This window comes from Brienomyrus brachyistius, chromosome 2 (assembly GCF_023856365.1).
Source record: "Brienomyrus brachyistius isolate T26 chromosome 2, BBRACH_0.4, whole genome shotgun sequence".
NCBI lineage: Eukaryota > Metazoa > Chordata > Actinopteri > Osteoglossiformes > Mormyridae > Brienomyrus > Brienomyrus brachyistius.
The window spans coordinates 32,108,045-32,229,940 of record NC_064534.1 but is presented as its reverse complement, the minus strand read 5'-3'; the positions used below and the strand labels follow the sequence as shown (position 1 = coordinate 32,229,940).

Here is a 121,896-nt window from a genome sequence, read left to right as displayed (position 1 = left end):
GCTGTCTGTTTTTTGCCCCCTTCTTCGGAGATGCAGACAGTAGACGGATGATGTACCACTGGCACCATCACCCCCCAGTTCGTCTAACACCTGCTGGACATCTATGGCTAATCATTACATTTCCTGAAACTTGCATTTCCATTTTCATTGAGAGTGTTTTCTGACAAACAGTCATAGTTCTCATGGCAAAGAAACCTATCAACTCTGCATCCAGCGGTCAGAATGTTTATGTCTGGTGTTTGGCTCACAAAAGACGCTGATAATTTGGATGGAAATACCAATGCTCCTTATTAAAAGGAAAAAGTGTATACATTTTCACATGTACCAGTTTAATAATAAGAAGTTTATTAACAGTTCAGGTGAGATTTTGGTCAGGTAATTATCTCCTAACCCCTTAACCACGTGATGTCACCATTGGGCCCTTGAGCAAGGCCCTTAACCCCAGCCGCTCCAGGGATGCTGGTTGGCCATGACCTCCGACCCCAAAGCTCGCTCTCACCTGTATATAGGATGAATGACGTATTGCTGTTACTTTTTTCACTTAAGAGCTGGGTTTGAGCCAAACACATTTTTCTGTTATGGGGAATCTGAAATAGAATAGGACGTTTTTACATTCAGTTTGCAGTGATAGAATTTCTCCTGTTAGAATTCCCTCCTGGGATACAGATTTTTTACCTGGGATCAATAAAGTCCATCTTAAAAATGCACTTTTAAGAGCACTGAACGCACTACCTTGAATGTGACTGGGCTGCTTTAAGTGATCCGAGCTCCTCGCTCACAAAGTCCTCTGCCTGCCCCAGGCAAGATCAGTCATACTGGTGATCTCAGGCCGAAAAATGAAAGGAGTGGAATGTCCAGCAGGTCATATGGGTCACCCTTATTAAACATGGCTTTCAGCCACTCCGGTTTAAGCAGATCTTTGTCTAAGATTAACTTACATAATTCACCTTTCAACAGAGATCTGAAAGGTCAAAGACGATAAAATATGCAAAAAACAACATTTTCACACATGCTCAGCACGTGATTAATTAACAGAATAATCAGAGTTTTGCTTAACTACTTATATTTAGAATTGTATTCGGTTAAAATACTTTGAAGAGAATATGGGACGATTGTTCCAGAGAAAAATTGAAACTGCCGTGAAGATGCTCGCTGTCCAGCTGTCAGACAGTCACATCTCATTCCAGTTAAAACAGCTGGTGGAAAGGGTTTGGTTTATGTTAGATTAAAGCTGTCCTGAGTTTGCAGGCAATGCACACTAGGGCTTATATTTCAGCAGCATTTATAGATAATTTTCAGCTGCCTTTTGCCTCGTTGGCAAGCATGTTGGCTAATGAAACGATTCCAGTCGTCATGTGTGCCTTAAATCTGAACATATACATATCCACTGTGTGCCTTATTTAGATAATCATTTTGTATTCAGCTAATTATTACACATGTATAAATGCAGCACCTTCCAAAGTGCCTCAATTTTTAGTGGTACATGAAGTTCATGACAAGGGCCTTAACTGGTTTTCTTATAACCTTGAAAGGTAGGGAAAATGGTCAGGTTAACTTTTGGACTCACAGACTAACAAGCCAGTTGATCATCATTTTGGTCCTCAAGCAGAACCTCCTGTGAAACATTTGCTGAATGAGAATATTTACTATAATTCCCCTCTGGTGAACTTTTATCGGGAGTAATGGAGCATGAGGTCACTGGTGACCATCAACATCGACAGAACCTCTCGCAGTAGCCATGGTGTGTGTTATTTCACTGGTTTTCAGAGTGCTTTTTGAATTCTTTCACCCCAGACATCGCATTTGTTCTCCTCAGCTTGACTTGCTCAGGTTTCTCCCGCTGGAGGCTTCTTGTGCTTGCAGTCGTCCTGGATGCCCCCCACTCCCCTCCCCTTCCCCTCAACCTGCTGGACATATCTGATTTCATCTCAGACAGCGCTCATTGTTCCGAAGACGGCATTTATTGGTGTGACGAAACAGTGGCGCTGTTGTAGTGTGTGGGGCCCTCGAATCGGTGGCGGTGTTTATAAGGGGGCCCGCGGAGGAGTCGGGAGACGTCCTTCTAACGACTGATCCTCATTTTTCTTTCGTGCGAAGGAAGGAGGGAGCGAAACGGAGAGAGAGAGGAGAGGGATGGTGCTGTTGACCCGTAAGCTAGTGCAGAGGCTGGCCCTCTTAGTGACTTTTGGTGGCTTGGTCACCACCTTCGTCACCACGTTCCTGCCCTTGTGGAAGACCCTGAATACGGACCTGAACGAGATGGAGAACTGGTACGAGGGCTTGTGGCACAGCTGCATCTTCACGGAGGAGGTGGGGCTGCAATGCAAGGCCTTCGATTCGCTGCTGGCCCTTCCCGCAGATGTACTGGCGTCTCGGGTGCTCATGCTAGCATCCATAGTGACGGGTGCGCTGGCGGTCGCCGTGGCCTTCTTCGGGCTGGACGGCGTCGAGCTGGGACCCGGGCACCGGCGCCTCAAGCGGGGGCTCCTGGTCCTGGGTGGCGTGCTGTCCTGGGTGTCGGGCATCACCACCCTGCTGCCCATCTCCCTGGTGGCTTATGTGACGGTGGTTGAGTTCTGGGATGAGAGCCTGCCTGACGTCGTGCCCCGCTGGGAGTTCGGCGAGGCGCTGTTCTCCGGCTGGTTTTCTGGATTGTTCCTCATCATAGGAGGCTCCTTTTTCTTCGTTTCTTTATGCATGGACGACTGCTCTGAGCCCCTGAGCCCCCCCAGCACCCAGGAAATGCCGAGGATTCAGCACTACCGAAAGACAGAAATCCTATAGCTTTCTTTCATAGCTGGAAATACTTTAAATTCAAAATTTCAAATGGCCAAACATCATAGTACTTCATTTAAAGTCAGAAGGTCTAGAGTGGTGTTAATGTTTGAGATATTTCCAGTGATTTAAAGCCAAAGACCAAAGTATTTCTGTTTAGTGAAATGGGGGGGGGGGAGACCCTGTAATCCCGGAGACCATGTTCTTTGTGTGTCATTTCATGTTCGAGTTCTTTGCATCTTTTACCCCCCAGTTCCATTCTGCATGCAAATCTATCAACTGAACTGAGCAAACAGCTCACTTTATGGTCTAGGTTTTTATTTCAAAAATAAAAGAATAAGCATTTGAGAATGCAGATGAGGCTTCTGTTATACCAATGTGATATCTATTTCATTTGCACTTCTCGGTTTCCATGTATCACATAAAATGGAATAATCCTGCAGGCAGCAAGGATTCGTATGGAGATCTATTAACAATGAGCTGATTCTCTGTCTGGCTGGTTAATCTGATGCTTACTGGATGGTCTTTTTGGGCGCTGACTGCATTCACGGTGAGACCCAAAATTGTTCCTGTCTGCATGCCATCATCTTCTTTGTTCATGACTTAAAGCAGCAGAAATTATTCACCTGTTATCTACTTCCATGACTCATGTAATTTAATATCTGTCATATCAACTTTCAAAGAAAGAATATTATTATTATTATGAATAATTTTTTTAAATTCCTCTTTTGGACTGACATGTTTGCTGATCTGGGGAACCTGAAGATTTAGGTAAAAACGTACATTTAAATGGACAAGGGACTGCATTATATTACCACAGGTCATCAATTGAACAACAAAAGATCTAAACAAAACTTCTAGAAAATGGTGGTTAATAGTATCAATTTAATTAGATTTTAATGTTGAATTCCTGCTTGATAGTTAATGCCAAGAGAATGAAATTGCAAAAAAATATTGCGTTGCATGCAGTTCCATTATGTTATTCGGCCCCATGATTTTGTTTTGACATGATCTGAGTCCTGTGGTCCAGCATATTTAAATGAAGAAAGCAAGTTACACTGATTATAACCCTATAGTTGAGCAGCTAACGTAGACACACTATGAGGTTTGATTTTATCAGGAACAGAGAATTTAGTCAGGGTGGTGCTGGCCAGTTGTGTGTGTGTGTGTGTGTGTGTGTATGTGTATGTGTGTGTGTGTGTGTGTGTGGATCGCTGGAGAACTTACCTGGTTCAGAAATCCTAGGTCCCTAATGTGCTTTTTGGCACACCAATACTAAGTCTAATGAGAGGCAGAAAAGAGAAAAGAGGCAAATAGCAAGTAAAGACCAGGACCCGAAGGGAGGACTCCATGGCTGGACTTCAAGATGATGTGATAGTCCTGTCCTGTCCTCCTTCCATCTGCTGGAATTCATTTCCTGGCAACTGAAAGGCCTCTATTTTGACTCTTAAGGTTTTGATTTTCCTAGAACACCTCACCACAAATCAGAATAAAGGACAAATGTCACCCTATTAATCTGGTCAATGTCTTGCTAAATATGAACATTAATGTCTGTGGCTTTCATGTCTAAACTTACAGTTTAGAATTTTTAATTGAGTGCATCTTAATTGTAGGTGACAACAGTGATTTAACAAAGGCCTACTACACTCTGGTTTTGGATTTCCAAGCAATACTTGCATTTATCCATTATTTAAACTAAAGTTGTGACTTCTTATGTAATGTTTTATGTCCTTTGAGATCTTTTCCCCTCTCTTTTTCCGTGTACAGTGGGACTCCCGAATGCGCGGTTTCAATAACAAAAATCGCGGTTTCAGTTGTGTTGCTTTTTTTTACACTACAATAATGGTTTATATTTCAAATCGCGGAATAAACGAGGTCAGGCTGTACCGGTACATGATACAATATTTTTATTTGTAAAATGTGTAACCGTAGCCTTTGTTTTTCATTGTTCTTTTATCCTTTGAGGGTTATAAAAAAACCATGGTTTTCATCTCTCTGTTATTCCGTGATACATGATATTTACTCATTGTTACATGTGTCTTGAGAATTAGGCTAAAATATCAGAATACCTTTCATTCGAGAGAGAGAGAGAGAGAGAGAGAGAGAGAGAGAGAGAGTATACGGTACTGTATAACAATACACAATTAACTTTATTATTACTGTATTTAATGTAGGTAATGTTTTACTGTGCGTAATTTATCGATTGAACTTCCATATGTGTGTACACGAAAATCACATTTTATTTGAGGTCCGCAAATGGCACGCAATTATCCGCGGCTTGGACCATCTGCAGTACGTCTTGGATCTATCACCCGCCGATGCAGGGGGCTACTGCTGGCTTAACCCGCCACCCTGCAGCCGGGTATGTCAGTGGATCTGCTACCAGACACAATCGTGCACTTTCACCCGAAACCTTGCTGAAGAAGACCAGTAGAGGGAGCTATTACAAGGGATTTTTTTGGTAACTGCCGAGAAAACGACTTGAAATCACTAAATATTATATATATATATATATATATATATATATATATATATATATATATATATATATATATATATATATATATATATATATATATATATATTGCTAATCTTAGACCTTTAAATAAAAAATATTGCTTGCAGGAGATATGTAATACGTTTAACAAATATTGGCAAAGGCATTTTGCTTCAAATTACAGCTCTTGACTGCATACCAAAACAGTGAATTTCTTAAAGCATGTGAAATTATATTAATGTATCTATGTTGGTTCCCACCTGCGCCAATAGTTCCCGGGATAGGTTCCGTTCCCCCCCGCGACCCCAGTTGCGATTAAGCGGCTTCAGAAAATGGACGGATGGATATTATTTCCTTATCTCAAATGAGATAAAAGTTAAAAAAACTTTAACTTTCTTTCTTTTTTACCTAACTTAGTCTAACTTATTTCATGTGTCAGTACATTATTTTTCCTTAAGGGTTTAAATTATATTTGTTGCACTAAATGCACGTTTATTGTATATTGTGCGTTGCAAAAGTTATTGTTCATGGAAGAGGGCCAACGGTGATTTCCGTTTACTTTGCTCTTTGATCCGCTTTACCTGATAGTTTATGCACATGGTCGCTTGTCAGATTTATTTAAACATTGACACGGATATATTTAACAACTTGTTAGTGACAACTTGTAATTTATGCGCGGTCTAGTTAATTTTATAAAAACTGGGTTTAATATACTGTGGTTTGAGTCACTGATAATCAGAACTAAAGCTCAAGCCATAGTGTGTTCTTGTGTTTTCAGTGTGATCATGTGGTTCACCTCACAGTAAAATGTGCTGGCATTCCTCCTAAGGACAATAAAAGTATTAAACTCCTCGATTAGGCAACTTCTGTGTAGTTTGACCCAGAATGTCTCTGGAATGAAAGGGCTGTTTGATACACTTTAAGCCATATGGCTTTGGTTATTTACCATATAAATACATACGGGATCTTACAGGGAAAGTGTATACAAACGTTTCTCACCTTAATGATGGTTCAACTATTTCGACGTTAGGATGCACAGCGATGCACATTAAGTAATATTAACTTTGAATTTTGATCTGTTCGCGGGTTGGCGACAAGCCGTACTACAATTTCTACTGACGCCGGGGCACGGCAGCACGTTTAACCAAATAAACTTGTATTCATACTTTTACTTTTCAATTACTGGCATTTAATTAGTTATGAGAATTATTTATTTACCTTTTCAGTAACAGTACTTATGAATGTATGCATATGTATGTGTATATATATTTATTTGTAAATTTTATCACATTATATTCGTATGAGTCTTGGGATATTTCCCAGTTACGTTCATCACAACGAAACTCCATCGTATCGTAAGTCAAAGAGCACGGATATTACTGTTTGAACTAAATAATCACTCAATTGTTTTGCAGTGTGAAATTTGCAGCCCTGTTTGCACATCATACTATTCATCGTGTTTGTGTTTGATGGCTGCTTGGAGGAAATACACCTAAATGATTGCAAATATCAATGCAACTGTTAACTTTGTCAAACCTGACCCATCTCTCTTATAGTTGTGTGTGACTTGGCTCCTCCATATTGGTAATGTGGGATGCTGAACTTACTTACAAAATGCCATTATTAACCCAAAAAATTAGCCCGAAACTGTAAATCACGTTCCTGCTGTACTCGAGCCTTGGGTTCATTTCTTATAGTTCCGGTAGGTGGACCTCTGGGCATAATCTACAGTTCCAAGTGTTCTGACACAAAGAAATAGGTCCAAACACAACCCTTTCATGCCTGTATTGCTACTGTTATATCAGCGAAATTGAACTCTACTTAACTTTCCGACTTGCCCTTAAAATATCTTTCACGAGCATAAAATGACAATTACCTCAATGAACTCCTCAATTAACTACTACTTTCGAATCTTCCCGACAGATCACATTTCAGCCTTAGCTTGTGAGCAGTCACCTACATCATGCATACATTCTGTTTGTGTCTTCGTTAATTTTTCTTGTGGAATGTGAATTTGTTTTTCCTGCGTGTTAAGGGGTTTCCACAGCGTTTGCTGTGGGTAGCAGCAGAAACTGCAGCTTATTTAATGTATGCTTTCATAGCGTTAAGTACGAGAATGCTGACATAGTCCCAAGCAGAGCATGTGAGCGGAGCGGAGCCAGAACGAAGAGCGGAGCGGGCGGAATTCAGTCAAAGCTCGGAGCGGTTTTTAAATTAAGGCTGGAGCGGTCGCTCTGTCTCGCTCCAATTTCGCTCCGATTCCGCTCCGATTCCGCTCACACTTCGACCATGAGGCGTGTCCAAATCTACCCAGAATTCATCTGTACAATTATCAAGACTGTTACACAAATTGGCCTTAAGGAAACTGATACAAGTGTACTATTCTTATGAAACGTATAGATGACAATAATGTAGAGCAAGAACAACAATGTGGTGAAACTGTTTCAGTGAGTAAAGATTCACTTTGCAATCTAAAAAGACACCTTTCTCGGAAACATGAGTGTGCTACGCGAACTCGCATAGGCCAGAGCAAAACGTGAGCAAGTTTTATATGGTTGTAGCGTATAAAGTTTATAAAGTAAATAAAAGTATAAAAGCATATAAAGTAAATCTTTTTTTAGTTTTAGTTTTGTCATTCAAAGTAGGTCTAATAGGATTTTTTATATTCACGTAACGCTGTCAGTGAAATTTAATTTTATAAAGAGAGAGACGCAGCAGCAGCATCAACAGAAAAAAATGAGGAATTTTAAACCTGGATGCTTAGCCTCTATATTCTTTATTTTTAAGATTTTTGTGTGTGGAATGCCATTGCCAACATGTCCGTTGTTGCCTATATGTTGTATAAAAATAAATATTTTCTGTTCTGAGTGACAATGTTGCCGTTGCTCATATTTATTTATGAAATAAGGCTTCAGATTAAGGTGACAGTTGTTAGGCATGCAGATTATTTGTCCCTCTTTTAAATTGGAGCGAGCGAGGAGTGATTTGACGGGAGCGGAAGGTAATTTTAGTGGAGCGAGGAGTGGTGTTGAGCGGAGCGCCTTAGTGCGAATTAGAGCGGAGGAGCGGGCGGAGCCAACAGCCTCGTGAGCAAGGAGCGGAAATTCTCACCACTCCACTCCGCTCATATGTTCTGGTCCCAAGCCATCAAAAGCGGGGCGAGGTGGCATTATTGTGTTCTTTATTGTTAACTAAAAATACTCTTATGTGGGCAGCATGTCCAGAAGCAGGTGGGGAGAAGTGCAGTAGAGAGATTGGCCGGGCTCCTGACATTGGGTTTGCCCTTCTGCTTTGACTTATTTCTTGCATTTGTTGTCTGTTTCCTTATTCCCCCTTTTCAGCAGAGGTTTACTTAGAAGACTTAACATATTCAATGTCAAAAAAGTATCTAGCACTTTCCATCCTTACATCCCTAGTAATCCTCTGCCCAAAGTTGACGAATTGTACACTGAACTAACTCTAGTTTTGTTGCTATGGCATCTATAACTAAAGAATTAAACCCTGTTTATGTATTGTGTAACAGCTCTGGAGAGTAATGACCCTTTTTCAGTAACAGGATGCTTGTATGAATTAGTGTTGGAGGGGTGGGGTGGGGTGGGGGGGGCTTATACCTTATTTGGCTGTCTGCTTTATTCTACTGAGCAGCATCACAGGAAGCCAAAAAGTACCCCCATTTAATCGTGTCCCCTAAGGAGACTCTTTGCTGTGATTGACTGCAGTGTTTCCTTACCTTGCGCCCTGTGCTTAACATAGAACTTACGAGCGACGTAAAAAAATCGTACTTCTATATGCAGAAGCTGTCATTTCCATTTCATTATCATTTTCCATTATTTGGAAAAGTTCACATTTGTTTAATTTCTACACCTCCTGTCTTTAATTAAAATAGGTAATCAAATTAAGAAGGGTTACCATTTATTTTACTTTAAGGATGTTCTTTTACAGGTCTGGCCCAGCCAGGGATCAAATCTACATTGTGACATGTTCCCTGTGTTCCTGGAAAGACGATCTGTTTGTTCAGGCTGTCATCAGAGCAGATCAGCTGATCACTGGACTGAGGTGAAGTCTGTTGACCCAGGCAACTATATAAATAGGCTAAAAAATTATGTATCTATGAAGTTTTGTAGTCTTGATTAATTAATTACTCAATCAATCAATGAATGGATTGACTGATTAATAGATACATACATTTGTTATATGGAATTATCCACCTGTTTCTACTTTTTACCAGATGCTTGCTATGAAATGTTATTCCCAACTCGAGGGAACACAACTATTCAATAATACTCTTAGTTAACCATGATGTAACTCTTAATTAATGTATTAACCACAAACTATATTTGTTCATGTTTTGTACTTGAGCAGTAACTGAGGAGCTATGTTTAAAGTGTTACCCAGCCTGTGTTTCTCTCAAGGTAAACTGTCTCTTAAAGTTTAGCTTCTGACATTCTGCATCCCAATGGGAAGCCCAGGACTGCATGCTAGGAGACAACATTGACAACGGCAACTTAATAGTATCTGAGTAGTAACTTCATGATTGATTAAAAGTATAATAGTATATTATTTCTGCCCCCTCAAGTAAAGTGTTACTAACTTATTTTGGTTGCACTTCTTTACTGTGGGGAAACTGTGGTTTCCCATGTCTAGTCAGCGACTATTTCTAATGACCCAGGGGAAAATTGCCGCTGTTTTGCCTGTCATGAGCTGCTTGTCTGGGGAGGTGGGCTGGTGACCTTTTTGGGGACAGGGTAGGCCTAAATAATGGCTATGCTGATAATCTAAGGCTGAGTCAAAGGTCAAAAGATATAGTGATAAGTAATTGAAGAATGAGGGTGCCCAAGCCTGATGTGCAGGAGCTGTTGGGTGTACTAGGGTTCAATCAATCTTAACGGCTCTGTCAAGTGTTAGTCCGCTGAGTCACCACCTGATGTTTTGTGTGTTTATGGATTCTCTGAAACCTCCAGGTCTTCGGTCCTCAGTGACCAGCATAGGGCACCACCTTTTCTATAAGAGTAACTTAAGCATTATGATTCTAGAGTCAACCTTAGCAGATGTTCAGGAATATTGCAGCGTGGATCAATGCACTTTTGCTTTAGATATGAGGAAGGGGCGATAAAAGTTCATATGATGGCCTTAAGAAAACCTTAGTGTCAACATTGCCAATAATGGGAAACCCTAGAAGCAGTATAGACACTGAAGGACAGAGGTGAAGAGAGAGCAAAAGCATCACTGACATTTCATTTTCCTTCCTTTTCTTATGTCTCTGAGACAAAGAAAGTCTGAATTTGAAGGTTGAAGTTTGCCGGTGGACTGCAGATCTTCTCATCATGACCTAGGATAGCTGCTTGAAATCAGGGGATTTCATGAATAGGTTTTATGAAGAAGATGTCACTAGATGTTGATGTCTTTACCCGCAAAAATTAGACCTGTCTGTCTCATTATTTCTGAGGGTGTACAGTTGACACGAGGTCCACCTTTGTGGATATGGATCCAAGGATCCTGCTGGCCCTCCCGTAGAAAATAATTTGGGAAAAACATATAATAAAAATGGGTATTATTTGATAACCAATAGAGATAAATAATGTTTTATTTCATGCAGTGATTTGTGATTTGACTTCTTGAAGTCTTGTTCTTAGTTTTAGCTTAGTTTTAGAGTACAAGGCTATATAACTACTATACATCATAATACAAAAAGGACAGGAATGACTGATTAAAAATTACTAACCACCATTTGTTTGTATAAATTATCTTTTGGACACAAAATGTAAATTCTAGAAGTGGGCTTTGTTCAGATGGTGAGAAATGATTTAAGAAAAGGAGGTCAAGCTTAAATTAAAATCGGTCTACTTTTATATTTGTTTTTTTTCTTCCTCAAGAATAAAACTATTCATGATCATAGTTTGAAAGTAGTCTGTCAAAGGGGAAGTTTTTCCACTCATTCATTGCTCGTAATGTCATTTAATGCTATCGTCATGGGAAATGACTTCTATTCTATTAAATGAATCTAGCCTGATAAAGAGTAATAGTTAATCATTCTTAAGTGGTCATTTAATTTAAAACGCAATTACAAGTAAAACATAGCACCATACAAAAGACTGAATTAGACGAGTCAACTTTCTGGGATACAAAGGTGGGCTTTTAAGATCAGCCAAACTGTAATCTTTGAAGATTCCGTCAGAAATGACAGGCTGAGGCTTTGTACAAACCAACACAATCCCACCTGGCCTTTGGCTCTTCACTGTGTGGTGCTGTTGCAGTTTTGTATCAAGAAGGCTTGATTAATAATCAGAGTTACGAGGCAGCATTTATTCATAAACATACCCATGTGGCTGTCTCAAATTGCATGCTCTTCAAGTGTCAGAGAGAAATCTAGTAATTTTAGTCAACACTGTAATATTAGACAGATGTAATGAAGATGTATGTAATACCCATATTTAATATTTAGTAGCAAATTTTTCAAACCATATTTAAGTAATAATTACTGACCACTTTGGTATTCATAAGTGCCAAAATACTGGTAATTATTTGAAAAATTAAGACTTAAAGGCCATTAATGAAATGTCAGCTGGATTTATCCAATTTTAATTTTCCCCTTTAATGGCCTCCTGCTGTTTGATGATGTATCTCAAGTGCTTGGAGATGCCGATAAAAAAATAATTACATGCAGCATGGACCTCATATGCCCTGCACACACATGCACACATGCAGCACATGCGGGCTGTAATTCCCTGCATTGCTCACATGCATGAAGGAGATGGGTCCTGTTCTTGCTGACCTTTTGAACTACAGATCTAACCTGAATTCTCATGCTGTCCAGTTCCCTTTCTCCCCCTAAGACCCCCTCCAACCCCATCTGCACCCCCTCTCTCTGCAGCAGAGCTCTGCTGCACTCTGTCCCAGCAACGAAGCTTAGGACTGGTACAGTCAGTGCACGCTGGAGTGGGCAGGCGAGGGAGGGGGGGGATTTCTGCGAGGCAAGCAGGCTGTATGCTCCCCGCATCTGCGGCGCAGTGCGGTTGTGAACACTAGACCGCGGGGACAGTGGGGCGGGCCCGTAATGATGTCACTGTGTGTGAGTGTGTGTGGGGGGGTTACCCCCTCCTTTGAGGCGGAGGAAGGGTTTAAGTGGAAACTCAGCAGCACTGTGGCGCTTGGAGGCAAGGCTGAGAGGAGTGGAGCTAGAGTGAGTAAGTGAGTGAGAGAGAGAGAGAGAGAGAGAGAGAGAGAGAGTCCGATTGAGGAGGGGAGGGGAGTGGGGGGGGGGGGTACTGTGTGAATTCTTGCTGTGTTAGCATCCCCCAGCAACTCCATCAATACTGCATACAGCTGGAAGCCTGGCGAGGATCCCCATTGCAACCGTGGGATCTGGTCATCGTAAGCAGCCTGCTGCATCAGCCCTGAACGCTGTGATCGCGCTGCTGGATGTTTCTGTCTTTTTTATGTGATTTTTTCCTCCCTTTTCCTGGGAGCTTATGACTTTGAGAGCTATGCCGTGGCATTAACGGGCAGAAGGGAGGAGGACGGAGTACCCAGGGCTGATTGTAACGAGGGGACAAAAGCTTGGGATCTCTCTCCAATAGCATGCCATCGCTCTCAGCAGGATACCGGAAAGGATCTCATTGCACCTGCTCTTAACAGACTTGGGTAGGCTGTTGTTTAACCCTTTGGGGCTATTTTTTTTTGGGGGGGGGGGGGGGGCTTATTCCTACACTAAATGTGACGCCTCGGACTGAGACGGGACTTGTGGAGAGTATGCAGAGCTGTGAGTCCCGTTCAGGGCAGGAGGCATCACGCTAGCCGCTCCTGCACCTCTCCATGCCTCCAGGCCCAGCACACCAGCCACTGCAAGGTGCAGCACTTGTCAGGACACAGTTTATTCTGCATCTCCGCCCACAGAGCGGAGAATCTGCGCTGTATGCTATACGCACATGCACTCAGTCTCACTCTTAAATGCTGCATATTAATAAGTAATCTTGGCACTGATGTGCACATTTTGATTTAGAAAAATATTCTTCTGGGTAACTACACTTAGTGGTCATTTTATTAAGTACACTTAGCAAGTACTAAGCAGGATCTACTTTAGCTTTAACTTTAAGGTTGATGATTTGTATGTTCAGAGTTGCCATTCTGCTCACCACTGCTGGACAGGCTGTTATTTTTGCACTTTCTGATAGCTTTAAGAAGTCTGGCCGTTCTCCTCTGACCGTCTTCATTAACCAGCAAGAGAAGTGCCACTAGTGCAGATGTACTGGCTTATTTTTATTTAGTGCACCATTCTGTGCAAACTCTACAAACTGCAGAAAATCCCAGGGGGGGTGTGGTTGTTTCTGCAATGCTGGAACCACCACACCTGGCACTAACACTCGCACCGTTTAATAGTGCTTATATAGTGTGTTCCAATATTTATTCAAACAGGACCCCTTAACCCTGTTTGCGTAATGCATATACATTTAGTGACAGCCACTCGATTGGCTGTTGGAGAAGACTATTTGCACTAATGAGCAGGTGTACCTAATAAACTGGCCAGTAAAGTAATAACCAGAAATACAGATTACTACCACCTTACGGTTCATTGAACTCAATGTTAGGTAACAGTAACATTTTTGCACAAGCAGAGATATTTCCAGAGAGAAGAGCACGTTGGACATCTTGAGATGATTACAGAGATGAAGACAGGCAACAAATTATTGTAGGGTTATGCTAACCGTACAGTGATAGACAGTTACCCACAATGCCGCATTTCTTCAGAAATAATCATGTTGTATCCATCCTAAATGTACTGGCAATTATGCCGTAACTGTCCAATAAAATATGCACCATTAAAATACATAGGTTTACTGAAATTTTGACAGTAATGTACAATAAGGATGAAAGATGTGCCATTTTGTTCAAAATTTACTTAGCTCTGAATTTTATTTTTCATTTATGCAGTTTGTTAAGATATATATAATTTAACTGATATAATATTATTCTAAGGCATGTTTAGTTTTCCACATGCCTTTATAAATAATAAAATCAACTTTTATAATATAAATTAGCATTCTATTCAGTTTTATAACTATTGTTAACTTAGCTAAGTTGCTAACAAGCAAAACATGTTGTAGATTATATCCATCATAACATCAGTTTTCTGTGTAACTTAGCTAGGTGATTTGTGCATAGAATGGAATGAACAGTCAAATCTGAGAAGGAAGTGGGAAGTGTGACTTTCATGTACCTTAGATGGCAGGATATCATTCGCAGTTGGGCCAAATGTAGACGATTTTGCAACACCTTCAGTGGGCAGTTTCTATGACCTCATTATGCAAGTTACGATATAATGCAGTCGCAGGTGATTCCATCAAGGTTCCTTTTACTCGGCGAACTTGCATGTAATGGATGTAAATGAACAGGGCGGTCAAACATTAAGTTGTGTCGGTTACTTTGGCATGAGAATTCTCAGCTTATCAGCTGTAAAAACTAAGCAGGATGGCTTTAGGGTTAACCAAAGGTTAACTTACCTGAAGCACAGGTGCAGGTGGAATGTGATGAATACATTGCTATCTATAGTCCTATGATAAAGATCATTCTGATACCCTCAGCAACTCTTGGGCAAGTGACCCTTTAAACGCCGACCAGAAAAACCACTTTCTTGTGGAGCTTTGACTCTTTCCTCTCAGCCTTGCTCTCCAACCTCTCTGTATTATTTAGTCTTGGGAAATACTGCCGTTTAATCCAGAGTATGTGTAGTCAATTCAACACAGTGCCCAGATTATATGTTCCTCATTGTGTGGGTAATTGTGACTGAAACAGGCGCTTGATCCAACTCAAGGATTACCAGAGGTTAGATATTGGTTATGGTGAGAGTTGAAGGGCTGGCCAACCTCCAGGAAGAGCCAGTACCCTATGGTTTTGGCCAGGCTACTTGGATATTCATGGATGGATTCTCCTTTCTTGGTCTTCAAGGCTATTTGATTTTTCATTGATACTCCAACTAATGGTGAATGTTGCCAGCAGGTTCCCACTACGTGGTTGTTGGGTCGTTTTGGGATTTATAACTGTATGAAGAACATATTTCTGGAATCACTAAAGCTAGTGGGATACCAGATTGTTGGCCCAGTGGGTTGTATCATTACCATGAGCTTCCTGGGTACCAGATTTCACTGTAACACTGCTTCTGTGCTTTTTGAGTTCAGATATTGTACCGATACTGTGTTTTTCCAAAGTCAGCTATTTAGATGAACTTGTAACTGCTGAGAGCCCAGTGCCCTGTTTTAACCTGCATTAACCTGAATTAAATGTGTCATGGACATGAAGAAAGCTGGTTAAATTTAGAAAACTGTTCATATGAACGTTTTATTGATGTTCTGAGAAGCTGTCAGCTTGGAGATGCTCTTTGCTCTCGGAGCATACTGCGTGTGCAAATGATTTTTAAAAGTTGAAATGAAAAAACAAAAACCTCTTTCTTCTGGTCTACAGTGAGGTTAGATATTTTTAGGAGAAATGTGTGTCATTGTTTTGGTGTTGTTTTCTGTTTCTACCTGTCAGGAGCTGGCTGGGAGGGCAGAGAACGTTTGCACAATTGGACTAAAGAGGCTGCTAATTGGTAATTCCACCAAAACACATTGTAGAGAAGAAAACCGATGAAATTAACTATTTATTTGGTCGAAAGACTGCCTTGGGTCATACCTACCAGCAAACGTCACATGCTACTGCAGATCAAATCTGCTTAACCTACTTTGGAGGTACAAAATATCTCGGCTTTCTGGAAGTCGGCAGAGGTTCATGAAAATATATATATGCATGTCAATTTTTTGTTTTATTATTATTTTTTTGCATCAACCATAGCAAAACAATATTTTAAAATATGACGGTGGAAGGAATCACAGATGCTATGGAGATTTCATAGTTTGCACACACAGAAGCATCAGTGCTCATTTTATGCCTTTATTATAGCTCTAGATTTTGCGAACCACCTCTCCTTCGTCATTTATTAATTTCTGTTTATCTTGTTTTTCAAAGGCAAAGACAGAAGTTTGAATTGTTTGTCAATGTTTTAAAAGATCCACTTTTTCAGGATCATCCTTGAAGCTCAGTGAGTCCCTTTATAGCGTTTTTTTCCCTTTTTTTTTCAAAGTTCATGGCAAAATGTCGTCCGTCAGAACTGCACGTGCCATTTCCTCTAAATCTGTTTAAATGCCATGTGAGGGCATCGCATCCTGTGATGGGATTCATTCTGTCCTTTACATGTTCATTAAGACTGCCGAGTGGCTTTTCAGTAAACAACAGAAATACCTCATTTCAAGGGTGTTTGACTGTGTTCAGAATAACAAGTATCCCTGTTTTTATGTTTCCCTTCAAAGAGGGTGACTGGCGAGTGACTTGCATGTTTTTTGAGGTCTGCATTTTCAGTGCTGGCCTCCGTGTTGAGATTCTGTACAGTCTCTCTTTTTATCCCCTGCTCAGAATCCTCCAGGTCGAGGGAAGGAATTTTTGCACCAGAGTGCGTGGGTGAGCAGGCGTGGGACCCATTAGCAGACTCGAAAGAGCGACCATACAACGGCGCCGTTGTAAGAGCTGTGAGCCCTGAGGCCCATTGAACATGGTGGCAAGGAAGTTAATCTGAGTTCTGATGATGTTAATGTTTAACTACTTGCATGGGACCTGCGAGATGCGTCGAAACGGTAACTGCTTAGCTGGAAAACTTAATTTGCTTGTTCTTACAGTTAAAATCAAGTGGTCTTAGAAAGGAGAGAGAGTGTCATTTTTTTTGTTCATTTGCTGAATGGAACTTCAATTCTATGGAGTTCAGGTCTTATGGCTGACACACACAAACACACACACAGGTTTTTAATTATATCATTGTGGGGACTCTCCATTCATTTCTATGGGGAAATCTCTAATCCCATCATGATGACCTTAACCCCTACCCAGCCCTAACCTTAACCATAAGTAACCAAACAAAATATGAGACTTTTGGCATTTTTACTTTTTAATTGCATTCACAGATTGTTGTGGGGACCTGAAAAATTGAGACATTTGGTTCCCTCAATGTAATATACACCTAATGCCCCCCCACACACACATGTTTGTATTCATATCTTTGTGGGTACTGTACAATCATTAATATGGCAAAATTCTATTCTCAACTATGACAGCCCCTATCCAGCCATAAGTAACCACACAAAAAAGTTTTTTGATTGCAGTCACAGATTTTTAGAATATTGAGTTCCCCCTTGTAGAGACCGAAAAATATGGTTCTCACAATGTCAAAATAACAGGATTTTATCACTTTTTGGGGACATTTGGTCCCCACACTGTAATATATACATAACCCACACAGACACACACACACACACAAATAGCTTTTGTAGTCAAAAAACGGCACAGCATAGCCCCTGAGACTTTCCCATCTCCCTCTAAATACATACATCATGGGCCTTTTTAACTGGATGAGAGACAAAATATTCCTGACCAGCTTCAGCAAATTCTTTGAGTGCACCAAAGCTTTGCCTAGACACCTCACTTGCTTGGCCAGACAGGGCAGAGTAATTAACATAAGGCTTTGTGCTTTAAGTCTTTGGGTTGAAGACAAATGTTGCAAAAAAAAAGAATGTATTGGCAAATCTAGAAATCAGGGGCTTCACATACCACCAATGCTAGTTGGAAGCCATCCTGATAAATAGAAGTGTCTCTTTTTTGCATTGCTGGGTTCATATTATGTACCTACGAAGTCAGTCACAGATACTCTATTCTAACAGACAAGCCCACATGTCTGTTTAGAGCTAAATGTCTAAATGAATGTGTTCAGTGATATTGCTTTGGTTGTTTGGAGAGAATTCCAAGCCATTGGCATTCTTAGACGCACATTCTTCTATTGATTCCTTTCAAGTCTCCTTGCTATCAGGCTTGCAGAAGATAAAATAATTCTTCAGTTGAGAAACATGTGGGTATGTTGAAATACAATTCAGAGTCTTTTGTTAAATGCATTCATATGCCAGAAGAGCACTGATGCACACATAGGATTCATCTGCAGTTTAGATGGCATTTAATTTTGTGTTTTGTTTGTGTTTGTTTGGCTTAAGATGGCACCATATGAAACCTGACCTGATTAAGGATTCTGTTTAGAGTGGCAGAATTGCTGCCATCCATGCTCAGTGGGATTTGGGTATAAAATATAAATGTTTGCCATCAGTAAGCACTTTGTTTTAAAATGGAGGACTGTCAAATAAAACATCAGAGGGCTGCCATCCAGGCTTAACCTAATTTAGCCAAAAAGTAATGCATACTAGGATAGAGTGAGTTAGGGACAGCCATGGACAAGCATTTTCATAGGAATATGTCTTGCCATTAGCGGTGTAGAACAGTGGTAGTGTCAGGTCCAAGCTAAAGAGGCTTAAGGCCTGAGTGTTTTTAACAAAGCCTTGAATCTTTTTTAATCATGTATTTTTTGTTATATGTATAATGTGGTTTTGTTGTCATGAAACATCAAATTCAGAACCGCAATTGACACAGGGCTAATGTATTTTGAACAGAACAGATGGATAGAATTTTATACTTCTAAATCATGAACTCCAAATTATCGACAGGGCTTTGGGCTATGCCCTGCATCTCCCATTACCCTAGAATTGCTCCTGATGTAGAATTATGTCTGTTCACAGGGGATATAAAATAACATGAAACAGACACAAACTGCACTTAATGATAAAAACAATTTGGTTTAGGTGTGTTGTAGCGGGATCTGTAAGGGTTACTCTAAAGTTGAGTAATTAGGATGAATTGCCATAAGGTAGCAGAAAGTTTCCATTTTTAAATATCCAGCTGCATGTTGGAATTGACTTACGTAACCAGACAAGAGGGTCGCAGGATCAACTTTCATGCTTTGCAAATGAGGCTTTCTGGGGCACTGTGAATGTCACTGGTTTTATTTGAGCTCCATTGGCTGGGGCACTGTGTGAGTGTTGCAGATTTGAACTTGAACTCTGCTGGGTGTTAGCTCTTTGTGTCGCCAATTTTGCTTGAGCTCTGTTGGGCATTAGGGGCTTTCTGTGAGTGTTACCGTTTTTGCTTAAGCTCTGTTTGATGTTAAGGGCTCTCTGTGAGTGTCGCCCATTTTGCTTGAGCTCTGTTAGGTGTTGAGGGCTCTCCATGAGTGTTGCTGATTTTGCTTAAGCTCTGTTTGGTGTTAAAAGCTCTCTGTGAGTGTTGCTGGTTTTGCTTGAGCTCTGCTAGCCATTTAGAGTGAGTGTTGCTGGTTTTATTTGAGCTCTGTTGGGCGTTATGGGCTCTCTGTGAGTGTCACCCATTTTACTTGAGCTCTGTTGGGTATTAAGGGATCTCTCTGTGAGTGTTGCTGTTTTTGCTTGAGCTTTGCTGGGTATTAAGAGTTCTCTGTGAGTGTTGCTGATTTTGCTTAAGCTCTGTTGGGTGTTAAAAGCTCTCTGTGAGTGTTGCTGGTTTTGCTTGAGCTCTGCTAGCCATTAAGAGTGAGTGTTGCTGATTTTATTTGAGCTCTGTTGGGCGTTATGGGCTCTCTGTGAGTGTCACCCATTTTACTTGAACTCTGTTGGGTGTTAAGGGATCTCTCTGTGAGTGTTGCTGTTTTTGCTTAAGCTCTGCTGGGTAGTAAGAGCTCTTTGTGAGTGTTGTCAATTTTATTTGAGCTCTGCTAAGTATTAAGAGCTTACTGTGAGTGTTGCATGTTTTGCTTCAACTCAGTTGAGTGTTAAGGGCTCTCTGTGAGTATCGCTCATTTTACTTGAGCTCTGTTGGGTGGTAAGGGCTCTTTGTGAATGTTGCTGATTTTGCTTGAGCTCTGCTAGCCATTAAGAGCTCTCTGTGAGTGTCACTGGTTTTGCTTGAGCTCTGCTGGGCGTTGATTGAAGTCCATGTTTCTGCTTCCAGGCTATGAGAGGGAGCTGATGTCTGCAATGGCTATACTGGACTTGCAGACCTTCACACCACAACATCAACGCTTCTGCTGCCCCACCACTCGGCCTCCTCCCAGGAGAGTGTGACCTCCACCCCCACATCTCCAGGGCTTCCTTCAGCTGCCTCTTAGTGTGACTCTGGACCCATCATGGGAGGATGTCTTTCCAAACCCAAACCAGGTGACCAATGCTCTTTGATTCCAGTAATGAATGGCACTTGTTCATTCTCTCTCCTTTCCCAACCATATATAGGTCACACATTGCTTCTCAGCAGCCTTTCTAATATGGGGGTTTCAAGGGAGGAATTTTAATGCTCTCACTTGTAGCTGTGTCAAAGGGATTAGGAAGTAAACTATGACTTTGGTTTTGACTGTTGCCCAGTGTATAAACGGCGTGTTCTTGACCTGTTGCTTGAATAGTTGAATTGGTCCAGTTACTTGCATGTCCTGTGCTGTGTGATTATGTTTGGAGTCTGTTCCTGTGGTCCTGGAAGGTTGTTGGTTCAAGTCCTGTGGCTGGCAGAATAATCATATTCCTCTTGAGCAAGGTCTCAATACGTGCTGGTGTGCTGGAAAAAATGGCTGTCAAAGGAGAGCATGATGGCATAAGAAGATATTGATTTTCATTGTACTTGTTATCTGTATTATAACATTAAAAGGCATTCTACACTATACAAACCATGTATTTTCCAAGAAGAGTCCTATGAACCCTTAACCACAAGATCAGAGATTCCAGAAAGGGTAATTGATGTAATTAAATCTCAACAACACACCAATCTATGTAAATACTGCCTAAGTCACTCTTGATAAGAATATTTTATAAGACACACCATGTCTCAGGCAGTGGCCCTGCTGACCCGTCAGGGAGAGGGCCCACGGGGAGTGATCCCATATTGGATGAGCCCCAGATGGATGCAAACCAGCAAGCTGTTTAGACATGAACATAAATATTAAGTCAGAGATTATACTGTGTGCAATGAATGCTGCAGTGATGATAAATTTGGGTAAAGATGGTCCCATTGTATAAATCAGTTAAATGGTAAAATTGTTATTCATGTATTACTATAAAATCATGGGATAACAATGACAACAGCAACAAAAATAATAATAGTTGGGGGGGGATTAAATCATGGCTCTGCACTGTGATTGCATGCTATATATGTATGTATGTATGTGTGTGTGTGTGTGTGTGTGTGTGTGTACATATGTATGAGGACATACAGAACAATGTAATTTATGTTTAATTCTCTTTTTTGAAGAAAATTACAACAGCTGATTTCTTCAGATGCTTTTTCTGTTCGCCTCAAATAAACGTAGTAGGCTTACATGACGAGAATTTAGAACCTTTATCACTTTAGTGTCAGTCAGATTGTTGCATTATTTTATTATCTAAAGTATGGCAACCATAATATGATGAACATCGCTGTACTTTAGGACACATCACCGAGATTTCTTTGTCCCAAGGTCCAATAGGTTGAGGTGGTGGGAAATTGAAAGGTTCAACAAGTGCGGCCAAAGTCGAGGAAGAGAGGAAAAAGGAGCGAAACACGATCACACGTCGCCTTGGACATGGGGTCGGAGGTCAGCGCTGCAGTTGTAAGCGACTCACCGCTGGGTTTTTCAGACAGCTGCCAGGAGGAAGCATGCTGTGAATGTAACAAGATGACAGACAGAACTTGGAGTAACAACAACAACAGTTTCTTTCAGAGGAATAAAAGCTGCACTCTTTGTTTCAACACTGACAGGCAACACCGAGATTAAAATGTAAAACTGGAGCTTTAATTATAGCAGCATGTAAAGTATAGCTTTAAAATCTTTAAAATGACTGCAGTGACCTCTTCATGAAAAACCCCAGCTGGACATGTGGGACCACAGAAGATAATCCTGTTGCATAATCTCTCTATTGAGCCAGCGCGAGGCAGATGTCTTCATGTATAATTTAGATAATATTTCACAAACATCTTCTTGCCCCCTGCAGTCAGACAGTAGGAAGACAGATTCAGGCCAATGGGGTTATGAAACAGCGTCATGATAAAAGCAGCATGTCTTTCTGCTATATTCAGATAAGTGGTATGTAAGAGCAGAATATTTTGTAGGCAGAATTTTAAATCCCGGGTTTCCTTCACTGTTTTCTTGAAGTATTTCTGACGAAATAACAGAGAACAAACCGGATACTAATTCAAAAATCATAGTTATCATTACATTCTAATGCCATTCAAATAACAGAGTGTTACAAATTACACATTGTTACAAATTACACAGTGTTAATTTCTGTGAATTTTACTTCGTGAGGTGATGGATTACAGGGTTTGGAGACCCTTTCAAGATGTTTTCAATTGTATTTTGTACCAAAATTTAAATGAGGTGTTTGTTTCTTCTAATTATGAAAACTGTAGTTGAAGAGTAGGATATTCTGGTCCCCTCTGAGCACTTGTGGGGACTTGCCAGATTTCATCTCTGGTCAAAAGAATCCTTTCTTATGTTCCAGCTGTTAAAAATAGGAATGCTAAAAATATGACAGACACTGACAAACATCTAGACCCCATTTTATTGTCTTCAGATACCAACTAAGATCATAAGAGAATTTAGGCATCGGAAGGATGCCAAGTGTCACACGGTCATTCGGATGGAACTGCGATCAGGAAAATTTGACATTGCCATAATTCGCGACAAGGCTCTTCATGAGAATAACACTCCACTGCAATGCTGCAGGAAAATCCTAGCCATCCAGAGCTCCTTTCATTTTACTTGCAGTTGTAGCTGCTCTTATGATTTTCCATTGACTTTAATTAAGACCTGCACAGCAGGTGAAAATTCCGGACAGATTAAAGTTTAAAGCACCGGAGGGTCAGCACATTCTTCTAGCTGAAGAGATAAAGCTGGCTCTCTGTCGGCCCCTGTAAAAGGAGTTACACAACCACATTTTCACGGGAAGAAACACCAGCAGGGACAGGGGTGGCGGGGTGGAATAGATCAAAAGAAATCAAGAGATCTTCCATTGAGTAGCTGTGATGAATCAATACATGAAAACCTGGGGATTTCGGGTAACTAAACCATTGGCAAAGGAGAAAACTAAAAAGCGAAGACATAAAGACAGATTGAAAAGTTTTCAAATAGCTAGTAATAATACTGTGCACATTCCTGTTTCATTCACTCCGGTTTCCCCTGCACTCCATGATGTCTTTTGACAATCTGGAAACAGGCAGCTCAGCCTAATTGCTTACTCTTGATGTAGGAATGTGTCTGTAAACAGGTGTCCGACCCAACATGAACACGGCGCTTCTCCTGCATGGAAAGGTTCTGGAAAGCTGCTAATCATAATGGATGAATTGCTGGAATCATATGGATAAATTGCTATTCATAAACATGCCGTTTAATTAATGTGTCTAATTCCATAAATTGGTCAAACGGAAGTAAGACTAGATGAATCATTGATGCCTGAAGGATGGTAAGGATTCGTTCCGTGACAGTTCCTGTTGCCTTGATCCAGGTGGTAGATTGACATTGTGCGGTAATCCCACACAGGCCCACATTACCGCCGATCATGTCTGAGCCTATTTCCATCCCTTGGTATTTCTCTCACAGTTGAGGTTAAAGTTGAACTGACCCTGCTTGAGAAAGAGAAGGAAACAGACGTGATGTCCCCCAATGGCAAGGCCAGCCCGTTCTCGGACGGCAGACCCAACGGGGCCCCGGGACACTGCTCTGATGAGGACTCCGCCCCAGCGCTGAGGTCCCACCACAAGCCCCATGACTATGTGGAGGCCTCCGTGTGCCACGTTAAAGACCTGGAGAATGGACAGTAAGAGCTGAACAAGTCCTATCTACAGATGCTCCATCAGCTTCTCAGTGGAAGCTCAGAATCCAAACTGACACAACTTATTCAGCAATGTTTAATTCAAAGTTTCAAGAGAAGTTCCTCAATCTTTATACCATCAGAAATGTGACTTCCAGTGGAAGCCAATGAGAGGAACTCTGAAGTAATTTATCAACCTGATTTGGTGGGAGGGGGTGACATGACGGTCAAGTTATGGGAAGGGAGGTATCGGTTTTCTTCTTTTGTGTTGATGGCCATGACTTGAGTTTTGAGTGAACCTTCAAACATGGCAGGTTTTGCATTCTTTATGGGAGTCCATGAGTTGGAGGAACTCTAGTCCTAATGCTGTTTGTTTTCGTAGGTGTCGTGTTTCCTATACAGTGATGAGAGAGAACTAGCTTTTGGGTGGGAGCGTCTTCAATATTTACTGTTGGTTTACACTAGTGATTGACAGAGGATAATCCCACCCACTATTAGACACAAGCAGGAACACAGACAGGGGAAATTATACTGGGGGACGATGTCACCCTATTCCCTATGCTGTAAAAAAATGTGTAAGAAGCCTTATGTCTGCTTAATGTTGTGCGTGTTGTGGCTCCAGATTGTGTTATGAATTTATGGCCGACTGTGGCTCTAAATGTTCCATTTCTGATGCTGGCTCCTACAGAATGAGAGAAGTAGATCTGGGGAGTGGCAGAGCCCTACTGATCAAGGAACACGGCGAGTTCTCTGCCATAGGACACAAGTGTCCCCACTATGGGGCACCGTTAGTCAAAGGTGAGTTGGGTTCCCTCTACTAATCTTCTGTCACCTTTCCTCTGCACCTAGGAGGGGAATACCCACTCATCACCTTCAGTCAACCCCTGACTTAACTGGAGTTTCTCACCTCTGTTGCAGGGGTCTTATCTAAGGGACATGTGCGTTGTCCCTGGCATGGGGCCTGCTTTAATATCTCCACTGGTGACATTGAGGACTTTCCTGGATTAGACAGCCTGCCCACCTTCCAGGTCACCATCCTCACCTATGGCCACTCTACGAATGCAGTTATCTGCTGTGATCATCAGTAGGGAGATCTGTGATACAGGGAGATCTATGAAAGGGTCAACTCACTGCCTCAGAAGCGAAAAATATTCATAGTAGGGGAAGAATAACAAAGCACACGAAGCATGAAAAATATAAAAAATCTTTGTAAAAACACGGGCAGTGTGCAAGGTACACTGCTGAGGAGAGTGTAGTTGCTTGCTGATTACGTAACAAATTTGTTCATTTACTCACCTGTTGAATATTTCTGTACTGATATAAAATATTGATAAAATTTGCTGAATTAGTTACTCTTGTCATAGGTTAGAGTGGAAAAGGACAAGGTGATAATTCGGGCTAACAAGCAGGTGAGCAGAATTTGTTCAGAGCCTGGGAGTTTCAGTTCGCAGTGTTTTCAGTGCACTGATTCCCTCTAACCTTTACACCCGCAAGGCTCTTCAGTCACAGAAAAGGACCAGGGCCATGACAAAATGCTCTGCGGTTGTTAACGCCAACACTGGCTTCAGCCATGTGTTCATCATCGGAGCAGGTGAGGCACCGTGGTTTGGATTAATCACCAGATCTCTTCATTTACTGGTGATGGGAAAGGGAATCTACCAGCATTGGCAGGAGATCAGCTTGGGGCAGTGGGCGACTCATGATGTTCAGTACCATGGTGTTTCTCTTGGTTAGGTCCAGCTGGGCTGGTTTGTGCAGAAACGTTGAGACAGGAAGGCTTCACAGATCGCATTGTCATGTGCACCATGGACAAGCACCAGCCCTATGACAGACCTAAACTGAGTAAGGTTTGTACAGAAATCCAGAGAAGGACAGCAATCATACGTAGCACGTGTCCATTCCACTTTGAAACCTGATCTCATGACAATGTTTTCCATCCATTCATTTTCTAATCCCTTTTCCAGGTCAGGGTCACCTGGAACCTGTCCCAGGCAGCACAGGGCACAAGGATATCAGTACAACTATTTACATCATATAAATTTAATTGCTCAGACAGAGATAGTGGAGATCCTCTGCAGACATTCTCATGGATTTAAGAGACCAATTGTTGTCACATAATTCGGCTTTATAAATCTGTCTTCACTGCAGATTTACGTAAAACGTGAACTTAGGTAAATGATGTTCAAAATATAATTGACAAATAATTCATATCAGGGGATGGAGTGGTGCAGTGGTTAGCACTGTTGCCTCACACCTCTGGGACCCGGGTTCGAGTCATGGCTCCCATGGCTCCGTGTGTGTGCAGTTTGCATGTTCTCCCTGTGGGGTTTCCTCTGGGCACTCCAGTCCCCCCCCCCACAGTCCCAGAACATGCTGAGGCTAATTGCACTTAGCAAATTACCTGTGAGTGTGCCTGGTGATGAGTAGGAGCCTCATCTTGGGTTGTTCTCTGCCTTGTGCCCATAGAACCCAGACCTCCTGTGAATCTGAATAGGACAAGTAGCTAGGGAAAATGCATGAATGAAATAATTCATACCTTGCCCTAGGGCAGGGGTATAATATGAATCTGTCTAGGTGCAGTATCCTACCATGAAAGGCTAGTGTCACTGTGGGAATCTCAGCACTAAAATTATTATCATTAAAAACAATTTACAAAACCCTGGTTAAAGTGCTCTGTAACCTTTTGTACTAGGTGGTACAGTGGTTAGCACCGTTGCCTCACACCTCCAGGCCCAGGGTTTGAATCTGTGCTGTGGCTCTGTGTGTGAGCTTTACATGTTGTCATCATCGGCTTTCCTTCCTCACAATTCATTCATATGCAGTATATCTTATCATCCTAATGTACCTTAACAGATTTAATATACATTAATACACATTTTACATGATACTAAGAAGCATTATAATCATATAACCTTTATTTATATATATTTAAGCTGTTAAGGTATGTTAGGATGTTAATATATGCTTACATACTGCTTATGAATATTCTGTTCATGCATTATGAAGGTTCACTGAACGTTTAATGAATGCATTATCAAGGCTTTACGAAAGAACAGTTAACGTAAAGTGTTACCAACTACTGTATTCATTTTATTGTTTACCACAGGGTTCCCCAATTCCGGTCCTGGAGGGCCAGGATCCATCACAGTTTGCAGATTTTCCTACTTAGACACCCCTACTAAACCTAAATTAGCTGATTAATATTTGTGTGAGCAGAGAAATCTGCAAATTGTTGGATTCTGGCCCTCCAAGATCAGAATTGGGGAAACCTGGTCTACCATATGGAATTCTATGTTGTACCTCCTTCATGTTCTGCTAAATGTTCTAATGAAATTTGACATTGTTTTCACACAGTCTCTGGAAAGCACAGCTGAACATCTTAGACTGCGATCAATGGAGTTCTTCCAGAATCATGACATAGAGTTACTAACAGAAAAGGAGGTAAGTACATCACTGGGTGCCTGGTTTTGTTTGGACCACACGAGGCGTTTCCAACACGCTTTCCTGCCTTCCAGGTAGCCTCGGTGGATGTAAGGTCCAAGACGGTTACATTTCGGGATGGCTTGAAAATGGAATATAGAAAACTCTTTATTGCCACTGGAAGCAAGTAAGGATATAACTTAATGTTTCATGCACTGAGATTTTCTCATTTATATTCTAAATATGATGAAACCTGGCTGCTCAGCTCACAGTGCTGAGACTGCATTAAGAAAGAAGAGTTTTTAAATAAATGCTGGAACACAATCCATAGGCTGTTCTTTTATTATTTGAATGTCTTTTTTTTGAAGACCCAAGCCATTGAACTACAAAGGCAAAGACGTGGAAAATGTCTTTTACCTCAGAACACCAGAAGATGCCAACAATATAGCCAGGCTCGTGAACAACAAGAACGCTGTCATTGTGGGGACGTCATTTATCGGTGAGTGTCTGGGATGTGGGCTGTTTACTGGTTCCAGCTGAGGGCTATATAATAAAATGAAAATGAGAGGAAAATTACTGAGCAGGCTTCATTTGATTTGATTTTGGCCGTTTTGTTTCTTATTGGCTGCAATTTTTTTATCTTTTACACACAGGCATGGAAGTAGCTGCAGCTCTAACTGACAAGGCTCACTCTGTCTCCGTCATTGGCATCGAGTCTGTCCCTTTCCGGAAAGTTCTGGGAGAAAAAGTTGGAAAGGCAATAATGAAGGTACAAAAAATCCTCATCAAATCTACCACCCCCTCCCAGTACTCGGTTCAGGCTGCCAGAAAAGAGTTGATTGAGCCATGCTGACTAGAGTTCCCACTATTATATGTAGACATGGCTGAGAGGAAATAAGACCGGGACAGAACTGAACCAGCCCCTTATTAAGTGACACAATGCTGAGTCTCGTGCTGCCAGGAAGAGTTTCATTCTTTCCAGTCCGTGGCTGTGTCACCTATGCCCCCCTGCTGAGACTGGAGCCTCACAATGCACAGTGGAGTGTGGGGACTAGCTTCTGTCCACTCCAGAAGCTTTATGTATATACTTCGTTCCTATTTAAAGCCACTTTATTAGGTACACCAAGCTATTATTGGGTAAGACCCACTTTTGCCTCCAGAACTGCTTCAGGATTAATGAGTTGTGTTTAGAGAAGCCTCCCTGTTGTTTGGAGCTGTTGTGTTTGCACTTGTGGTTTTCCTGTTAGCTTTAACAAGTCTGGTCATTCTCCTATGATGGTTCTCAGTAAGCAGGGGCTTTGCCACAGAAATACCACTAATTTCTGTTTCCTGTGGACCAAGAGGTATCACTAATGTTACTAGGTTGCTAGGGAGTAGATGCACGGTTAGGCTTTACCGTAGTGCACCTGTTCCCACATCACACCATAATGGTAATATACTGTATAAATCTGCATAAGCAGGTTTCAGCGGAACTGTGTGTTGTCACCCCCCTCCCCCCACCTAACTAAATGCCTGCTCTGTTTACCAACCTCATCTGTTTTTCTTTTCCATGGAAAACACCTAATTAAGCTAATTTTATTAGAGCTTTTTAAGAGTGTCGGCTAAATAACAGCAGAATATAGCCTATTAGTGTCATTAACCAACTGAATTCTGTAATGCACGCAGGCTGGGTTGGGGCAGAAATGGGGGCTTCCCAAGTGAGGCACCCAGGTGTCAGCTTAGATGATTGATTGGTTGGCTAGATGTATTTTTTTTGCCATGGCAGCAAAGATTTTAACGTGGTGGGCCTTCACAGAGAAATGGCACGAGCAGAAACAGCTTTTGTTCATGACTCCATTCTCTGTGAACTCTGTGAAAATCCCGGCCGTTCCTGAGCTGCAGGATACACCACCTCTCACACCAAATCACCAAAATCACTTAAATCACTTATCTTAGCCATTCTAATGCTTAAGGGTGATATATACGTCTATGCCAAATCGACTCCGTAAATGCGGTGTAGCTGTGGGCCCAACAGCATATCCTGACGTGCACCTCCTCAGAAATGGAACTATATGTCGCAGCAACACAAGCCACAAGGACTGTGGTTCGTTCGCTTGATAGTGTTCGGTGTTCTTCTTTTTTTTATAGGAGCAAAGAAAGCATGCATCCCAGATGTACTCATGTGGCGTATTGAAAATGGAGCGCTGTTTATATCTAACATTAAGTATCCCATCCTAGGCATCGTAGCAACAGGTCTACAAAACACTCAAGCCAAATTCACTTACCTTCATTAAGTTAACTCATAGCCTACAATACAAAAAAAATAAAAGTAGTATTGACAACTTCAGAAGGGAAAATGTATAAAAAATGGGCAGCTTGTCATTTTTTCAAATTTATCTACTGTATGGGAAATTTGGAGCAGCACAGATAGGTATATATATATATAAACATACACACACACACCCCACACTGTGACAAAATAAGTAAAATACCCAGAAATAATGGTCGGATATGGATGTAATTTGGTACATATACAGACCAGAGATGGGAATGTAAGTGATTCGATTTGCAAGGAGCTGGCATGTCTAGTCACCAGACACAGAGGACGCCTTGTAGATGCATTAGACAGCATTACCAGCACTTGACAGACTTTGATAGGGGTCACATTGTGGGTTTGCATGAGGCTGGATTGTCATATTCTGCAATTGCCCGGCATGTGGGACATATAGATGTCACAGTCGCCCAGTGCTGGAACCAGTGGGCACATGAGGGCACCCACACGTCGTGAAGGTTCCAGTCACCCAAGACAGACCACACCAAGTTAGGATTGTTGTATTGTATGCCTAGCATTACAGAACCCCATGACATCAGTGCCTGCCATCTGGACCTCTGAACAACACTCCGGTCATTCCACACCGCACCGTTTACACCAGCGCAGAGACATCTGCATTTGGTGTGGTGTTGTAGGACACATGGACTGATGACAAGTGGCATCGTACCATATTCAGTGATGAGTTTTGGTTCTGCATTAGCATGGGTGATGATCATGTGTGCGTATGGCAGTGCCGAGGGGAGAGGACCAATGCTGCCAATGTTGTGGAGAGACACATCTGAGTTACTCCTGGCATCATGGTGTGGGGAGCCATAGGGTATGACATCATGGTGTGGGGAGCCATAGGGTATGACATCATGGTGTGGGGAGCCATAGGGTATGACATCATGGTGTGCGGAGCCATAGGGTATGACATCATGGTGTGGGGAGCCATAGGGTATGACGTCATGGTGTGGGGAGCCATAGGGTATGACATCATGGTGTGGGGAGCCATAGGGTATGACATCATGGTGTGGGGAGCCATAGGGTATGACTTCAGGTCATCTCTGGTAGTGATTCGGGGGTCCCTGACAACACAGTGCTATGTCAGTGACATCCTGCGCCCACATGTCTTACTCATCTTGAGACAGCACCCTGGTACAGTCTTTCAACAAGACGACGAGTGTCCACTCATGGCACTGTTCTGGGAAGGCTGTGCACAAGGTTTAGGAGTGTGTTTATGGGAATTTTTGACCATTCTTCCAGGAGAGCATTTGTGAGGTCAGGCACTGATGTGGGACGAGAAGGCCTGGCTCGCAGTCTCCACTCTAATTTATCCCAAAGGTGGTCTGTTGGCTAGAGGTCAGGGCTTTGTGCAGGCCAGTCAAGTTTCTCCAAACCAGACTCACTCATCCATGTCCTTATGGACCTTGCTTTGCGCACTGGTGCACAGTCATGCTGGGACAGAAAAGGGCCATCCCCAAACTGTTCCCACAAAGTTGGGAGCGTGAAATTGTCCAAAATGGCTTAGAATCCCCCTCCACCAAACTTTACACTTGGCACAATGCAGTCAAGCAAGTACTGTTCTCCTGGCAATCGCCAAACCCAGACTTATCCATTGGATTGCCACATAGAGAAGCCTGATTCGTCACTCCAGATAACATGTCTGCTCTAGAGTCCAGTGGCTTTACACCACTGCTGCTGAAGCTTTGCATTGCACTTGGTGATGTAAGGCTTGGATGCAGCTGCTCAGCCATGGAAACCCATTCCATGAAGTTCTCTACACACTGTTCCTGAGCTAATCTGAAGGCCACATGAAACTTGGAGGTCTGTAGCTACTGACTCTGTAGACAGTTGGCGACTTCTGCACTCTGTGTGCCTCAGCATGCGTTGTCCCTGCTTTGTGATTTTACGTTGCCTACCACTTCGGGTCTGTTGTTCCTAATTGCTTCCACTTTGTTATAACACCACTAACAGTGGACCGTAGAATATTTAGTAGTGAGGAAATTTCATGAATGGTCTTATTGCACAGGTGGCATCCTATCACGGTACCACGCTTGAATTCACTGAGCTCCTGAGAGAGACCCATTCTTTCGCAAATGTTTGTAGAAGCAGTCTGCATGCCTTGGCGCTTATTTTGTTTTATTTATTTATTTTGGAAAATACAGCAGTGCTGTTTCAAGAGTTTATGTGGTGACATTTGTATCATATGACTGTTATCAAGTGGCCCCTAGGAAAATTCAAGCCTCATTGGCTTTAATGGGCAGAGAACTTACAGTTACAGAGTCAGTGAAATATAATGCTTTTTGTCTGAAGTGACTTCCACTTTTTAAATTGAGGTCACTAACATTTAAGGGGACTTGGTCGAAGTCCAAGTCGAATTTCCCCACAAGAAATAATGTAAATTTATTTAATCCATTCCAAGCCCCCAAATGACTGCCTATTTAAACGTATATACCTTCCTAATTAATGATAAGAAGCATTAACAATCAATGTAACACCAATACACACATGAAAAAACACACATACAAAAGCTATAAACAGGAAATAAATGATAATCCCGTACTCTAAAGCGAAAGCAGACACGCACCACCTTGAAGCCTCGCTATAATCTCCTTTAAAAGTTCTACAGCTACTCTCACTACTTTCTTCTTTGGTTTGCTGCTATCACTGCTCAATTTCTTATGGGGCATGATTAACTGTATCAATAAATGTGCTGTAGATAAAGCACAGAAAATTCACAATCGAACACTAGAGGTACCGTGAGACTGTGAGCGATTCATAGGCATCAGCATCTGTTTGCCTTTGTGTCAAGCCCTCAGAGACGCACGTTTCAACGAGGCCTGTTTAGTTTTGTTGTGTTCGGAGTTTAAAGTTGAGTTGCGACTATATTTTTCTGACTGACCTGTTCGAGGTCTGAATTGGTAGAGTTGAATGCGTCTCGACCCATAAAAGTGTTAGCAGGAATGGTCAAGTTCCAAGATTTCAGTCGAGGTAGAAGTTGAAAAAAATTCAACAGACCTGTTCGATGTCTGACTTGGTTGAGTTAGGCGTTTGAGTTCCAAATTTTTTGGGTATTATTGTGATTAGGTATCTTACCCTACAGTGATTGATCGTTTCCCTGTAATAAATGTGCCTTGTGAGGTCAGCCTGGAATAGCGCTCTCATGTGTATGTGTTCATGTATAAGCTCACTGGGAAGGAGGCCAGTGTTTCCATTATACGCCTACACCTCAGTGCAAAAAACAGGGCCAGTTATACAATTCAGTTTATACTGAGTGTAATGAATCCAGGATATAAATATTAGTATCATTACATGAGGTTCAGCAAAACCTACCTACAATCTTGACTTTATTGTGTCCCGCAGTACAAGCGAAGGCATTACATCAAAGAAAGTAAAACGTACCTGGAAATAATTACCATATTTTGGTAATGTAAAATTATATCAAAGATTGACCAAGAAAAGCCATCCTTTTCTACTGATTGCTAGAATACAAACACAAGCACCATCAAATAGTCTAAATTAACGATTGGTTAATGTACTTGCACAGTTAATAAACTGCTAATAAAGTTGTCTGTAACTTACCTTCAGTGTCTCAGTGGCTCCTTTCCTCAGTCATCCCCTGATTCTATCATACTAGCAATCCTGCAGCCACTTGCTGGACAAATTTGTGACACTTTTTATATTATGGAAATACTTGCATAACCAAGTATTTATCCCATCACAAGAATTTCAAGATATTCAATCCAGTTTCTGGTACCATGCTTGCTGGTAGTATACTGATGCTCCTCAACTTACGATGGCTTTACATTCCGATGAACCCAACGTATAAACTGAAAACATTGTAAGTCGAATATGAATTCATAGGACAGACTTTGGTGCTTAGTAGACATGATGAGCCTAGGGAAAAAAAATCCAGAAAAAATGCTATTGTTAAACACTGTACGAGATGTTTACACTCACAGTCACTGCAGAGACTGGAAGTGTGGCTGGGTGGATGCTGCCATCACTTGGCAACAGTACTGTACTGCGTATCATTAGCCCAGGAACAGATCAAAATTCAAAGTTTGATGACTACTGACTGAGCATCGCTATCGCGCCATCGTAAAATTGAAATATCGTAAGTCAAGCACATCGTAAAGCGAGGAGCATTTGCACCTGTAGACCCCCCAAAATATCTTAGTCTCTCTTCTCCTTGTGAGTTTGCTACTAGGCCACTACTAAAAGGCAAAAACTGGGAGACCCAGAAAAAAAACTCCTAAATAAGTTGTATTTCTGCAAAGAAATGCTGACCTTGGTCCTTGTCATGTTTCCCTTTGGCAGATGTTCGAGACCAACCGGGTGAAGTTCTACATGCTGAACGAGGTTTCAGAGATGCGAGGTCAACACGGACAGGTATCAATAAAGTGAGGGAAACGGCTTTGCCTGACGTCAGCCTTGTTTATTCTCAGTTGTAAAAGCGCCCAAATAATCTTGGCCAACACGCTGCGTGCCAGGTGAGCAGATGAGTAGCCCTCACTGAAAACCCGACATATCTCTGTGTACAGAAAACTCACGGGGCAACGAATACTCGGAAAAAGCTGCTGACTAACTGCAAAAAACAGTATGAAAACCTTGCCTGTTAGCTGCTAAAACCTGCCAGCCTTTAACTCATCTTTCTGTGTTTGTGGGGTTTTTTTTTGGAGTTGAAAGAAGTAGTCCTGAAAAGCGGAAAAGTTCTGAGGGCCGATGTATGTGTCATTGGCACAGGTGAGTTTTGCACATAATAGTTCGATGGCTCTAATATTTCAGGGCGCTGTGCAGCTTATCAAGATAAGGATCTGTGCCTAGAAGGTCATGGGTTCAAAACCCATGGTTGGCAATGTAATAATGTCCTTTCATTATTGCTTGTTGTATGTTGTTATTCTCTGTCATTATAATTGCTATCCTTCCTGTAGGATCGATCCCAGCCACTTCCTTCTTAAAACAGAGTGGGATACACATGGACTCAAAGGGTTTCATAAGTGTCAGCAAGGTCAGCAGCCTTTAAACTTAGCATAGTCGCTTCAATCGCATCAAATGTGAATGTAGCTGCATCTCCTCCTGAATCCCCAGTGTTTATGACATCACAATGGGATTTCAACAATTCTCTGTCAAAACCCACTGTGAAGTGGAGGACAAAAACCTAATCCAAGGTGGGTTGTTTAATACATAGATGATGCAGACCAATGTGGATGGGGTCTTCGCTGGGGGGGACGTGGCCATGTTCCCCCTGTCGCTGCGTAGCAATAAGAAGGTGAACGTCCCCCACTGGCAGATGGCGCACATGCACGGTAAGACACGCCCCTCATTGGCAGTGGCATGCGCATCACTTCGTGTGGGACTGACCTGTCTCATTGTCAAGGTGATGTTTTCCAGGGCGAGTGGCAGCACTCAATATGATGGGCAGGATTGTCGAAATCAAAACCGTGCCTTACTTCTGGACGGCCATGTTTGGAAAGAGCATAAGATATGCAGGTGAGTGGACAGTCTGAGACTGACCTTCCATTTTTTATTTGAGTAAGTTAGATAATTGAATTCCAACCACAGATGCTTCGTTCACTGAAGAGAATGGGCCTATTGAAAGGTTCACAAAAAACACAAAGGATGAGGATATCCAGAAATTTGCAGTTCAAAATGTTTATACCGGAAATGAGCCAAAAGCCATTTACACTGTTCATCCTTGATAACTGCTTATCCAACAGAGAATCACGATAAGTCTGGAGCCTATTCCCAGAACCAGGGCACAAATATAACTATTAAATTACTGCCACCTAGCTGTGAGAAGATTTGCATTTTCTTACAGCTAAGCCTCATCTTAGGAAATGTGGACGCTGTGTATCTCACATGATTTGTGTGCATGATTGAAGGTGGTATGCATTGTATGTTCAAGGTCATGGGGAGGGGTTTGATGATGTCATCATCCAGGGAGATCTGGACGAGCTGAAGTTTGTGGCCTTCTATACCAAGTGAGTGTGTCCTCATGTGTTGCATTCCACTTTTACTTTCCATACTGCGTTTTTATAAAATTTAATTTCAGCTCTCATTCAATTACTATTTTTTGTATTAATTATTTAAAACTAAGACACACAAAGAAAATGCCTCCCAAGTCAGGAAAGTCACAGTGAAATTTTTTATGTATACATGTAGAGTTTCCCCGGAGTTAACTAACCTACAGAGGTGACCTCTGACCTTTCTCTGACAACCATGTGCCTACTTCTTCCTGAGAGGGAGGGAATATCTTTTTCTTGAACTAACAACCACTGGAGAAGTGCTGTTCAAAGGAAGAGTTTTAAAAACAATTCAAGAATGTTTTCAAGGGTATCAGACAATTATGTGAGAGATGGCGACAGGAAATGCTCAGGGTTGCTTGGGAATCTGGAGTGTTGGGAAATTCGGGTTTTTTTATTTGTCGGGTCAAAAGGAATTTTAGGAGCATAATTATCAGTTAAGGTGGATGGTTAAGTTACCATCTCACTTCCCCTCATTTGCTCTAAGGGTTTCTGAGCACCGGCTTTAATGTTGGCCTGTCCTCATTGAGTCCAGTAGAACCTGGCGGTTATTAGTGTTTTATGGATGAGTCACCACTCTCCAGTCCAGTGCTCCCCTCCACCCTCGAGCGATTTGGAAAGCAAAACACGATTTTTGGCTAAGAGGATGACCCAGATGGCAAAAGTTGCCCAAGTGACAGGCCACTTTTATATGTTTTGTCTCACTCTTCCCTCCACAGGAGCGAGGAGGTGGTGGCGGTAGCCAGCATGAACTACGACCCAATAGTGTCGCGTGTGGCAGAGGTGTTTGGATCCGGAAAGGGGATCAAGAAAAGGGACGTAGAGTAAGTCCTGCTTTCTGTTTCAGATCCGCCCCTTTGGGCAGGATGTGTAGCACATCACCTCCAGAAAGAGTAAGAATAGGAACTGGTGAATAGCAAAGGAACAAAGCTAAAATGAGAAAACTGCTCACAATGGACATTTATTAGTGTATAAAGATAGTGTATAGAGTTTGACACTGGATTTATTAGTTTGAAGCGTTCAAGATGTCATGAAAGTGAGATGGTGTTTGGGTACTAATACCACCCTCCCTTTGACAGAGCACCATAATGTTGCGCTGTTACAACTTGAGAGTATATTCACCAGTATTTCTTTGATTTCAAACCTATTTTTGTCTTCTCTGTTCTGCACACACAAAATGAAGGATGTTATCACTACTTGGCAAGTACAAAAACATGAGAACTTCTTCCAACCTCCCGGCATCGCCCAAATGCGACAATGCCATTGAGTCCCTGTACACATTTTGGTGTCCAGCAGCTTTGCTGAGTCCCCCAAAAAGACCTCAGCAAACTGTAGTACCCATGTCAGCCGACTCCAACCCCACTGTAGAGATCCAACCCCACTACTCTGTCCTAAATCAAATTACAAATAAGACAGACAAAAGGTCCATGCAGGCTACTACTTACAAAAGAAAAATAAAACAGCCAGCACATCACATATGCTGCTCTTTGCATTATCAGGAGGAACTTGGCTTTGAAAGCTGGTCAGTAGGATTATTGCACTGTCTTCACTCCATTGGTTAATTTAGGTCAAGGCTGTTAAACCAATCAGTGATTGATGGTGCATGGTAGTCCCACAACAGGTTTCAGAAGTCTCATTTCCTCTATTGCCAGCTGTTTGTGTATGACTATATACAGTATATATGTAAAAGTACATTTACATATATACAGTATTTGACTTCCTTTTGAATCTGTACTGCATATGATTCAAAGTCAAGTAACACTGTTCTTCCAATTAAGAACTCAAACTAGAAATGTATTTTGCAGTAAAAATGTGAGGGTTTTCAGAGGGATTTCTCCTTCTGCTGATCTATCCATCTTCTGTGAATTTCAGGACTGGAGACATGTCTTGGCTGATAGATAAGGGTACGCAGTGAAGATCTCGAATTGCCCTGTGCAGCTTCAAGCCGAAAGCTTCTGGAACCTTCCTGGGACCAGAACTCACGGTGCTGTGGAAAAAAACCCACCTGCAGACCAAGGGAACATTCCCTCAATGGACCGGTCTGGGTTACCCCCCTTCCCAACCCCCTCAAGGGAGATGACCTGCTGAACCTGAAACGTACGGATTTACACAACTAACACCGAACGTTAACTCACCATGAGTGGTTTTAATGAGCTCAGAAGCCTTAGGGCAAATCTTGGGATTGGCTTCTTTTCCTGATTGGACCACGAAGCAATACCGGGATTCAATTCCGTGCTTGTGCATGTTGTATCTACCTGGAAACTTTATTTATAGGTCGATTGTCATTTTTGTACATTTAAAATTTGTACAGTTATAACTTGCAACTCCAAGCAGATTAACAATTCAGAGAGATTTATATCAATCTTTTGAGAATTTGAAATATATATATACACAACATTGCTTGGCTGCAACATGGGAGCTGGGTCTATATTTAGGTTTTTCTTCTTCCAAATATATATATGTATATGTATTAATGTTCTTGTAGCACCCAAAAAATCAACACTAAGGATTCTACTTCGAGCCATTATTCTGAATACTCAAACTGGGGAAGGAAAAAATAAGCAAAGTTGTCATCCTTAGAAGCCATAATAAAGACAGACCGTAAATGATAGTGCCACCATGTGGAGACACAGAAGAATTGCATATGCAATATTTTGGGGGGAAAAAAAGCCTAACCATCTGACATTGTGTCAAAAAAAAAAAAATTGCAAGCAAGCAGGCAGTAGCTGCATTACATGTATAATCTCAGAGCATGAAACCCCTATATACTAGCATATAGCCTCTAATTAAAAGCAGGACGAGTATCAGATTGTCTTCTTGCTCTGCTCTTAAAGGAAATGTATATCTTTGCGTAAACAAATGTCGCCATGCAATGCAGGATGGAATTGCGTAGCGTGTATTTCCCTGCACCTGGGCACCTATGGTAACTGCTAAATTACATTTTAGACATTTATGCTTTTCATGGATGCTCTTTGTTACTAACTCAGGGACCTGAGGTTTGGGGCAGGGTTCTGTGACCGGTGTTGTTGCCAAAATAAATCTTCTCTTATTTTCCTACCTGACACCTGGCTGGTTCATTCTGGTGGTCTGAAGTTTCCTACCAAATTCTGAGATATCAGCTGTGAAATAATAAATATGAACAAATGGTTTCACATGGTCCCACGTACTAGGAATGTTTATTCTTTTAAATGTCTGGGCTGATTACGTAGAAAGTTTTGTGAAAGTGCTATAAACAATATATTTCAAACTTATGTACCAGACAGACTTTTAACGATATATCTGGTGGGGGGATTCTCACAGTCTGCTTTGCTTTGTGTTCAAACCTAAAACCACAACACAATCTGTAAAGCACTTTAACACAAGGAAAAGCACCATTTATCTGAGACCACTGAAATATTAAGATTTTAATAATACAGAAATATTTATCTAAAATAAGTTACTAAGAAAAATAATATATATTACACACTAGTATAAGATGACAGAGAGAGAGAGAGAGAGAGTGGACAAAAAGTGACGCCACTACTTCAAAGATTAACACATTCTCTGTTATTCAGTAAGATGTGTCAGACATTCACAGCATCAGTATACACTGGGTAAGGTACACTGCCTAGCCAAGAAAAATCACACATTTCGCTGAACCGCCTTTAACTTTGGTTATGGTGCATGTCAATGCAGTTTCCACGTACTTATGCAACAAACATTTTTTTTTCCCCCACAGATTTGCATTCATTTCCTGTCTCGGGACTGATAGGTTAACGTCAAGACTCTGTGGCCAATTCATGTGTGAAAATGATCCCTCGTAATTCGTGAATCATTCTTTGACAATTCGAGCCCGACGAATCTTGGCATTATCATCCTGGAATATGCCCATGCATATTCCGTTGATGGGGTAACCTGGGAATTCAGTAGACTGAGGTACTCGGCTGACTTCACCTTATTGCTGCATAACGTTGTGGAGCTGTAAAAATGATTGCCTCTTAAGTACTTGATGATTTAATTTCAAAACTGTGATTTTTTTTGGCAAGGCTGTGTGTATTATTGCAAACGGCCCAGTACTTTAGTTACAAAGCACCATGACGGATTTGGAAGTTGTATACAACCCGTTTATGGATACGAAGGATGTCAGTAAAGACAGTTCGCTTTATGACTCATTCCTATTTCCAAAAAAGTGGTTACAAACTAGTTAAAATACAATTGATATGGTTCATAAAAGTTTTGCAAATTCAGTGCTTTTAGTTCAGTTTACAAAAGCAGAAAGAAACCCATTTAAAAAACACTGTGAAACAGCCCAGTAAGATTTGTTCTGTCATCAACATCTCATTTTTAAGGCAGTGTGTTCCAAAACACCACAAATTTCGCTTTCCATAAAAACATTACTTATACAAACACGCATGACACAATAAAAGCAGACAGACATCTTCAGACAGATTCTGGACTACAAAACACTTAAAACAACAAAGTAAATACTGCACTGCACAAGCCAATTTTATGCACATAATTAGATTTCAGTTAAAAGTACTTTCAAGTACAACACAGTCCCCTGCTCACCTTTTTTAAAAAGTACTACAGCTAATGAGTTATGAGTTTCACAGTTATTGAAATCACTATAGTTCCACCATCATCTGTGAAACAGAAGGCACTTTGTATTTGGGAGATTTCGGGAGGCTCCTTTATGCCCACACTGTGTATTCTTGGAGTGCCGATACCTCTGAGGTGGTTTCCATTATAACGCTCGCTCACTACAGCAGTACACAATTCACACCCATAGTTGATGAAGCCTTATCTGCAGACCCCAAAAGCCCAGCCCGCCATTAGCATGTGTTCCTAAGGATCAAGTGCAAGAGGAAGTCTTACGGAGTTTGTCCAGCAATGGACAACGACACAGTCTGCTGCGGGTGGAACGGCTGCCTTCCCTCTCAGAGGTCATACTCAGTGGCACACTGACGGAGATACTGTTCATATAGTCCCTGCTGTTGGGGCAGAGAAATGACATAAAAACAGTGAGATTATCGTCAGGACCATGACAGACTTCCACGTAGATACCCATGCAGATTCACTGACCATGGACATACTCCAAGGACCCCTGATAACCCAGAAGAGCATCAGACTCACCTTCCTGGCTTTGACCACTTGCTGCACGTAATCGCTGTATTCGGCCAGCCGCCTCTTCTCCTTCTTGGTGAGGGTGCATTGTCCTTGGCTGCAGGACAAACCGAACACTATGTCAGGACGGCATTGCAACCAAAGGCAGGAGGGCGGACAGGGGGTGTGGCCCTGCTTACCGGGAGAAATATTTGGCTAAGAAGAAGAGAAGGTAGCTGAGGGCTCCGCTAGCGATGACGAACATAATCTGGCTGTCTTCCGGGATCATGTCCCAGAGAGTCACCACAATCCCCTGTAGAGATAAAGAAATACTAAAATATCCAGTAGAAAGCAGACAGGATACTAGGGAGATGCCAAAACAGCAGCAATGTTCTCCCCAGACAGCCTCATCAGCCACCTACCGATCTAAGCCTTACACCTCCTACACCCCAAGTTTGTACAATTCCTAGAATTACGGGATGGATCAAATGGAAATGTGAAAGCCCAAAAACACGCTCTTACCTGAATGTTCAAAGTACTAGTTAGTGACACGACTCCAAAACTATACCTATTCGTTTATTGAACATTCCACTTACCTGCCGATTTTCACAAGGTGGTTACCTGTATTTCTTTGTATGTTTTAATGTTCATGTCTTAAAAATACCATTTACCAAATATTTATGTTCTATTTATTTCTCATTTGCACTATGACCAATATTTTCTATGTAATAACAGTAAGAACTAACTGATACAGCAATGTTTTAGATGTGGGTGATGTGACGATATTGCGATGTGATTTTGGCGCATTGAATTTGCTCCCAGATCATGGCAGAGAGCTCAATGCATCCTGGGAAGCCTGGGACACTTGCTTGTATCTATAATCCCATTTCCTCAAAAGGAAATGTATGTATTATACTAGATATAGATGATTAGTGGATAAATTATCCAATTAAATCGTTACTCAGTTATTCATGTAATGGTCACAGCCCTACTGCAAAGTCTGAAACGATCCACAAAATACTTGGAGTGACTTCTCACAAGACCAAATTTCTTCAACAGCTGCTGCTTCCTTCATTGGTGCCACATAGTGCAGCTACTTCATTTTGGGAGCAATTTGTCCAAAAATGAAACCTGCTGCAGATCTTCATCCATATAATGTTTTTGTGAAGCAGGAGTAAGACCCACCAAATACTCTGACTTTTTCCATATTCGTGAGGTGAAATGTCATCTGCCTTCACCATTCCCTTTGCTGCCACTAACCAGTGATGCAATCTCAAAATTTAATCAGTTTAATACAATGCCTCCGCAGTTTGAGAAAAATCAGTCACATAATTTTTATCGTCTTAATGCGATGTCAAACCTGCCCTTTTCAATTTTAGGGCACAGCAAGAGGCAAGGTAAAGAGCACATGCTGATTACAGTGAGCTGCCACAAAACACACCATGGCAGGAATGAGAACCTGAGTGCAGCCATACAGCGGGTGATACCTCAGCACCACACCAGTCCAAATGGACCAGCTTGAGTTTTTTTCTGGTGACTGGAGGGTCAAACCTGCCACCAACCCCCAAATTTCCCTGCAAGTTGGAGGACCTGCCTTCAGGGCTGGATAAAGATTGTTATACCCAGGGCGATTCTGGGGCAAGCTGTCTCAAAATTGAATCATTTCCAGTTCATCATCCATGCAATGCCTTAGCAAAGTTTGAAAACAATCCATGAAATGGTTTTTGAGTTATCACAACAAGCAAAGCATCTTTGGCGGCAGACCAGTCCCAAAACGACATGAAGTCTCCGAAGTATGGGGAATACAATTATAGCACACCTTTGATGTCTGTGACAATTCAAAGACACAATGATGGCTGGTAAGTTTTAAAAGTGTATCGAAGGGGGGGATACACACTGTGATTAGATGGAAGGCCGCAGTGAAGCCCTCGCCGACCATCGCCTGGAGCTCCTCCCGGGGCAAGGCACTGACCACCAGGGTGAGGATCAGGGAGGCTGGCAGCAGGACGGCCAGCAGGCCGCAGAGGAAGGCATGCACGCGGGCACCCCTGTTGTAGCTCACGTCTGCCCTGCAATACCCGTTGGGGGGGGTGAAACATTTAGTCCGGACTCAGGAGGACATTCAAATTTGCATTTAAATGTCCTCAGGGGCATATTATACTTAGTGAGGGATGCTGGTACCCAAACTGACACACCAGACTAATGAACTGCAAAAAGCAACATTAAACAGCTTCACACTGACAGCAGCTGTAAATGAGGGCTGTAATGGGCCCAACTCAGCAATCGATGAGGTCTCTCTTGCTCACTCTCTCTCTCTCCCCCTACCTATCCTGGGCCAGTCTGCTGCTTATGCTAGCAGAGATGAGGTCGCAGTCCTTCTCCAGCTGGTCCAGGGTTCTCTGGACGGCCTGGTTGATGGTCTTCTCAATGGTCTGACACACCCCGTCAATCTGGTTCTCGCAGCGGCTTGGCTGTGGAGAAAGCCAATGTGAGAAAAGGCATGGCTCCTTAGGCAGGGAGACACCTGGGAGGAGCCAATCCGATCACTCCACATAAATTATTTGGTTTATTTATAATACATTAAAATGATCATGTATTTTTTGAGACTGTATTGCCCATGTTTTTAATGTAATTGGTCATTAAAATTTTAATGTTCATTAAAAGAACCTTATCAGAAACTATTTTGTGAACATACACTATATTGCGAAAAATATTGGGGCACCCCTCCAAATCATTGAATTCAGGTGTTCCAATCACTTCCATAGCCACAGTTGTATAAAGTCAAGCACCTAGGCATGCAGACTGCTTCTGCAAACATTTACGGAAGAATGGGTCACTCTCAGGAGCTCAGTGAATTCAAGCGTGGTACCATGATAGGATGCCACCTGTGCAATAAGTCCATTCATAAAAATGTTCTCACCACTAAATATTCCATGGTCAACTGTTAGTGGTGTTATAACAAAGTGGAAGCAATTAGGAACAACAGCAACTCAGCCACAAAGTGGTAGGCAACGTAAAATCAGAGAGCGGGGATAAGGCAGACTTCCAAGCTTCATGTGGCCTTTAGATTAACTCAAGAACACTGCATACAGAACTTCATGGAATGGGTTTCCACGGCTGAGCAGCTGCATCCAAGCCTTACATCACCAAGTGCAATGCAAAGCGTCAGATGCAGTGGTGTAAAGCCTCTAGAGCAGACATGTTATCTGGAGTGACGAATCAGGCTTCTCTGTCTGGCAATCCAATGGATAAGTCTGGGTTTGGCGGTTGCCAGGAGAATGCTACTTGTGCCATTGACTGAACTGTGCCAAGTGTAAAGTTTGCTGGAGGGGGGATTATGGTGTGGGGTTGTTTTTCAGGGGTTGGGCTTGGCCCCTTAGTTCTAGTGATAGGAACTCTTAATGCTGAAGCATTGGAAGCAATTTTATACAATTTCATGCTCCCAACTTTGTGGGAACAGTTTGTGGATGGCCTCTTCCTGTTCCAACATGACTGTGCACCAGTGCACAAAGCAAGGTCCATAATGACATGGATGAGCCAGTCTAGTGTGGAAGAACTTGACTGGCCTGCACAGAGCCCAGACCTCTAGCCGATAGACCACCTTTGGGATGACTTAGAGTAGAGACTGCGAGCCAGGCCTTCTCATCCAACATCAGTGCCTGACCTCACAAATGCTCTCCTGGAAAATGGTCAAAAATTCCCATAAACACACTCCTAAACTTTGTGGACAGCCTTCCCAGAAGAGTCGAAGCTGTTATAGCTGCATAGGGTGGGCCAACTCCATATTAAAGCCTATGTATTAAGAATGGGATGTCACTAAAGTTCATGCATGTGTAAAGGCAGGTATCCCAATACATTTGGTAACATAATGTATAATAAAAACAAAAAAAACATAAAACAATTTTGTTGATTGCTTTAAGTCCAATTACTATTAAGTGATATACACCAAAACAGTCTTGCACACCAAAAGTAGGCAAGCCATGGATTTCACTTTTACTTGACTTGACTAATTTGGAGTTGCACAGTTGCTAAGCGATTAGCAAAGTACTGGTTCAGAGCATCCTCTGTCTTGGACCCTATGCTTCTCAGAATATGCACAAGGCTCTCTCTTTGCGACCTGTACCTGGATAAACATGCAGTAAAAACAGATAGATGGATGGATGAACTAATTTACCACAGTATTGGTCCTGAAATTATTAGAAGCATAACATGCAGGTCCCTAGTATACACCTTCAAATTTCACCCTGGACTCAAGGGCACAGTACAATAGAGATTTAAGTGACAGCATACTAATTGAATCATTATCCACTGTGCTGTGAATCAAGGAATGCCATCTCCAAGAAGATTAGCAGCCCAGGATGGACCAGTAAATACAGGTCTCTCTGACATCGTGCCCCAGCAATTGAGTACAATATGAGGGCTTGATTAGTCAAGCCTGGACACAGTGGCAGGGCTGCCCGATTCATTCCTGACACAAGCAGCGGCTCAGGCCTCAAGTTTATAACCAGAGCTCCTGTTGAAGGTGCAAGGCTGAACCAAAAGACTCAATTTAACTGGTGTATTTATACCTACTGAGAATAATTAGGTGTCCTCTCAGACACCCGGCCAGACACACGCAAACTGAGTCTGAATTAAAAACCAAACCTTGTGCAAACAATGTGGGAAATTTATTTTATCATCATCATCATGAGCCAAGCGGCAACTATTAAAAAAAAAAAAACAGACACAAGAGACTGACTTACTTTCTGTGGGTTGGGGATGTAGATTGTGGGCATGTCAAAGCCACATTTGTTCAGCCCTGGTCTGCGGCACAACTCCTGAACAATCTGCATCATCACTCTCTGTTTACAACAAATAATTATGCTTTGATTAGCAGATCGAGTCTGTTTGGGCAGGAGCTAAATACTTCATTGTGGACCTAGTAATATAGTTACGAAAGTAACATCTTAAGTTGGGTGTGTGGCTCTGCAGGTCAAGAATCTGTGCCCAGAATGTCATTGGTTTGAATCCCATGTCTGACAGAGTAATGACATTACTATTGGGCTCATGTCAGACCTTAACGCCATAAACCGCTCCAAGTTTCATAAGTATCAAGTTTCATATACCAATATCTTAAGTATTACTAATTGGCTTGTATCTAATTACAAGGGGAATAATCAGAGACATTTGCTGGAAGGTTCGGTTCTCTTCACCTGCCTGTCGGTCTCCCTCCCAGCCTCGTCTGCCTTGCTGAGGTAAAACAGCAGCCGGTCTCCACACGGCTCGCTGAGCTTCTCCACGATGTCCAGCGTGCGCTTGCACAGGGCCTGTCCCATTGGGTCGAAGAACACCATGATCAAGTCCGCCTGCTGGCCTGGAGGAACAACAACAGGGCCGCTCCAGTTCCTTCAAATATAATCTTCACTGAGTCACTGTAAACTTGGAGCCTATCCCAGGAGACACCGTGGATGGGATGTCAGTCCACTGCAGAGCTCATACGCAGACTCACACACTAAGGGTCATTTACACCTGTTCCTTTGGCTGCCTGAGGAAACCTGCATGGACCCAGGGAGAACATACAAGCCTCAACTCTGCAGGTAACAAATCATAGTTCTTTCTCTATGATAACCCTGCACACACTGCGATTCCTCCCCATATGAAGTGTGGACATTCAATTTCTTAACTGTGTTGCATGTTACATTGATAAACCAGTCGTGTTAGACAACTAGACATGGCCAAACGTATGCTAATGTGGTTAGCACTCATTAACAGTCAACAGGAACATTTCAGTCAGTAGCCAGCCTTACCAAAGGATATGATGGCGTTGTTGACATCAAACGGATAGACCATATCACCGTCCACCAGCCCCGGTGTGTCCACAAAGGTCACCAAGCTAAACTTCTTCTGCTTGGAGGTAGAGATTTCAGCAGAGAGGTAGTCCGTCAGACCTACGAAGATAAGCATACTGCAAGCATACGTAAGGGCGCTCTGCTGGGATCCACCTACACGTCTGAAATCGATTCACTCCAACACCCACAACACAGACTCCTAAAATCTGGAGCACACAGGGGACACGATCTCTAGTCTTCTGTGACCCGTGAAGGGCAATGATCAACAAGCTATGCATTCATATTCCCAAAATGCCTATGCTCACATTCCACAAACTCGGCAGAAAGCTTCTGTGAATTTCAAGAGCTCTTAAGAGCGATGGAACCCTGAACTCTCCAGCATGCTAGCTAGCCAACAGGGGCGGGGCTTAAGTTGTCATGGTCACCCACAACAGCTCTTCAACTGGCAGCTTTACAGAAAGGCATGGGGCCATAAAGCTAGCCAATGAAGAACGACTGTGGAGCAACTCTGTGTCAGGCACTCGCATCAAGGTGCCAAGAAAGTGCTCTATCACCTACAAATCCTGCTTAATTATTGAAGACAAAATTACATATTTTTTCTGAAATGAGAACAGAGAGTAAATTATTCTGCTCTTCACACTGATGATTATTTAGACCAAATTAGCTGTAAAACTTAAGAAATGTCTATTATGAAAGATCCAGCTGAAAGATACCCATTGCTAATGTCTCTGTTCATGGACAGACCCATCTGCAAACAATGCTAGTGTGCAAGAACTCATGAATTGTTTCTAATCACCAGCCCTGAGGGCTACAAAAAGGCTTCAATCACAGAATGAATGTCCATCTTCACCATCTGATTCCTGAACCACAAAGGAAACGCTATGACACTTCAAGATTTCACTACGGACCGACAAGTAGTTAAGCTGTAGGATGCCTTAGGGATCATTAGGTTTGAAACATGAACCCCCACTGGTGTCTCCCTAACGGAAGCAGCTCTCGGATCACTGGCATCTGCAGTAAGCCTCTCGAGAAGTGAAAGGGTGAGGGTCGATATTCCCTCCAGCCTGGAGCGGAGCCAGGCCATGCATACGGTATCCTGAGCCAAGGACACAGGCTTTATGCAGCCACATGGAACCCCGGCCTGTTGTGACACCCGGTGGGTGGGTGATGAAGACTCACCACCAAGGGGAAACCAAGGTAACCATTCCCACTAGAAACAACCCTCACCCCATTAAAACCAGACTGCACTGCAGTTCCTACTAATACACGCAACAATTTATACTCCTTACCCCGACTGAAAACGCATCTGTCCAAATCAGAGATTTACCGTAGTATACTGTATGACATTTAAAAAAGTAAACCCCAGTTTAGTACGCAGCCAGACTAGTAAGTGACTCATTCAGACTGATGCATACAACAATAAAACATCACTCCATGTAGAAGACACCAACACAGAGCTGAAGTCTACATTTGACAAGATCATTTTAAACCTTGGAATTAAAAAAAAAAAAATCCTCTATTCATTATGCTGCTACAGTACGTGTCTAAGGGTGACTGGCGGTTCCTGGAGGTGTTAGCAGACGTGGCTTTGCTGCCGATGGGTGCGACTCACCCCAGACAGGCTGGACATTCTTAGGTGTCTCAGAAGACAGAGCGCTTCTGTGGGGCTAACAGACACATCAGTGCTGCAACAGGCGCCTGCGTATTTGATAACCCCGCTGACCCCAGGCTGCCCAACCCGCCCCTCTGTCAATGCTGCAGCTTGCGGATCCGCAGAGCACGGCACCGCCCAGAGGACGAGAGACGCGTCTCCCCGTGACCTATGCGGCTCACGTCGTGACCAGACACACATCTGCCACGTATGCGCCATCCATGCTGACCATCGCAAGGCGACCTGCCAGAGCCTCGGCAAGCCGTACAAATGACGCAAAAACAGACACATCACACCTATACACAACAACCAGGCCACAATCATTACTGAAGCATTTCGGAGTCATTGTCATAATGAACCATCCGCCAAGTGAGATTCGGAGCCGTTAATTGGCCATACGCCCCTCCTGACTATGTGCGGTTCTGCGAGTTATGAAGCAAAGGGAAAATGAGCCCCTACCTTTAAACTCCAGGAGGCGTCGGAAATGGGGGTACAGGTGAAGTGTCGCGTTGCCCTGTGTGGGACAGGACCAGAAAAAAAATTAAAAAGAAGAGAAGGACGGGAGGAATGGAAATTCAGATGTTAAAGGACACAGGAGGGAAAAGGCGAATTGGGTGCCCGGGAGTGTGTCCCAGGCCTGACCAACACGGCTCAGACAGCCATGCTGCCCTGCTCAGCGCACAGCGCATACCCCCAACCTCCCAGTCACACTACCCAGCCCTCCATCTCTCCGGCTTGCTCCAGGAAGCAGATCTGCAGCAGATGCCGAGCAGAGCCTCACCCTGCCGCTATAAAGCCTTCCCCCGCAACCCTCCCCCCCCCCCGAGGGTGATGCAGGCACGGCAGTAGCCAGTCACGGGCCCCTACGCTGCCATGAGTTACGGCTTATTGCTTCCGCAAGCGATAACGCGTGAGCTGGCAGAGCCTGGAGAGGCTGAGTGACACCGCTGCACCGCGCAAACCTCCACTGCCGCAGCCGGGGCCTTATCAAGCAACTATAACCCGAAATACGGTTATCATCTTTGTGAAATCTCTGCCCACATATACAACCAATAATTTATTTTAGCAAAATTGAGACACCAGCAAATTAGCATTAAGAAGTTGAATACTTACCGTCAGAGATTCTCTTTTCCGGCCACTTGTGACGAAGGTGAAGCCTTGGGTCTCTATGGCAACACCTGTCCTCTGAATATGTTCTTCTACATACCTGAAGTAAAGTCGTCATCTGTTAGTTGTGGCGTTTCCATGTTCCGATGAAAATTTAACGCCTTCTTCAGGTAACAATACCCTTAGATTTATACATGTAACCACCTGAAATAGGCCTAGTCCCAGAGCCAGAGATAACCCAAAACCTGGCTGTATAAAGTCAGACTAACAAACTCATACTTAGGTCACACATCTTCACTTACAGGCAGATTACCTGTCACACCACCCACAGACACAAAAGGAAAAAGTCACCAATATAAGGCAGAGCTTGATTCCCTGTCCTGGCTCTTGTATGGCAGGTTTGCATGTTCTACCTGTGTTTCTGTAAAAGCTCTTACCCATAAACTCAGATCATGTGTTAGTGTATGTGTCTTGCGAAGGGCTGACCTCCCATAAAGGGGGGGGATGCTCGCCATGTATTTCCTGGTTCAGGCTTACGGTTCACTGTTTATGAAAGATGGCTTCATGACACCATGTTTGCAGACAGCAACCGAAGTAAACAGAAAAGGCAAACGCTGGCTTAAATATTTATGCAGAAATTAAATCATTTCATTCAGGTTTCATGAGCACTGATGCTATGCTGATACTATCACCCAGAGTCAGTTTGTGACTCATTTAGGCAACTGCATATTTCAAAGTGATTCTAGTTTAGTATTTCACTAAAGAATATGACAATGAGGGCCCATGAGATAAAATACAGTAAAAGGGGAACTAAACCAGTAGCCCCCTCCATACGTACTACCTTATAAATGAAAGCATGAATAACAATGATAATCTGACGCACAGATCCGATCACAAAAGAGTGCTAAGAAACATTTTGAATCTCCTCCCCCCACATCTAATTGAATCCCTTAACTGGAAGCTTTAGCCAAGACTTCACTGAAGACTTGGTAGAGGTTAACAGCCTTGATGAGGGCCATACCAGTTAATGAAGGAGCTCTTTCCTGCGGAGTGGTTCCCCAAAATCATCACGAAGATCTTCTTCCGGGGGGGTAGTAAGCGAAGGCCAAGGCTGTCTGCGATCTTCACCAGCCCTAGAAAAACAACGGCATCAAAAACAATATGTGAAAACGATCACTGAGGCACAGGGACCTGACAAAGGTGGAAGAACGAATGAACATCTGTCAGTCAGTGCATGAGAGGGAAACTGCTACTATACATATTAGGGCTGTAACAGTGCGCACACATTTTTGGTTCGGTACAATGAAACAAATTAATACATTTATTGAAACAAATCAAACCTAAATTCACAAGTAGGTGCTCAACATGGAAAACATCAAACTAATTGGGGCTGTGAGTTGGTTACGGCTTATGCTAGAAACAGCCAATCATAGTCAGTGGTTTGTGAACATTTTGGCTTCCCAATAAATTACACCAGCACCGAATAGAGAGTAGTTGTAAAAATCAAGACTGTCTGTTGGCTCTGTTATTCCGAACACGGATATGTTTCTGAAAACACATTCCGAATTCTATCTGAGTGAATGCGGACTAACATTAGTTGGACAAGAGCGGAGGCATGTGACTGAATTTTAAGGGGACAGTTCATGAACGCACAAATTTGGGAATGTATTAACCTAATTAACCAACTGTTACATTTCATATTTACTTATTCGGTAGATACTTTTGTCCCAAATGACATACAGTTCAGATCAGTTCAGTTTAGTCCAGTCCGTTCTTGGATGAACTGGGGTTAGGACTCAATGGTAAAATGGCTCAAGGGTCCAACGATGAAATCACTCGGCCAGCCATGGAATTTGAATGGCCAATCATGGGCATAGCGCCCCACCCTGCTGAGCCACACACCACCTCAGTCTTATACTAATAAATATGTTATTTTGTCTCCCACCATATTACACCCTCTCACTTAAGGGTAATCATTCAAATGATTAACAACAAAATCCATATTAGATTTTTAAATGTAATTAGTAAGCACATGCTCCGTTACAATAGGTGCGTGCCTTGGACCAAGGGATTGGGCTGAAGCAGGATGTAGAATACATTCCCTTTTGAACGATAGGGCCATGGCATAGGTTTATATTACTCGACCATTTGGATGCTTGATTTGGAGCCTCAACAATTTCCTGGCCCCTCCCCCCACCTTTCTCCTTACCTCTGCAGGGCTGCTGTTCTGCTGCCTCATCTTGATTCTCACCAAATGCACATACACACTCAACTTCACTAACATCTCCAGGTTTTTCAAATACTTTTGAGGTAGAGGTAACACTTCTGTTCACATTATAGTTAACGTGGTTAACCCAGGTACAGTGTTCTTTTACTGCGTTGTAGTTAATCTGAGTAAAGTTTAAGATCACCATCGTTTGCTATCGGGCAGATTAGCTGTCTCTCAATGAGAACTGAGAGGGCCCGTATAAGCTTCTACCTTCAAGCCATTTGGCTACTTAATACGATTACACTTATAACTGACATTCCCCTCTTATCTATGCACATCACACTTTATCTGCGTTGCACACCTTTGGTCTGGTTTTTATTATTTATTACTTATTTTATTACTTTTAATATCTTTTTAAAGATCTTGTTTGCGTTCTTTTTTTTATGCCACAGCTGACCACACTGCATTTCACTGCAGGTTATGGTCTGACCTCGCATGTGAAAAATAAAACCCCTGAATTCTTATTTTGATTAGCTAGATGACCATGGACATCATGATTTTTACGGCAAGAAATAAATAAAAAAAGACTATATAACTAGTAGAACAGTTGTCATTGTCTTTGTAACTTTGCACATGAAGTGCTATACCAATGCTGAATATTTTGGAACTATATGACGTACTGCCTTTCCCTTCTCGGTGAGATCGCAAAGGATAGGGGACGCTATGCATGAACAGAGTATGGAGGGTGAGCGTAAGGACAAGTAGACTAACTTCCTACACTCTAGACACACCCCGGTCTAACAATACCAAACGTGTAAGTAAAAGACAAAAATTAGCTCCATTAAACAAATAGTTGGTTCAATCTACTACCCAAGTATAAAGGGAGACCCTTAAATACACTTTGCAAGGACAAGGAGTTGGGAATGCCTCGTCTGCTGCATTTTAAGAGCGTTTGCAAGTTGAATCTCTAGATAAGACCTTCCACCTACAATTTAAACATCTGACAGAAAACTACACACAATGCAAAGGCACAAGTTTCTCATAAAGTCGAATTAAACACTTGAAAGGGGTTTATAATAAAGCAATTCACCGTCAAAGTGTGTCCCTTAACACAGCACTAGCTACACACCAAACGTTTAACAAAGCTCATTACACCGTAACTGTCGACCTAATTAGAGATTGCAATTTGACAAGCTAACAGAATGTACATTTTTAGGTAAACGCCATGCAGAAACAAATCTTTATATACTGCCATGCATTTATGTTTGTGTGACAGATATTAATGTAACCACAATAGTTTCTTGAATATGGCAAAAATATTAAATGAAAAGCCACACTGTTTTGTAAATGTTAATAAAAATATTTCACGAGCAGGCATATCGACGGACAACCCATTGGTATAGTGGGCCAGCCTCCGCCTGCCAAAGGAATTTGTAAGATTTTGTCATTATCTTGAACCAAACACTACAACATAAACGCGTCGTAAATAATGAAATATGGGCAGCTTTCTAAACAGCACCTGCGAAAATTTCGTCCCGACATAACAGCTGAAGCATGCGGCACCCTCCCTCTGATAACCCCATGCACCGACATGACAGTAAATATATGTATGTATATATATATATTACCGTTCTCATCGTCGATATATAGGTCGTGGCATTCCCTCAAAATCAGCTCGCTGGGATTAGAGATAGCCGAATCCAGAGGGTTTGCCACCAACCTGGCCTTTCTAGCGCTAGACATGACGGCCGGATTACATGCACCGCAGTTTGTTCCGTACGGAGTGAAGAGTTTGAGAGCTACGATACTTTGATAAACCACAGCACCGCCAAGCGGCCCTTGGAGAAAGGTGTTATGCTGATCGCTAATATTTAACTTGGTGCACCCACTGGGTTATATTATATTGGACATGGATGGACATAACTGGTACGCAAGCACGCATTCCCCTTTAAAAATTAAACGTGCTACAATCGATTGTGGTAACAGTGTAAATGCGCACTTATTTTATGTGTATTTGCGCTGATATGAAAACAAAATGTAATGCATTTTAATCTTCATATGCTAACTTTACTTCATTTGCGGTAGGCTATACGGATTAAAATGCAAGGTATTTTCTTGTCATAGCAGCGCAAATACACATAAAATACGAATTTGCGCTTTTACAAACAATCAGTTATCACACGTCTCGTTTTTAAAGGTGGATGCGTACTTGCATACTATAGTTATGTCCATTCTTGATTATAGAAAGCCTGTAACGTTTTGCTGAAGTAATTAAATATTTTCCTTTCCCGCATTAGCTAAAAGGAATAGGGGGACAAGAGAACCAAGCAGTGTCGAGAATGTCACAGATGCACACATTGCCATTCTAATGACTGCGATTTTTTAAAGTAAAATTTCTTGTGAAATGATAAACTGGACTTTCAGTGTTCAAACTCATGCAAAACTGAGTCATTTTAATGCCCCCCCCTCTCAAAAACAGTTTAAAGTAAGACCTGGCTACGTCAGTGATCATGCTACACAACGTAATATTTATTACACAATACAATGTACAGGTGAAGGCGCAATTAAATGAAAATGATTAAACATAATAAAGTAATAAAGAGGGTAAAGGGTTTACCAGAAGATTTTTACTGAGATAAGCGTAACGACTTACAATGATGCTCAATGATCTCTTTTATGCACAAATAAAAATAATGACCACAGCTCGAGAATGAACAATATTTTATCCAGAAATTAACATACATGCCGATAACTACACTGTGTGTGGCCTTTAGATTAGCTCAATAACAGTGCACAGAGAACTTCATAGAATAGGTTTCCATGGCCAAGCAGCTGCATCCAAGCCTTATATCACCAAGTGCAGGGCATGGATGCAGTGGTGTAAGGCACGCTGCCACTGGACTCTAGAGCAGTGGAGGGGTGTTCTCTGGAGTAACGAAGCACGCTTCACTGTCTGGCAATCTGATGAACAAGTCTGGGTTTGGCGGTTGCCAGGAGAATGGTACTTTCCTGACTGTACTCTGCCATGTGTAAAGTTTGCTGGAGGGGGGATTATGGTGTGGGGTTGTTTTTCAGGGGTTGGGCTTGGCCCCTTAGTTCCAGGGAAAGGAACTACTAATGCTGTACCAGTTAGGAGCATGAAATTGTACAAAATGGCTTCCAACTGGTACAACAACAATAATGTACCATGGAAAAAAATAAAATTTGTAACAAAAAGGACAATATACTGGCAGAAAATTAGATACTTAAGTTAACGGATACTTCCTTTAACACTCAAATGAAAACCCTCTGAATTATACAGAGAGACCCTTGTATTAAAATGGATACTATGAACTTACTCGATTTTCTGTGCACTTCAGACATTTCCTTCGTCTTTGTAACAGCATGTACTGTAAATGATTTCATTTACTGTGCATTTCAGTTTCTATAGCGGAATAAATTGTAAAATTGTCCGCATTTCCTCTACATTGTTGGTCAGGTCTGTCAATTCCTTGAAAACTTCACGCTTAGTTCCTCCTTCACTGTCTCAGCAGTCACAAAACTAACTACATTCCGTTAAAGCAGGATTTTAATTTATATCAACTGCACAGAAAGTTTCTCAGAGCAAACTGGTCTTTGAGTCATACTGAAATTCTGAACAAACCCTCAATTCAATTCATTTTTGTATGGCGCCTGTCACAGTAGAGTCATCCAAAGGCACTTCACATGTGTGTGTTGTGATATACTCTAATTTTGTAATGCAGTACAGAACAAGAAAAAAAAGGAAAGAAATTAAATGAAGAAAGCCAGATGACAGAGGAGGACCCAAAAACCCTCTGGGGTCCAAGGTCAACTTGCTGCCCAACCCCCTTGGGCATAGTAACATTACAGAAAACAGAAAGAAAAAAAGTGGACTTGCTTGCTAAGTGATAAAGGATCAAGATAAAGTCCATCAATGAGTTCATCATCCACACTGGTCTGTGTAGGGTGGCACTGAAGGTCCCATTCATGATGTCACCCTGCCATTGGGCTGATCGAGACTCCAGCTCGGATATGGGGCATGTGGGAAGGCAGAGAGCATGGATGGTCAGAACATGCATTGACACATAAATGGACAAGTGTAGTAGATAAAAATGACATGTACAGCAGCCATTGTTATGGTGCGTTAGGTTACAGGTAAGCTAAACTGAACTAATAGGTTTTCAGTCGAGATTTAAAGATTGAGACCTTATCGGCATCCATAACATAAGCTGGTAAACCACTCCACAATATAGGGGCCCTGCAGCAGAATGTTTTACTGCCCACTCTCACTTTATATATGTGCACTTGAGTGGTAAAGTGGGCTATCCCACATCAGTCAAAAATGAGTTTAGTGTCCAATATTAATTGAGGGTCTCTTAAAATATACCGAGACCTGTGCTACCCGATATATCAAATTGTAGGGTATAGGCACACTGATTTTTTTGAAAAAAAAATTCAACTTTGAAGCTCATTTTCCTCAAAAACTGTTTTTGTGGGATAGCCCACTTTTCCTCTCAAGGGCACATATGGAACGACAAGGAAACCTGCATTCTGTGATCTGAGTGGACAACGTGGTTTGTAAACTTGAAGTAATTCTGTCAGCTAGACCTTTAAATGCAAGTAGAACTTTAAAGTCAGGAAGCCAATGCAGGGAACTATGAACAGGGGTTGTGTGTTCAAACTGCCTGATAGTGAACACCCTTAAGTATGTACCTTAAAGACACCATAAGCAAATCATAATTAGAACTATTACAATGATCAAATTAAATTAACATTCAACATACCTGTATCAAGGACCCAGGTGGATTTTGAGTGGGGACGAGGCATAGTGCAGGTTGGAACAGAAATGGACGACCCACTGGCGGCTCACAGGACAAATACGGATTTATTAAACAAAACAGAAAACACTAAGAACACTACAAAAAACCAAAAGGGGACAAACAAAGACTACATTTACAACAAGGCAAGTAGGCAACAAACCATCACAAACATAAAACAATGAACCACTAAGGGACAGAACTCAGGCAGGGACTTAAGTACTAAAACTGAACTGGGTAAGGAGACAGCAGGAGAGAGACAGTCAATTATCCAATAGGGGAAGGTGCAGGATAACGAGCAATCAGGAACACACACACAGGCAGAAGAACGAGCAACAGGTGGTCATTTCCTTGTGCAGATGTACATGTTTCACTATTTTTACACATTTTACTGTCTTACACATATTGTGTACATGTCTGTTGATGCTACATTTATTTATTTTTTGTTACTCTGGGAACTGCACACTGAATCTCATCGCATTTGTACAATGATGATAAAAGGTTACCTTACATTATCTTATCTTTACAGTTTTGCTCGATTGGTTACACACAATTCTCGGAAAACTGCACAATTTCAAAAAACTGGAAGAAAAAAAAAGACCAAAGGCAAACATGACCAGAACCTGAAATACACAAGGACTGACTGAATTAACACTGAAAAAACTTACACACAGACATAAAAATATAATATTCTCATCAAAATCACACATGCATAGCAAAAATGTGGGCACTAATCGTATACTGGTTTGTGAAAAAAGAACCTTTTAGTTAAAAAATAAATAAATAAAGAAATACAGGATATCATTGTGCTTATAAGCGAACCACACTTCTGCCAATTATTAAAAAAAAATCAGAAATCTTGTGAATTTACTGTACATAATTATAACCAAAATCATAAATGTCAGTGTTTTGTGTTATCCATCCATCCATCCATCCATCCATTTATCCTACTGGGTCGCGGGGGGTCCAGAGCCTATGGAAGCAATGGACACGAGGCAGGGAACAATCCAGGATGGGGGCCAGCCCATCGCAGGGCACACTCACACTCCATTCACTCACACATGCACTCCTATGGGCAATTTAACAACTCCAATTAGCCTCAGCATGTTTTTGGACTGTGGGGGGAAACTGGAGTACCTGGAGGAAACCCCACGACGACATGCGGAGAACATGCAAACTCCACACACACGTGACCCAGGCGGAGACTCGAACCCAGGTCCCAGAGGTGTCAGGCAACAGTGCTAACCACTGCACCACCATGCCGCCCCCGTCTTGCGTTATGATCATGTATATTATTGTTCACAGTGGGAAGTACATATACTGTAGTGTGTCTGAAAGACCACGAGCACAGTCAGGTCACTGACAAAAAGGCTCCAGAGACAGAGATGCAGGAAAACTCCCTCAGGGCAATTTTCATTATCAAAGATACAGGAGAGAAAATGCAGAAATTTCGGGGGAGGGGTAGACTGGAGCTATTAAGGAGCTTCCCTTTAAGGCGATGACCCCCCAATAGTACCTATGAAATGCAACTTAACTAGGAGTATCTGCAGGCCTTTTGATTCTCCTCTCTTCTGTCCCATTTCTTCCCTGCATGGATTATGAGCCTTGGCAGGGACGGCTGCACCCCTTGGCCAAACAGGGGTCACCAGCCATGCCCAGTTATCACCCATTAAGGCCTATAAAGAGAAACCATGGTTAATATTAGCATGGATGGTCTGATTGCCCCCTGGTGGTTGGTGGCGAGTTTGCAGCCGCCCATCGCATCACGCAATAGACAAAGTGGGAAGTAGTAGACACAGTTCAAACCGTCAAAGACATTAGGAGTTGCCAGGAGGTTATGCTGCTTGTGAGGATGGACCTGTTTGCCAGAACTGCAGGTAACATCCAGGCGTCCCCCAGACAGCTAAGGGAGTAAGGTGCTGATGGGCCTAATTCATAGCAGCTGCAGCATTCTGTACCCACTTATCACTGACTTCAAGGATGAGCTGGAGAGTGAAGGCAGACACTTATATACACGGCTAAAGCTTAGGCTCAGCTGATGTGCAGCAGTGTTCAGTAGCTCTTTGTTTTATGATATTGCATGGCCAACTACACTTAGAAAAATTTCTCACTAGGACCGTAACCTCAAGTGTTTTCCAATTGTACTCTTAGTTGTAGGTAATTGGACTCTGAGGAACATTTCCGTGCCATTGATGGTATATTAATACTGTTTGTACCTTTGGGATGTTCCTCAAAGTCCATTTCTGTACCTTAAAAGGTACAGTTACAAGGGTAAAGCCCCAGTGACAAGCAAAAGTACAATTTTTTACCCATTTTTCTGAGAGTGTAACTGGAATGATCAAGCCAGCTTGATTGATTTTTACTTTATAATACATTATTTATATTTTTTATTATTTACTAAATTGAAGAAAAACAAATTTTTACCCTTGTTTTTCAGTGTGTAACCAGCCAAGCTAATAAGGTAACTTAGTGAATTTGGTGGTTCCTTACACAAAGTTACCTTTCCATGTGCTTATGTAGACTGTACAAGGAGGTTTTCTTCATTTAATTCATTTGCTAATAACACATGTCTACAGCTCACCTTGATTCAAAAGTACAGGTAACGTGAACCAAAATGTCTATACAGTTGAAACCTGTGTGGATCCCTTCGTGGCTTTTCGTTAGAGAACGGTAATTGAGCAGTGACAAGATGCTATGCAGTGGAAGTGACATGGAACCCCAATTTTTGGTAGAGACTGATTCAAAATCTACCCTGAACAGGGGGTTGTCAATGAGCACATCACTAGCCCCTTTGGTAGCCCTGTGCTACATGTGTTGTTTGCTACATGTTTTGAACATAAAATGCCGTAAAGACATATCTCTCACCTTAGAATTGATGCAGAGGTAAGTCGGCTTAACCTATGTTCGTGTAGGACAGTTGTCTTTGCCACAAACATTATTTTTATGTAGTAGTCAAATATACAACAATACATATATAAATATACACTGTTCAAAAAAATGAAAGGAACACTTTTTAGTCAGAGTATAGCATCAAGTCAAACTTCTGGGATATTGGTCCGGTCAGTTAAGTAGCAGAGGGGGTTGTTAATCAGTTTCAGCTGCTTTAGTGTTAATGAAATTAACAACAGGTGCACTAGAGGGGCAGTGATGAGACGACCCCCGTAAGAGGAACGATTTAATAGGTGACCACTGACATTTTTCCCCTCCTGATCTTTTCTGACTTTTTTTTCACTAGTTTTGCATTTGGTTATAGTCAGTGTCACTACTGGTAGCATGAGGTGATACCTGGACCCTACAGAGGTTGCACAGGTAGTCCAACTCCTCCAGGATGGCACATCAATATGTGCCATTGCCAGAAGGTTTGCTGTCTCAGCACAGTCTCAAGGGCATGGAGGAGATTCCAGGAGACAGGTAGTTACTCTAGGAGAGCTGGACAGGGCTGTAGAAGGTTGGTAACCCATCTGCAGGACCGGTATCTGCTCCTTTCTGCAAGGAGTAAAAGGATGAGCACTGCTAGAGCCCTATAAAATGACCACCAGCAGGCCACTGGTGTGCATGTCTCTGACCAAACAATCAGAAGTAGACTTCATGAAGGTGGCCTGACGGCCCGACGTCCTCTAGTGGGCGCTGTGCTCACTGCCCAGCACCATGGAGCTCTATTGGCATTTGCCACAGAATACCAGAACTGGCGGTCTGCCACTGGCACCCTATGATTTTTACAGATGAGAGCAGGTTCACCCTGAGCACATGCGACAGATGTGAAACGGTCTGGAGAAGCCGTGGAGAATGTTATGCTGCCTGTAACATTGTTCAGTATGACCGGTTTGGGGGTGGGTAAGTGATGGTCTGGGGAGGCAAATCCATGGAGGGACGCACAGACCTTGGCATGCATAACAATGGCACCTTGACTGCCATTTAAACTGGTTAAATTTGCAGATGACACCAAGGTGGATGGTGTAGCAGATACTGATCTAGCAGCAGAGGGGCTACAATGGGGCCTGGGCTGATACTTGGCAGATGAAATTTAACATAGATAAATGTAAGGTAATCCATGCAGGGAGCAGAAATATAAAGTACAGATACTTAATGGGTTCCACTGAAATAAAGGTAGCTGACTATGAGAAAGACCTTGGTGTGTATGTTGATGTTTCAATGTCGCACTCTCACCAGTGTGGGGAAGCATTTAAAAAGGCCAATAGCATGTTGGGTTACATCTCTAGGTGTGTGGAGTTTAAGTCAGGGGAAGTGATGCTATGATTATATAATTCCTCGATAAGACCTAACCTAGAATATTGTGTACAGGTTTGGTCACCATACTGTGCTATAAAATGGACATTGCTGCCTTGGAGAAGGTTCAACGTAGGACTACAAGAATGATTCCTGGTCTTAGGTGAATGTCTTATGAGGAGAGGTTAGATGAACAGAACCTATCCAGCCTCGAGCAAAGGAGACTAAGGGGGGACATGATCCAGGTATATAAGATTCTAACAGGTCTGGATGCTGTTCAGCCAAATGGCTACTTTAATATTAATTTAAATACTAGATCTTGTGGCCATAAGTGGAAATTAGCAGGAGAACATTTTAAAATGGATTTGAGGAAGCACTGCTTTCCACAGCGTGTAGTTAGAGTATGGAATAGTCTTTGAATTAGTGCGGTACAAGCTAAAACCTTGGTTTCCTTTAAATCGGAGCTAGATAAGATTTTAACAACTCTGAGCTATTAGTTAAGTTCCCCCAAACGAGCTTGATGGGCCGAATGGCCTCCTTTCATTTGTAAATGTCTTGTGTTCTTATTTCAGGTGCTGCAGAGCCTCTAATAAAACTCATAAACCTGGCTGAGTGTCTGTTTCGAAGCAGAAAGACCCCCACAATAGCAAATTACAATTACTCCATTCCCAAGACTGTAGGATTTCCATATGAAAAACCTGAAAACTTCATGTAAGACTTTTTGTACCAGTTAAAGCTGTTATCTATAATGCACTATACTTATTTTCATTATAATGAGGCTGTTAGTCAAATGTTGCCTTGTTTCCATCCACTGGCACCACCTCTCATCTTCATCATTGTACAGGCATTATCCGTATGTATTATTTCATCCATGTCGTCATACATACAGTATGACAACAATGCCTCTCCCTTCCCTGCCCGAGACACATATCCATGTATACCAGCGAACAGCCTTGCTCATTTTATAAATCTGAACAGAATCACTACCCTTTCTGCTACTATACATCAGCAGAGGAACACAGGGTCGCCAGTCTGCGGAAGCAATAAAAGGCCAATAGGATGTTGGATTGCATCTGCTCAGCCAGATGGCTATTTCAATATTAGTTTAAATACTAGCACTCATGGCCATAAGCTGTTAGTCAAGTTCTCCCCAAACGAGCTTGATGGGCCAAATGGCCTCCTCTTGTTTGTAAATTTCTTGTGTTCTTATGTTCAATATTATGATGAAATTCTCGGACCCATTGTCAGACCCTACGCTGGTGCAGTGGGTCCTGGCTTCCTCCTGGTGAATGACAGTGTGGCGAGAGTATGCAGGCAGTTCCTGGAGAATGAAAGGATTGATACCATTGACTGTCCCCCCACGCTCACCTGACATAAATCCAATAAAACGCCTCAGGTACATTATGTTTCGGTCCATTAGAAACCGCCAGGTTGCACCTTGGACTGTACAGGAGCTCAGGGATGCCCTGGTCCAGATCTGGGAGGAGATCCTTCGGGACACTCTCCGTCATCTCATTAGGTGTCATACATAAGACCGGGGAAGCAGAAGGGAGACGGAGGGTCGGGAACAAGGGTTTATTAGGAAAGCCACCAAGGATCATCACAAGACGGACGTTAGACGTCAACGACCAAACTGGGGAAAACATACGTATGGCAGACTTAAAAACATTACACTAATGACAGCAACAAGTAACAGCTGGTAAACACGGGGAATCCACACTAGGTTAACGAGGGGGCGTGGCACACGGAAGGAGCGGACGATCGGGGCAGGACATTAGGATGTACCGACATTGTCAGACATGCATACAAGCAGGTTGGGGCCATAAAAAACTACTGAGTACGATTCTGAGTTGCTAGCCAGCGGCATATTTTTTTTCACTTTCATTTTCAGCCCTCTGTAGGTTGATAATTTTCCTTTTCATCAAACAATGTGGCATCCCTTCGTTTATAACACATTTTTCCCATTGAGATCTGATGTGTTCTCTAAGTGTTACTTTATTTTTTTTGAGTAGTGTGTCTACGTAAACAAAAATGTCAGATATAAATAGATATAAACAGGGATGTCTGTCGCTGCACAGGTTTTGCATTTCTTTCTACGGCACGACTACCATTATTATACCCTGAATAACCGCTGAGTTGAACGTACACTGGGTGTCTGCAGTCTCAGGATTATTATTATTATAAAATAAGCCTAGCGTTTTACTTTTTAAGTCCTAACAGGGAACCAAAATGGAACGTCCACCTAAAGTCACATAGGAAGTGCACATGGGGAACCGCGATAATTTCCTAACCAACAGAGGACGTTCTGCCAACGTCCACAATGTTCTGGTTCAGGACATTCGTCACCTGTAGCCTCCGGGACAGGTTCTTGCCCCCCCAGTCTATCACGCCCTCCTGCCACGCTCACCTCGTTAACTCCCGAAGATTCGACGCACCTGGGGGAAGCCGAACGTAAGGACTCGCTCCTCTACACCCAGTTCCTGTTCCCGCACCTGCCTTTCCTTCCCGGAGCCCCGCCGCGCTTCAAATCCCGTATGGTCTCCGGCTTGTTGGACTGACCTCTCCGCATTCAACGACTCTGCACCTTTCGTCACGAGTACGAGTTTGCCTGCAGTCTTTGTTCCTGGTTGCCTTCAGCTCTATAAAGCCTGTGCTGTTTGCTTGCCCAGTTTCCCCTAGTGATCTGTTTAAATGAACTTTACTGTGCCATCTAAACATTACACTGGACCGAAACTTTTCATTAAAAAGCTCTCTATTACTATACTTTAGTACACTTTTTCACAAGAGAAGTGACATTATGGTGTGGAGATTACACTTGTAGTTTTGCAAATGTTAATTATCATTTGAAAAATGCTAAAAAGCAATTGAGAAAACCTGTAACCGCTTTCTGACACAGACATCATGTGAGAAACATTCATCTGAAACCACATCTTCAAACGCGAATATGTACAACCCAGAAAGCATGAAAGGATATTTGTAACTGACGTAAGGCAACATTTATTCCTCCCCAAGAACTGCGATAAAGTGCAAGTTAAATTAATTATCTAAAAAATAAAAGGAATGGTGGTAACACTTTATAATAACAGTACATGAATTAGCATGTACTAATACGTGAATTAGTAATTTCTTGACTATGAACTAATGATGAGCTAAGACATGTATTAATCAAGAACTAATGAAGAACTAACGTAACTACGACATGAGTCATATGAATTAAGGCATGAATAGCACCGCCTTAATTCATGTTAGTTCCTGCATGTTAGTTAATGTATTAATTAACACTTTGCGGTAAACTAAATCAAACATGTTCTAAAAGAAAGATGGCACAATGCAAAATCGTTTAGAAATTTGTCACCTGCAGCTGTCACAAACATCAGTGAATGATTTCACCTAACTCATCCAACATACAGTGATGCATTCACAATTAAGAACAATGGTCTCATCCTGTTTTGAGTGATTCTACTGCTGCCTTCCTACAATAATGCATTCATTAAGCAGATGCAATTTTCCAATTTAAAATCAGTATTAGCATAGAGATGCTGGTTATCGCTTTGGTTATGTTATGGATCGGTTTACTGTCATTATATCATCATAATGCACTGAAGTCAGATGCTTGTCTTGTGTTCTTGCTCTTCTTTTGAGCCACAATTGCCCCTTCAAAAAGTCAACTTTCCTCCTACCATTCAGTTCCTTCTCCATCCAAATGCAGCCACAGGACCTCTGCTCTTCTACTTCTTTACAAACCACCAAAAGCCACAAAAAAAAATCTTATTTACATGAGTTTATAAAACATGTATAATTGATCATTTTTTAAAAATGTCAGGGTTAGGTTAGGGTTGGTCATTAACTCATGACATAATGATGCATTTAAAAGTCATGAATTCGTATTACTTTATAAGTAATTAATATTGAATAAACAATTATGTGCCCCCCAAGTAAAGTCATGACATAATGATACATTAACAAGTCATGAATTCATGTTACTTTATACGTAATTAATAATGAGTTAGCAATAATGTGCCTTATTTTGCACCAGTATATCCAAGATGATTAGTTTAAATTACATACTCATTAGCATGTAACCCCCCCAAAAAAAACACAGAAATGAAAAGATAAAACTTTTATTTTAAAATCAGTGCATCTTAAATCAAGAGGTTAAGGTAACTTGTATTTTAACCTTTATTTTACTTATGTCTTACACAAAATACAAATGTTCAGCTTGTTGTCCTCCAAACAGGAAATTGATGGCAAATGTCTTTTATTATGCGCCCAAGTGGTCCCTGCTCATGTTTTTCCCCAAGCCAGTGAGTCCACTCTATGAGTGAGAGGTGTCCTTTTAGCATCTTCTCTGTCCTATTCCCTCTTAGTCTCCATACGTTCCTTTTGTATGTCAGCCACGCTCTTTCAATGTGTTGTGAGTGAGCTCCACTGTGTGGGTCTACAAACCACTGGGAATGGTCTACTGTGAAATGTCTGTAGCCCATGCTGGCCAAAGCACCCCGGTAGGCTCTCCACTCATCTGAAATAATGGTAGTGCCTGGACGCACATGTTTCACAGATATGGGGACGAGGTGTGTTCTTGATCTTCTTTTCACAAGCCGCAAGATTGGGTGTCTGTGTTTATTCCTCACACCTAGAATGCCAAACACCCATTTCCTCTCCCTCGTCCATACTGTAAAAGTTAAATATGTAATAAAAAAAAAATACTACATTATCATTATATTCATTTAACATGTTTACACATACAGATGGGTAACAAATTAAAGGAAAGTCTGGGGGACCTTTATACAAGTGTGGCTGATTTTTATTTCAAAACACACAAGGTGTACATATACACTCAGTTGGTTATATGGTAAGCATATCTTCGCGCCAATCAACAAATTTGAGCAAGATGGATGAGAAGAGAAAGGCGACGCGTTGTGGGAGGAAAATTACCACACAGAGGAAGTACAGCTCAGGTGAATATGGTAAGTATTTGTGACATGCATGTTGTTTGATGTACTTTCGCCAGGCTTGCAAACTTGAGTGGCCTGGCTTGAGTGAGATTTTGGTAACTCATTGTCCCTTTTTCACAGACAAGGCCTAGTCTCACTTAAATGCATGTTTGAGCTGTTTTAGCTGAAAACTGATTGCACTGACATATCGTAAAACATTGTTTTGCACACCAGTAACGTTAATGTTTTATTCTAGGGGATGTTTATAAAACATAGGCTACTTGAAAATCTTAATTGAAATAAGGCCTAATCAATTCAAGCTTTATCTGTAAAACCATGCCATTTTTATGTATTTTAATCAATCATAATGCTTTATTATATGCTTTTTTTATTCTCTACACAGTGAAAAAATAATATAGTATTCATTACAATAAACCAGGGGTCGGGAACCTATGGCTCGCGAGCCAGATGTGGCTCTTTTGATGGCTGCATCTGGCTCACAGACAAATCTTTAATAAAAAAAATAATAACGTTAAAAATATAAAACATGCTGTCACGCCCGGCTCGTCCGCTCCTCCTGTGTGCCACGCCCCCTGCTTACCCACGTGTGTTTCGCGAATTGTACCCAGCTGTTTCCGTTTGCTGTCATTCAGTCTGGTGTATTTAAGTCCTGGTCTCCCCAGTTTGCTTTGTCTGTCATTGATGTTAGTCGGCGTTCCATGTCTCCTGCTCCCCGGTCCTTTATTAAAACCCCGTTTTCCCCGTATCCCGCTTGCCTGCCTGCTCCTTCCACTCCTTATCCGCACGATCGCCGCTCTGCTCGCGATCGCTGCCCACGACCCGTGACACATGCTCATGTATTTCAACCCATTCATTTCCTACCGCTCATGTTCATGGTTGCAGGTGGCTGGAGCCAATCACAGAACATTAAGACCAACCTACGATCACGTTTAACGGATGGAAGTCTCAATGCCTGCATGAAGCTTAACCTCACGACGTATCACCCAGACTACAAAGCCACCAGCAGAACCATTCAGCACCATAAGTCGCATTAATGGTAAGAAGTACTTTATTCATCATTGGTTAGCAACAGCATAACAGCGTTATTAAAAATAATTCAGAGACTTATTGTACATTAAAAATGTTGGTCTTTTACTTGTATTTAGTTTTAAACATATTGTATGGCTCTCACGGAATTACATATTTAAATATATGGCGTTCATGGCTCTCTCAGCCAAAAAGGTTCCCGACCCCTGCAATAAACAATGCACGTCGTTTGTCTACAGTTTGCTAGTTGCTTATTGGCATGCACTTGAATATTAGCCATTTATTCGACTAATTAAGCACATATTATTGTCTTATCTACATAATCTTATGCTACATCCCTAATCCTACCCAATACCTAAACTTAACAACTACCTTGACTACTAACTATTGATAAGGAGCCAATTAGGAATTTGAGGGAAAAGTTGTAATTAAGTTATAAAGTGTACTCAATTATTATAAAGTGTTGCCATATTAAAGTGTACTCAAGTGAAAGTATACGTACTGTGTGTACATATTTTTTAAATTAATTACATTTTGATTATATATTTTGGTTTTGCAAAAAAATAAAAAACTCGTAGATGTGCTCTAATAACTGTGGTATTTGTAGCTATTTTCCATTACAAATATCAACATGAATAATATAAATATTATGTAAATACGCAGGTCAGTTTGCATAAAAACAAAGTAAAATTTAGGACTTATATTTACAATGAATGAATAAATAAATTAAATGACTGGTTATGAGGATATAACAGTTGTCTTCTGACATAAGCCATTCTTCCCTATACAGCAATGAAGTTAATCGAAATGTCGTTTTCATGCCAACTTTAAAACTCTGTTTAAACTCTGCCTGTTTCTTTGTTCAAATGCTGTATTATAAGTTGTTTTGTTGTTGGTGTTAATTTCAGGACTTCAGCCTGCAATACCAGAGAAACAGGAGGTTTGTTTGTACCCTTTTCTACGTTGCTATACAAGAAATATGTAAACATTACAGAAAAAATGGGAAAAGAGAATTGCTGGAAATGTTAATTTAGATATTTCATTTGCATAATCTGGTTCACAGAAATGTGGCTGTTAATGTGTAGGGTGTAAATTATGTATTTTGACTTAGGCCTAATTGAAGTAGGCCACATTTTTCTTATTCTGCTTTCAGCCAAGCTGCATGTTTCTGATTTCTCTTTTATTAGGTGCGCCCACTTTGCAGGTTGCTCTTGACAAAGCAAAACTAACAATAGAGATACAAAAGCAGAAGATTCTTCATCTTCAGGAAAAAGTTGACTCCCTGACAGATGACAAAAATTCTCAGAGCAAGATTGGAGGATGGTGAGTATTAGGGTCATGAACTTTTAAGAACAATTCTGGCAGTCCGTAAGATACAACTTGTAATTAGAAGTAATTTTATTTAAATTAAGCAACTTATTCCTAAATTAAATGTGGTAAAAAGTCTTTACCTGTAGTTTTGTTCTACACTTATTTCTAATTGTTCTTTGTCATAGCACTTCTGAGGCATGAAGCCGTAATGTCTCCTGGACAGACACTGTCTGCATCTTCATCCAATACTGCTGCATCCAAGGAGAAGGTGTCCAGTGATGAATCTTCTGATTCCTCAGAATCTTTAGATTCATCAGATTCCGAACCAAGAACAAAGAAGAAGAAAAAGGATAAAAAACGAAGAAACAAGAAAAAATCCAAGAAACTGAGGGTCGATTTTAGGAGAGGTATGTTTATTCAGTCAAAAATATTAAAAGGTATAGTTCAACCAGAAGGGAAAATTAAGGTTTTAAAGGCACAGTAAGAAAGATTTAAAAAATAAATTAAATATCCCAAAAACACTAGAGCAGTGTTATATATTTTGTTCAAATGATTACTTACTATCTCAAATGTTTTCAAATATTTGTAAATAACAAGACAATAGAGTTGTCAGTGTTGTCATATCCGCCTTACAGTTGGTTTACGGCTTTTATGACTATAGAAACCATGACAACACTGGTAACTGTGTTGCTTCAAGACTGCCGCTGCCTCCACTGTACAAAACGCTTACACTGCGAGAGACAGCGGTAGCTGTGCAGCAATTTTACAGCTTGCTACCTCCCTTATGAAAGGGTTTTAATCTTTAACTCTTGGATTCTTTACAAGTAAAGCTTATGTAAGTACAGGGGTAGGGTTTTTGATAAGTTTATTAACTCTTAACATGTCTGAAGTCTGGCTACAGTATGTAAATTAACACAGTATATGTTATAGATAATTATTAAACAGTTTTGCAAATTATGTGGATACATTCAAATGTACTTTTACTATTATTGCTTTGAAAACGTAAACCTGCACAGCATTATCACACCATTGAATAAGACAAATTGGATAAGATATATGACCCATTTATTATTCAACCTCACATTCCTTCTCAGCGTCATCACACTCCGCCATTGTTGTTTTCAATGTGCCTCCTCTAGCAGCGAAAATGACTTACTGTACTTTAAGGGTAATCTGCTAACCTATCTAGTTGTTAGGGGTCTGCAGCGAAGCTGTGTAGGCACATATTATTTTTATTGTTGGCCTTTTATTCAAGTTTAATATCCAAATGTTAGTGAGAAAAAAAATAAAAGATATCATAATGCATATGTGATAAATATTGTTTATGCTCAATTTGTATTAGCTACTTGGACAATATTTAATTAAGAACATACAGATTACCTTAACTGGAAGCGATGCAACCTGTTTTACAACAGAATCACGTTTGTTGTCATAACCACATTTTGGTTTTATAGTCTGTTCTTAAAGCAATAACACACATCAAAACTCTAATTCTCATTATTAAAATAATTCTCACCTTTGTTATATCGGACTTGTACAACATCCTTCTTTCCCCTCCAGTAAAAAACCCTGAAGACTCCATCAAACGCTACCACAAAGTGTTACACCTGGTAAATGGTGGCTTCACTAAAGCTGAAGCGTACAACAAAATGAATGTTGACAGAAACACATTTGTCATGCACGCCCCCATTGCTGAGTTGGCAGTTGCAAATCCTGAAGAATACAAAGCAGTGAGAGCCACTTTTAAAATGGGAGAAAGCATCCAAATATGTTCTGATGTCTGTCTTGCAAGGTGCCTGGATCAGCCTAATGTAGACATGATAAAAAAATTGAAAGAGAGCAGTGCCCTTCTTGATATGTCAAAGAAGTGAGGTATACTTGTTGCTTAAAGGGATAGTACACCCAAAAATGAAAAGTGTCATTTACTCACCCTCAAGTACTTACAAATCTGTATGAGATTTTTCTTCTGCTGAACACAAGGGAAGTTATTTGTACGAATGTTTGCAACCAAGCAGATCTTGGGCACCACTGACTGCCATAGTAGGAAAAAATGCTATGGTAATCAATGGGGCCGAGATCTGCTTGGTTGCAAACATTCTTCCAAATAGCTTCATTTGTGTTCAGCAGAAGGAAAAAAAAACATTCAGGTTTGGAACTACTTGAGGGTGAGTAAATGACTAGTTTAATTTTTGGGTGAACTATTCCCTCAATAGTATAACAATGTTTTGTTAATATAAATCGTAAAAAAAAAAAAAAATGTTGTAATGCGTAGTTGTAAAGTTATGTGTAATGTTACTGTTATTAGTGACCATTCTCGAAACAGTTTTAAATATTGATTTTAGTTTTGCATATCTTTTAGGTTGAGTTTTATGTAAATAATATACAACTTGCCTGTTGATTTAAAGGTGTGCTGATATTTAAACCTTTGTAAAATAAAAGGTGTGTTTTACCTTTTCATTTCTGTGCTTTGTGGGGTTTTTTTACATGCTGATGACCGTAATTTAAACTAATCATCTTGGATATACTGGTGCAAAATAAGGCACATTATTGCTAATTCATTATTAATTACGTATAAAGTAACATGAATTCATGACTTGTTAATGTATCGTAATGTCATCAGTTAATGACCAACCCTAACCTAACCCTGACATTCTTTAAAAATGATCAATTATATATGTTTTATAAACTCATGTAAATAAGATTTTTTTTGTGGCTTTTGGTGGTTTGTAAAGAAGTAGAAGAGCAGAGGTCCTGTGGCTGCATTTGGATGGAGAAGGAACTGAATGGTAGGAGGAAAGTTGACTTTTTGAAGGGGCAATTGTGGCTCAAAAGAAGAGCAAGAACACAAGACAAGCATCTGACTTCAGTGCATTATGATGATATAATGACAGTAAACTGATCCATAACATAACCAAAGCGATAACCAGCATCTCTATGCTAATACTGATTTTAAATTGGAAAATTGCATCTGCTTAATGAATGCATTATTGTAGGAAGGCAGCAGTAGAATCACTCAAAACAGGATGAGACCATTGTTCTTAATTGTGAATGCATCACTGTATGTTGGATGAGTTAGGTGAAATCATTCACTGATGTTTGTGACAGCTGCAGGTGACAAATTTCTAAACGATTTTGCATTGTGCCATCTTTCTTTTAGAACATGTTTGATTTAGTTTACCGCAAAGTGTTAATTAATACATTAACTAACATGCAGGAACTAACATGAATTAAGGCGGTGCTATTCATGCCTTAATTCATATGACTCATGTCGTAGTTACGTTAGTTCTTCATTAGTTCTTGATTAATACATGTCTTAGCTCATCATTAGTTCATAGTCAAGAAATTACTAATTCACGTATTAGTACATGCTAATTCATGTACCGTTATTATAAAGTGTTACCGGAATGTGTCACGTTTGCTGGCTGACCGCGGGTAATGCGCACAGGCAGGAAGCACGCAGTCAGGCAGAAGCAGGGAAAACAGGGGTTTATTCGTGTTACGGAGACTGTGTAACGTCTGACGCCAATGAACATCAATGACAGACAACCCAAACAGGTAAGACCAGGACTTAAAATAGGACAGGACTAAGCAAAGTAATCGGACACAGCAGGAGACAATTAGGGAATCCCACGTGGGTAATCAGGGGGCGTGGCACACACGAGGAGCGGACGAGCCGGGCATCACAGAATGGTAATAATTTTTATTTATCCTCATTTTTATTTTGTGCTTACACACGAAAAGGCATTTAAACTAACATCAGCAGAAGTTTTAAATGTGCGACCTTGTGCTTTAGAGAACGACGAACTAGTATTGTGTACTGTACAGCAGATTAAATAGGACAAATAGTTTATTGCGCATATCTACCGCACTGCGGCGCTGTCTGTTTGCTTGATTATGAGTGGAGTTGCGTCTACCGAGGCAAACCGTGACGCTTCAGTGTCTAGCTGCTATTATACGGAAAGGCTAGAAATTGAAATACAGAAATTAACACTCAAGATGGTCAAAGGGACTGAGGCAGTCACGGAATATCAGCCTTTGCTCAGTGATAGTAACATGAAGGTAAGTAGCCTATTACAACAAACAAGAGTAAAGAAGTACAGCTCCACCACAAAAGTGCTTTCTATATTTAATATATGTGAGATATTAATGATTAGATTGTTTAATTTCGCTAATGGGTAAAATTGTGTATGGGGGGGAGTATTTTCGTGATTCGATATTAAAAAAACGCACAGATAAAGAAAAACACCATGCATAGCCTAATTCCACAGTTATACCAGAACTAAGAGCAACACTAACACGGAGGCGCGTTTAACTTTAAAATGACGTTTTTGAGGTGGCTTCCGTTGACTAAACGTTTACTTCGTGGATATATTAAAATGTTGCACAATTATGTGATTAGTAATTAATTATTTGTTATGTTTAAACTTTTACACATATTTCAATCTCATTTTCCCTGTTTTCTGTCATTTATACTTTCTCGGTTCCTAATACCACCACCTTTAAGCCACTCATCCTGGCCAGCACAGGATATAAGGGTGGAGACACCCTGTATGTGATCCATCAAAGGGACACATATACATGCAATTTTACACGCAATTATGCACTACGGGCAATTTGGAAAGTGCGTGTCTTTGGACAGCGGCGGGAAACTCCACAACAAGGGGAGAACTAGCAAACTTGCACACAAATAAAGATAAATAAAACATAGCATTACTGCGCTATTATTATTATTACTGGAGGCCCGTCCAGGCTGTACTCCAGCTTTGCGCTCTGCAGATAGATGGACTATTGCTGTTTTTATCCACCGATCGATCCGTCTTCCAATCGCCTCTCCTGGTTATCGTTGCGGTTACGATTCTTATCCTTCTTCACATTGCATACTGGTTGTAGTATACCACTCTTATTTATTTGTTACTTTTTACCCACGTTCTGCAACAGATCTGTACAAGACATTTAGGCTATTGTTTCTGTCACTACCTTTGCGTTCATTAGTCGTTTCACATGCTTGCTGTTGATTGCAGCTTCCTAATAAATCCCTCCTGCTGGCTATTTGCGCAGTCGGCATCGGAGGCAGCTTTCAGTGCGGTTATAACATGTCCATTATGAACGCTCCCACAAAGGTAAGTGAGGCTTTATCTGGCTGCAATACAACATCCCTGGGCTGAGAAATATAATCATCTGTGGCCAATATTAGATTATACAATCAGAATTATAAAAAGTGTTCTGATTTTACACAACAGTTCATATAAGGTAGGCGTACTGCTCCATGGGCCTGTGGAGGATCCTGACAAGAGTAATACTGTAATTGCTGAGGACGACATCTTGTCAGGGGGGTGTCGACTTAGCAAACTGCCATCAGTGAAGCTCACTTAGGGCACAAAAGGGCTTTGATTGCTAATGACCTGGCCATTGGGGACTGTCCCACAGTGTACTAAACTGTGCATAATTACTTTAACCGCTTAAATTTCACATCTTAGCTGTTTGCAGTTAAAAAATTAACTCAATGTTGTTTAATCTTTCAAGTAAAATAATTCAGTCTGTTTTCATTGTTATGGTATATTCATGGCTATACCTACCTTTGAGGACACCAAGGTTAAGTCTCCAGTACTTTTTTGCAATTCAAATACCCACGATCCATTACAGGGCACACCTAGAAAGGGTTAACACTATTGACCTCGGTATTTAAAAAATCCTGCATATGTCCCTGGGTGTGTTGTGTTTTTTATTTTATGAATGTTTATGTTACCATGTACGGAAGCATGCAAACACATTTTTTTCAGATTGGAGTTAATATGATACTGTGCATATGCTCCTGTGTTACTGTGAAAATCAGTGAAGGATTTTTCCACACTACTGTGCACTTTCCTGCAGTCAATCCAGAATTTCATCAACCAGACCTGGCTGGGCCGATACGAGATAGACATCACAGAGCACATGCTTACTCTGCTGTGGTCCATCATCGTCTCCATTTTCACACTTGGGGGTTTGATCGGTGCTACCTTTGGTGGAAAACTGGCCATCAAGCTTGGGAGGTATTCAGTATTAATGTGTCTTTTGGACCTGATGGCCGACTTTTCTGCTTTCACACAAGTTGAAAGGCTATTACAGATATTCTTGATTGCTTTGGCACATTTCTCAAATGGTAATTAGCGTTTGCAGAACAGCTAATGTAATCCCCTAATGTCCACACCTAATGTCATTTGTGCATGGCAGAATGTCATGTATCCGATCATCGTACAATTCTCCATATGCAAAACAGTTCACTAGACTTTCAAAAATATAGTCCTTAAATTGCAGTGATGCAGCATTGCTGTATTTGGTTCTCACAGCACATGATTTTGTTGTTCTTGTGTTGGCATTTTGCTCTTTTTGTGTTAAAAGTTCTGTGTGACTTTTTTGCTACAGTGACTTGAGATCTGAAAAATATATGCGAGTGCTTTCAACAGTGAACTTTACATACTGTAATATGGAGCTTAGCAAAGCTGAATCTGGTGTCTCTGACATGAATGTGTATCAGTTTGCTAAGAAGAACGATCGGTCAGTAACAACCAGAAAGTGGGAACCGACTATCATTCAGAATTATGGAGCTCAGGAGCATACTTACCCTGACATACTGAAAGTATATCTAAGCATTTTGACTCTCATGGTTAAAACGGTGCAGACTGTACTTTTAATTTTAGTGACTCTGACTAATTTATTGGTGGAATTATTTGCTTTTGAGACGTGTTCATTGTTTTTGTTTGAGTTATGGCCTTTTGCAGCTCAGCTGTAGTGTAGTGCTGTATACATAAACTGTTTTGAAAAAGGCCTTTATTATGTTGAGAATGTTAAGTATGTTTCATGAAATGTGCCAAAGTATTCAGGAAAAACTAATGCACAAAACATGATCTTGTAACCCATTTCCTTAGTTTATCTCTTATGATAAACTACCTTCTATATTATGTAAATACTGTCTATGTTAAATCTAAGTTCATGTGCTGAATGCATGACATTTTTGCTCTGGTCATGTGCTAAGCTCTGTGTATAATGGTGACTGCTAAGTATAGGACATTACGTACTTAAGAAGCTGTTGACACCAGACAATAAACTGGCATAGCCTTCTCATGAAGTATTAGGCCTACGGGTTTTGCAAAAGTCCAGTTATTACAGAAAGACTATTTTTTGCATGCATTACATATTTTCCATTCAATTAAGTGTGAAACGACCATTAAAAAAATGTTAAATCAAATGATTTCCCTTGGATAACTGTTAGAGCCATAGTATAGGTAACAGAATATAGTGACTGTTTATTTGTAATGTGGAATTTCACTTTAAGATTGTTTGCCGGTTATGAAGAACTGTCTGACGTCACGAGTTAAGTGTCGTAAAGCTCAGTAGTGCTGTATGGGACTGAGGGCGCAACAGTCTTTGACCGTGGCTAAAGGATATTGTGTTAATATTGGAAGAACTTTTAAGTTGTACTGTTACGTTTATATACTAAAGAGTTCAGAAGTTAAACGAAGTCTCGCATCAATTACTTTATTCTCTCAGAAAGATGTTCGCGGAATATTAGAACAGCACTAACAAAAGTCAAAGACTGCCACGTGGATACTTCATGATGGAACACGGTAATGGCAAGAGGAAACCGAGGTTTCACAGATCCTTCTAGAAAGAAGGTAAATGAAAGAAGATTGCTCATACAGTGATTTAGTATGGAGAAACGTTTGATGTTTCAAAATGCTAGTGGAAGCTCACGTAATTAAAAGATCTGCATGCACTCAGTAAAATGAGTCGGCAAGTGAAAACATGGATTCTGTTAGACAGAAAAGGGCGCCAAAACCAACAGAGATTGCTATAGAAGAGAAACTGAATAGACTTCGGTATACTGTAGGAGGCAAGGAAAATTGGCATTGCTCACTCGCGAGATGCATAATATTGAGAAAATGAAACAAATAAAAGACAATGTAGAAATAGTGGAAGACGAGTTGTCACATGACTTCCAACGCCTATTCTGTGAGTTTAAAAGAGCAAATGAAGAGGTAGTCCAGTATTTATTTGAAGAAGAGAAAGAGAATAACCAGTCTAATTGGTACAGGCCTAAATGTGATGCCTTTGAAAAGTTTATTTTAGAAACTGGAAAATGGGTTTCGGAAACACGTAATATCCTTATGGAAGATGAAGACAATGATGACATTAAGCCAAAGGATGGTGTTTCAGCAATCTTTACATCAGTTGCTAGAAGTGCACATGGATCTGTGGCACAATCCACAACCAGCTCTGTGCGTGTGAATGCTGAAGCAGAACATGCAGCTTTGCCTGCACGTGCAGCAGCTTTAAAGAAAAAGCAGGAATTAGATGCTGAAGAACTGAAGTTAAAGGTTAAACGAGAGCATGTTGAGATGGAGGCAGAGATTGCAGCTTCTACAGCCAGGCTGAAAGTATTCAGTGAACATGAAGATGCTCGTGATGATATGAACAATTATTATCAGTCACATCGATACAAGAATGAGAAGCTCAAGACAGATTTCTACGATCCTCCTTGGAAAGAAGAAGGAATTTCTTTACCTCTTCCTTCAAAGCCGTCATCACAGACAATGAGTAGCGGCAGTATAGCAAACGCATTGGCAGGAAGAATTCCTAGATATTCAGAACGGATAAGTGGCCATGAGAAAGACCTTCATAGGATAATGCAACGTCAGAATGAAGTAACAGAGCTACTCGTAATGCAACAAGGCCTATCAGCTTCCGCAGAGGGAAGTCCCAGTATTCTCTGGAGATCCCCTTACCTATAGATCCTTCATGAGGGCATTCGAAAGTGCCATTGAAAGAAAGACAAACAGTGAACAGGACAAGTTGTTCTACTTAGAACAATACACAGATGGTGAACCAAGAGATCTTGTCCGCAGTTGTGAACATATGAAACCAGATAAAGGTTTTAAAGAAGCTAAAGGACTGCTCCAGTATCATTATGGCAATGAGCTGAAGATAGCTACAGCATACCTGGACAAAGCACTTAAGTGGCCACAGATCAAAGCAGAGGATGCAAAGGGCTTGAAAATGTATGCATTATTTCTCATTGGTTGCAGAAACACCATGATAGATGTCCAGTTTACGGATGAAATGGACAATCCAAGTAATATGAGAATGGTGATCTCAAAACTTCCATATAAAGTCAGAGAGCGGTGGAGGAACACTGCATTCGACCTTCAAGCACGTAAATGAAGACGAGCTAGGTTTGAAGACCTGGTTGACTTCATCGACTGGTATGCACAAGTTGTAAATGATCCACTCTTTGGTGACATACAGGAAGTGCCCATTGATACAAAGGGCAGGTCCAAGTCGGTGGTGAAGAGCTTCAAGAGGAATGATGGTAAGGGAGCCAGCTTTGTTACAGATGTTTTCCCTGTTGTTAGAGAAAGTACACACCTTCCTAAACAACACAATCAGAATATAGTTAAAGATATAGTGAAGATATGAGGACAAGACAGAAATGTCACAGGAAGATCATCAATTCATGCAATTAGTAACAAAATCAATACAGTTCAAGGACGGGCATTACCATATAGGGTTGCCTTTGAAAGATGAAAGTATTCATGTACCAAATAATAGATGTGTAGCAATGCAAAGGCTATCAAGCCTGAAAAGAAAGCTCACAGTTAATCCACAGTTTCACCATGATTACTCAGAATTTATGGACAGTATGCTTGTTAAGGGATATGCTGAAAGAGTACCAGAGAAGGAGTTGCATGAAGATAGAAGGGTGTGGTATATCCCACACCATGGGGTTTATCACCCTAAGAAGAATAAGATAAGAGTGGTTTTTGACTGCAATGCATCTTACCAAGGATTTTCACTGAACGGTCAGTTACTTCAGGGGCCCAACCTTACAAACACTCTGCTTGGAGTCTTGAACAGATTTCGCAGACATCCAATTGGCATAATGGCGGACATTGAATCAATGTTTTACCAGATTCGGGTTCAAAAGAAGGATGTGGACCTTCTTAGGTTTTGTGGTGGCCTGAAGGCAGTCTGGAAAAGGAGGCAGTTGATTATCGGATGTGTGTTCACATATTTGGTGCTACCTCCTCTCCAAGCTGCTCATGCTATGCTCTTAGAAGAATAGTGGAGGATCGACAAGATAATACAACAGATAAAGCAGCTCAGATACTCTTAAATAGCTTTTATGTGGATGACTGTTTAGTTTCAGTGGAGACAGAACAAGAAGCAGTCATACTGGCCAGGGACCTGAAAGTTCTCTGTAGCAAGGGTGGATTTCATTTGACGAAGTGGATGGGCAATTCGAGGGCCTTTCTGTCATCTGTTCCTGAGGAAGAACGAGCCGCAGAAGTGAAGAATCTCGACTTGGACAAAGAGTTACCTACTGAACGGGCTTTAGGGGTAGCTTGGTGTACTGAAAATGACACCCTCACATTTAAAATTAATGTGCAAACCAAAGCTCCTACAAGAAGAGGTATCTTGTCTGTAGTTGGTTCTGTATATGATCCCCTTGGATTTTTAGCACCCTTTGTACTGTTAGCGAAATTGCTATTGAAAGACCTCTGCAAAACCAGGATAGGTTGGGATGAGGAAATTACAGAGAAGCACATGAAACGGTGGACAAAGTGGACAGTTGATCTGCAGAAGCTTTCCACCTTTAAGGTGCTAAGATGTTTTAAGTCCGCAAGGTTTGGACCTATCAAGACCGCACAGCTGCATAATTTTTCAGACGCCAGCGAGGACGGCTATGGGACGGTGACTTACCTTGTGTTAACCAATGAACATGAGCAGAAGACTTGTTTGTTTGTGATGGCAAAGTCCAGAGTGGCACCACTCAAACAAATAACTATACCAAGAATGGAACTGACAGCAGCAACTGTGGCAGTCAAGATGGACAGAATGTTGAGACAGGAACTGGATATGCAACTGGAGGAATCATTGTTTTGGACAGACAGTCAGTCTGTCTTGAAATGCATTGAAAACTATGCAGCCCGATACAAGACGTTTGTGGCCAATCGAGTGTCATACATAAGGGAGGCCTCTAAGCCATCACAGTGGAGGTTTGTGAATTCGTCAGAAAACCCAGCAGATCATGCTTCAAGGGGTTTGACGGCAGAAAGCCTTATGAAATGTGAAAATTGGATTAAGGGACCTCCATTCCTCCTGAAATCATGTAAGGAGTGGCCGATTAGAAGAAATCAAAGTTCAATGTCAGAAGATGAGTTGGAGATGAAAAGAAATGTTGTGTCTAGTGTCATCATGACTCAAGAAGATGAAGATGCTCTAGGAAAGCTCATTGCATATTATTCCGATTGGCATCGTCTAAAAAAGGCAGTAGCATGGCTCACTCATATCAAAAGGATGGTACTGTGCTTGAGCCATAAAAGGTCAGAACTACGAAGGACCCTTAACATAGCAGATGACAAACATGAAGGACAGCAAAGTGTCATGAAACATGAAATGATGAGGTTTAGGAAAGTCTTTGCAGGCACTTCAATCAGCATACAAGATTTGAACAATGCAGAACTGGATCTGATTTGCTACAGTCAACGGCTGAAATATAGAGAAGAGATTAGAATGTTAATACAGGGAAAGAACCAAGTTAAAAAGGGGCAGCCATATTTACAAGCTGAATCCTTACCTTGATAACGGAGTATTGAGAGTTGGAGGAAGGTTAGGTAGGGCGGTGATGCCAGAGGAGACTAAGCATCCAGCTATATTGCACAAAGACCTCAAGATTTCCACTCTTATTCTTCAACATACTCACCAACAAGTTGGGCACTGTGGACGGAATCATGTCCTGGCACGGCTTAGACAAAGGTATTGGATACCGCAAGCAAATTCTGCCATAAGAAAAATATTATTAGATTGCTACACCTGTCGTAGATTGCATGCAAGGGCTGGTGAACAAAGGATGGCAGATTTGCCTGCAGAAAGGCTAACCCCAGACAAACCACCATTTACGTACGTGGGTGTTGACTACTTTGGACCATTCCAAGTTAAAAGAGGACGTTCCATAGTTAAAAGATATGGCGTTCTGTTTACTTGTTTAACTATTAGAGCAGTCCATATAGAAGTTGCACACTCTCTGGACACCGATGCATGCATCAATGTCTTGCGTCGTTTCATCAGTAGGAGAGGACAAGTGTCCGTTATCAGGTCAGATAACGGAACAAATTTTGTTGGTGCCGAAAGAGAATTGCGTGAAGCAATACAGAAAATGAATGAGTCCAAGATCAAAGAAGAAATGATGAAAAGAGAAATTGAGTGGATCTTTAATCCACCTGGCGCGTCTCATCAAGGAGGTGTCTGGGAACGCCAGATTAGGACAGTGAGAAAAGTACTTGGTGCTCTTTTGAAGCAACAAGTACTGGATGATGATGGCTTGCACACACTGTTGTGTGAAGTAGAGTCCATAATCAACAGTAGACCGTTAACGAAGATGTCAGATGATCCATGTGATCTTGAAGCACTCACTCCAAATCATCTATTACTGATGAAAATAAACCCTGTAATACCACCAGGAGTCTTTGAGAAATGTGATGTATATGGAAGAAGGCGTTGGAGACAAGTACAGTACCTGTCTGACCTGTTCTGGCGCAGATGGACCACAGAATACCCCTGCTACAAGAACGTCAGCGCTGGTCCAAACTGAAAAGAAACTTTGCAGTGAACGACATGGTGATGATTGTGGATCCTTCAGGTCCACGAAGCTCATGGATGATAGGCCGTATCATCAAGACCATGCCGGATTATAAAGGCAATGTTCGGAGTGTGCAAGTTCAAACAAAAGGCAGTGTTCTTGAAAGACCTGTGACCAAGTTATGTTTATTGCAGGAAGCAGTGTAAATGATTGTATGCTAGAATACTAGCCCAGTTTAAATAGATTGTGATGTCAATTATAGTTTAAATGGCGTTCTAATGATTGCTTAATTGATGGCTCTATTTGATAAGTAAGTAATAAGTAATTGATGTAGTTCCCCTGCCTACACAATTAGGGGCCGGATATGTTAGAGCCATAGTATAGGTAACAGAATATAGTGACTGTTTATTTGTAATGTGGAATTTCACTTTAAGATTGTTTGCCGGATATGAAGAACTGTCTGACATCACGAGTTAAGTGTCGTAAAGCTCAGTAGTGCTGTATGGGACTGAGGGCGCAACAGTCTTTGACCGTGGCTAAAGGATATTGTGTTAATATTGGAAGAACTTTTAAGTTGTACTGTTACGTTTATATACTAAAGAGTTCAGAAGTTAAACGAAGTCTCGCGTCAATTACTTTATTCTCTCAGAAAGATGTTCGCAGAATATTAGAACAGCACTAACAATAACATTTAAAAAAAAATAAAAAAAATTCACGACTAGTGGTTTCTTCCTTTTCTATTATGCCTGTGAGCCACCCTTCTATGTATACAATGAAAACAAACTAAATAATAATGGCATCATTGTCTTTATAGGAAAGGGGCCCTATTGATAAACAACACCTTTGCCTTGCTGGCCGCTCTGTTGATGGGGCTGAGTTATCCATCGGGAGTCTATGAGCTTCTTATTGTTGGCCGTTTTCTGTCCGGGATTAATGCGGGTAAGTCTGACAGTTTTATTTGCATTTTGTAGCACTTATTATTCTAACATTATTCTCTGTAGGAAGAATTACAGTATACCACCGGTCCACTTTTCCCACAACTGTAATTGTTATTTTTGGTTCAGAAGCAAAACACCAACACTCACTGATCACTTTATTAGGTACATTCATTATCAAAAGCACTCTTACAGCTGTCCTCCTGGGATTTTCACATATTACAATGTTTTTTTTTTAATTCTGCTTTTCAAAGGTGTCGGCGTGTGTGTGCAGCCCCTGTATCTGGGGGAAATCGCCCCGAGAGCATTTCGTGGGGCAGTGGCGATGGGTACATCCATCTTTATAACCGGTGGTATTTTGGTAGGACAGGTGATTGGCCTCAAGTAAGTAATGTCCAGGACATGCCCTTCTGTCCTCCTAGCTTTCATTTTGTTAGGATGCCTAATGTAATGCAAACTGCTGCTATAGAAGCTCTTCTGAGAGAAAAATGCAACCAGATAAGTCAACTAAATAATGGAATATTTCACAATTTTACATAAATGAAAAACACATATTTCATTCAATTTTAGCACATGGAAAGTACCTACAGAAAAAATGACGACTGCATTCTCCAATAAAAGTGACAATGATCACATAGTAAGATGGGTCCTCACAGGAATGTCCTTGGGGTTTTAGCTCACATTGTCATAATGGCTGTCCTCCGTCGCAGAGAGCTGCTTGGCAGGGACGACCTCTGGCCTGTTCTGCTGTCCACCACGTCCATCCCAGCCATGATGCAGCTTCTTATTCTGCCCTGGTTCCCAGAGAGCCCGCGGTACCTGCTCATCGAACGAGGCGACAGTGATGCGTGCACAAACGGTACGCACATGAAACCTCTCCATCCTCGCTGTACAACTACTGAAATACAGGTCTGATTCGTCTGAATATCTGTTAGGATATGTTAACAAACTTATTTAAACTACACAAACGTTCTTTTAAAGGTAATTATCGTAGCCTTGTTTGCAATACCATCCATCCATCCATCCATCCTCTATATGGTCTCTGAACTCCAGAAATATTGGCACCCCTCAAGAATTTGAGAAAAAACATTAATGTCATATAGATAATATCTAAAATAATTCAAATTTTCCTCAAATGTTTGGAGAAATTGCTAGCTATTCATTAAATACAATTATTCCTGCAAAAGTGTTGTTTTAGCTTAGGGATACTCTATTCTGTCAAAAACATACGTGGCAAAATTATTGGCACCCTTGATGAATATTATAAATAAAGCCAAAGAGTTTTACATCTTTAGGGAAAAATATTTCTTGATATAGCTTTTAGTGTCTAGGAACTTTATTGTTGCCTATGACCATTGCCTCTTTCACTGGGGTATAATATATGTGAGGTATAGAATATATGAGGTAACACACAGGTAAAATCCTTCTGCCATCCATCACCATGGGTACAGTCAGAAGGACACTCAACGTAAATGAAGAAAAAAGCTGTTGAGTTGCGTAGGTTGGAGAATAGCTACAAAAAATTGGTAGTCAGTTGCAAGTACAAGTTTGCACAATCAGAGCCATAGTAAAGAAGTTTTTGAAAAGCATGCAACTGTTGAAAATTTGCCAGGAAGGGGACACATCCACATACCTATGCACAGTGAGGAGGATGCTCAGTGAGTGCACAGTGAGGAGGCGAACAGGAGCCCAAAGATCACAATTTCACAGCTGCAGTGTTTAATTGAATTTAAAAATGAATGGTGAGACACCAGTTCCTGAGACCAGGACACAAATCCCAGTGTCAGAACTTTGCCTAACAACATTATAGTTACGACTGGAATCGGGCGTTGTGATCAGTTGAGACAGAAATGGAGCTTTTTGGCCACTCACATCTTTGTCACATTTGGCAAAATAAGGGGACTTAACAGTGCAACTGAAATTTAATAAAATACTGTAAAAAAAAAATCCAAAATCAAAATGAATTAAAAAAATCTTCAAATAAACGGTAACGCTTTACATTAACTGCATCTTCATAATGCATTTATATTGCATTCATAAAACGTTCAGTACACCTTCATAATGTACTCATTAAGTATTCAGAAATCATTCATAAACATCATGCATGTATGATGTTACATCCTATCATCCCTTAACAGCTGTAATATACATTAATGAAAACATTATATAATAATAACAAACATTATAATTGTATAATCATGTAATGTTTGTTAGTAATGTATATTAAAGCTGTTAAGGGATGTTGGGATGTTAACGTGTACTTACATGCTGCTTATGAATGTTCTATGAATGTATTATGAAGGTGCACTGAACGTTCTATGAATACATTATGAAGGTGCACTTAATATAAAGCGTTACCAAATAAACTAAGGCTTGCATGTGCGGCTTTTTAGCGTGATTTGCCCTTTTAATAATCTTCGCTCTGGCGGTGGTGAATTGAGCTCACTGTGGTGCCGGTGGACATGCTGAAACATGTTCCTTGTGCTATTCGTGTATGTTATCAGTACTTTACAATGTTTGCACACAGTTTGTCTTGTCTATGCTTTAATGGCTGTTTTCGTTTGTGATTACCGAAAGCTACATTGCTGCCACACCGGCGATTTAAAATCGGGGGGCGTGTCCTCAATTTGCAATTCGCTGGCCATCTCGCGTTCGGTCAAAACCAAAAACTAACGTACAGCATCGACGTGAATATGCAATGACAGCTGACGTCAAACTCACGTCATGAAATCAAATGTAATATTACACCAGTTTTTCTGTTAAGTAAAGTACCGTGAAGTACTCCTAAAGTAGCGATTCATCTTCCACATTAGCCAGTTTAAATCGTCATACATTTACATAGATTTTTTACTGATTCGTGAGTCATGGTTACATGCCTAATAGTTATTAAAAGCTGCCCCCTCCCTCCCCAGCCAGGTTTCAGGAATAACCAATATATTATTGTTGGATGATCTGAGTGATCAGCCTGCGACATACTTTGAATGAAGTAGGATGGAGCAATACCAAATAAACATTTAAAAATTAGCAAAAGAATAATAAAATCAATCCTAAATGCTACAGTGAAAGGAGTTAAGTGTAGGGGCCCAAGTTCATTCAGGGTGTGCCCAAATCCACTTTTACTAGCTTAATAGTGGAAAAATGCTTGCACCACTAGGCACATGGTTAAAATGGGTTGTACTTTTGCTTTGTTCCATTTGAACTTACAACTCAGAAATTCCGAGTTCCTAGTCGGAAATTTCAACTGGAAAGCCCCCAAACTCGGATTTCCTACATGGAAAGTCAGAGGAATGTACACAACCCCGACCTCAGAATCCAAGATGGCTGCGTTTTTTATCAACAGAAGTTAAAGCTGTAGCTTTATACTGTTTATTAGCACTTGCGTCTTATTTGTGGCTCATTAAATCAGTCGTACACACAACACTGTCCAACCTCTGTCTGTCGTGTTGTGTTTTAATGTGCAAAATACTGCGTCATATGTTATTATCAACTGATATTGCTAACAATCAATCAGGCTAGAACTGGCGCCGTTTTAGAAAGCAGGACTTCTTGCTTACCTGGATAACTTATTGGATTTAAGGTAGTCTGGACTAAAGGTAATTAAACAAAGCCATTTAAACTGGAATAAATTACATCCAAGTTACCCAGTTAAGCAAGAAATCTTGCTTTTTGAAACAGGTCCCTGGTATTGTTAAATAGCATGGCACAAACAATGCACCTGACTCTGCCTAATTTTAAGACTGACATTCCCACGGGTGCTCAGATAGGCGCAAGGCCATTTGCAGCTCAAAAAGTTTGGGCACTGGATAGAAAAATGACAGCTACGACGGGCTCATGTCAACAGCCTCTTTGCGCTGGGTATATGATAGGGCCATACTGTAGGTATGATGTGATCCCTGCAATTGGTGTGTGTTAACAATCTGGCAGCAGATTTCTTAAATAGACCAGACAAGAGTGCATTACGGTAATCTGTTCTACTTGGATTTTACAGTCGCCATATGACAGTATGCCCTAGGCTTTGGAAATATTATGGAGGTGATAGTATGCTGTTTTGCAGACATTGCTGATACAGCTGTTAAAGCTAAGATCTTTCAAACTTTTGTTTGACCTTCAGAGACATCGAATCTAAGTACATTGTGTATATCCTTCCTCTGTTCTTCATTCCTAATAACAAGCATCTCTTTTTCTTCCTTGTTCAGTTGCAGAAAGATTTGCAACATCCATGAGTTTATGTCAGGGGATCCTAAAACGACCAGTCTATATGCAAGTTTTTGGATAACCTTTATGTCAGTTCTTCAAATCCAGGTGAGAGCACTCTTCAGTCAGTCAGTCCTATAATTAGAGATATAATTAGGGAGCTGCAGCAAAAACCAGCACACAGCATGACCCTTTCTGGATTAGGGCTCTTTTCCACTGCACAAAGTAAGGTACTTTCGGTAGTTTCACTTTTCCATTGACTTCCGGTCGAGTACCAGTACCGAAAGTGCCAACCCAGCTGGGGTACTTCTTTGGTACTTTGGGGTGGGACTGGCAAACGTATTTGCTGTTGATTGGTTGGGAAATGGAAGGATGGACAGACACAGGCTTTAATCGCCATATGTTCGGATGAATAGATCCAGCGGGATTTGGATGGCGCGACTCGAAATAAAAAAGTACATGCTGTAATAGCAAGCCGCTTGGAAGAAATGGGGCAGACGCGAAACACCGAACAATGCCGCTTGAAAATCAAAAAAACTCAAGCAGGACTACAGGAAAGTGAAGGATCATAATAACATGTTTGAATTGAGCGAAAGAAATACCGCACTGTGCTCTGTGATGTCAGTCAGGGGCGGGCACTGATGATGTCATTTGGCGCTGGTACCAGTTTTTACGCCAGTGGAAAACCGACACAAAAGAAGTACCATACTTTTGTACCTGGTGTGGTGGAAAAGCGCCCATAGATTAGCCACCTCTGGTTTTTGTTATCTGTATGTTCAAGCAGGTAGTGGATAGACCCCTGAGCATTAGGAGCTAGACACAGATATAGCTATGGGCCATCTGCTTACTAATAAAAGCTGATTTTATGTTTATTTGTTATACTTGATAGTGGTAGCATATATAGGTTAAATAATATAGGGCCTATAATTGAGCCTTGAGGGACTCCATGTGTAATAGCTTGATGCTTTGTGACACAGGTATCTAGCGCAGCACAGTATTTATGACCACTTAGGTATGATCTGAACCAGTCTAAGAGTGTACCACAGAAGCCAACCCAGGTATGCAGCCAGTTCAGCAGAATCTTGTGGTCTACCAGGTCAAGCAGTAGAGATATAGAAGACCAAGAATGGAGAAGTTACCCAAGTCTGTGCGAATCGGTTAAAGATCAATGTAAATTTATGACGATTTAAACCGGCTGATGTGGAAAATGAATTGCTACTTTAGGAGTACTTCACAGTACTTTACTTAACATAAAAACTAAGTAAAGTATCTTACTTCAGTGGTGTGGCAGCATTTTAGCTTTCTGGTAATCACAAAGGAAAACGGCAAGAAAAGCACAGACGAGACAAAAACTGCATGCAAACACTGTAAAAGACTGATATCATACACAAACAGCACAAGGAACATGCTTCAACATGTCCACCGGCACCACAGTGATCTGAGCGAAGATTATTAAAAGGGCAAACCACGCTGTAAAGCTGCACATGCAAGCCTTACTTTATTTGGTAACGCTTTATATTAAGTGCACCTTCATAATGCATTCATTATGCATTCATTATGCATTTATAGAACATTCAGTGCATCTTCGTAATGCATTCATAAAGCATTCATCGAACATTCAGTGCACCTTCATAATGCATTCATAGAGCATTCATAGAACATTCAGTGCACCTTCATAATGCATTCATAGAACATTCATAAGCTGCATGCAAGTACACCTTAACATCCCAACATCCCTTAACAGCTTTAATATACATTAATAACAAACATTTCATAATTATACAATTATAATGCATGTCATTATATAAAGTTTGTGATTAATACATATTACAGCTGTTAAGGGATGTTAGGATGTAAAGGTATACAAGCATGATGTTTATGAATGATTTCTGAATACTTAATGAGTACATTATGAAGGTGTATTGAACGTTTTATGAATGCAATATAAATGCATTATGAAGATGCAGTTAATGTAAAGCGTTACGGTTTATTTGAAGATTTTTTACATTTATTTTGATTTTGGATTTTTTTTTTACAATATTTTATTCAATTTCAGTTGCACTGTTAAGAAGAGGACACGTTCTGCACAGTTTAGGAGGATAAATAAATGAATATTTTTTTAATAAATTTGTCCGCAGCTCATTCTGTGAAAAAATCTTGAGAAAATCATATCGTGAACTCGTGAATCGTATCGAATCATGAGTTGAGTGTATCGTTACATCCCTTGTGTCCTGTCAAGTAGTGTTACCGTTTTTTCTTATAGCCTTAATTTTTATCACTGAAGAAGGCTGAAAACTCATTGCACTTTTCAAATGTAAGAAGCTCAGAACAGATGTGTGGGAAAGGGGTTGATCATATTAATCAATAGTAGTAAAAAAGTAGAGCTTTCTGGCATTCTTCAGTTCACTGTTCGGATTATTTTTGTAAATATCACAATGAACCATTAGCTTTGTGTGCCTCCATTTCCTTTCTGCACGTCTCTCTTGAGTTTTAGAACTGGACTTGTGTACCTCCATGGGGCATTCTTACTCTTCACTCTATCTGATATAGTCTTAGTGTTCAGTGGGCAAATAATATTTATACACTCTGTAATTCTGGAGTTAAATCTCTCGACAAGTTCATTACATGGAAAGTGGAGTTCAAGAGGCGGACGAGAGAGCATGAGGTCGGTAAACGTGTCAACACAATCAAGCGTAAGATACAGTTAGTGACCTTCCTCTTATCATATACACTGGCATATCAAAAACGGCACAATAATGGTCAGAAACTAAAACATCTACAATTCAAGAGACCTTGATGTCTAGACGATGCGATATCATTAAATCCATTTAGCCTCTTTAGTTATTTTATGCAGGAATGCGGCCAGTGTCTGCCTGCCATAATGGGGATGTTATACATTTCCAGAGGAGTTGAACTTAGAACCACTTTGAGAGGCGGAGCTGAGAGGGGCACAGCCTGATACTCTTTTGCCCCCCCCCCCCCCCCTCCCAGCACTGAGATGGCTGCATGGCCAGCAGGACTACAGTGCGGAATGGGAAGACATGGAGAGGGAGAGGATCAGCAGCCAGGGGCAGGAGCCAATGTCGCCATGGCAACTTGTCAGGAACCCCACCCTCCGCTGGCAGTTGACCACTTCAGTGCTGCTGAACGGCATCAATGCTGTATGCCACCCCCCCCCCCCCCCCCCCCCCCCACCACCTCTCAGATCTCAGAATCACATGATTTCGTCATGAAAACACCACGTGAAACAGATCCGCTTGGGGTCCTGAATTACAATATAGACTGTGTTACATATAGTTCACTACACTGAGGCTATTCAGTCCGCTGTGTCACTAGCTAAACATGTGCTTCTTGTCATTACACACACTAATAAAGACATTTATAACATCTATTTACATCTTAATAGTTTACATTATTTTATAATGTGAGCCAACAGTGACACTCGGTGCCACTCGGGTTTTAGTTAAGTGATGCTTGATTTGATCTCAGTGTTCCTGCCTAACACGGAGTGCTCTTGTTTGTTTCTCCCACTTGGTTCGGGCAGATTTATTTCTATGCCAGTTACGTGTTTGGCCAGTCAGGGATTCCAGCCAGCAAAATCCCCTACGTGACACTGGGGACGGGTGCTTGTGAGTGTCTCACGGCCCTCACCTGTGTGAGTCTGCTATCAGTTTTTTACATGTGGACCAGCTTTGCCATTTGTTTCTGTCTCACCAAACTGTCATTTACCAAACATGCAATTTATTATGTACTTTTGTGGTATTCATCCAATTTTTGGTTTATTTATTATTTTCATTGGGTGATACTGTCTTGGGATTTATCTTAGTAATGCTGCTAGGCAGGACACGTTCACCCTGAGGATCAGTAAAGCCCCACTTTATCTTTAGAACCTAAGCCACAGTTAGTGAAAGACTGTACAAAGCCAGCTGGGCAGAGAGTGGATGAATCTGGACACCTGACAAATCAATGCTATCGTCTTTTGTTTCCCCTGACCAAAATGACCAAAGTTTCACTAAATTCAGATGGATTACATTAAAGCACATCCTTACCTTAAGCATTTTTTTGCTTCATTATGTCTGCTTTCAACAAAAGCTGTTTTTTATTATTTAAAATTTCTTAGCAGATGTAAAATACTCAAGCTACACAGGGACTCTGTGGGATGATGCAAAAAAGAACATTATATTATTCTATTATTCTTTTTTTTCAAATTAGGTTATGTCTAAAAGTTAATGCAACACTGCAGTACAACTGGTGCTTGTCCTGGCCTGTATCATTAAGCCCGACTGATTTCACATCTCAGTTCTACACAGTGATTTGCTTTTCCTTTCCCGCGTTCCAGGGCATGCTCATCGAATCACTCGGAAGGAGAGTGTTGATCATCGGGGGTTACTCACTGATGACCTTTTGGTGTGCCTGTTTAACCTTAACGCTGACTTTACAGGTAAAGCAGTTTCATGTTTAAACTATATTCTTTTACAGATTTGCAAAGAAAAATAACACATACATTTATAAGCCCCTGCTGCATATCTGGTCATAGGTAGACTTTTGTAAATTAAATAACTCAGTCCTGTGTAAAATGTGATCCTCTGACATGTCCTCCTTCTTGCGCACAGGACATCAGCCCCTTGGTGCCTTACCTAAGCATGGCTTGTGTCTTCGCTTTTATTCTGAGCTTTGGTCTGGGACCAGGTAACACCATGTCTCATTTAGTAACAGGAAGACAGAAGACATCCATAATATGTACTTAATCCAGCTTTTATAGCTTGAACATGCACTTTTTTTGGGCTAGCCCTGTGTAGCCCCTTTGACTGTCTGTATAACAATCCTACACACTTTGCTCGCTGTCCGTAGGCGGTGTGACCAACATCCTAAATGGCGAGCTATTCACCCAGACCTCGCGATCAGCTGCCTACATGATTGGAGGCTCCATAAACTGGTTGAGCTTATTCATTATAGGCATTTTGTTCCCATTCATTGTGGTATGTGTCAGTCAAACACCATTTTTTTTTACACAATGTTTGGTGAGAAGTTTGCTTCTGGATGCTTGGCAGTAGGCCCCCATCTGCTTTACAGTATCATGAAACACATGTGTCAGCATAGCATTGTAGCTGATGCTGATGACTGGATTCACCATTAAAGCAATGATTTGATTACCAGAATCCACCATTATCTCTTAATCAAGAGTATGCAACTTTTCGGTAATGATAGTTTGTTGCCTCTGCCGCCATCTAGTGCCCAATGTTATGTCGTGCATCAGGTGAGATTTACTGTGGCTTTCCTGTTTGCTCAATGCTCCCTTTCTCTCTCACAGAATGGCCTGATGCAGTACTGCTTCCTTGTGTTCCTGGTCATATGCTGCGTGGTGGCAACATACATATTCTTCATGGTCCCAGAAACCAAGAACAAAACCTTCCTGGAAATACAAGCTGAGTTCCAGTCTAAATATGAAAGGAAAAATAAGACGAGGAACAGCAGAGGAGCTGGAATTACCCTCTGCTCGGTGTCACGGTGAAATCATGTGTGTCTGGAGTGTGCATTTAAAAACATAATAATATCGCTGTAATTATTATTACTACTAACACTACTACTACTACTACTAATAATAATAATACTAATAATAATAATAGTAGTAGTAGTGGTGGTATACTGTTAATATCAGATGGGTGGCATCTCTGAATTGTTCAATAGACCTTGATGTCTAGACGATGCGATATCGCTAAATATTTACAGCAGTGTTTTTGCAGGGTGAGTCATGCAGACGAAACAACACAGGGTGCTGTGAGCTTAATTACTATACATGTTATCGATAAATGAATTAAGTCCCTTTTGTCTGTGGTAATTAACTTGGAGAGGAGGTGTATAGCCTCGGATAATGAAGATCAAATGGGAGAGTCATTACTTTGCTTGATACGCAACTGTGCCAAAATGTTACAACTAGTCTTACTGCTCACACTAAAAATACACTCAGTCACAAAAAAGTTAAGCACCCAGATGGAGTGGTGGAAATAAAATGAATCTGCACGTGGTGAAAGGTCATGTGACTATCGCAATGATTATAATATCAGATCAAACAGACACTGCTGGTCCCATGTCGGTAAGGTGTGGCATCCCTCTGGGCCTGGATACATGTGCCGACATGGTGTGGAAGGGAGTCGTACAGCCATTGTATCTTCTCCTGCTGCAAGCCGGCCAGCTGCTGGAATTGGCCCTCGAGATCCTGCAGATTGACACTGGGTCTGAGGTCACGCTTGAGCTGAACCCACACATGTTTGATAGGGGACCTGGCTGGCCACAGGAGGACCTCAACATGACACACACAGTCCATAGACACACGTACCATGTCTGGACAGGCGTTGTCTTGTTGAAAGACTGTACCAGGGTGCAGGAGGGGTAAGACATGCAGGCACAGGATGTCACTGACATAGCACTGGGCTGTCAGGGACCCCCGAATCACTACCAGAGATGACCTGCAGTCATACCCTATGGCTCCCCACACCATGACGTCATACCCTATGGCTCCCCACACCATGACGTCATACTCTATGGCTCCCCACACCATGATGACAGGAGTAATGCTGATGTGTCTCTCCACAACAGCTAACAGATTCTTTCTCCCCCCAACCTTGAATAGAATTAGCGGTTACAGAGAATGGATGGATAATAATAACATTATATTATAAACGCTACTCATGACATCACCATATAGCACAATAACAACACAGTTACACACAACTAATTGTGTGTAAGCTAATTACACACAACTATTTACATTTTTATTTACATGGCGGGCATGACGCGCTCCCCGATAGGTACCCCCAGCGGTTCAGATGTAAGCAATTAAATGAAAGGGAATTAAATTAATATTGTTTAGGATAGTTTTACAATGAAACTAAAAAAAAATAACTGATCCACATGATAAAATGATTTCGTCCTCGAGTTCCACTTGCCCAGCGAATTAGCTTCAGTAACGCGCAAATTCAAAATCTAAGTTAAATTAATCCAAGGCACCTTTTTAATGTTTGGCATACGAATGAAACATACAATTAAATATTAAGGGACAACGTCTGATCAACATACAAACATCCACACACCCACCGCTACAAATACAAGCATGCTGCACCATTGTATCGAGCGCAGACTTAAGCTCCGCCCTTCACTAGGGAAGAGCCAATGGAAGGCTCGCAAAGTGTGTAGTTCTAGACAGTGATTGGGGAGCGGAGCGCAGTGCCGGGTGGGCTCGGATGAACATGGCTGCGAAGAAAGCCCTTGAGGTGTACTTAGATATGCTGTCACAGCCGTGCAGGGCTGTGCACATCTTCCTAAATCACAATAAAATACCTCATACAGTGAAAACCGTGGCTCTGCGGAAGGGTGAGCAGCGATTTATGTCTGTTTCACTGGACAGCTTTAGTAAGACCTCAATGAATTGTTGGGTAACGCCATACATTAGTTCGCTGGGAGTTCGGCAGTTGCTTAAGGCGCCCCAAATGCAAGATATTTATACGTGTATTTATTTGCTGAAAGTTAGTATCATTGTAGCAAATCCAGCCCATTTATTGGACAGATGAACCTTGACCTCCATTTGTAAACGTCAAAGGCGAAACGTATATTGTTCCCTGGATCATTAACACAGTAATAGGAAATCACCAGAAACCACCATCAATTTTATTCATCAACTTTAAATACAACCAGAATAGCAGAAACGGACCTTTAGTATTAGTTACGTTTACTCCAATACGATAGCTTGTCGTGAACAACTCGGTAGCTAAAAAACGCCACCTTGCGGTAGGAGGAGAACTACTTTTGAATTAAAACAAAAATACACCAGTAGCTGGGAGGTGTTCCGCTAAGTAGGCTTTATAATTTAGCTGGGTTAACCCGAACTAGAAGTCATGATCGTCCAATATGAGCATTCATGTTGGACTTCTATAACTTCTAGTTTAATTTAACCCTGCAAACTGACAGATCCTGCTTTGTGGAACACTCCCCTCGGCCAGTCAATCCTATAGGTGACACAGACACCTCTGAGGGGATGTGGACTTGCCAACCAATTTCACTTTGCCTCGTGATGCTCACCTAGAGCGCCACTTTGGCTAGGAGTGGTAGCGACCAAAAGGCATTTAAAATTGTCTGTAATTCAGGTGAGAACAGAACGGCGGAGTTCACCAAGCTCAACCCTATGCAAAAGGTTCCTGTCATGGTGGACAATGGCTTTGTTCTCACTGAAAGGTAAGTAACTAGATACACACATGACCTTGAATACTGGATAAAAACAGTAGCAATACCCACAGCTCAGCACCTATTTAAATTTGCTCCAGTAATACAACTAGCTTTATCACAAATACCATGACCAATGTCCAAGGGTGACCTGTAACCCTCGCGATTTCAGCGATGCCATATTAAAGTATCTGGCCACTAACTACCACGTCCCTGAGCACTGGTACCCCCGGCAGTCCGAAAGGAGGGCCAAGGTTGATGAGTACACTGCCTGGCACCACAACTACATCCGGCCGCATGCCGCCAAGGTCTTCATCATGGAAGTAAGACCCACTTCCCATGCTAGGTTCATTAGCAGTCTATGCCTCGACACACATCTGTTGCCGTCTCTGCAGTGAATGGTGCTGTGCATCAATTGTCAGTATTTACAGTGGAAACGCAGTCTTATATGCAAGTAGGGTCTGTGTTACAATCTTGTGATATATTTCATTCTTCTGTTACATTACTTCCATTTAGAGAGGTTTCTTCAAGCTTCTATTAGGTTGTATCCACTTTCATGCCAGCTTTTGTCTGTGATTTACATACCTGCTGAATGGAAACATCCTTCTCTCCCCTGTTCACTCGGTTTACTGGCCAGTGCAGACGGAAGGTCCCCATTTACTAGGTTATGGGGCACTTATACATTTGGGAGGTAGATTTAGTTCGTGAAAGTAGGCGATGATGTGGGAAAGAAGTCCTCCCCCCAGGTGCTAGTACCCCGTATGACCAGGCAGCCAGTGGAGCAGCCCAAGCTGCAGAGGGCACTGGAACAGCTGGGAGACACGCTGGACAAGCTGGAGGGAATGTTTCTGAAGAGGCAGCCCTTCCTCTGCGGCGATGACATTTCTCTGGCCGACCTGCTGGCCGTGTGTGAAATAATGCAGGTATGGCCATACCACTAGGGGACAGTTAAGGCCACTTGCCCTGGCTATTGCATTGAAAAAGACCCGCCACACATCCACACTTCTCCCTCCAGCCTCTAGGTGGCGGCAGAGACATTCTGAAGGGGCGACGCAAGCTGGAAAGCTGGAGGAGCAGGGTGATATCGGCACTGCAGGGTTCTTTCGAGGAGGGACACCAGATTTTGTATCAACTTCGAGACAAGACAACATCCAAGCTGTGACCAGGGCTGATGTACAGAATGCACGTGATGCAGGGAGAGATTGTCCACAATCTGAGACATGCACTTAAATTGCTAAATAATTAGATTTCGGAGCATTTTACTGGCCTAGAAAAAGAATCCAGTGTCTTCTTAAATGCTAAATCTAAAAATCTAATCCAGAATATTTCTATGAGTGGAAGATTTACTTCAAGATTTTATCTAGTTGAAGAAGAAGAAAAAAAAAGGGATTAAACACTTAGATTATTCAAATTATAAGCAACGAAATGCAGAAACACACATTCACATTTTAAAAAAATGCAAGGAAATAAAATATAAAAATATACAAAACTAGTAATTTATTAAAGAAATCAAACAAGGACATTTTTGTGGTATGTTGATACATACTGTGATTCCTTTTGGGTGAAAATTAAAAAGATTTAAGAGGTAGATTTCATTTAGTCTGAGCTGAAGAAGAGTCTTGCTTCCTCTTTGCTGGTAATTCGTCTTTATCTTCTAAGGGCCGTTTTCTACTGGTGGATGGCTGAAGATACACATTTAAGTGTCACAAAGAGCTCTGTCCTTTCACTCTCACAAAACAAATCCAAAATGGCACAAACAGAAAATACAGTAAAAAAAAAAATCAATGGCTGTTTAATTCCTACCTTGACGTCTGAACTGGTTTCACCAGGATACATGATGCTAAAGGCAGTTTCCTTCATGGCCTTGTCCTGGAGGGGTCCATTTGGGTATGAAATGCATTAAACTGAACTGATTACATTGTCCTTATGACACAAAAACCTCCATTTTGAATGAATCATTTACTGGGAAAATGTATTAATATGAGGTACATGGTGATGTAGGCTACACATAGAGCTGGACCCAACAAAATTTGTGACTGAATATCAGGCTTTAATGGGTAGCAGGGTAGTGGGTATGGAAGCAGACCTACAACCAGAAGGTTGCTGTGTTAAGTTCCAGGAGAAGCTCTACAGATGGACACCTGAGGAAGGTCCTTAGCACCACGTGGTCTGACTTGTATGTTATTTTGGAAAAAAAGACGTAAAATGTGGTCTAGCTTTCAAAATGCTAACAGTTACGCTTTGAATGTCTCACAAGATTGTAATTTATTTGTGATTTACTGGTCTGATTCCATACAATACAGAGTGCATGGGGTCTGGGAGGTCTTACCTGCATCCAGGGATGCTGTAGTGCCTCGGTGATTGTCAGTCGCTTTTTGGGATCCACAACCAGGAGCTTCCTCACAAGGTCCTTAGCTGAAAAGCCATGTTGACATGCCTGTGTAATGTAGGTCTAGGGGGCTCACGCTGCTTCAAAATGGATAAAACTACAGCTTTAAACCCTAGCCTTGCCTTTCCTCATTCTGTGTTAATATCCGATACCAGGACTGGCACTGACGCAGTTCCGGTGCTTACCTTCATCTGAGATCTTCTCCCATTTTGACGGGATGAACCGGTAGCAGCCTTGAGTGATTTGTTCCCTGACCGTTAACGCTGACTCAGCATGGAAGGGTGGGTAGCCTCCCAAGCTGTGGGGTGGGGGGGTGAGAATGCAGCATTTCAGCTCGTATGGTGGTATGTCCTGATTTTTTGAGTTGCTGACAACCTGAATTCTTCAAGCATGTCACTAGACATAATTTGGGTGTGATGCTGGCCACATCTCAGTACATCAGTCTTGTAGCAATTTATCTTCTATAATTTTTTTCCAATAGCAGGAAGATGGATAAGAAACAGCTTGACTATAACAATTTTGCTGGCAATTAGCAATGAAAGTGTGCCTGGATGCTTAGTTCACAAGCTACTGGTGTTTCTGAAGGTCACATTAAGCCCAACAAGTGGAACTGTAGGACCCCACACATGTGGACAAATGCTTGGCATGAGAGGGGCGCAGAGGGCTTGGGACGCACCAGACGAACAAGAGGACCCCGAGGCTCCAGCAGTCCACAGCCCTGCTGTAGCCCACCGTGATGGCATCTGTGAACACCTCTGGCGCCAGGTATGTAGGCGTGCCGCATAGGGTCTTCATCAGGGACGTCTCCTCCAGGATCTTGGACTGGTTGAAGTCTGTGATCTAGGAGCGGGAGGAGCCATAAGGCTTTGAGATGGACAGAACACTAATTGGGTAATCAGAACGACATGATCTGTTAATCATGGGGACACATCCTCAGGCTTTAATGCAGGGGTGGCTAGCCAGCTAGCCTCAGGCCCCCAAAGATTTCCCGGATGCCTACTGAAGCCTTCCCACTGACTGACTGTACAGCAATCAGCATAGGAATGCCACTTTTTGATGTGGTAAAATTACCTTGTAATGCTTCATCTAAACATTCTTGAAATGCTTTGGGATAATTATACAAAGCACTATATAATATTCAATTAAATTGAAATGCGTAGAATTAAACACTATGCCTAATCTGCTTGAGCAGATGGCCCAGACATGAAAACACTAATAGTTAATTATTAGGGCTGCACGACATCACATCGTGATGTACTCATGATTATATGGCACATGTGCAATAATCAACAGGGCTTTAGATGACGGGCGACACATTTGTCCGGATGTCGGCTCTTTGGTACTTTACAGACACCTCTACCACGTATGCCTACAATTTAGTAAGCATGTTAGTAGGGCGCCTAAAACATTAATGAGATGTGTACTGTGGCCCCCTTAAATTATTACTCTACTACAAATTGTGGGCATAAGTAAACGTTCTTATAGTGCCGAGAAGCTGGCTTCCGGACAAACGTTTCGTTGATCAACTAATGCCCTGGTGATCATTGCACACGTACATAAACAATGATACTGTGCTGCCCGGTTTCTAATTATCACCAATAAACTGCTGGACTGATTAAGACAGCCCAGCACAGAGGCCAGTCTCGGCCAATGCAATTCGGCGCAGCGCCCATTCAGGGCCCCCAAGGCAAACTCTTTGTGCCGATCTCACCCCCCACTCACGTTTGGCTGACATAAATGTGATGCCATACGGTTGGTCAGCTGGACTAACTCCAATAACTGGCATGCTTTTGCACCACATTACGCATATCTTTAAATAGTGTAAATCAATGTGCATTTGCCTATTCGTAAAAGTTGTAACCATGCAATGTTTGCCATGGAATGCATGTTTCGTTAGCATGTAACCATACATATCATCTACATTTTTGGCTTCCCTGCCTGTGTCACTGCTAGTATTAAACCAATATTGACTGTTAATAGACAACTTCCATTTTAAAACGGATGTCATCTCCTTTATTAAAATGACTCAGTCTGTATGTTCATTTGGGCCTTCTAGGGATGAGATGTGACATAGATCAAACAAAGGTGGCCGTGTCATTTTACCCCTCTGGGGTGGGGACACACTTTCACTGACTGGGGCATGGTCACACATTTCATTCAGTATCATAATTTATTTGCCATGAATTAAGTTTATTTCTTAAATATTTGTTTTGGCATTACACATCTTTATTTCAATGTACTTTGTAAACATGTCAGATTTATGTAAAGTTTGTAATTTGACATCAAAGTATAGACATTGCAAAATGCAGTTTGGAACACTTGCAGAAACATTATAAAAGTACATAGTAAGCAATGGTGGAAGTTTGCTTTGATCCCCGATATCTGATCACCAAAGTCTTGGCTACATGAAGATGAGTAAATGGTGTAGTCGCAACATTCAGTTGGATAAATAACTGAACTCGTTTGGCTCTCAACGGAGGCGGTCGCACTTCTTACCCTCTCCCTCCCCTTATCTTCCCTGCTTCGCTCCTCTCGTCTCGTCTAGTCTACTGTCTTATACTGTGTCTGTGAAGAGACTCTCTCAGCCCTGCTCTCCAAACTACGAAAAATTATGGATTTGATCAGCTGGTCTCTCAACGCAATTGACACCATCTTCTCGACGAGAAGCCTAGGGTCGGGGGAACCTGACTGTCCTGCAGGAACGTACGCAGCTGGCTACACGATGGACATTCTCCTCCTCTCCCACCATGTGGATGGGAGCGGTGGAGGGTCGTGTGCCTGGCAGCTCTTTCCGTGGAGGACATTGAAGACATCTACTTATTCGGAACCATGATTACAGGTATTATGCTGATTGGATTAGGCATTGCCCTGGTTTATCAAAGATTGAAGAAGACGGTGACAGCCTCTCAAAGCCCCACTAGGCTGGCCGGAATGATTGATGGAGTGGGCAGAGCTGTTAGCACTCAGACTGTGCAGACTGTAAATGGATCGCAAACTGGATAACATCGTGGAGAAGCTAACAGCTTTGCAAAAATTATTGGATGGCGGAGATCAGCGTGGACATTAGAGGAGCTGGAAATTTCAGCTCCTCGCATGGAAACCCAAACAACCTTATTCTATCAAGTATTTGGCTCCCCCATATCAGCACTGGCCTTGGCCAAGGCTGCTGCTGGAACTAACAACTCCCCCAGAAGAACAAGGCAGTGAGACTCTCTTGCATTCCTCTCCCCCAATCCCAAGGACTTACCCTCCCCCCATCCCACGCCTCCGCCGCTTCATACCCCCAGCGTGAACAGGCGGGTCTGACCAGCGCCGTTTCTATGGCAGCAGGACCGGATGGCTGTCTGTCTCTGCTGGGTCACCTCCACACCCCCTTTCCCCTACCCTTTGCAAGTCGTGTCATTTTTATGTAAGGTGTAGTGCCCATGTGCTTATGTTGCTGAGGTGTTTTTTTCGGTTCCCACAATGTACTCCCTACTGGAGTGCAATCTGGGGGGTGTTTTTTTATTCTCCTCCTCTCCCACCATGTTATCCTGTTTCTATTCTTCTCACTTCCCCTGTCTCCCGGCCGGTCTTCCCCCTACTGTGATGTCTGTGTATATGTAAGGTCGGTTGATGGCCTGCTCTTCACCGGTACTTGTGACTGGTGCCATGGTATATTGCATCAGCAATAAAGGGCTTTTCCAATCCAATCCAATCCAAATAGGAAAAACCAAACTCATGTTACTATTTCTGGGCTCCTTTCATTGAATATGTAGCAACTTTCATGTGTATGAATGAGCCATTCACACCTGTCCCCCCCTCCCCCCCCCATGGAGCTGATGGGGATACATCTGAATCGCGTTTCACTGTTGCACTGTTCATCAAATCACTATGTGAATGTGATTTGAATACACAGTAATGCGGCTACTTATAATGCGAATAGCGATCTTCAGGTGAGGGCGGCACTACATTCCCCGATGCAGGTAAAACAAACAAAGGTGACATGGTTTACTTTTTTGCCGATTTAATTTTGCTGATTTAAACTTTAATACTTCCAACAACTGACGGTTTGAAAAGATTATGGATTTAGTCAGTCATTTAGTTCTCTCATGTTTCTACAATAAGATTTAATTCGAATTGAAATACACGAGAAAGATACGCGGCAGAGCCGCCGATGCCGTCAACTGCAGAGGGTTAAGTACGTGACAGATGGTTCTTGCCGAAGTGTTCAATTTCATTTTGTCCAAATGTGACAGACCGTAAGTGACTATCATCTCAACCAAGTAACCCTGAAGAAGCAGGACAGGGCTATACCTTAATGAGGCAGATGTCATCATTTGAAGAGAGGAGAACATTCTCAGGTTTCAGGTCCCTGTGGATGATCCCATTGTTGTGGAGGTACTGTGTGAATAGAAAGAGCACTCGCTTTCTTTTCCAGCTTTCAAATTGTCAATCCATCCACTCATCCGTCCATATTTCATAACCCTTTGTCCAGTACAAGGCGGCCATGAGCTTGTTGCCAGGAAGCACAGAGTACATCAGTCATGGATGCAAACACCCTCATACTCACATGCTATAGCCGATTTGTACCTGGATGAAACCCCATGAGCACAGGGGAGATCAGGCAAGATCTATACACACAGGGCAGAGGTACGACTCGAAGAGTGCCACCCACTGAGAAACTATAGCGTACCTCACATCTCCAGGTGCTTCTCCCTGTAGCCGAAATCTTTGAGAAGATTTAGAACTTGCTTTTCAAATGCATCGTATTCCACTCACCTCCACTGCTAACAACATCTGGTAAAAATACAGTTTGGCGATGGACTCCTTCAGCTGCTTCTTCTCCTTGACCCTGTCGAACAGCTCTCCACCCTCCATGCTGTAAGAGGCACATATGATTAGACAAACAGAGGGGAAAAAAACAGCAACAATAGTAAGGGCGATAAGGCTTTGTGGGATCAATGCCTGATTCCAGAAGGTCATAGGATTGAATCTTGTGGCCAGCAGAACAATCACACTGCATATTTGGCCCTTGCGCCAGGTGCATGACCCTAGTTGCTGCAGGGACGCTGGGTGCTGTCAGACCCTGCTTACTAAACCCATGTTTTCTTCATTTGCATGTCGCTTTGGACAAGACAATCCATCTAATAAAATGTAGGCCTATTTAAATGGACATATTTCCCCCCCAAGGTCACTAAAACGTTAAGATTTGTATTTTACTCCTTCTTGAAAGGACGCTATATTAAACATGCCCCTGGGGGCTTAAAAAGACTATTCACAAAAATGACATTTTTCCTAAATGTGAGCGACTGAAACAATTACTGCCAGGATGTAATGAATGAGTAAAACATTTATACATGTTGGACTGTGCTACTTGTCCTCGGGTCCAACTTCTGTGTTTTTCTGACAGCCGAGTGGTTACAGCCTCACCTGAAGCAGACACGGCAATCAGAGGGTGACAGAAAGCTTGTTTTTAAGATTTACAGCCAAAGGCCCGTGATGATCTGGTTTGTCAGTGACGGCGCCGAGTAGCTCATATCTGCAGCCTGGTCATTAGATAGCTGCACTACATCTACACGCTAACGGAGACGCGTTCTTACAGAATGTGGGACGAGCGGCTCGGGTGTGAACACATGATCTGCCATTTAGAGACACGTTTACCCGGGCTGATAACATTCTGAGCTCCTAACCACATATACACACACAATATAGCTTTTTTGTAGTGTTTGAGGAGGACTGATATCAAGTCAATAAACTTTTCTACCTTTTTCTTCGACAAAGAAGATCAATGTTTTACAAATAAGTACAGTTCTAATATCAGGAGAAATGTGCCCAATTTCAATTGCGATTTAAGAGAAGCATTGTATCTCTGATTGTCTCTGGTATATCGCACCTATACGGCGATATTAATATTAAAAGGTGAAATTAGCCACACCTCATCCCTTTAAGGGTCTCCAATACTATAATTCCCATGAATCATTTGCATTCAAATAAAGGCAAAGATTTAGCTGATGTATGAACTTGCCAGGGAATTGCACACAAAATGCATATCAGTAAACACACGCAGGACTCAATGGACCGAATTAACTGAACTGAATTCCCTCTGGCTGATTTTCTCAGCAGTACCTGGCAGAATTATTCAGCCCTGTTCAGCCTTTTAAATACTATTGAAATATCTGGCATAACAGACAGACGTTGCTTGGGGATCACTTACAGGCAATACGTCCACAGAATCTCGATGGGATTCGAGTCAGGACTTTGAGTTGGACACCCAAGGACATCGCACTTTACTTTAAGGCACTTTTCACATCTTAGCCCACTGTCCTGCTGAAAGACGAATTATTGCTTCAGCTTGAAGTCATCAGAACAAAACAGATTTTTCCAGCCCCTCTCCAGAGGAAGCATATCCTCCCTCTAATGGTGAGCGAAAGGACCGTAATATAACGAGACCGACCACAATAGTATTCACGATAAACATTCCCAAAATGTATTCCTAGAATCAGGACACAGCATTACATTTACTTAGCAAACGCTTTTGGCAAAAGCAACACACAAGTCATGCTAATAGCACATTACAAACATATGTGCCATTTAGGAGTCGACTATGAACAAGCGCGGCTGGGCTGAGCTCAGTTGAATGCCTAGTTATTAGTGCACTAATTAGAGGTTCACACACCATTAGCTGCTGGATCCCTACTGTTATCATAACAGAACAAACCAGCAAGCACCCATCACAACATGCCTGTGTGTTCCGAGGTTGTAGCAGTGCAACAAAAAAAGCCTGATATGAAACAAAGCAATTTCGGCCTGCAAGTCATCTTGACTATATCTCACTTCTTTGGCAATTATCTATCTGGGTGGATCATGACTTAGTGACTAGATCTTTCCCTAAAGATTTAACTGATTATTTCTAACCAGTTAGCCATCTGTTATGGAAAAAAACCCTCATATATCATTGTACTGCTAAAAATATTGGACCCGTATCACACGGTAAACAATACAGATGGGATGTAAATGGAGTGTGCTTCCAAAAAACTTCTCCGATTACATGGAAATGTTTGGATTCGCAAAATCTCATGTGAACCAATCTGCTGTGATTTGCAAACTCTGCAAAGATACCATTTGCCCAACAGGTGGCAGCAAAAGCAATTTGTTTATATATTTTTGTAAACAGAGTTCAGAAGGGCGCAGTTATATACCCAAGTGATGTGTTCATTTGTACTCAAAACTTTTGAAACTTCAGTATTAGAAAAATTTAAAAAGCACTTTTACTAAGAGTTAGTATCATGCTACGGCATTTTTTTCATATCAGCCACCCCGACCTCTGGGAGCACAAGGCCATAGTAATGCTGAACTCTTAAGCTACACTTGGAACACAGATGAGGACTTCACACAGCATGCTCGGCAACTTCTGCCACAATCCTGCTGCCACATAGTAAATCCCCGCCCACCCTGGGCTTCTAAACTTCATTTGTCCTATTGGTAATGATCTTACTCTGCATTTCCTACTTTGCCCGACTGCTCAGACTTTCACCTACTGAAGACAGAGTGAAATGAAATGTGCCCGAAGGGAACATTCACACATCTTGCTTTTTTGAAGCCTTCTTTTGGATCCTTGCTCTTCAAGCACAAGCTCCCTTGGTCTTTACCGATCATGTCCTCCTCTGAAAGCCACCAACCCGTTGAGAAACCTCACAGACGGTTGCTTTTCTATTAAATCCTGGTACACCCTGTTTCTTCCATGGTATCTACTGTGGCATTTTGTTTCCCTCAAATAACTCCAGGCCCTCAAAAGGGTCAGCAAATCCTGACCTTCTTCTTGCATCATTTTTGAGGATCATTAAGAGGAATAAGAGGTGCTCAGTGGCAGGGCCTGGGACATGCCGCAGACCACCAACTTGAACCTGGGGCCTGCTACAAGGTTCCCTGCAGCCCTGACTAGGACAAGCAGTTGGAATATGGATGGATGGATTTGTATTTTGAATATTATAATAATTTTAAAAACGATAACTGAAATCTACTCTAAAATGTACTGAGTGCAAACTGTAAAATGTACATAGACCTCTGAAAGTCAATGAAAATGTGTAAGGGAGGTTCAGACCATTTGGTAAGGGAGATTAGGAGCAAAATACTTCCTTACTTACAACTCTAAAACAATGTAGTAAGAGTCTTCTGTTTGGAAGAAATCCTCCGTCCTGATTAAACATGGCTATGAAAGAGAAATTAAGAGAAAAATTGTATTTACAAATAAATCTCAGGGACTCTTAGTTTCGAACACTATTTTATGCATAAAAATGCATGTGAATGCTTCAAAAGACATCTACATGCATTTAGAAATATTATTTGTTAATTTGTTTATAGGTTTTATTGAATGTTTATTCATTATTCCATCCAGTTTTCACTGTAATATGAACCAAAAATAGATATGTTTTTGCTTTCATTTTGACTTTCAGTTTATAATCTGAAAACATACACTTGGATGAACACCAGGCAAAATACATATGAATTAATTTAATAAAATATTCAAGAAGTTAAATTCTTAACATTAACCTAGGAATCCCATTATGCACTAGTTTTGTGAATGTACTGTGTGTTAGAATACAATGTCATACTCACGTACATGATCAACCTTTTTCAAAATTTCAATTTCTCTTTCAGCATTTCGAGTGGCTGTCTAGTTGTGAGAAGGAAAAATATATGTTACCCATCCTGGCTGTAGTAAATTCTTTATAAATAACCTAATTTATTCATCCTCATATAAAAACATAATTAACATTAATGGGCCTTATATATACCCCGATAGATGGAAAGTCATTCTTATTTATAGTTTTCACAGCGACTTTCTTGCACGTGGCTCTTTCAAACGCCAGTTTGACCTCACCGCAGACACCTCTGTTGTGGGAGAGAGCAACTTATTGTCAGTGCAGCTAAGCAACGCAATGCAGAAATGAAAGACCATAATTCCAAAACAAGCCCGGACAGAGGTTCGTTTCCACGTACGAGCCGATCTTCCGGGAGATCAGGTACTTTTCTTTGAAGTCCTGAGGCAGATTAGACTGCTCGTCAGCCATCAGATCGATGAACACGAACACTGTACAAGAGATATGAGATCAAAGCAGGCATACTCAGGAAAATACTCTGAACAGCATGAGGCATAACAAGGTTCAACATTACGACCCATCAGAAATGGCAGAAATTACTAAAAAAAAAAATTACGAGGGATTTCAGATCACAAACACTCCACAATTCACAAAAACTCCGCAATTAACTCAATCCCTCTCCTATGCACGTTTACACAGCACCCATTGCATAGACTTCATTACCAATTGCCCCCCCTCCCCAAAAAAAAAAAAAATACAACACTGAAATGCCCATTTCCTGGATTTAAGAGAAGCAATCCTGAGATACTCTCTACTATTACATTATCAAGGAAGGATACCAGGAACAATACACTACATGCATAGTGTATAGAAAAAAAAAACTCTAGGCCTTCCTCAGACTGATGAAGGGTGTTTCTTAGGGGCGACAAAGGTATACGGCAGCCTGAACTTTGCCGTCCCAGCTGTTATTGTTGATTTGCAGGACGTTGCCTCTGCCCACTATTACCATAAATTAATGCAACAGGCCCCAGCTGATCTTACCTTTGTGGTGAGGCTGAGCCAATGCCAGCTCAGCATTGTTGGCCAATGGGAGCCTCTTGCCCTTTCCAATGACCTTTCCATCCACAAACGTCCCATTTCCACTATTATCTTCAATATAGACTATGTCTTCTTCCTGAAAGAAGCATGAAACGTGAGCAACTGTGTTTGCATAGTTCCTGAACATTAACCGTATCCTCAACAAACGAGGCCACGACAAACATTCCCATGCAAACATATTCACAAATGCGGAACATTCTAGGTGCTTCCTTTTTGAGGAAAGTCCTGCACAACCATGCAGCAGAATCACATGGCACAGAGAGGGAAGCGGTCACTTACCCTGAATATCCTGAAGTGACGTTTGCTGTAGGTTATATATCTCCCCGACTCCTTTATAATGGGGTCATTAAAGCAGTAGTGGCACGATGAGTCCCGTCCAAACCAGTACTCGTCTTCGATACAGTCTAAAGAGCAAGGTAACAATTCCTTAGTTCATCCCAGCGTTACTGAGCCCAGTCTTCAGGGACCCCCAGACGGTCCACATTCTTGCTTCCTCCCAGCTCCCAACACACACCTGTACCAGGTATTTGGTGTTTGGTTCGGGTGTAGTGGGAACTGGATGGGACCAAAAACATGGACTTGAAGAGGGGGTTGAGAAACACTGGTTTAGCCGATACTCTTATTTAACGCTTTCAGTTTGGTGACCACCAGACAATGCCTGGTTAAGCATTTCTTTTAACTCTATGTGTCACAAGTAAACCTTTCTCCCACTGTACACACAACGTATCCGTGTTCCTGGCTATATAAAGTTCTACATGCAATAGACTGTTGCTGTGTATTGTAAACACAAAACATTGTGATAATTATTGATATGGACTGATGAAAAAATTATCCTGATAAAATGTTTTGCCCCATCGCCCAGTCCTCACACATGCTTTTGTTCAAAGTGACACATATTTAATAAATGCAAGGTTAAGCCGGTCCTTGGTTGGGACTTAGGGCCTTACAAATCAGTTGTAATATCCACAGATATTTTTAAACTGCAAAAGAATTGCATCTCATTATTTACTATCGTTAGGAACTGAGGAAATGGTTTAATTAAAAACATAACTTTTACATGCATTTGTAAGGCAATATTTTTAGATTCAGATTAAGTACCTTGCCCAGGTGCAAAATGAGGGGGAAAAAATAGTTGCTGGAGCAGTCCCTTTACTTTATTAACGCTTGTCCTGATCCACTCTCTCGTGCCTGCCCTCTACTGGTGGTCTTGCATTAACGCACCCCATATTCTGACAGGCTGCGGCCCTGAAACCCCACTGGACACCTAATATGCCGCTCGGGAAAACCCCACTTACTATGCACTCGGAAGCCCCTCTCCATGGGCAGCAGGCGGCCCCAAGGCTGGGTTTCTGGCTCCTCCAGCTCCTCAGGAATGGAAGCCAGATCCCGCACAGGGATGGTGTCCACAGAGCTAAGTGTGGCGGAGCCCGAGGATGAAGATGTCTGGCTGCCAGATCCGGGGGCCGAGGAAGAGCTGGAGCCACTCTGAGACTGAGTCTGTGGTTGGGACTGAGTCTGAGACAGACTGGAGTCCGGATCCTGGGACATGGCGCTGTACCCTCGAAAGAAACAAGCAAGATAAGCCACAAATGAAACCCAATGAATCCATTGAGGCCAGGCACGATATGGGACATTAACAGCTAAACTTTAAGTGTACCTACAGTTAGGCCTGTCACAATAACAAATTTTGCTGGACGATTAATTGTCCCAGGAATTATTGCGATAAACGATAATATTGCCGCTGTGAGACCATTTTCAACTGATGTAATAATAATGGCATATTAATGCAAGTACACCCTTTCAACGATCAATGAACTTTAATTTCTAAAGAACATTTAACATTGGGACTGGAAGATATTTTTAATATCCAAAATAAACAAACAAAACAACCAAAAACAATAAATAAAATGGATTATGAAGTCCCTGTAAACAAAATCGCCCTTAAAATATTAAACATTAGGCTCAGACAGGGAAAGCAGGCAAAACTGCCAGTTAGGACCTTTGTAAACAAAAAGTGCGAACTAACAACAAAACACTCCATATGAATAAAAGCAGGAGCCTCAACAGGCCGTATGCAAATCCGTAGCTACTTTAGTCTGGCAAATTCCGAGCAAGACATAATTTATTGCATATAATCATATTCATATAATTTATTGCCACATTTTACTTTACCACTTATAGTGAACACGTCTGCCTGGGCGAAAATGATACTTATCTGATAATCATCATAACCGATTTTTTCTTCTTCACGTCTCAGTCTAACGCCAGCCACAAAGTTGAATGAATAAGACTCCCCTTCATATATGGATTCGTAAGACAAGGCAAACATCTTAAAGCCCTAATTTACTCGTTGGTACTTTGGAGAAGGATTTACAAAAGCGATGTATGTCATTGATCATAAGTTCTGTAAACGGCATGTCATTTTTCACAGACCGGAAATGAGCGAGCCACATTTCGATGAACGCGGAAGCTGATGTACAAAGAGCCCACTGACATGAGAGCTCACGCCTCATTACTAGTGATGTGTCGTTCACGAACAAGACGGCTCTTTGAGCCGACTCTTTTTAGTGAACGATGGGAGCTGGCTGCTGTTTAAGAGCCGTTTTATTAATGTTTATAGAATTGTCCGTGTTTTTGAGCTGCCTAAACACTAAGGACGACAGTAGCCGGAACACGTCGTCTTCCAAAAAAGCCCACCCACGAGATGGCATTTTATTTTTAACAAGCTCAAATCAGGTCACGCTAATCAGCATCAGGTTAAACAAAGAGATGGGCGGGTTTTTTAAAAAGAGCCGTTTAGGAGCTGAAAGAGCCGGCCCTTCTTGGGGAGCTGAGCCAAATGAGCCGGTTTGCTAAAAAGAGCCGATATTCCCATTTGGTAGAGAGAGACACGAGGAAAACAAACAAGCATGCAAATGAAAATTATCGCAGCCGGGAAAATTATCGGCCTCATTTTAATTATCGTTCAATTAATTGATTTATTGTTTATTGCGACAGGCCAAACCTACAGTATGAAAATAAAGCATCTTAACATAAAGACAGACGTTTATCTTATAGAACAGTGAGGTAACCTCAATTTTTAAACCCATGGCTTCTAATACAACAATAGTTTCCTCATGAACACCTTTTATGTGCATTTTGAAGCGAATAACAAGATTATTGCTACCCAATAGATCACTGAACCAATTACATGGGCCACCATCACTTTCGGGGAAAAAGACATGTGGAGAGTGAACACCAGAAAGGCAACAGGACCAGATGGCATCCCCGAACAGGGCCTTACAACCTCTGCAGATCATAATCAACTCATCACCATCCAAAGCCCAAATACCAACGCGTTTCAAGAAGACCATCCCCCCCAGCATGCCCAAATGGCTTGCACTCACCTTCATAATTATGTGCTTCGAGAGGATAGCAGCCTCATCATCTGAGATATTGTGGATAAACAAAATAGAAAAATATTGCTCGTGTGGTGGACTTTTTGAAACTTAAAGTCCGACATGTTCACTAAACATAAGGATGTGTCAAATTTACACAGATTACTAACTTTTGGGCGTTGCCACACGCTACCCGTAACTATTTTTAGGTGCACTACTAATCTGCTTACCAGATCGTGCCACAAGTGAATGTCTGAAGTACCAAAATTCCAACGCTCAGATAAATGCTTATGCCGTCATCTAAAGCCCTGGTGATCATTGTGCATGTGCCATGTAATCGTGATGTGAAATCGTGCATTGCACTTGACTCACTGCAATTAGCTTACCGTGCAGAAAGGTGCACAGATGATGCAACAGAACTATCCTGCATACTGTTCCATCACTTGGGGCGTCAGAAAGGGGAACTGCCTATGGTTCCCGTTTACTGATTACAGCTCTGATTACAATGCTATAGCTCCCATCAAGCTCATCAATAAGCTGAAGGACTAGGGCCTGAACTTCACCCGATGCAACTGGGTTCCTGACTTTTTGACAGGCAGAACCCAGGCTGACTGAGTGGCCATTCACACTTCATTGAAGCTCACCCTCAACACAGGAACTCACCACAGTTGTGTTCTGAGCCCCATACTGTACTCCCTATACATGCAGCCACATTCAACTCCAGGAATATTGTTAAATTCGCTGACAATATAGTTGTGGTGGGCCAGATCTTCAGTGACGACAAAATGGTCTATCAGAAGGTGGTGGTGAACTTGGCATGCTGGAGCCAGGAGGATCTCCTCCTAAACATCAGCAAGGCGAAGGAGTTCACTGTGCAGGTGATGCCAAGCTTCAAATACCTGTATGTCTACATCAGTGTTTCCCAACTTTTTTACTCTGACACGGCACACCATCCAAAGGCAGCGTTTTTCACAACACATCGGTTGAAAAAACGCTGGTCTACATCACGTTGGTCCTAACATAAGAAGCATACACCAGCGTCCTTGTTGAAAAGGCACAGTAACGACTCCACGTCCTCAGTATGCCAACAGTGTTCACACTGATTCTTAAAGCAGTGTGGGAGAAAACCTTGAAGCTTTATCTTTTACACGTTACAGATTTTAACAGAAAATCTTTTAATCACCTTTCAGGCTAGTTCATTTAATTTCATATACATACTTTGCACTAACAACCTAAACAAACGTTGCAGTCATGCAATTTGCAATTACGCTGATACTTCGGTAATCCTGTTATGCAAATATGGCTATACCACAATGCAAGCAAATCATCGAAAAACAATCACGCATTATTATACTTCCAAACACACAAATAAACTCTTCAAAAATGAGATACTGGTCAGCAATAAAACAAACTTCGAAAGTCACTTTCATCTTTGATATATCAGGTAAACTGCATACTACATTCGACTGAAGATGTTATTTTCCCAACTGACCGAAGTGTTTTCCGGCTCCGTAAACGATTCACATCAACATATTAAATAGCTATGCGACAATCAAGAAAAGCAAAGCCACAGTCTAGCTAAAGAAAATTGAACGGTTAATACAAGTACAACGAACACTGCACATTACAACAGATATTTCCCATCCCCGATTTAAACTTACCTTAAGCTTTGGCCAACAGGTTTCCAAAACACGTGCCTAAAACAGATTTTCTTCGCTCCGATCGAAACCCTGACAACACTCCATATTAACATTCACATGCCGCCGGGAAATCTAACCAATCAGAATGTAACCTGAATACCCGTGGAATTCTGGGTAACACAGTTTTTAAACAAATGGGTAACAAATGTGCCAGTCTGAGCACGCGTGTACTGTGGAATCCTGGGTATTGGAGTTTATTTATTTAAATAATATAATGCTACAAAATAATTTTCCACAAAAAGGTGCTACGCTGATAACGGCTAGCGACAGCTGGCATTTTATTCATCACACTTGTGAAATCAATGACGCCTTTAATATTAGGTCCAAACGTACAGACTGTGATTATACAAAAACACGGGCGACTTCCGCAATGCCCCCTAAAGATTCACTCAGTTTTCGCCACTTTGGCTGTCATTTGTGCGCAATTCGCGGACAAGGTTCTGTAACATCAGGAAGCCTTTAACCGGATAAGGAGATATTCACAGCTGTACATTGTTGCATTCTGCATGATAATTGTTTTGTCTAAATGTACGTACTGTTTCCGCTGCATATTCAACCTTTTCAATGCTTTTCCTACCTGTGTAATGACGACGTACACCCAGCGCCTAAAACAGATGCGAATTTTTAAACGTGCCTTTGATTTGCAGTTCATCCATCCTGTGACCGAGGAAGAAATGCACTTCCGGCCGACGGCCACATGCCGCCTTATAGCATAGCTGGAAAGCTGTCCCTGTTCAGGAAGCGAGTATCTCAGTTTAGCCATGCAAGCGCTGTGCAAGGCCGGCCTTAGGTGCATTTCTTGGGGTGTCCGGAATGAAACGACGTCATTTTCCTCCAGGCTGCCTTACTTGAAGACGATGCCTACTGTGTCGTCGGCCGCGATTGTCGCCTTAAAAAGCACAGGCGGACTAGGCTCTACGGTACTTTTGAGCAATGCACAGGACTGCCCCATTAGACCCGGCACGGTGCTTGCCGGCCGACCACGCAGGGGTCTGTGTGCCACTCAGGGGAATCGGAGTTGCTGGAGATGTGGGGCGGCTCTGAGCGCCACCCCCGTTTTCTTCTGCCCGGACTGCGAGGTGGTGCAGTCCCCAGATGATCGTGCGACCTACTTCGACATTATGGACTGGTGAGCAGCTTTCCTGACAGCTCTGAGCACGTCTTGACAGCTTCACACCAACAGCTTTTTTAACAAACTTGTGAGAAAAAGGACGCTTTCTTATTGTGGATTTGTGTGAAGAGTTGCCCGGGGAATGGGGGGGTTTAAAGGGATCATTTTTGTTGAAATGCGATTTAACCGTGATAAAGTAATTTTTACATTCAATATTCGATATTTTCGACATATTAAAAAAATGTATTTCACCCTTGCACTGACTAACATATTTCTGTCAAACCAATTGTGATGCATGCAGACTAATTATATGTGATATGTCACAAGGCTTCTTTTCACTGTTGCTTTGACCTGAAATGGTCAGGAGGCGAAATTGATTTATGTGATTATTTCCTTAAAATGTCTATAAAATCACGTTAAAGGGGATATGCAAACATAAGCCTTGTGAGGTGTCACTTAGCTGAATTTGTCTAATATATCGAATGTTGAATTTTAAACTAACTTCACCACGGTTGTGATATATAACGGTCAGTCTACTTATTATTATGCAAAGTTTATACTTCAAAATCACCCGAAAATATAATCACATCGTGATTTAATGGCGTGTTCTGTGTGTTTCACTACCGTTCAAAGTTGTTTTGTACTCTTGAAATTTTTGTTTGCGCTGCTTTACTGTATAAAATTTAAATTTAAATTTACATGGTGACGTCACCGCGGTGCACCCCCCCCCCCGTCTAAATTGCATCCCCCCTGTGAGGTGTCACTCAGCTGGTTGGCTGAGGACGCAGTTTCAAGTTACGCCATAAGTTTCAAGTTCACCCTTACCAGTGCCACAAGTGTTAATATCAATAAAATATTTATGAATGTTTTAAATGGTTTTATATTTATTGTTAAAAATCATTTACATTTATATTGTTCATATAAAGGACGTTTTGATAGAGCTGAATATACATTCAAAATCTAGCGATGTTTTATCGATTATAACCGTACATTTAGCTTGCTGAGAATTGTTTCAACGGCACAAACGCAACACAAATGACAGACCTGTTTGGTTGAAATCTGAAACCTATGGGGGCCAGCTTCACACAGGTCTCTGACCTGTGCCACTTCATTAAACATTTCTCACAGGCATTTTATTTATACTTGCTATCATTAACCCCTTCAGGTCTTCAGTTTAATAGAAATCCAATTTATTTCTAAATTAATTAGTGTCAGGCAGCAGGCTGCCTCAGTTAGCAGTATTGTCCCCTCACACTCAGGGCTATTGGGTTCAGTCCAGTCTCTACTGCTTGCATGTGTTGCACAGATACTGTGGTTTTGAGGTAGGTGTTTGGTGTCTTTGTTCATGGTCTGTAATGGACTAGTAGCCCTTCTAGAGTTCCCCTATCAGTGCTGTGCTTTTTGCTACCTGGGAGGGGCTCCAGCCCTGACTTTGAAAATGCCTGCATGCAGGGGCGCTGCTAAAGATTCTGCCCCCCATGAAACCATATCATTTTGGACCCCCAACCCTGACAAATTCAATTAAGTTCCAAATATTGTAGGACCCCTGTCACTCAGGGGCTCTTGTAATCATCCTATCTCCCTCCTTTACTTCCCCCCTGTTGGATAGATTTGTTTCATACAGATTGTTTTTGCTCATTAATACCTGTTTACCTTTAAACAGATTGTTGGCTGTACTTGTACGGTTAACTGAGAAAATGTTGTCAAATTTGTGGGACACTACAGAGTGTTACTAGTAGCAGAAGAGCACTGGCTTCTCTGGGGGCCCTAAGCTGACATGGATAGGGCCCCCTCTATGGCAAGCGGCCTTTTGAGCTATTTTAATTCAAATGATGGAACATCAATAATCTGCTAATCAACACGTGGGGTGCAAGTGGTAAACTTACTGTTCGGGGTGGGTGCAGGAGTACTGTCATTAAAATTTGCCGATTGGGGGGAGGGGAGTATCACGCCAGCAGATCAATTGGCCGAATTTAAGAAGCTTAACTGTTCCCCCTTTTTGTTGTGACCCTAGGCAGTAGCTAAGGTTAGTCTTGGATTTTTGCTTACGTTTGTTTGTGTTCTTTCCATGTTTGTTCACAATTTGTCTACCACTCTCTAGGGGGATAGTATCAAAGACAAGGGGCATATAATGTTAGTCTTGTATCTTTGCGTCATCATCATCATCATCATCATCATCGTCTCTTTTAGGCTACTTTGTGCCGGTTCATTTGGCAGTGAAACAACTGGTAGCCTGCCACTGGATGTTGGGTGGTGTTTAGGCTCGAAGTAGGAATAGTCCATGACAGCCGGGATCTTTGTCTATCCTGAAAACTGTTGCTAAAATGCAAATAAGACATGCTACTATAATTTAAACATGGTCTAATACCGATAAACATAACTTCTGGAAATTCTGTCTTCTAGGGGCCCTTAATTGTTGGGGACCCTAGACAGCTGCCTCCCCTTGCCTTATGGCAAGTCCGCCACTGACTACTAGTAGTGTTGTTTCCCGATCCCCCGGTCTTCTGTAGTTGAGTAAGGCCCCAAACCTATGTATGCAGTTATCATGTTTTCCCATGATTACTTGGGCTAAAACCTAGTCTTATACTCTTATTGCTCTTTTCAGTGACAAGTCATTTGCAGTTGACATCAAAAAGCTGCAGCGGAGATACATACACCTTCAGCGATCTCTCCACCCTGACAACTTTAGCCAGAAATCTCAGGTACTGACCTGCAAGGAAGGCCCTTATCTGACTTGGTGGTTTTAGCATTTTTGATACGTAATAGTGTGTAATTGTGCTTATTGACTGTATCTTATTTTTGTGTTTTTTTTTCCCTAAAAAGAAAGAACAAGAGTACTCAGAGACACAGACTGCGCTGGTAAATAAAGCGTATAGGACACTTCAGAAACCTTTAAGTCGTGGGCTTTATATGGTAAGTGTTTCCCTTTGTTTATTGCTGTTGATTTTTTTTCTAAAATGGGGAAAAAATGTGCAGTTAATAGGACCTGAAAAGCATTAGGAATGTCTTAATGTGCATAAAATTTTATATCGTCCAGTGGTTAGACATAAATGATTTGAGAGATTGACAATTGGCCTCCGGTGTGGATTTAGTAAAAACGGAGAACAAAATCCCATGTCTGCTTAAGCTTACATACCGTTTGCCTTTCCTTCACCAAACGAAAAGGGGAACAAGTCAAAAACAAACCTAGTGACTGACCATGCCTCTTGGCTGCTATGTATGCATATCACTGATTTTTAAACTGTTCCTTGGTTCATTTAAAAGGCAAATAGGTTTCTGGTCAAGCCCCTCTTGTGCCTTCTTTCAGCTGGAGCTAGGGGGCGTGCGTCTGGAGGAAGAGACGGATTCTGTGGTAGATCATCGCCATCTCCTGGAAGTCATGGAGCTGAATGAGCGCCTGGCAAAGACACAGAACAAAGAGGAAGCCAATGGCATCGGCCTTTCAGTCAGAGGTTAAACAGATTGGGATGTGTGGGGCTCTGTGGGTCACACTGGCATTCACCTCCAATTCCGATGCTGCATTTATGCTTGGACGCTTTCCCATGTTCCCACTGGATGTTCCAGTTCCCCCCACAGTCTATGGAAATGTACTTTATTTAGGGTGGAACCTCTCAATTGCCTTTGTGCGTCGCATTGGTGTCTCATACAGGGTGCCTACTCTTTGTGTGCTGTAAGTCTTAAGAGGGGCTTCATGCTTGCTTTTGGAAAACAGATACATTTTTTCTAAATGTGTCACATCATTAATGGATTACCTCAGCCTGAGTGTATACATAGTTTATTTACTTAGAAAACCTAATTTCTTTATCTACTGCTAAATAAAGTGTATTGGGGAGGAAAAGCAGTTGACTGAAGTCATTTATACTCCCCCCCCTTTTTTTTTCTTTCCAGGCAAGCTGGAAAATCTGACCGAACAAGTTAATGCATCCTTCCGAAAAGGTAGCCTGCCTCAACTGCGGTTTCCTTGTTACCCCCAAGTTAGTGAAGGAAGATATGTGTGAGACCCAAAGGGGGAGGGAATATTCCTTGCTGTTAATTTATTTTTTCTCCAAGTGGTTTTGCCTAACTTGGTTGCGTCATTAGTTGCTATTTGGTAAAACCAAGCTGTGATTGACTGTGTACGATGACCCAACCCACTGTAAGCCTTAAAACTGAATTTAATGCTGTTGGTGCATCGTCGTGTTTCATTCTGACAGGGAGCTACGCACTGCCAGTGGAGTATAGGCTAGCAGATGACTGATCAGCTCCATATCCAATGTTCCTGTGCAGGGCGGCTGTGTTTGATGGAAGGAGATGAACCTCTTGCTTTCTGATGTTTTTTTTTTTTTTTTTTGTTCTTGTGAACATCTTAGGAGACCTTCAGTCTGCAAAAGTTCTTCTGGCCCAGATGAAGTACTTTGTAAATGTTGAGGAGAAGGTGAAGGATAAACTTTCCGAATCCTTGTGACCTCAACTTATTTGTGTGTTTGGTTATTCATGTATTTATTTTATGTAGTTATTTATGCCAAGCATATATTTCTGCTGTATTTTTAAAACTGTTTAAATTGTGTTAAAGAACAAAATGTGTAAATAAATGTTTTTGTAAGTAATCTTAATATTTGTTGGCTGTAGTTGACCCACAATCCGTGTCCGTTGAGGAACCATGTCATAGGCTAGGAAAATTAGTTTTGGGGATTTCAACTTTGAGGAGTTGATTTTTTTATTTTTTTTTTGATAGCCATTGAATTGACGCGGCCGTAAACCAAGCAGCAGAGCTCTGCCAGCATTTTTCTAGCTATGCTATCTTCAGGAAGTGTATCATATTGTATTAGCCTCTAATGAAGATTGGTTGCATGGCTTTATTATTGAATAGGAACATTTGTTCTTAGACACAATTTCACAGATGTTTGACTTGCAGTCAATGTTTACTACTACAAATCAAATAGCCTTCAGGTAAGTGTTGTTTTATTTGCTGTTGGATATTTTCTTTTAATGTATAAATCAATCCGCAGCAGTTAATTATTTGGTAGGAAGTGTTGGATAAGAGCTCATATTGTAGTTGTCTGCTGTAGTTTTGAATGCTGCTTTGTAGGATATTATTTGGGGACTATGTTGATATAAGCTGCCTCTTGTCCCTCTTGAAAAACTATCCTTTGACATTTTTTTCCCTGCAGATATTTCATTCCTCTTCGGGCCTTCGGCCAAAGGCCTCTCTTCTTATTTTCAGCCTGCCTTAAGCTGTCAAGTTGCCATTTCAGTTTCTCTAAAAGCTAATTGTTTAACATCCATCACATTCAATTGTTCATCCATCACCGCATCATGAGGGGCCTGGACCTGTGATGTGTTTGGTTTGTTCAGCATAAGAACAGATTTACATAAAATTTTTGTTTTTGTCGCTGAACAACTGAGGGCCTCAAAGACAGGGCAGCATCTCTAGAGAAGTTTGGGTTATGGCTTTTGTTCAAAGGCTAACTGTGACTTCACTCTGCTAGCAGTGTAACTTTAACCTTTCGGTAACACCCTGGATGAGATGTCAGTGTGTCACAGGACACACATACTAATGCAGTCACACGCAATGCACTCTGGGATACAAGTTATCTAAATCGCAGGAAGAATTTTGTACAGGGAGAACATTTAAACTCTTCACATGCAGAGCCAGTGTGGGGATCAAACCCCTAGCTTAGGAAATGTATCTGAACCACTGTGCTGGCCCCCTGAGGGGGGCTATTCAGATAAACAAATAAGCATGCTAAATGACACTGTGTTTGATGTGCCTCCAGAAGTTGCTGGTGTGGTTTTAAAGCATGATATGTAATGCAGGGTACCAGAAATGTCATAGGAAGGAAACCTGGCAAAGTACAGCCGTCTTGAAGATGATTCAGTGTTTGGTTGTACTGTGGTTTTGCTGCTTTGTGGAAGCTAAAGTATAAGTGCTATTTGGGAATGGGTTGCTGGGGGGGGGGGGTGGCATTTATCACTGAGGTCAGTGTATACTCAGACTATTCTAGCTTGTGAGAAGAGTAACCTGGAAATTCACACACAAACTGCTAAGGTGCTAATGGGTGAGTGTACAGCTATATATCCTAAATCATTCAGACATGATGCATAAATTATAAAACGTTATACGTGAGCTGAAAGTAATATGTTCTACGCAGTTAGCATATGAGATGACTGCCACTTAGGATGACTGTGGCAATTTACTGAGATCATCACTGTCGTTATATAGGATTACTTGGCTGCTCTTTTTCTCTCATGAGATGCTAATAGTTCTTTACTAATATCTAATTAAAATGACTTTCCCTTAAACTAATTCAAGTATGAGGACTTCATATTAAACATCTCAGCCACTGTGTGATAAATCCATTCTTAATTTTTAATTCCATGTTTTCTTTTTTTTAATGGAATATATCTAATGAACTTTCCGGCTAATCATATGGGATTGCTCACCTCATTAGTGTAAAAACTTATGGCGATAGGGTAATTGGTTGATTTAAATTAAATGAGAGTTAATTTTGTCACTAATACATTATGGATATGGGTTCAATTATGTGATTATGCCTTTTAAAAGGGCAGGACTTAAATATTACAGTAATTATGGGTAAGAGATGAACCATATTGAAACTAAAGACAGAAAATTACTTACCAGAATTGAGTTAAAAGAAATTTGGCCACTCATTACTGTGTAGGTATCACATAACACCAGTGATAGCCCTGTGCTGCCTGGGATAAGACTTAGCCCCCCCCCCCCCCCCCCCCCCGAGCCTGACCAAGACAAGTTGTGGGAAGATGGATGGATGTATCACATAACTGCAATTTTAACTACAGGAGTCTATAAAATGGGGAATGTGTGGAAGCCCTGAGCCCGATCAAATGATCATTTCTGCAGAATGAGAGACAATGAAATGGCCAGGGTGGCACTAGAGTGTCTGAAAGCCTTCATGGACATTAACTCAGGTTGCAGGAAACCAGGTTTCAGCCAAGATAGCAACATTTCACTGTTCGGCTCATTTCGCCTCAAATTCACGTCACATGAAGGTCAAATTCTCTGTATTTAAACGAGTCAAACAGCGCAGTTGCTATGATTCAAAATATTTTCACTTAATTTTTAAATCAAAAAATGAAACATAAATATATAGTTTGAGAAAAGGTACACATTTCTTTGTCATTTTATTCACATTAAGGCTAATTTTAAATCTTGTAGCCAAGAGCAATGCAGTCATTTTCTTCGGTTTAACATTATGTCTGACAGTTCAAGTCCATGCAATGACAGCATAGTCATTTAAATGTGTTATATATTTTTCACCTAATACCTTTTCACTATCACCTCAAACTGAATGGGGGGGGGTGGATTTGACAAGTTCCTTGGTGGTTCCCACAGACAGAATATACAGGAGAAATGGACAGGAATAAAGAATTGGGTGACTGAGCATCTCTGAAACAGCAAAGCTTGTGAGGTGCTGATGGACACTTGGGGTAAGTTTCCCAAAAGCATAGTCACTAACAACAACAGTAGCTTACAATGTTGGAACCATGCAACTGAACAGTTCCACCTGTGTAAGTTGCCAGTGGGAGATTTTGGCAAACGTACCCCTGTTCAGCAGTCCATGGTCCATCCCCCCACAGACCACTCTCAGTAGCTGCTCCCCACGGCTGACTGCGGACACTCCAAAGCCTGGCCTTTTCGGTGATGATCTGACCCAGTCGTCAGCCCATAATGGGAGATTTTGGCAAACGTACCTCTGCTCAGCAATCCATGGTCTTTCACCCTGTAGACCACTCTCAGTAGGTGCTCCCCACTGCTGACCACAGACACTCCAAAGCCTGGCCTTTTCGGTGATGCTCTGACCCAGTCATCAGCACATAATGGGAGATTTTGGCAAACGTACCCCTGTTCAGCAGTCCACGGTCTTTCACCATGTAGACCACTCTCAGTAGGTGCTCCCAACGGCTGAGCCTGGCCATTTCAGAGATGTTCTGACCCAGCCGTCAGCCATTAATGACTTGGTCTTTGTCAAAGACGCTCAGATCTTTATCCCTGATCATTTCTTCTGCATTCGTCATCTTAACTATGAGTGTCGAATGTTAAGTTACCATTACATGTATCCCAGACCTTGACATGCACAGTGTTTATGAGATAGCCATCATTATTCACTTCAGCTGGAGGTGGTCATAATGTTGTAGCTCGTTGGTACAGTATATATAACAATGGGAAATTAGACTTGTCTCAGGAGACAAAGTCACATTAAATACAATCGTCGACCATTATTGCCCATTAATACTTGAAACTTACAACAAAATATATAGCAAAAAATATACAACAAATTTGTAATTTCCTTTATATATTGTGATTTTTGCATCACTATTCATTACATGGCACACTTTATTCCTCCCATCTGAATCTTGCGACATGTATGTGATTTTTCATCTTGTATTATTTCCACTGAATGGGAAACATAACTGAATTCACACCACACTGAAATGTATCATTAAGCAAAACTGGACATTCTCTCTCAACTGTTCAGTGGTATACATGTACTTTAGGTGACATCACGTCTTCAGGATCTTATGCAACATGCAATGAAGAAGACCCATCCTATTTCATGTCCTTAAGGAGATGTTTCAAAATAACTATCTTCACAAATGGAGCAGTGAGAAATTGAAGAGGATACAGGTTTAAGGAAGGACCAAACTCCTCCAGCATTAAAAAGAGCAGTATACATTTATTACCAGTTTGTAACTGGATCAGAACCTCCCAGTAAAGAGCTCTCTTGCAGAGTTTATGTTTACATGACACAGAAGCTTATGGCCAGGTTGCAGAGGCGATTTTAGGCATTCTGTGACTCTATGCAAAAAACTAAATAAAAAAAATTTAAAAAGTCTAAATTAATAATAACAACAAAGAATATTATAAACACAAGACCCTCATTTTCACTTTTGTGAAAAATAGAATACACAAATAAAGCAGATCTGTCGTTGCAATGTACTATGTAATCGCCCCCCCCTTGGGGGCTCCTCCCAGCCTGGGACCCAGCTCATTGCCTGCCCTGCCTGTACTGTCGCTGCACCTCTGCCTGGCTTAGGAGCAACCCACACATTACAGCCGATGTGGAGACAGCATTTCACCTAACTGCAAGTTTGGACTGTGGGAGGGAGCTGGTGTACCTGGAGGAAACCTTCAAACTCCACACGCACAGGGCAGGGGTGGGATTCAGAGCAACCAGCCCTGGGGGTGAGAGACTACAGTGCTACACATTGTGTTTAATAATTGTTCAAAAGGACTGCATAAAAATGCACGCATTTAATGCATCAGAGCAGTCTCATACCTTGAATTGAAGACATTTATATCATAGGTTCATTGCCACTGGACCTCCAACTAAAGAGGTGAACTGAAGGAAAATTGAGCCCTGCACACTAAACAGACATATAATTACCCAAAAGAAACACCATTTTACCTCAAACGTTTTGACCCAGTGTAACAGAAGTAATGCATCGCACTTTCAATGAAAATATTAACACATGTATACTAATTTTCAATAATTTCTTAATCACAGTTACAGTATTACAGAAAACATGCTACACACAGTGGGTTGCTAGTCTTGTTGGTACGCTCACAAACAGATACTCTAAACCAGCATGTGTTTGCGATGTGAATGGAAACCAAATTTACCCCCTCCACTTTGGGGCTGTACCATACACCAACTTACAGGCCACCTATGTCAAATCCTCCGTGGGGATTACCTGCATTTCCAGATTTGTGTGGTTCATCTCAATTA

The 121,896-nt window shown here is 41.6% G+C and overlaps 7 protein-coding genes and 1 long non-coding RNA gene across 16 annotated transcripts; 5 read left to right on the top strand and 3 right to left on the bottom strand.

The window, feature by feature from the left end:
• The first annotated feature begins 1,993 nt into the window (after positions 1 to 1,993).
• Positions 1,994 to 4,490, top strand: cldn26 (claudin 26). The gene has a single exon (XM_048996087.1). The coding sequence runs from the start codon at positions 2,134 to 2,136 to the stop codon at positions 2,782 to 2,784; it is 651 nt and encodes a 216-aa protein (XP_048852044.1). The 5' UTR covers positions 1,994 to 2,133; the 3' UTR covers positions 2,785 to 4,490.
• An 8,061-nt stretch (positions 4,491 to 12,551) lies between these two features.
• Positions 12,552 to 38,774, top strand: LOC125722550 (apoptosis-inducing factor 3). Of its 3 annotated transcripts, XM_048998728.1 has the most exons (21): positions 12,552 to 12,913; positions 20,153 to 20,358; positions 21,642 to 21,773; positions 23,763 to 23,979; positions 24,662 to 24,771; positions 24,892 to 25,001; positions 25,338 to 25,382; positions 25,468 to 25,564; positions 25,708 to 25,820; positions 27,328 to 27,414; positions 27,489 to 27,580; positions 27,762 to 27,892; positions 28,047 to 28,162; positions 34,007 to 34,078; positions 34,369 to 34,432; positions 34,621 to 34,697; positions 34,878 to 34,995; positions 35,081 to 35,179; positions 35,595 to 35,670; positions 36,432 to 36,536; positions 36,896 to 37,554. In XM_048998728.1, exons 4-21 carry the CDS (start codon positions 23,816 to 23,818, stop codon positions 37,272 to 37,274), a joined length of 2,055 nt encoding a protein of 684 aa, XP_048854685.1. In that variant the 5' UTR covers positions 12,552 to 12,913; positions 20,153 to 20,358; positions 21,642 to 21,773; positions 23,763 to 23,815; the 3' UTR covers positions 37,275 to 37,554. The 3 variants fall into 3 exon arrangements, with proteins under 3 accessions (XP_048854685.1, XP_048854688.1, XP_048854677.1); XM_048998731.1 differs by lacking the exons at positions 21,642 to 21,773; positions 36,896 to 37,554 and adding an exon at positions 37,585 to 38,774; XM_048998720.1 differs by lacking the exon at positions 21,642 to 21,773.
• Positions 38,775 to 39,090: 316 nt separating this feature from the next.
• si:dkey-98f17.5 (uncharacterized protein LOC569123 homolog) lies at positions 39,091 to 53,387 on the bottom strand. Its single transcript, XM_048998742.1, has 12 exons — positions 53,218 to 53,387; positions 50,402 to 50,513; positions 49,387 to 49,480; positions 48,733 to 48,787; positions 46,581 to 46,721; positions 45,987 to 46,147; positions 45,537 to 45,635; positions 43,120 to 43,265; positions 42,692 to 42,863; positions 40,995 to 41,107; positions 40,825 to 40,912; positions 39,091 to 40,682 (listed from the first exon to the last, which is right to left on the bottom strand). Exons 1-12 carry the CDS (start codon positions 53,330 to 53,332, stop codon positions 40,629 to 40,631), a joined length of 1,350 nt encoding a protein of 449 aa, XP_048854699.1. The 5' UTR covers positions 53,333 to 53,387; the 3' UTR covers positions 39,091 to 40,628.
• An 11,429-nt stretch (positions 53,388 to 64,816) lies between these two features.
• Positions 64,817 to 69,838, bottom strand: LOC125709023 (uncharacterized). Of its 2 annotated transcripts, none has more exons than XR_007382576.1 (3): positions 69,442 to 69,838; positions 68,066 to 68,227; positions 64,817 to 65,305 (listed from the first exon to the last, which is right to left on the bottom strand). It is a non-coding gene; the product is annotated as an uncharacterized LOC125709023 (long non-coding RNA). The 2 variants fall into 2 exon arrangements; XR_007382575.1 differs by lacking the exon at positions 64,817 to 65,305 and adding an exon at positions 67,294 to 67,531.
• Positions 69,839 to 71,533: 1,695 nt separating this feature from the next.
• slc2a11b (solute carrier family 2 member 11b) lies at positions 71,534 to 91,699 on the top strand. Its single transcript, XM_049003297.1, has 12 exons — positions 71,534 to 71,984; positions 72,947 to 73,045; positions 73,797 to 73,957; positions 81,359 to 81,483; positions 81,734 to 81,863; positions 82,190 to 82,338; positions 88,665 to 88,834; positions 89,218 to 89,328; positions 90,013 to 90,114; positions 90,287 to 90,362; positions 90,525 to 90,652; positions 90,985 to 91,699. Exons 1-12 carry the CDS (start codon positions 71,820 to 71,822, stop codon positions 91,183 to 91,185), a joined length of 1,617 nt encoding a protein of 538 aa, XP_048859254.1. The 5' UTR covers positions 71,534 to 71,819; the 3' UTR covers positions 91,186 to 91,699.
• A 1,176-nt stretch (positions 91,700 to 92,875) lies between these two features.
• Positions 92,876 to 95,478, top strand: gstt2 (glutathione S-transferase theta 2). The gene is made up of 5 exons (XM_048995075.1): positions 92,876 to 93,044; positions 93,815 to 93,902; positions 94,063 to 94,213; positions 94,637 to 94,813; positions 94,906 to 95,478. Exons 1-5 carry the CDS (start codon positions 92,915 to 92,917, stop codon positions 95,050 to 95,052), a joined length of 693 nt encoding a protein of 230 aa, XP_048851032.1. The 5' UTR covers positions 92,876 to 92,914; the 3' UTR covers positions 95,053 to 95,478.
• Positions 95,365 to 111,753, bottom strand: chek2 (checkpoint kinase 2). Of its 5 annotated transcripts, none has more exons than XM_048995017.1 (16): positions 111,614 to 111,753; positions 107,255 to 107,518; positions 106,239 to 106,363; positions 105,903 to 106,035; positions 105,262 to 105,352; positions 105,057 to 105,153; positions 104,878 to 104,935; positions 104,406 to 104,470; positions 102,476 to 102,588; positions 101,041 to 101,140; positions 100,576 to 100,662; positions 96,956 to 97,119; positions 96,465 to 96,577; positions 96,220 to 96,305; positions 95,694 to 95,759; positions 95,365 to 95,572 (listed from the first exon to the last, which is right to left on the bottom strand). In XM_048995017.1, the coding sequence occupies exons 2-16, from the start codon at positions 107,505 to 107,507 to the stop codon at positions 95,483 to 95,485; spliced, it is 1,641 nt and encodes a 546-aa protein (XP_048850974.1). In that variant the 5' UTR covers positions 107,508 to 107,518; positions 111,614 to 111,753; the 3' UTR covers positions 95,365 to 95,482. The 5 variants fall into 5 exon arrangements, with proteins under 5 accessions (XP_048850974.1, XP_048850985.1, XP_048850952.1 ...); XM_048995028.1 differs by having other exon boundaries at positions 107,255 to 107,511; positions 111,614 to 111,751; XM_048994995.1 differs by lacking the exon at positions 111,614 to 111,753 and adding an exon at positions 110,998 to 111,211 and having other exon boundaries at positions 107,255 to 107,511.
• Positions 111,754 to 111,797: 44 nt separating this feature from the next.
• hscb (HscB mitochondrial iron-sulfur cluster cochaperone) lies at positions 111,798 to 117,880 on the top strand. Of its 2 annotated transcripts, none has more exons than XM_048995053.1 (6): positions 111,798 to 112,165; positions 114,753 to 114,849; positions 114,971 to 115,060; positions 115,455 to 115,599; positions 116,036 to 116,083; positions 116,497 to 117,880. In XM_048995053.1, exons 1-6 carry the CDS (start codon positions 111,798 to 111,800, stop codon positions 116,589 to 116,591), a joined length of 843 nt encoding a protein of 280 aa, XP_048851010.1. In that variant the 3' UTR covers positions 116,592 to 117,880. The 2 variants fall into 2 exon arrangements, with proteins under 2 accessions (XP_048851010.1, XP_048851017.1); XM_048995060.1 differs by lacking the exon at positions 116,497 to 117,880 and adding an exon at positions 116,341 to 116,490.
• Positions 117,881 to 121,896: the final 4,016 nt, after the last annotated feature.

Excerpts from the sequence above, each read along its gene's own strand:
- cldn26 (XM_048996087.1), top strand. The coding sequence starts at position 2,134 with ATGGTGCTGTTGACCCGTAAGCTAGTGCAGAGGCTGGCCCTCTTAGTG.
- LOC125722550 (XM_048998720.1), top strand. The coding sequence starts at position 20,328 with ATGGGAGGATGTCTTTCCAAACCCAAACCAG. Across the intron at positions 27,415-27,488 it reads AGTTACTAACAGAAAAGGAG|GTAGCCTCGGTGGATGTAAG; the intron begins GTAAGTACATCA and ends CCTGCCTTCCAG. Across the intron at positions 34,433-34,620 it reads TGTATGTGTCATTGGCACAG|GATCGATCCCAGCCACTTCC; the intron begins GTGAGTTTTGCA and ends TCCTTCCTGTAG.
- si:dkey-98f17.5 (XM_048998742.1), bottom strand. The coding sequence starts at position 53,332 with ATGTCTAGCGCTAGAAAGGCCAGGTTGGTGGCAAACCCTCTGGATTCG. Across the intron at positions 45,636-45,986 it reads GGAGGGAGACCGACAGGCAG|AGAGTGATGATGCAGATTGT; the intron begins GTGAAGAGAACC and ends TGTTGTAAACAG. Across the intron at positions 42,864-43,119 it reads AGCAGACTGGCCCAGGATAG|GGCAGACGTGAGCTACAACA; the intron begins GTAGGGGGAGAG and ends CGGGTATTGCAG.
- slc2a11b (XM_049003297.1), top strand. The coding sequence starts at position 71,820 with ATGAGTGGAGTTGCGTCTACCGAGGCAAACCGTGACGCTTCAGTGTCT. Across the intron at positions 71,985-72,946 it reads TCAGTGATAGTAACATGAAG|CTTCCTAATAAATCCCTCCT; the intron begins GTAAGTAGCCTA and ends TGTTGATTGCAG. Across the intron at positions 73,958-81,358 it reads CTGGCCATCAAGCTTGGGAG|GAAAGGGGCCCTATTGATAA; the intron begins GTATTCAGTATT and ends TTGTCTTTATAG.
- gstt2 (XM_048995075.1), top strand. The coding sequence starts at position 92,915 with ATGAACATGGCTGCGAAGAAAGCCCTTGAGGTGTACTTAGATATGCTG. Across the intron at positions 93,045-93,814 it reads AACCGTGGCTCTGCGGAAGG|GTGAGAACAGAACGGCGGAG; the intron begins GTGAGCAGCGAT and ends TCTGTAATTCAG. Across the intron at positions 93,903-94,062 it reads GGCTTTGTTCTCACTGAAAG|CGATGCCATATTAAAGTATC; the intron begins GTAAGTAACTAG and ends TCGCGATTTCAG.
- chek2 (XM_048994995.1), bottom strand. The coding sequence starts at position 111,089 with ATGTTAATATGGAGTGTTGTCAGGGTTTCGATCGGAGCGAAGAAAATC. Across the intron at positions 100,663-101,040 it reads AGATGTTGTTAGCAGTGGAG|TACCTCCACAACAATGGGAT; the intron begins GTGAGTGGAATA and ends CTATTCACACAG. Across the intron at positions 95,573-95,693 it reads AAACCAGTTCAGACGTCAAG|CCATCCACCAGTAGAAAACG; the intron begins GTAGGAATTAAA and ends GTGTATCTTCAG.
- hscb (XM_048995053.1), top strand. The coding sequence starts at position 111,798 with ATGCAAGCGCTGTGCAAGGCCGGCCTTAGGTGCATTTCTTGGGGTGTC. Across the intron at positions 115,061-115,454 it reads TAAGTCGTGGGCTTTATATG|CTGGAGCTAGGGGGCGTGCG; the intron begins GTAAGTGTTTCC and ends GCCTTCTTTCAG. Across the intron at positions 115,600-116,035 it reads CATCGGCCTTTCAGTCAGAG|GCAAGCTGGAAAATCTGACC; the intron begins GTTAAACAGATT and ends TTTTCTTTCCAG.